Consider the following 144,179-nt stretch of genomic DNA (forward strand, 5'->3'; position numbering starts at 1 on the left):
CTGGAAAAATCTGCCGAGAAGCCATCCCACTCCGTAGGTCTGCTCACCAGTGTTGGGGGCCGACTTTTAGCAGAAAGCGGCTATCAGCTTTGCAGCCATCTTGAGCCATATACCCTGACATGAGATTTAAATTACAATAGCCTACAACAGCTGAGCACACTCCGATAATCTTGGTTTAGATACCTGGGGTGTGTGAGATTAAAGGTGTGTGAGATTAAAGGTGTGTGACTTAAGAGTATGACTTAGAAGTGTAGAGATCAGAGTTAGAGACAAGACCTAAGGGCATGATTAAAGGTGTAACTTAGAGGCGTGGCTTAGAAGTCAGACTATAAAAGACAGAACCAGAGATCAGAGAATATAGACTGAGATCAGAGACTATAGAGGGATCATCAGAGACGAATCTCAGACATTAGGTAGAATCTGCCGTCACCCTCGCTCTTGCTGAAACCCGACCTGCAGACCGGAGCAGCAGCTTGGGCCGGGATACAGTGGCCGCCCAAACGTGGGTCGGCCTGGGCCTCAACATTTTGCCTGGGCTGCGACGTTTTTTGGCCGCCCCAACTTGGGGCTAGTGCGGTCCCCAACAACCAGAAGGCAGCATGCAGGAGAGTCCTGGTCTTTCAGTTAAAGGTTGCTAGGAGTGAGGAGTTCACAAGACTCTACTCTCCCCAAGGACATTTTTTTCTTCTCTGTCATAGCCACTGGTAAGTTTCTTCTGTGCCTGTAAATAGCCCCTTTCCCCCCTCTCCACCCTCCACACTCCTGTGAAAAACCCTAATTAAACTCACTGGGTCATGAAATAATAAATGCATAAAAGAGAAAAGAGGTTAGTTGGGACATGGAAGGGGATCAACAGGAGAGCCAGGGGACAAAAGAGTAAATGGGGGAGTAAATGAGATCAAAATATAAACATGGATGGAGGAATCTTACCCATTAAGTGTAATTAATTTGTATTGAAACTGTAAAATCTCACATTTATTTGAAGTCTTGAGGCAAGATAGCTGATTATGATGGAGAGGGGACATTAGTACAGGTGTAAAGGCCTTTGGAGCTGGAGTTCAAGGAGGTTGTGAGTGTCACATGGTTGTCTGGATTCAAATCCAGGTCCTTTGGAAGAGTAGCCAGTGCTCTTAACCACTGAGCTGTCTGTCCAGCCTGTACAAAATTGTTGAAATGGCTAATGGATGATGACTTCAATCCAATGTCCTCGGGACCTAGACGTAAGTACCTTTTTGGTCAGTATTGTTTGCGAACGTGTGCATGTGTTTGAATCCATTGGTGTGCATATTCAAGTCTGTGCACGTGCGTATGGGGGCCACAGAACAGCCTCAAGTGTTATTTCCCAGGCCCCTCTCGTTTTTCAGATCCTGTCTCTCACTGGCCAGCAAATGAGACTTGCCTCAGGATTCCACCGGTTTATGTTTTCCCACTGTTGAGATTACAAACCAACCCACCTTTCCTGGCTTTTAATACACCCCCCCCCCCGTCCTGCCCCCCAACTTGAGTTGTACGGGTTGGCCTCCGGTGAACGAGGTTTTGCCACTGAGAACCTCCCCAGCCCTTGTCAATCAATGTATTTATCTCCACTAGAGTCTCTTCTCCACCTCCAAGCCCATGCAATGTACCTTAAAAGGTTCTTCTCCAAGAGCAAAATCTTTGGAATTTCCCTCATACCTAAGCTTAGTTAGAGATTCTGTAGCTTTAACATCTCAAATAACAAATATAGCTGCTGAGCCACTTGGGTGCTCAAACCTGGGGACAAATGGCTGAGGTGCCTATTTAACATATCAAAGAGGACCTGGCTGCTCCGTTATCCTTGTAACCCTCAACCTCTACCCGTTACCATAGCCTGAACCCCCGCCCCCCACCCCCTACCCCCCACCCCCCAACTCTACAGCTCAGGGAGTGGGCTGCTCCTCCCTACATAATCCAGACATTTTAGATTCTAGCTCTTTGTACCTTTGGGTCTCCTGGCTGCTGCCCCTGGTTTCTCTCTCTCTCTCCTCTCTCCCTCTCTCTCTCTCTCTCTCTCTCTCTCTCTCTCTCTCTCTCTCTCTCTCTCTCTCTCTCTCTCTCTCTCTCTCTCTCTCTCTCTCTCTCTCTCTCTCTCTCTCTCTCTCTCTCTCGTTTCCCTTCGCCCCGTCCCCCCTCCCATGTCACGTGGCTCAGAGTCATGTCCACTCTGGACTCACCCAGATGTCCCTGTTCTTTCTTTTATCTATAATAAACTTTAGCTGATGGCTAATATAATTTTTAAGTTATTCTTGAAAACACATTCATGATTATTTGTTTGGTTGAGGGTTTGGGTTTTTTTTAATTTTGTTTTTGTTAGTGAGGTCAATTCTGAACCAAAGATAGCATTGACATAGACGTCTCACTTGAGGAATCCTCTCTGTTGGATTGGCCTGTGGGTCTTGCCTAGGCAGGTGGGCAGCGATAGATAGTTTTAAAAACAGGAGAGGGCTCGTTCTTTCGCCCTTAAATGAAACACAGCTCGGTTTTTTGCTTTCTTCTTCCATGACTTTTGGTCCCACTGAGATCCCGGTCGAGACTACATTTCCCAGAAGGCCATACTCAGACCTACGGGTGCCCGCATGGGACTGAGGAGCTTTGGGGGCGGCACAGTAGCAGTACGGGCTGCTGACGGGCCGGCACTTCGCGGTTTGAATGGCTGCGGGCCCGGGCCCTGAGCGCATCTGAAGATCCGCGGCCTCGGGGTGTGACATGGCATCTGGAGACAAACAGTCTCCACCGCCTCCTCCTGCTGCTGCAGCCAGCTCAGAGGAAGAGGAGGAGGATGGCGACGCCGCGGACGGCGGGCAGCCCGCGGGGTCCCCGAGCCATCAGATCCAGCAGCGGTTCGAGGAGTTGTGCAGCCGCCTCAACATGGACGAGACGGCGCGCGCCGAGGCCTGGAGCAGCTACCGCAGCATGAGCGAGAGCTACACGCTGGAGGTGCGTGCTCAGACCCTCCACGGAAGTCGGGGACTCGGGGTGGCCCTGGAGTCACTCGGTCCTTTGCACCGCACCATTGCCTCTGCCCTGGCTTTGCACCCGTCAGAGTTAACGCATTAAGTTTCGGGCTTGCTTACGTGTGAGAACGGCTTAAAATTTGTTGCCCCCCACCCCCTGGCAGATATAAAGCGAGTGTAGACACACAACATTTGTTGTTGAGCTTGGGCACTCTTTTTGGCTGTCATCCAGGTGTAGGCTTGTTATGTTCCGTTCTTGGGACGGGGCTCGAAGTTGACGAAAATGGCTATTCGGGCCAGTGCCTGTCAACTCTGCAGGCACCTCCCCTGTATGGGCCAATGGGAAGTGACACGGAAGTCCGGATTGTTTTTCAGCTGCCTGTGCGTATGGCCCTTCGATTTTATATATAGCTTATGGAAAGATAAGGGCAAAGAGACCCTCGATCCGAAGGCTAAGCAAGGTGTTATTTAACTATAATATGGCTGTACTTGTGTCATTCTTCTGAGTCTATTTATTTCCATTTAAAAAAAAAAATCGTCACACACTGAGTTCCCCTCTCTCCATTTGTTACACCCACAAAAAGAGAAAGAAAGAAAGAAAGGTAGATAGAAAGAAAGAAAGAAAGAAAGAAAGAAAGAAAGAAAGAAAGAAAGAAAGAAAGAAAGATAGATAGCAGCTTTAGACCTAGATCTGAGTGACTCTGGACAAGTTTTTAACCACAGTGAAACTCCATTTTGTTGTGTAAGCAGTTTTGTTATGTGTGCCCATTTCAAAGTGCTTACCTAAACCTTAACTAAAGCAATGGTTGTGTATGTGTGCAGAAAATTTCATATACTGAAGCAGTCTGGCTGAAGAGGCCGTAGCCTTCTTCCTGACTCAGTGCTTCCTGTAGCCAGACAAAGAAGAGGACTTCTGGTTTGAAGGGCATTAAATACCCCCGAATGAACTCTGACTTAACCTTAGAGATAGCATTATGAAGAACAAGCATTATAGCAGAAGCTTCCATTCACAGAGTCAAATGAAGCCTGGTGTCAGATATGCAAGTGGCATTTAACAGATGTTTAGTAAATTAGTGTGTGTGTTATGTGTGTTGTGTGTGTAGGTGTGTGTAGGTGTGTAGGTCAGAGGACGACTTTGGAGAATTTATCTTTTCACCAGTGGATCACTGCGGGTCCGTTAGATCTGTTTGTCAGCTAGCGCCTTTACCTACCCAACCTTGCCAGCTGGATTAGTAAATTATTTTTGAAAACATATTCACTATTTCTTGTTTGGCCGAGGCTTTCTATTTATTTGTTTGTTTATTATCTATTTTTTAAATTTGGATTGGTTAGTGAGGTTTTAATCTTGATTCTTAGCCCAGCTTACCCTTGTCAACGTGACACACCTGGGAAGGGGGAGACCTCATTTGAGGAGTCACCTGCATCAGATGGACAGTGGGCATGCCTATGGGGCATGTCCTTCATTGCTACGTGATGTTGCCTGCTGTGGCTTATGCTGCCCTGCTGGTCCTGAGCTGCTGGTCCTAAGGAAGCATTACCTGTTTCAGCTCTTGCCCCCAGGTTCCTGCCTGGAGTTCCTGGCTGTAACCTGTCACTCAAATAAACCCTTTCCTCTCCAAGTTGCTTTTAGTCATGGTGTTTATCATAGCACATCTAGGACAACCTTAGAATATTTATTTATTTTGGAATATTTCCTGAGCCTCTGTATCTTGCCATAGTTTTCTAGGTGCTGGGAATAAAGCAGTAGGCGAAACCTAAAACTCCCTGATGCACCAGTTTCCAGTCAGGAAGGAATACTGTAATGTGGGCGAGCAGGTGTCTGAAAGCATACAGAGAAAATAAAGGTCACTTGATAGTTAATACTTACCATCTGCTTTAGAATGGTCTCAACTGTTTTCCTGAGATTTTTTAAAACAATTTTATTTTATGCAAATGTTTCATCCACATGTATGACTGTGTACCAAATGCAGGCTTGGAACCTAAACAGGCCAGAAGAAGGTGTTGGAGCCCCTGGATCTGACATTATACAGTTATGTGCCACCACATGGGCACTGGGAATAAAACCAGAGACCTCTGGGAGAGCTCTTAATCACTGAGCCATCTCTCCAGCCCCATTTTCTGAATTCTTGTAGTTTATTTAATTCTCACTGTTGTCAGCCAAGAAAATGAAACCTCTGGGCTTAAGTAGTTTGCCCATGGTGAGATCTCTAATATGGAGCCTCTAATATGCAGCCGAGGCTGATCTACTTGAGTTATACGGCCATGGACTGTAAATTTGAAATGACTTCTCCCCACAGCTGCCATTTTTTGTTTGTTTGTTTGTTTTTGAGACAGGGTCTCATATAGTGCATCCTGGCCTTGAACTTGCTGAGGGTATAGTTGAGGATGACCTTGAACTTCTGATCCTCAAGCCGATTGAGGTTGTAAGAATGGGCCATTCTATTCAGTTAATGCCCAAGACCTCAAGCATGCCAGGGAAGCATGACCCACCAAGCTGTCTCCTCAGCCCGACAGTGACTGTTAAGGAATTCTCAACAGACACTTGTTAGAGCTAATGATGAACCAGGTCAGAGGATTCTTCTCGTCTATTGTTGGTCCCTGGGCCTGTATTACTTTACAAAGTCCTTCTTCGTTTCCTTTATCCTTCAAGTGTTGTAACATTCTCACTGGTAACACTGTTTTTTCTTTCCTTTTCTGGGAATGATGTAGTTGTTGCCGGATAATTTCCTGCTACATTGTATTTGCAGTAAAGTTCGGTGATTGGGTGGTAGAAGACATGGGTGGAGCTAAGAGTGGGAAGGAGGAAAGGAAGAGGAGAAAGGAGAGCTAGCACTAACACCTCCTGTTACATGTAGTTATAAATTCTCTCATCTCCCTTAAACCCTTTTTTAGAACGAAGATGACATCATAACTGCTTACCTGTATTCTTCCTAATAGATCTTGATGGCAGGAAAATTCAGTAGTTGAAAAGCTCAGTTTCCCTTGAGGTCATACAGTTGGGGAAACTGTGACACCATGGGGTTGAGGATGTGCCGCAGTGGAGTGTGGATGGCAGTGAGGCCTTGAGTTCTAATACCAGCAGTGCCCCAAATCAAAGCCAAAACCATCCTCCAAACCAAACACTATATGAAACCATTGCTCAGAGCTGTGTTTAAGGAGAGGAGAGAGGACTTGATGGGCAATGTACTGTGCAAGCATGTAGACCTGAGTCTGGATCCTAACATCCTTGCTGGGATACCATGCTGTGGTGTGGGAATTCATACAGTACAAAGGAGATGCCACATTTCTCCATCAGAACTACTGTTGTCTCACCCGGAAGCATTGAGTACTGACAAGGGTAGGTACAGCTCAGCATGGCAGGGCTCCTTGGGCATCTCTCTGTGTATAACTGGCCACTACCATATTCTCTCTCTCAGCCTGACAGTTGAAGGGAGTCACACTTTTTCTATGCTGGTTATGACATCCTCAGAGATGGAAGCAGGTGGTATTAGCATTCTCTTCTGTGACCTTTGAAATGGTATAGCATCACTTTTACCTGTGATATCAGTAGAGACAATCAGGTAACGGTGCATAAGACCTGCTTCAAGGTAAAGGAACAGAGACACAGTGCCATGCATGGACGAATGTCAATGTCACATACTGGAAGAGGCCATGGGCCAGGGCCATCATAGAAATATCACTTTCAATATGAGTGCGCAAAGTTTTACACTGAAACACAGAGAAGTCATTAGCTAAAACTCTTGTTTTCTTTTTCAGGGAAATGATCTTCATTGGTTAGCATGTGCCTTATATGTAGCTTGCAGAAAATCTGTTCCAACTGTGAGCAAAGGGACTGTTGAAGGAAACTATGTATCTTTAACTAGAATCCTTCGATGCTCAGAGCAGAGGTAAGAGCTTAAATGTAGAATGTAGCTAAATTTAAAAGAAGCTTAGAAATCACACTGATAATGAAAATTCTCTTTGTTTACTATTTTCTGAGCATCTAACATGTACACAACTGAATCTAGAATCTGAGTCGTGGTTTTCCTTTACCATTTCAGAGTCAGGGTCATATTGTACGAACTTGAGTATGTTTGCATTGTAATGCATTAAAGGTTATAACTTATTATATAATGATGCTATAAGTTTAAATAAAGGTATTGAGAAGCTTTTGAAGATAGCACGGATTGAAAAGGTAAATAAATATGAATTATGAGGCAATATGCTTAGATACGTGTGCATAGAACTTGTGTTTTAATGTACGTGGGATTATGTAGTAAAACTGAAGCCACATGCTCTCTGATCCTAAAGAAACTCCTACACACATCTGAAGATGTTTACTGCAACATTCAAAAAGTCATGGTTTTTATATGTGTATGAGTGTTTGCATGTATGTATGTGTACCACGTGTGTTCCTGGTGTCTGTGGAGGCCAGAAGAAGGCACTGGATTTCCTGGCACTGGAGTTACAGTTAGTTGTGAGCTGCTGGAACAGAACCTGGGTCCTCTACCAAGAGCAACAAATGCTCTTAGCCTCTGAGCCACCTCTCCAGTCCTACACCATTTTATTAAAGGGAAATCAGAAGTTCCTTGAGTGAGTGCAGAGAGTTATTGTATGTTCACAGGAAGGAATGGTTTTAGTAATTAACTAAATAAGTTAGATATTTCCAGGTATTGACATTAATGAATCTCAGAAACATTAAATGAAGATTAGGTTGTAGAATGCTACTTATAGCATGATACATTTTACATAAAATGTAAAAGCAAACAAAAGATATTACTTATTTTTTTATGAATATATGTATGGAAAAATAACCAGACTAGCTTCAGAATTGGAGTAACATTTGGGAGGTGTGGAGACATCGATTAGGAAGATGTATAAATTGAATTTTTGGCTATTTCTATCCTAACTTTAGTATTTTTCTAAAATTTTTTAGGTTCATTTTATTTATGTGTACAGCATTTTTGCCTGCATGCATGTATGTAGTACCATGTGCATGTTTGGTGTCTAAGGAGGTCAGAAGAGGACATCAGATCCCCTGGGACTGTAGAAAAGATGGTCGTGTGTGGCCTGTGGTTGCTAGGCATTGAACCCAGGTCCTCTGCAAGAACAGCAAATATTCTTAAGTATGATGAGCCATCTCTCCAGCCTGGTAGTTCTAGTATTTAAAAGCTCTGAGCTGGAGCCAATGAGAAGACTCCATGGGTAAAAGCTCCTGCCACACCCAGCAGAAAAATCCGAGTGATAAAGTCATTGAGGAAGGCACAGAGCATCAATTTCTGTCTTCCATGTGCATTCCCACACGTCAGCTACATGCACTTACACACACATATACACAAAGAAACCGAACCTGAGCAGAGTAGGTCAGGAGGGCTGGAGAAAGAAGGCAGAGGGTAGGAGTTTAAGCTCCTCAAAGGCGTCCATTGGATTTTATGTCCTTGTCCAAATATAACTCAACGAAATGACTTGGTTTACTGTACTGGCATTTGCTTGTATTGGCACAACATCACCTTTACGTTACTAAAGTACCTTATTCTTATTTTTTAATATCAGCCTAATTGAATTTTTTAACAAGATGAAGAAGTGGGAGGACATGGCAAATCTACCCCCACATTTTCGAGAACGTACTGAAAGATTAGAAAGGAACTTCACTGTTTCCGCCGTGATTTTTAAGAAATATGAACCCATTTTCCAAGACATTTTTAAATATCCCCAAGAAGAACAACCTCGCCAGCAAAGAGGAAGAAAGCAGAGGTATGTGTCTGTGCATCTCTGGGAAAATGCTTTCATAAGTAACTCCTTCTGAGAAGCTGGGACTTTTTTTTTTTTTTTTTTTTTTTTGCTTGTTTGTTTTGAGACAGGATCTTGCTATGTAGCCTTGGAGGCATGGAATTCACTATGTAGACCAGGTTGGCCTCCAGCTCAAAAGATCTGCCTACCTCTGTCTCTGAGTCCTGGGATTAAAGACACGTACTACCACAACTGGCTTAAAAAGTATTTCTGTGACTAATAATTTGTTGCTGCTCTCTGCCGTGTGTTAGAAGTTGCCTGGTTTCTTTCACAATTCAAAATGTTTGGATTTTACATTGATATAATTTTTCCCTTTTTATTTAAACAACCAAAAGTGAAGGCTGCACAAGTCAGACCCCAAGAACCTTTTCCAGTTGACTTTCTTGGTATTGATCAGATACAGATATTTTCTATTATTTGACCTTTATGTCAAACTGAATAGTAGTCCCTGAAATGAGTTTGACGTTCACAACCAGTCAACACCAAAGAAACTTCAACTACTGTGAACTTGTTTTCTGGTCAGGTCTACAAAACCAGCTTACTCTAGCTAGTTTTCTGGCCTTACAATTACAATTACAAATACAAACTTAATAGCCAAGGTTATTTAAAACAGAAAGGGAAACTTTGCTTTTAAAGTATGTGAGGAAATTTCCTCTTCAATAGAGCTACAACAGTATTCATAAGAAATGTACAAGAGGCAGGGCATAGTTACACAGAACTGTAATCCCAGCATTAAGGAGGCTGAGGCAGGAGGATCAGCTGGACTCTATAAAAGAGACTCTGTTTCAGCCGAAAGGAGAGAAATAAAGCAAAATCAAAACCCCCTAAAATGGGGGCAGGAATATCATTGTGTAGCCCAGGTTGGCCTCAAACTTGCTATCCTTCTGTATCGATCTTGTAGGTGCTGGGATTGAAGGAATGTTCTACCACCTCGTTTACTCTATAGGTCTTGGCACTTTCTAGCACTTTCTGCTAAAAGTCATACTACGATGTATGGCACGTAACTGTGTGTGGTGAGGCAAGCACTCTTCTCAGGTGTGAGCATGTAATATGACAACCTTAAGAGTCTGAGCCTTGTTACATGGGGAATCTCCTAGAGAGCAGACGGTCCATGCACCTGACAGTGGGTAGAACTGCAGTGGATGGGCATTCAAACAGAACCATGGTCTCTCTTCTGAGAGCTGACAGTAAAACAAGAGACAAGAAGTAACATACAGGCCATGGGAGTGCAGCAGACACAGAAAAGTGAGGTTTCTGAGGCCAAGATAAACCTAGATGACCCCGTTTGATACCATTGCATAGAGGAAGCAGAACTGGGTAGGCTTTGGCAGATGACTAGAGATAGCGATGGGGCCTTTGGTACAGAGGAAACAGAGGTTTTGTATGTGCAGAGGCAGCAAGAGGGACTTGAGGAACAGATCGATTAGGTACTTCCAGGGCCCTAATGTTAAGAGCTAAAATTTAGATAGCTTATATATTACAAGCAAAAAGGCCTAAATTTTATATTTGAGGCTGATCAAAATCATAAATAGGTTATCATATACTGTGGCAGAAAGGCCCTAACTTTTTTTCATTTTGAGACTGGCTCTCATGTATCCCAGGTATCCTTGAACATGTTAAATAATCAAGCATGACCTTGAGCTACAGATTCTACTACCTCCTGAGTGCTGCAATAAGCTGCTACATTAGATCCAGTACCACTCCTACCTATAGTAACTTGGACAGATGAAGGAGAAAGAGCCAGGAAAACAAGTGCCTGCTCGTGCTAGGACCAGAACTAAACCTCTCCTTGCTCTTCTTCATCCTGCTGTAAAGCTGGGCATGATGACGTACACCTGTAATCCTAGCATTTTCCAGATGCAGGTGTTCAAGGTCAGCCTCTGCTAAATAGCAAGTTCAAGGCCAGCCTGGGTGACATGAGATCCTGTCTCAGAAAACAAAAATAAAGCAAAAGATGAGGCTCTTGTGATTTGGGCCCAATAGAAATCTGGTTTAAGCACTGGCAAGAGATTTTGGCAGAAAAGCCAAGCTACAGCAGATCTGAGCCCCCCCCCCCCCACCCAGACCAGAGTTTACTGCAGAATGACATTTCATGATTTTATAGTGTGGATTATTTTAGGGAGAGGGTTGCAGTCCATGTGCATGAGGAGAAGCAATAACCCCAGACTGCCCGCAGCCTGGAAGCTGTGTTAGCAGCTGTACTGATGTCATCGCAAGAGCTGTAGTTTTTCCTCTTTGTGCCTTATGTATCTTGACCCCAGAAACTTAGAAAGAATTTTATTTGTTTGTTTTTGTTTGTTTTGCATCTGAGCTGCTTTTCCTGCCTCCCGGCTGTTTGCTTTCAGTATTTGGTTGGGGCAGAGCGTCTTGTACATTTCTATGAAAAGCTACATCTGTTATCCCTGGGGCTTGTTTCATATCTGATTTGAGTCCTTTGTGTGGTCTTTTTGTGATTCTTATTTGTCTCCTAACTTTGTTTTTCTCCCTCTCCAGGCGACAGCCCTGTACCACATCTGAAATTTTCCATTTTTGTTGGGTGCTTTTTATATATGCAAAAGGTAAGAGTACTGTGTATTCGAACAGGAATTAGCTAACAGGCTTTAGGTGCTGATTTTGTCTGTTGTATTATGAATCAGTAGGAACGCCTCACTTCTCGTCCTAGGCTCTTCGGTACTGTCTTCACAGTATCCACGTCTCCTCATACTACATGGCACACCCCTCACTTTAGTCTTGTCCACACCGCTTTGACATGAAGCTGTTCTTTCGAGTTGCGAACAGAACCACGGCACACTGCATTAGCCTGTATTTGGGGCTCTGCTCTTCATAAACTGTGTCTGATTCACTGAGTGGGACTGAAGTCCTCAGAATGGGTCTGATGACTGCATGTCTACAGGTGACAAGTGTGACTAAACTTAATCAGATACTTAGAATCTCTTTCTCTCTTCTTTTCATTCCATTACTCTATACAAGGTATACATGCACTAAGTACACCTCTGTGACTTCGGTATATTCTGTATAGATAATGCTTAACGGTCTAAAGGAGAAGGTACAATTACATACGTTAGGTTTTTCTCTCTGGATTGTGCAGACTGCTGCCACTAAGATAGTTCAATGGGATACAAAGTGTTAGAGTTGGATGGAGTTGCATGCATACTAGAGGCCCCCCTTTATGTTTGCAGGATACCTCCTAAGATCTGAAACCAAAGATAGTTCCACCCCTTGAATGCTATGATTCTTGCTATACATACCTACATAAAGTTTACTTTATACATCAAACACAGTAAGAGATAAGACCAGAGCAGTTATGGTAGTATAGTAGATGCTATCTAAATTCTGTCTCTATAAATTACCTGTCTTTCTCTAAGTCTTAGCAGCATCAGCATATGACTCTTTTAAGGATTCTGTTTTCTATGCATGGGCGTTTACCTGCATGTCTGTCACTATGTGCATGCATACCAGAGGAGGTCAGAAGGGGGCATCGGATATTCAGATGCTTGTGATTCTCCAAGAGGTTGCTGGCAACTCAACCCTGGGCTCTCTGGAAGAGCAGCCAGTGTTCTTAATCACTGAGCCATGTATCCAGCCCTTTTAAAAAACCTTTTTAAAAATTTAAATTAAGGACACTCATTTCACTTAATGGAAACACTTCCACCTTCTGGCTTTTCTTTGGCAAGTTGCTGAACTACCTTAGGAACATTGCTAAGTGAAATACAGGTTGCTTGAATAAAATCTCTGCTGTATGGAGACAGTAGATCAAATAACCACAAAAAGAGCTAATTGGCTTATGGACACATAGCATATTCAGCCTGAACATGCACGACACAGGGAGGACAGAGCTGTCCACAGAGCTGGGCAGAATAGTGAAACATGCAATTTTAAAAGTAGTTTTTATTTGTTTGGGACTGAGTCTTTAGGCCAGTCTGACCTGGAATTTGTGGCCCTCCTGCCTCAGTCTCCCTAGTACTTTCATTATTGGCATCCCTGCCTATCTGAGAATTATTTCTTAAATTTTCAATTTGATGTTTTTTTTTCTGTTGATCAAAGGTAACTATAAAAATAAAGCCATGGATAAGGGGAAATTATTGTGTAAGAGATTCCCTCTATCAGATCAACTGACTCACTTCAAGATCAGGCAACAAAAGCCAGAAACTGATAAGGCTATGCTTGCAGATACTAACCTAGCATAACTGTCCTCTGAGAGCCTCTACCTTGCAGTTGACCAAAGCACATACAGAGACCCACAGCCTAACGTTAGACGGAGCTCAGGGAGTCTTGTGGAAGAGTCGGGGGAAGGATTGAGGAGCCATTAGGGGATAGAAACTCCACAGGAAGGCCAACAGAATCAACTACTCTGGACCTTTCGAACTCCCAGAGACTGAACCACCAACCAAAGAGCATATATGGGCTGCCCACCCCCCATATATGTAGCAGATATACAGCTTGGTCTTGTGGGTCCCCCAACAACTGGAAATGGGGCTGTGTCTAACTCTATTGCCTGTGGATCCTGTTCCCTTCACTGGGCTGCCTTGCCTGACCTGAGCGGGAGAGGATGTACCTAGTCCTGCAGTTACTTGATGTGAGTTGGTACTCCTTTTCTCAGAGGAGAAAGGGAGGGACTGTTTAAGGGGGCCTGGAAGGAAACGGGGGGGGGGGGGGATGAGCGTGATCAGGATCTAAAGTGAATAAATAAATTAATTAATGGAAAAAAAAGAATAATGTAAGGATTTGAACCCAGCTCTCCTGTCTTCCTGTTTGAGGGTGAACATGAAGGTGTGGTCTCCGGGAGTGTTGTAGTTGCAGCTGGTCCTCTCTAAGGCAACAGAGGAGTCTTCCATCATTCCTGAGCTGTGTGCCCAGTGGAAGGAAGAGTCTTTGTATATGTACTGGCAGCCTTGAGTGCAGTCAGAAGTGACAGACATAGCCCAGTGGTGGAGTGCTTGTCCAACATGCACAAGACCCTGTATTCAATCCTGAGCACCACACATGTAAAATAAAATAAAATAAAATAAAATAAATGTGATATCAATCAATGACAAAACAAAAGCAAGGGCTTTTCTGTGAAGGCTGCCATATTAGCTTATGTGACTGGCATTACGTATGATAGCAATCTTACGATCGCATTGGATAACTGTGGCTACTAGGATTTTAATCTAGTTTGTGTGTGCTTAGGGGTGAATGTATTTGCTAGTGCATAAACTATTAGAATAATGGCAGAGTCTCAGCCAGAATCATTTGCACTTAGCTTTGGTTTGGGGGTTTTGTTGTTGATTTTTGTTTTTTGTTGTTTTGAGCTGGGAGTCTCTGTTCCCTGGGCTGGATTGAAGTTTCTAGTATTGAGTTCAGAGGCGCAGCACAGCTCAGTGTGGCCTATGTGGTGTGCTTGGGTTGGTCACTTAGCTGCTTTAGTTCAGTTCTTGCTTTCTTTCGGGGGCAGATGTGTTTTGTCTGTAGCCTATGGTTGTTTTAGATAATCTCACTCCCAATAATAAGCTCCTTCTCTATATTCGTTGATTTGGCATGGCAAGTGACAAGTTTGAGCTGTCACATGAATGGCTTTTTGAGCAGAAGACCATTTTCTGTTTTCATAAAAACAGAAGACGTTTTTCTGGACAAGTAAGCCAAACCTAGAGGTTAAGTCTTGCCCTTATCTCTTGATTAAATGGTAAAGTGGCTTGTAAATTATGGTCCATTTATAAGGTCAAGGTTTGAGATGGCTAATATGTCCTGTTTGGACTGTCCTGAAATTTCATTTAGAACTCGACCTCTAGGGACATTTCCTCCTGTGGTTAGGAGTTACGGTGCTGCTGTACCTGCTCTGCAGCGAGCACACACAAGAACAAGTCCAGGCTTGCTAGTGATGGCTCAAAACCAGGAAGTGTTGCTTCCTGTTTTATGTATAATAGGGGTAGACTTTTAAGATTTGACCTTTTATAGTAGAGGCAAGCAAGTTAGCTTGGTTATACCAATGCAGAATTTAATCTCCTAATAACTATTTGCCTTTCTGGCAGCAGCAGGATCTATCTATCTATCTATCTATCTATCTATCTATCTATCTATCTATCTATCTATCTATCTATCTGGTTCAACCTATTCCCCCAAAGAAAAAACTAAGGTAGGTGGTTACTTTCTTTGGAAGGAAGCTAATGAGGAACAGACTTTCCCAACTGAGATGAAGGAAAGCATGTATGCTGGATGGATTCTGGTAGGACTGTGTGTGAAAGTGTGATGCATGCTTTGTGTCTGCAGTGTGACAATGTTGAGGTGTGACAGTGGCTCTTCAGACAGATGCTCGCTAGAGTTAAACAGAGCAGTTCAGCATCCTTCATAAACAGCACTGTAGGAAGGGCAGGTCTGCAGGCGTGAGCTCGATTCATTTTCCTTCCTTCCTTCCTTCCTTCCTTCCTTCCTTCCTTCCTTCCTTCTTTCTTTCTTTCTTTCTTTCTTTCTTTCTTGCTACAAGCATGACAGTTATCCTTGGGACAGTAGTAGCGTTTGAAGTCAAATGTCTGTATGTGCGTTCCGTTGGATTAATGTGAATGACCTTTATTGCTATATAGGAAAGGATTTTAAAACCTTACTGTTCGTATTCTGTCTAAACTCCACCTCCACAGTTACCTGGCAACAGCCAGGTAGGCCTGGCTCACTATAAAAGGGGCTGCTTGCCCCCTCCTCTCTCTCTTAATCTCTTAATCTCTTACTCTCTTGCCTCTAGCTTCTCTCTGTCCCCTCTCCCCCTTCTCTTCCCCCTCTCTCCACGTGGTCATGGCTGGCCTCTACTTCTCTTCTTCCATCTTCCCCCCCCCCCCACCTTTGCCCTATCTCCTGAATAACCTCCCCCCCCACCCTTGGAACCATTTGGTCTGGAGTGATCTGTTCTAAGCTGCGCACGGACTTCTAACACCATCTAACACTTACCATTACTGCTCTAATAAAGGCTCTCTTCTCTTTAGATTACGGATATGAGAAAAATCATAGCTCATTTACTAGTGGTTTACTTCTAAATATTTCTAGTTATTTTCACTGCAGAAAAACTTTTTTATGTAAAATAATTTGTTACAGAATTCCAAAGACTAGACCAATAATAATTAAAGTTTTAGTTCCATACTAGCTACTTAATAGATGCCTACTGAATGTATATTGAATTTAAGTAAGTTTTAGTTTTCACTAAATTCTTAGACATACATTAAAATATCAGTGTCCTAAAATGTAAATTTGCCAAAACACAGTATCACTCTTGAGCCAGCCTGGTCTAATGGTGTATGGTGTCATTATAACTAAAGGAAGCAATTGTTTTTACAATACTGTGCAGTGGATGCTGATTTAACTGTGACTTTTACAACCCTGTAGGAAACTTCCCCATGATTAGCGATGATCTGGTCAATTCCTACCATCTTCTGCTGTGTGCATTAGATTTAGTGTATGGAAATGCCCTACAATGTTCCAACCGTAAAGAACTTGTGAACCCTAACTTTAAAGGTAAGTTTATCGACAGCCCACGTTTCTGCATGATTTTTACTCGTGGGAGCTGTATCCCCAGATGCAGGTTTGTTAGCCTCAGAGAACATGAGTATTGCAGAGCTTCTGCCACCTGAGTCATACAATATGTTGCTGAGTGCTGGGATTAAAGGTTATAATATTATATATTATAATATATAATATATAATATATAATATATAATATATAATATATATTAATATATATATTTCCGCCACCTCACCTGGCAGAAATATATATATTAATATATATTATATATTATGTTATATATTATATTTATAATTTATATATACATATATATGTATATATACACACATATATATATATATGTATATATGTATAAATTCGAATGTAAGGCTCATTTGCAGAACACAATTGCTGATGTTTTTTTAGATATTCCCCCAACTTTTTATTTTTCTGACAGCCTTTAGTCACATACTAATCTTTTGAGTGGTGATGTCCTTTATCTCCGCCACCATTTTAAAAGGTATTTAATTTATAATTTATGTAGTCCTTCCCCTATGTGAGACAGGATCTTACAGCTCAGGTAATTCATGACAGTCCTCCTGAGCACTGGGTGTAGGTTGACGAAGCATGTCCCTCGTTGTCTGTTTGTCCTGGGGATGCTGCATATCTATCCAGCTCTGTCTCCATCTCTCGGCATCTTCTGAGGTATATGTAAATTAGTTTTTACTAAATGTAAAACTGAGGTATATGTAAATTATACATGCCAATCATATTCTGACCAGACTAACATTTCCATTTCAGAGTATTGTATGTTAGCTAGTTGATGCTGACCAGTGTCTCCGTCTTGTGATTTTACACATCATAGGCCTGTTAGAGGACAGCCACCCCAAGGACTCTAAACCTTCCTCTGATCCCCCGTGTGTCATTGAGAAGCTCTGCTCCTTACATGACGGTCTGGTGCTGGAGGCAAAGGGGATCAAGGAGCATTTCTGGAAACCCTATATTAGGAAACTTTTTGAAAAAAAGGTTTGTAAATAACAACATACAGATGTTTTCTGGATAAAGACTTGGTTGCACATAACCCAAGGACCTTTCTTTTCATCGTAGCTCCTCAAGGGGAAGGAAGAAAATCTTACTGGCTTCCTGGAACCAGGAAACTTTGGAGAGAGTTTGTGAGTACTTAATGCTGTAGACCTGCTGGGTTAGCTTTGTTCAGCTGCTTGGGTTTTGTTTTTGTTTTTTGAGACAGGGTTTTTATTACTAGTCCTGCTGTCCTGGAATTTGTTCTGTAGACCAGGTTGGCCTCCCATTCAAGCTAACCTCCACCTGCCTCTGCCTCTCCATGCCTGGGTTGCTCTGATATTTTAGTTTACTTGTGCAGAGCCCTTGTGCTCAGTGTTTGTACTGTTTGGCCATTTTTAATGCTTTATGGCAGAACTCATAGAAGCCATAACAGTTCTGGAAACTTCTACTTATTATAAGCACTTGTCTTTAAGCTCAGTGAAACTTGTTTTTGTTCTGTTCAAAGTTTTATTACTCAAGATTATGGATTATAAATTTTGAAATTAAGAAATGCTTTTGTAGGCTAGAGAGATGGCTCACCAGTTAAGAGTTTTGACCGCTTTTCCAGGGGTTCTGAGTTTAATTCCCAGCAACTACATGGTGACTTACAACCATCTGTAATGGCATCCGATGCCCTCTTCTGGTGTGTCTGAAGACAGCGACAGTGTATTCTTATACATTAAATAAATAAATACATACATACATACATACATACATACATACATATTTAAAAAAAAAAAAAAGACGAAAGAAATGCTTTTGTACCTAGCCATCAGGGCACATGGCTGACATCTCAGCACTTGGGACCTGAGGCAAGGTGATTGTGAGTTTGAGGCTACTTAGTCTCTAAAAAAAAAAAAAGTTAAGCAAAGGAAAAGAAGACACATATTTGGATCTTTAGAGGTAACAAATGTGGCAATACCATGTCCTTAGAGGTGCTAAGAACAGTTGAGGTAGTGTTCCTGCATGGTCATATGCCAGTTCATTGTTTATACTTCAGGTTAGTATAATTTAGAATATTGAGTGATTATTATTATCTTATTGGAGGCATGTTTGTTCAGGGCTCCTACCTTGACACACTATTGAAAAAATATATTCAGTGTGTGCTGGACACACAGATTAAAGCAAGCTACATCTTCTCTTCAGTTTTTGTAATGAGGAGTTACTCTACAGAGATAAATGGCTTTAGGAAATTTACCAGATCTTGTAGTAAAACACTGAGTGGCGTGGAACGCAAGCTGAAATGGTGTTCCTTTTTCCCCATAGTAAGGCTGTTAATAAGGCGTATGAAGAATACGTGTTAGCCGCTGGGAATTTGGATGAACGGATATTTCTTGGCGAGGATGCTGAGGAGGAAGTTGGGACTCTCTCACGGTGTCTAAGTGCTGCCTCGGGTACGGAGAGTGCTGAGCGAGCACAGATGAGAGACATCTTGCAGCAGCGTCTTGACAAGGTGAGTCAAGTCAAGTAGAAAACAGGTGAGCTCCATGTGATGACCACGTTTCAAAGTCCTGGGAGAGATGGGGCTGAGGCAAGAGGGAACCAGTTTCTGTTGTCTTTTCTTAATCCTGCTTGTATGTATGTTTTAGATGTTTAAAAGAAAATTCAAGTTATCTTACTGATTTATTTTTTTATTTAGTAAAAGTTGTTTCAAAGGTTTTAGTTAGGTCTGAGAAGAAAATTGACTGTTAGTCTAAACAGATGCATCCTGCTGGCAGTCTTTGCTTTTGAAAAAATGGGCAGTAGTGCATACCCTGCACAGTGGTCACAGAGACATTTAGAAAACATTAATTAACCCTAATTGGAGCCTGTGGATCTACAGTCATTCTCTGAGAAAATTCTGTTGCACCCAAAACAGGTTTTAGACTGATGGAGACCAGTGACTCTGATTTTCATCTCCTGTAACTGAGAAGCTTTAGGCTTGATACTGGCCTGTTCTCTGCCTCTCCCCCTCTCTCCTCCCCTCTCTTCTCCTCTCCCCTCTCCCTCCTCCCCCCCTTATCCCTCTCTTCTCCCCCCTCACCCCTCTCCCCTCACCCCTCTCCCCCCTCCCTCCTCCCCCTCTCTTCTCCCCCCTCACCCCTCTCCCCTCACCCCTCTCCCCCTCCCTCCTCCCCCCTCTCCCCTCTCCCCTCACCCCTCTCCCCCCTCTCCCCTCCTCCCTCCCCTCCCCTCTCTCCCCTCACCCCTCTCCTCTCTTTCCTCCTCCCTCCCTTCCTTTTTCTTTTCTTTTCTAACACAGGGGTCTCCTAATGCATCCCAGGTTAACCTCACATTTATAGCAATCCTGCCTCCTCAGCTGCATGAGTGCTGTGGTTAAAGGCATGATTCACTCCTCTTGCCACCAGATCAAAGCCTGTGCCCTTACTTACCCTTAAAGGAATAGCCCAGCATACCCCATCCTCAAGACCTTTTCCCTGACTCTGCTGTTCTTGCTCTTAGTATTATGCCTTGGGTAAAATTGAGCTGTTCTGTCTTTTTCCATTAGAGTACAAGCTTCAGGAGGGCTGAAGCTAGTGCTGTGGATAATGCATGCCACGTAGTAGTTATCCCTAAAATTTTACTGTTGATATTTATCAAGAGGGAAAAGCAAGTCTGGTGTATATTTAAACGTGAGGGTTATTAGCACATAGCATTTGAGACCTAGTTGCCTGGGTGAGCATTTTAGAAACGTATCAGTGAAGCTTCTTGGGGAGGTTGAAGTTTTGGTTGTATGTTCTGGAGTCACGTGGGTCTGGATGGTTAAAATCATAGTGAAGATTCTCAGCAGTGAGAATGAATATCTGAACCAGTGGTTCTTAGCCTGTGGGTCATGGCCCCCTTGACAAAGCTCTGTCTCCAAAAATATTTACATTATAATCATAACCGTAGCAAATTTAAGTTATGAAGTAGCAACGAAGTAATTTTATGATGGTGGTCAGGAACTGTATTAAAGGGAAGGTTGAGAACCAATCATCTGAAGGCAGAGTTCTGGAGCACCCCAAACCCTGTCTCTACTGGGAGAAGGTATATCCTGGGGTTTTGTTGCTGTTGCTGTTTGGATTTTTGAGACAGGATCTCTTTATGTACTCTAGTCTGTCCTGGAACTAAATCTCTAAATGGACCAGGCTGGCCTCGAACTCACAGAGATCCACCTGCCTCTTCCTCTGAGTGCTGAGTAGGATTAAAGGTGTGTGCCACCGCACCTGGCCTGGTATTTTATACCTGAGTTAAAAGACAGTACCCCCTGAGTGACAATAGCAGGGGACAGTGAAGCTCAGCCCCTTACCAACATGGGAAGCCCCATGCTGCCTTGAGGACTTTGAGCAGGAAGCTGTGATTGTCACACTTTGTTTCTACGAGACCAGTGCTGCTTGTGGTTGAGTGAGACTGTTTTCTGTTTCTGGCTGCTAGGAGCTCTTCGTATGCACCAGGACATTTTTGTCTCACAGTACAGGCAGGTGGTGCCTCACACACAGGGAAGTGGGTGCCACAGGAAGCCAAGATAGCAGCTCTGACCCGAGCCACCCCGGCCGTTTGTGGCCGATAAACAGCAGTATGATTTCCCTGAAACAAAGTGAAGGTCATGGCTCTGCTGTTGTTTAAGGCATATGGAACACATGTTTACTTCCCTTTAGTGAGCATCTTCTGTTTTTCTGTGTCCTGAGATTGAATAAGTTCTGTTACTGAGTAAAATCTTTGCTGGGCATTTTTAAAAGTTTAGGATGAGTACAGTCATCGCTCAGGGACGGTTGCTGGATTTTCACTATTAAAAATTCTCCAAGCTAGCTTCACCTTTTAGAGTTTCTTTGAACAGTTAGAGAAGCTGATTTGCCAGTTTATGTACTCATGCTTAAATTCTTTGACACAAGTTCACATATTTTTCATCTGTGTATTCAAGAATGTTGGCTAACTTGCTTCTCTGAAGGCCTTTCGACTTGAGAAAAACTGTCCTGGATTCTAGCAATGAAAGCCAGGGGATGGCTCAGCAGTTAAGAGCACTGACTGCTCTTCTAGGGGTCTGGAGTTCAATTCCCAGCAAGCACATGGTGGCTCACAACCATCTGTAACGGGATCAGATGCCCTCTTCTGGTGTGTCTGAAGGGAGCAACAGTTTCCTCACACACATAAAATAAATAAATCTTAAGAAAGAAAGAAAGAAAGAAAGAAAGAAAGAAAGAAAGAAAGAAAGAAAGAAAGAAAGAAAGAAAGAAAGAAAGAAAAGAAAGAAAGAAAAGAAAGAAAAGAAAGAAAAGAAAAGAAAAGAAAAGAAAAGAAAAGAAAAGAAAGCCAGCCAGGGGAGAGTGATGAGAACTTTCCCTGCATGAGATTGAAATAAATTGATCCATTGATTCTCATTTAGGCCATATCTAAGCCACTGCTTTCCTGTGCTCATCCTTGAGTGTCAGACTTCAGCAGTGGACTGAAGCTGTGGAGTGTGTCAGTGCAGGGAGTGATGCTCTTAATGTTTACAAGTGTGAGCTCCCAGAAGGAGAGCTAGTAGACAGAGCGAGCTTGTGTGAGTGAGTGTGTGAGTGTGGAGTGAGTGTGAGTGTGCAAGTGAGTGTGAGTGTGTGAGTGAGTGTGTGAGTGAGTGTGTGTGTGGGTGAGTGTGTGGGTGTGTGATTAAGTGAGTGTGTGTGAGTATGTGTGAGTTTGTGAGTGTGTCTGTGGGTGAATATGTGAGTGAGTGTGGGTGAGTGTGTGAGTGAGTGAGTGTGTGAGTGAGTGAGTGAGTGAGTGAGTACCTTGTGCCTCTGTGCTCTGCCCTGTCCTGGCACATACCTAATCTCTACAGTTAACACAATTTTAGTTGCCTAGAGTATGTATTGTTCTTTCCCACATCTTTGGAGAATGGAACCTTTGCATGGAATTATGTTTAAATTCCCGAATGGTGATGTTTGAGGCACTAACATATATGAATAGAAAGTCTCGTTGTCTTGAATTCCTATTTGTGGTGTAATTTAAAGACACTCCCTCCATTTTCCTCCTCCAGTCTAAAGCGCTTAGAGTCTGCACACCACTGACTGGCGTGAGGTATGTTCAGGAGAACAGCCCTTGTGTGACTCCCGTCTCCACATCTGCACACAGCCTGAGCCGTCTTCACACCATGCTGGCTGGCCTCAGGAATGCACCCAGTGAGAAGCTGGAGCAGTTACTCAGGTTGGTTTAGTTACATCTGTCTTCCAAGAGCTAGTTGTCGACCATTGTTCAATTTCCTACCGTAATTTTTCAGCATTAGTGCCTTACGCTACTCTTTTACAATTTCACAGTAAGTGTGCAGTTAGTCTTATTAGTCAGTAAATGACATGACAGTATAAAATGTGTACATGTGCATGGTGCTTGTGATCCTATGACTCCGGAGGCTGAGACAGGAAGATCACACATCTGAGGCTACTCTGGCCCACAGAGTGTGACCCTGCTTTAAAAATAAGCAAGTAAGCAAATTTTAAGAAGCTATGTAAGTAGAAGACAATCTTCTTTGCTCAGACATATTTAATGTGGTGTAGGAGACAGTAACTACAGTAGACCCTGTCTACCTGCCTTTGAAAGTAGTTATGTTTGTCCTCAGCAAATCGAAAGGAACAGGAAGTGAGGCAGGAATCCTGCTTGAGGCAGCCCCTTCCTGCCTCCTAGTGCTTGGGAAGTAGAAGCTGGAAGCTCTGCGGTTTAAGGTCATCCTCTACTACACGAGTCTGAGGCCAGCCTGGGCTAAATAAGATCTTTTCTTTACAACCCCTTGCCTGCACCCTCCCCTAAACCTGAAACCCAAACAACCAAACAAAAAAACATGTGCTTACATGTAAGATAATTTAAAATAAATACATACATACATACATACATACATACTATGTACATACATACTACATACATACATACATACATACATACATACATACAGTTAATGGATAGGATTTACCATATAACAAAAACACTGTGTAGTTCCTATCAGTAAGAAAATTTACATACTCAAAAAAATGAAATGCTGAAAAATTTCCAGAAAAAAATAATATCAATCATTGTAATTGTTATAAATCTGGTTTTTCTTGTTTGTTTGTTTTTGTTTTTCGAGACAGGGTTTCTCTGTGTAGCCCTGGCTGTCTTGGAACTCACTCTGTAGACCAGGCTGGCCTCGAACTCAGAAATCCGCCTGCCTCTGCCTCCCAAGTGCTGGGATTAAAGGCGTGCGCCACCACTGCCCGGCTATAAATCTGTTTTTTTAAATTTTGTTTTACAAGCTTTGGGGTGGGGGTTGTTTGTTTCTTTGTCTTGTTTGTTTGAGACAGGTCCTTGCTAGGCAACCCTGGCTAGTCTGGAATTCACTATGTAGACCAAACAGGCTTTGAACTTATGGTTTTCTTACCTCTGTCTCTTGAGAACTCTGATTATGAACATACATGACATCAAGCCAGGCTAATTATTTTTCCTAACAAGAAATGCTTTTTGTAATTGTTATGAGATTGAGCTCCTGAAACCTGATCACAATAACATTTGACTTGTATGAATATTTTACATCTCCACATTTGTATTAAAATCCACAAGCTGGGCAGTGGTGGTGTATGGCCTTAATCCCCACACATGGGAGGCAGAGGCAGGTGGATCTCTGTGGGGAGCGGGTACTGCGGCCTGCTAAAATGGCGCCTAAGCTTATGAATGGCCTAAGCTTATGAATGGCACCCGCCAAAGCTTATGAATGGCGCCTGCCTAATTTTATGAATGGCACCTGACTTCCTCACACTCTGCCACCGGCTTACACTGTGCAGACTCGATGCCACTAGTATCAGGCCATTTGACGTGTGCCAATGGTGTGTGCCCACGTGGCAGGCTCTGAGTGACCAGGCATGGTGGATAAAAGGGAAAGTGGAACTGGGATCAGGGGGCTTCCAGAGAGATTGTAAGAAAGGTTCCTGAGTAAAGCTGCGTTGGGAAGAATCTCGTGTTGTGTCGCTCCTTTCTGCGGGTTGGAATGGCACCATTCATAAAATTAGGCAGGTGCCATTCATAAACTTTGGCGGATGCCATTCATAAGCTTAGGCGCCATTTTAGCAGGCCGCTGCACCTGCTCCCCACAGATCCCCCTTTTTATATTGATTTGATGAGAAGTCTCACCGACCTCAGACAAAAAGAGGATAGGGTACTCATTACCATTTTCTAAGGGTAGAGGCCTGATCCCCATTAGGATGACAAATATGGGACATTGTAATGATTTTCGGACCTCTGTCGTTGTGCAGTAGGTCCACTAATCATACCCACCCGTCCCGACGCCTTTTCATGGGGGAAGGATTTTGGTGTCAACCTCCATGCAATCAGGCATATCCCTCAGGGAATCTACCTTGATATAATTCAAGGACATCCCTTGCAGTGCCACCTGACACCCTGTGAATCTAGGTACATAGAGCCCTCCTCAAACTGTTGGGTAGTGGTCCCTCTCATCAAACCATATCTCCATAACGATTTTCAATTTTTTCCCATCATAGTCAGCCATACTTGTGGCGACTGTCCCAGCTCCACTGCTGCAAATGTATCATCAGGGCTTGATCATGGGCATAGGCAACTGATGGGGACCAGGCACATAGCAACCTCCCCAATTCCCACCCACTCCCTGATGTAGGACATTGCTTGAAGTGATGTGAACGATAGACTGCCTCAGTTCAGTTCGTCAAATTCCCCAGACCAGTTTCCTGTGAGAAAGACTCCAGGAGACGTAAGCTGCATTATTCCGGCAATCAGAGCAAAAGGAAATAAAGAGGTCCAACACAAAGAATAAAAGCAACCACCATTGTAAAACTACCATTAAACACTAGCAGTAGCGTCAGCAGTCTCATTACGGTCTTCTGCCTGTGTCAAGATTCTCTTTCTCTCCTCCTCTCTCTCTCTCTCTCTCTCTCTCTCTCTCTCTCTCTCTCTCTCTCTCTCTTTCTCTCCCCCTTATACACACACACACACACATACACAGACACACATACACAGAGCTGCCAAACAGAAATATGCATACACCAAAGTTTCCATACTCGTCCCAAAACCGGGAACTTATACTTTCACTTTCACTTTCAACTCGTCCCAAAACCGGGAACTTTTCCTTTAACTCGTCCCAAAACCGGAAATATCGTCTCCTATTCGAGAACCTAATTGTCCCACTTGCTTGGGAACTTTATAGTCTCTAAACCGAGAGCTTTCTTTTGTCCCACTTACCTGGGAACCTTACCAGCTAGCTGCCCTGACTGCGTTGGGTTCTGAATTCATTCCCCCACGGGCCACCACTTGTCGCTACCCGTTCTGACCCACAGAAAGGAGTGACACAACACGAGATTCTTCCCAACGCAGCTTTACTCAGGAACCTTTCTTACAATCTCTCTGGAAGCCCCCTGATCCCAGTTCCACTTTCCCTTTTATCCACCATGCCTGGTCACTCAGAGCCTGCCACGTGGGCACACACCATTGGCACACGTCAAATGGCCTGATACTAGTGGCATCGAGTCTGCACAGTGTAAGCCGGTGGCAGAGTGTGAGGAAGTCAGGTGCCATTCATAAAATTAGGCAGGCGCCATTCATAAGCTTTGGCGGGTGCCATTCATAAGCTTAGGCCATTCATAAGCTTAGGCGCCATTTTAGCAGGCCGCAGTACCCGTTCCCCACAGATCTCTGAATTCAAGGCCAGCCTGGTCTACAGAGTATTAGGACAGCCAGGGCTACACAGAGAAAAACAAAACAAACAAAAAATTTCACACATACATGAAAGTGAAAACCAGTCAGTACTTTGTTTCTGTACCTCTTCTTCACTCCTGACCATAGACATACATACTTTTGACTCCATGCAAAACTACTGGTAAAAGTAAGACTAGGAAAAACTGTATATCAGGGTCTCATGTAGCCCAAACCAACCTCAACCTTCTAAGTAGCCACACATGACACTGAACTCCTGATGTATGGACTCCTATGTCTGTCTCATGGTGGAGTCCAAAGCACATGGCCCACATATGTGCTGTGTTGGCCAGGTATTTGGGGGCATCATTGTACGTTCAACATGGATAGCACACACAAGGTTGTTACCTTCAAATAGACCAGCCAGAGAAGTTCACTTGCCTCCTGCAAAACACTAATAGCTCTGCTCTGAAGTCTTGAGCAATTTCTCAGACTTGGGAAGAGGAGAGTCAGAGGTTCAGTGATCTATTGACAGCTCACCAGTAGAGGCCACACGTTGTGAGTGGTTTTTATAGCCAGTTCTGCCTATGGTTACCCACCGGTGGATCCGTGGACTGACTGCTACATGTGAATTGTGATCTAGAGACTTCTTATTTACTCTTGCTGGAACTCGGCAAGCTAGAGGTGGCATTGCTGTAGTGCAGGGGCTAGAGATAACTAATTAATTTAACTGTCTAATTTCTAACTGTTTTAAAATTTTAAGGAAGCAGAGTGTCCATGGTGATGGGCAGATTGGTCTGGAACACGACTCTGAAGGATGGCTCAGTTTGAAAAGACTTAGGGTGTTCAGTGGGTTCATCACCTAATTTCTGTGAGCTCTGAAAAGGCTCCTAACTTGGAAAGGACTTGAGTTAGTTCCTTTGTTCTCCCAAGTCTGACAGGAATATCAATGACTTTTCGAGAATGTGTTTTTTATTTGTTTTGAGACAAGGGCTTCTGTAGTCAGGTTAGCCTCCCACTACAGATACAGTGGAGGACGACCTTGACACCTCTGAGTCTCCTGCTTTCACCTCCCATGTGCTGGGGTTTCCTGCCTGTACCAGCAGTCTTATGCCATGTTGGTGGGACTCACGGCTTTATGCTGTCCACAGCTGAGCGACATCCCAGCTCAGGGTGTACTTCTGTGTGTAACTTTGGCAGGTTTATTTGGAAAAGCTGATTCCAAAATTTGTAGAATTTATGGTTTGATGGTATAAATCCCCTCCACCACCAGCTTCTTCTGGTGGTACATATATAACAAAGAAGACATCATCTATTATAAACCTCCATACTTTCTACCCACAGCTCACGAGGCTCACGGAGTCCAAGGATGGTCACCTTTCCTCTAGATTTTCAGTCTTCTTTATCCTTAAACTTGATTGTGATCAACACTGAGCAGTCCGTGCCTCGGTGACTTCTTCCTAAGTCATAATCGTTTCCGATGGCCTTTATTTGCCTTGAATTTAGAAGCATTTTATTTTTGTTTTTCCAGTTAACTTGGTATTGAGCCATTGACAAGATGTTCTAGGAGCGTGGGTGTACGCATAGTCCTGAGAACCCGTGCACAATCTGCGGGTGATCACTTTTTCATCTGCTTCCTCATAGGGGGAAAAAAATAAGAAAATTGGTCTCTGGAATCTAATACTTAGATATGACTCTGAATTATATATTATATGGTAGTTAATTTCTCGCATCAGTTTGGTTAGGTTAAAGCACCTAGTTTTGTTAAACACCAATCTGGATGTTGGTTTGAAGGAGTAATCATTTATTTACTTCTTTGAAACGAGGTTTTGGCCAGGCAAATGCTCTAAGAGCCGGGGCAGGAGGATCATAGTTCAAGACTAGCCTGAGTTAAGGAGTGAGGCCATGTTATAAAGCATATAAAAACAGAAATGGAGTCTGTGTTGCTGAGGCTGGACTTGAACTCACCATGTAGCCCGGGATAGCCTTAAACTCAATATTCTCCTGCCTCAGCCTCCTCAGTAGCTGAGAGAAGCATTTTCTGTACGTGCTATAAAAGCCTATGTTGTAGCTATATCTTTCAGATCTTTTTATAATCTCTAGTCATGACAACTTTAGCTATAGATATTATTAGTGTAATTGCATATTACCAGTAGATGCTAACCTAACCAAACTAATGCAAGAAATTAAACCAACCTTTTTTATTTGGTAAACTTTAAGGTATATGTGTATGCTCATAAATAAAACTCTGGTACTATATTACATAGTTATCTCTGGTTATGTCTCACAAGTAGGAAACTTATTTTCTTTATAATTTTATGAGCTGGCTAAAGTTTTGCAATGCATATATATTTGATCATATATACTTAATTATATATGTGTATATGATCAAGTTAGCCAAACTAGCTTAAATATATAGTTGTTATAATTTGGTCATATATATGTATTGACTTTTTAGCCTACCTGTGCAGATCTTGTCAGCTGACCTGGAATCTAAGGACCTGAAAGAATAGGGTGGACTACAGTCAGATGCTGTAGACAATCCTATTTCTGTTTCAATGTACATTTATACATGAAGGTAACAAAGAAAGCAATAATCCAAGGAAGGTTGTTTGAGTTCAGAAAATCATGTAAATAAATGCCAGTAAACACATACTAAATATTAACAGAGCAGTCCTTTCCCAGAACTTTCTCAGGACAGAGCGATTCAAACACAGTTGCCTGGCATGTATTATAAATTATATGTGGGAAAGCATGAAAACAAGGCAGGACATATCCAGATGCAGCACACACTGACCAGATGTGTGACTAGGAGCTGACATTCAACAAGAATAAGCATGTCATAGCTTAATGTAAATGTTTGTCACAGGAGGCATGAAATTGCATCCAAGAACAGTGCAGGGAACAAGGTGTGAGGTAAAAGGCTCTCTTTCCCCTGGTGCCTCTCTCACAGTTCCCCAAGGCACTGCTCACCATGGGTCATTCTTTTGACCAAGTTCTGATATATATGTGTGTGATCAAATTAAAACAGTTGTTATAAAAGCCTCATTTATTGCTAATAAAAAAAATCAGTGAGAAAGAAGGCGAGGGAGCTGGTTCAGCTGGTAAAGTGCTTTCTCTCTATGAGAACCTGATTTTCCCCCTAGCTCTCAGGTAAGAAGCAGTGTGCTAGAATAGGCTTGTTCCCTCAGTGCTAGGGCCGTGGCGGTGGGTCCTGTGGCCTGCTGGCTGGCCATCCTGCCTTAATCAGCGATCACCGGGTTCCCATGGGAAACTCCATTTTAGCAACATGTACATCTGCTGAGGAATAACCTCTGGTTGATCACACACACATACACACACACACACACACACACACACACACACACCAGCACACATTTACACAGGACCTCTCACATGTGTACCATAAATATTTGAACACATACAGATACTCCAGACACAAAAGATTTAAAAGCCAATAAAATAAACCTCACGTGGAAGAATTAAAAAAAGCCAGCACTGGCTTGTATGTGTAGGTTCTATACCCCTTCATTCTATTTTTTACAGGAGTTCTTCCTGGAGGCTTTGCTGCCCATTAGACAGTCACCTGAGGGCAGTTTGGTTGGTGTTTAATGACAGGATATAGAAGGTTGTGGGGTCAGCCACAGCATCAGATGAGCCCCAGGGCAAGACAGCTAAGCACAGTGTAGTAAAGTGTACAGCTCCATACAGGAAATACCTCTGCCACTCCAAATAGTAGTACTGCCACCTTTGAAAAGGAAGTATGGGATTTCCTTTATTTGTAAAGTATATAGTATCTGTTCAAAGCATTTTATGTCGATGAAATTTATAGTTTTAGACATTGTGTCTCTGAGACCAGCTGAAACACTTATGTTGGATAATTTCATATTACTTTTTAGGTCATGTTCCCGAGACCCAACTCAGGCTATCGCTAACAGATTGAAAGAAATGTATGAAATATATTCTCAGCATTTCCAGCCAGACGAGAATTTTAGTAATTGTGCTAAAGGTGAGGCCGGCGATTGTCCAGACTGCTCCTGACTTCCACACCTGACTAATGGCGTCAGGAAGACAAGGGAAGATGTAGAACTGTAAGCTGAAGGCCGCAGCCGAACTGTCCTTTGTTCATTTAGTTTTTCCTGTCAGTGATTTCTGGGCCCTTTGCAGAAATAGAAAGTTTAGTCTAACAACTTTATTATGTTGGACTTTTAGCACTTTTGGGGGGGTTTTCTGAGACAGTTTCTCTGTGTATCCCTGGCTGTCCTAGAACTCATTCTGTAGACACACAGAGAGAAAGAGAGAGACACAGAGAGACACAGAGAGACACACACAGAGAGAGAACATGAACAAAAAGAAGTATTTTTTCTTGAGGTGACCAGGGCCACTATTAAACACATAGGTCCTTGAAGAACTTCCAACACCAAGCCATAGCAGCATAGAACTGTAGTATTCAAAATGATAAAGTGTGCATTTAATGTGATACTGAGTTCTTCATATGCTGCTTTCACGTCAGTTTTAGGAAGTATGAAGGATGTTAACATGAAAGACATTAGAGCCGTGGAGCTCACATTTAAAATCCCAGTGCCTGGGACGCTGTGCCAGGACTAGTGATGAGTGTTCAAGACCAGCCTGGGCCAGAGTGAGCCTCTGGCTCAAGGAAAAGGGGCAAAAAGGAGTATTGAGAAATTTTAGGGATAATTGAAACATCAACTGTAGAAAGTATGAGTTTGGGCTGGAGAGATGGCTCAGTAGTTCAGAGAAACGGGTTTTCTTCCAGAAGACCCAGGGTCAATCCCTGGCACCCACAGATGCTCACAGCCATCTGTAAGTCCAGTCCCAGGGATTCTGATGTCCTTTTCTGGTCTCTTGGGCACCCATATACACATAGTACCTGGATATACATGCAAGCAAAACACCATATACATTTTTTATTGTTTTGTTTTTTGTTTTGTTTTTTCGAGACAGGGTTTCTCTGTGTAGCCCTGGCTGTCCTGGAACTCACTCTGTAGACCAGGCTGGCCTCGAACTCAGAAATCCGCCTGCCTCTGCCTCCCAAGTGCTGGGATTAAAGGCATGCGCCACCACTGCCCAGCTACCATATACATTTTTAAAAACAAAATTAATTTAAAAAAGAAACTATAGATTTGGTTTTTAGGCTTTATTTTGTAGATAGAGAAGTGAGGGATGAGACTATTCCATGATGCTTACTTAATTTGTATTAAATTTTGTGCCTTTGTTTTCATTCCAACAGAAATTGCCAACAAACATTTTCGTTTTGCAGAAATGCTTTACTATAAAGTATTAGAATCTGTTATTGAGCAAGAACAAAAAAGACTGGGAGACATGGATTTGTCTGTGAGTACAATAACTACTCATTAGTCAACACAGTAAGACACAGCTTCATTCCTCCCCACCCACCAACAAACAAAGCAAAGCTGTGTGCCTTTTGGAATTAGATTAGCACTCCAGGAAATGTGTGGAACCCTCTGCTTTACCCTAACAACATAAGATGGGATGAAGGAGTGGTTCTCAGAATAGGAGGTCTCTGAGATGTGCTAATTACTTCTTTATTGTTGTGATAAAATACAATGACAACTTACAGCAGAAAGAGTTCATTTGAGCCTAAAGTTGCAGAGGACTAGAGTCCATGTTGGCTGCATGAAGGCACAGTGACAGGAGCAGGAAGCTGAGACTCACATCCTCAACAGCAAAGAGCACACTGGGAACACTGGGAGCTGGGAACACTGGGAGCTGGGAACACTGGGAGCTGGGAACACTGGGAGCTGGGAACACTGGGAGCTGGGAACACTGGGAGCTGGGAACACTGGGAGCTGGGAACACTGGGAGCTGGGAACACTGGGAGCTGGGAACACTGGGAGCTGGGAACACTGGGAGGCTTTGGAACTGTAAGGCCTGCAGGGTGGTGGTGGCGCACGCCTTTGATCCCAGCACTTAGGAGGCAGAGGCAGGAGGATTTCTGAGTTTGAGGCCAGCGTGGTCTACAGAGTGAGTTCTAGGACAGCCCGGGCTACACAGAGAAACAAGAAACTGTAAGGCCCACCCCTAGTGACATAGGTGGTTCAACAAAGCTATATTTCCTAAATCTTCCCCACGCAGCACCTAAAACAGTACTACAAGTAGGGGCCACATGTTCAAACACCAGGTCTTACTCATACATTCTCGTTCAAACCACCCCAGGAGTCAAGCATTAAAATCCTCAGGTTTAACTTGGCTGAGCTGTTTAAGGGCATGAAGAGTTTATACAAACTTAGTGGAAGGAAACACTTGAGAGTTGACTTGATAGGGCTTCAACAGACGTACTCAGTCGTCCTTCAGCCAAGATGGTGATTTTTTTTAATTTTCTAAGCAAGAAATATAAACAGCTAGGCATCTTGGCCTACCCTTTAATCCTGCCTGCTTTGGAGCTGAAGAAGGAGAGTCACAATTTCAGGACCTGCCTGGGCTTTGTAACGAGTTTGAGGCCATCTTGTGAAATGTTTCCAACTCAAATAAATGTTTAAAACTAAAAGAAGACAACAAAATACCTAAGAAGGGCTGGGGATGAATTTCATTCCATTTGACAGCTTAGCAACTCAAGGTCTTGGGAAGTATCATTAAAAACATTATTTTTCCAAAGGATGTTTAATAAACCAATAAAATGTCTTGTAAATGCTAATGTCCTACAATTGTACATAATTTTATGTGGCAATTAAAATAGTCTCTTACAAAGATGAAGCTAGAGAAAACTGGGAATGTTCTATTTGAGAAATTAGGCTAAGGACATGAGACTCAGTCACTCGGTCGTGTATGAAAGTGCCAGATATCTGACGCCCTCTTTTGACTCATCCGGCACCATGGTACCAGAGAGTATTGCACAGAAAACATATAGGTGAAACATTCATACATGCAAAATAAATAAATAATTTTTTTAAAACAGTACTAATTTTCAAAATGACATTTTAAAAGTTATACAATTGGCCAGTAATTAACTTGAATTTCTTATAACTGTTTATATTCAACTCTTTTTTTTTTTAATTAAAATTAGAGACAAGATCTTACAATGTAGTAGACATACGCCTTATACTTATTATAACCCACACTGGCCTTGAATGTCTAATCTTCCTGCCTCAGTCTTCCGAAGGCTGTGGTTACAAGGACAGACTACTGTGCCTGACTTATGTTTCCACTTTGGTTTTGTTTTGCTTTTTTTAGGTTTTATTTTATCTGTGTGTTTTGCCTATATGTTCATATATATACCATGAACGTGCCTTTCTGCATGTGCACCATGAGTGTGCCTGGACCTTCAGAGGTCAAAAGGGGGGTTAGATCTTCTGAGAGCAGAGTTATAGATGGCTGTGAACCACCCTGGGGGTGATGGGAACTTAACCCAGGTCCTCTGCAGCAGTAACAAGTGCTCTTAACCACTGAGCCATCTCTACGCCCACATACATATGTACATGTCACAAACACATATGTACATATACACATATACACATATGGTGGCATTTGACTGTATGCACTAATGGGCTGCTTTATGACTTGACTTTGTGTGCGTGAAAACACATAACGAATAGCATATAAACCATACCTACCATTTAGGGACTAATAGTAAGTAGGTACTTGTCTGTTTATTTAAATAATTTATTTTAAATTTTTCCTTATGGTAAAATGTACCTAAGACATTTTAATCGTCTTGAAAGTTACATTTCCAGTACATTAGTGTGGTTGTAGCCATGACCCCCCACCTTACACCACTGAAGACTGATTTCCCACTAGCCTTCTCTCCATCCCTCTGTACTGTCTTCCAGCCTGTTGAGTTTACCCACTCTCCGTTTCTTAGGTAGATAGAACCGGATTATATTTGTCCTTTTATGTTTGAGTTGGTTTTCTTTTCACTGTTTATCCATATTCTAGAAAGTTTTACAACTTCTTTCCTTGTGTTTAAACCTTTTATTTGTGACTTGTTTGTCGATAGCAGACTAATCTGGATCGTTCTGCCTTGGGCTGTTGTGAACAGTGCTACTGCAGACACTGGTGTGCCGGGCATGTGTTTCTCCCTAGAATTAGCATTGGTGTTGGAGCGAGTGTTCCTCACACAGCTTCGTCCCAGCTCCGTACAGTCAGCCTGTGTTTACGTTCCTGAGCTGCCATCATGTTCCCCACAGCAGCCTTTATCATCCACATTCCCAGCAGAAACAGTTCTCTCATGTCCTCAAAACACTTGTTGTTTGTCATTTTAAAATACCTTTAAAAAAGTAGTTCAGAGCATAAGTTTTTAAAAGGTATACTCCTTTAGTCTTTAATAAAAAGATGAGTGCAATTAAACTGACTGGATATAAAATGTGTTTTCAAAGTAGGCTTCAGTTTCTAAACGTGACTTTGTTTTCTAGGGTGTTCTGGAACAAGATGCATTCCACAGGTCACTCTTGGCCTGCTGCCTTGAGGTCGTGGCTTTTTCCTATAAGCCTCCTGGGAATTTTCCATTTATTGCTGAAATATTTGATGTACCACATTATCATTTTTATAAGGTATTTAAAAATTATACTGGTGATTATGAGACCAACCTCTTGTTATCTACCTTGTTCACAGTAAACATATAAATCTATTAAAAATTTAATAATCTCTACATAGAGAACAAAGGAGAGTCTTTGACCTGTGTAAATTCTTGTAATATATAGTAGTATGGCAGACTTCTTTTGCCTGAAACATTCATCTGATTTTTTCCATCATCTGCCAAAGGACTCCAGAATACTATGATTGAAACCTAAGTTAGGGATGGGGGGCAGATGTGCTGGATTAACCTGTAACTCAGCACTTGGGAAGCTTAGGCAGGAGGACTGAAGATTTGAAACGAGCTAGAGATTAGCAAGGGCTCTCAGAAAGGAAAGAAAGAAGAGAAACAGGTACAGGGGTAAGAAGAGGGGATGCTGGGACTGGAGGGATGGCTTAGCAATTAAGAGTCCTTCCTGCTCTTGCAAAGGACCTCAGTTCCCAGCCATATCAACTCCTGGTCCAGAAGACCTGAAACCCATTTCTGACGTCCTTCCCATCCATACACAGGGTACACACACACACACACACACACACACACACACACACACACACACACACACGGATAAAAATAAATCTTCATTAAAAAGCAGCATTCATGTCACTAATGTTGTATAGCTTGTCTATGGCTTTCTCATTTGTGAAAGCTTAACATTGGAGATATGTTTCAGGAAAAGATCCTACTTATTCATTTTTGAGACAGGGCATCACCTAGACCGGGCTGGCATCAAACTCAAGGATAACTTGAAACTCTTGATTCTCTTGCCTCTACCTCCTGAGAGCTAGGATTGCAGGCATGAGGCCCCACACTCTGCTTATGGTCAGAGACTTTTAATACTATTTCTGTGTTATTGATACTTGAAAGTGAGTCCATAGCCTTAAGTATTCAAGCACATACGCTATTTCTGAACTATACATCCACTTCTTATATAAAAACTTAAAAGTTCTGTTTTCAGGTTCAATGTATAAGGTATATTTTGTACAAAATATTTTATATTATTCATATGTGTAGATTATTTACAAAAACTATAAAAGGATGAGGAGCTTGTTACACATGGCTTTATTAAACTTGTAAGTTCTGATAAATTATGTGAATATTTAAAAATACTTAGATATTTCATTTTACTTTTATACTTTTGCATACATAGTCATAATAATTGCTACTCAATAAACTGGGCATTTTCCTTATTGCAGGTAATAGAAGTATTTATTAGAGCAGAAGATGGTCTTTGCAGAGAAGTGGTCAAACACCTCAATCAGATTGAAGAACAAATTTTGGATCATTTGGCATGGAAAACCAAGTCCCCACTGTGGGACAGAATTAGAGATAATGAAAACAGAGTCCCTACATGTGAAGAGGTTTGTGACAAATCTTAGCATCTCTCTGTAAGGGAAGCACATCAGCACTGTTTACAGCCCCATGCTAGTGTTTGGAGCTAGGGCCTACCCTTTGGAATGTGGGGCTTTGCAGTGTGGTTAATGGTTTATTCCTGTATCAAAGAGGAACCTGTAACTACCTCAAGGTTTCCATGACAGTAAAGATTGAGGCTGCTATTCTGACCCTCAAATCCTAAGGTACACTGGCTCAGACAGAGTCTCCATATTGGTTTTGAATCTTTTAAGACTGAGAATTTTAGTGTTAGTGATTTTATTAAGAAATAACTAATTGGACAAAAATTGTTTCCTTTTGCTTTAGATTGTTACTGTCTGTCTCTGTCTTTTTCTTCCTTTCCCTTTCCCTCCATTCCTTTTTCCTTTCTTTTTTTCCCTTTCCCTTTCCCGAGACAGAGTTTCTCTGGGTAGCCCTGGCTATCCTAAAACTTGCTCTGTAGACCAGGCTTGCCTCTGAACTCATAGAGGTCTACTTGTCTCTGCCTTCCGAGTGCTGGGATTAAAGGTGTGCACTGCCACCACCACCCAGCTATTGCTGTCTTTCTAGTGAAATGTTTTTTGACTGTTAAGATTTTGTGCAAACGATTCTTTATAGGTCATGCCACCTCAAAACCTAGAGAGAACAGATGAGATTTATATTGCTGGCTCTCCCCTGACCCCGAGAAGGGCGGGTGACGTTCGCGCTGATGCTGGAGGACTTGGAAGAAGTAAGTTTAAAATACAAAGAGGAATATTTTGGAATTTTGAATCTAGATAACTTAAATTCCACCTAAACCTGTAAGTAAAATTAATAGGCTCTGCAGAGTAAAGACTATTCTGTGTTCTTTAGTGACACAGTGATCACTTAAAAAATGCTTTTTTCTGTGCAGGAGGGTTGGGACAGGGTCTTGTGTAGCCCAGGCTGGCCTTGAACTTGCTATGTTACCAGTGATAATCCTGGACTTCTGATCGTCCATTTTGCAAATACTGGATTCCAGGTGTATACCACCACACCTGGCTTAAAAATGCGTTTAAGGAATATTAAAAACATTGAAAAATTATTTTGAGAGGTTTGGCTATATAACCCAGGCTGCCCTTGAATTCTACATTGTCTTGGTCCCCTCAACCCATCCCTAACAAGGATGACAGGAGTGCCATACTTATCTCTTTAGAACACTTTACATTTGACTTGATCTTTATTTATAAGTGAATATCCGCCTAGAAATGTACAAAAGGGCGGACATTGGAAAGGCAGTCTGCTAACAATACTTATACTGCTGTCAGTGAATTCTCATTCTTTCTCAAGTGTCTTCTTTTTTATGGTTTTATTTTGTTATGTTTATTAGAGATAGAAGTCTCACTAGGTTGCTCAGGCTAATCTTCATCCTTGGTCCTCCTGCCTAGTCCTCTCGCATAGCTGGGAATCGGACATGGAGCAACACAGCTGGCGGCTGTTAAGGACGGAGCTGTGAGGCCCAGGCAGATACAGACAAGCCAGTGAGACAGGATGGCTCCATGAGTGGAGCATCTTCAGACTCATCACTAGGCTGGGCTACGCTACTTAGGGTGACGTCATATGGATGCTGGCCCAAGAAACACAGAAAGTCGGCTTAGGTTGTAGCCAGCTCTTTAGATGACTGCCTAGGTACAAGGTTCAGATTCATGTGTGGGCTCTGTCTTCCTCGAGTTTTTGTTCATTTTCCCCGTTGTTGGAGATTGAAGCCAGGGCCTCCAGACGTAAAGTGCACACCCTGCTCCTGAGTACACACCAGCTCTACAACTGTTTTCAAAGAACAGATAGATATATATTTCTAAAGAGCTCTGAATTCATTAGGACATTGCTAACACTAGGTCTGTTTCATAATGTACTTGAAAGGCTAGCTATAAATGGATCAGTTTTAAAATCAAGTTTATTCTAAGTCCGTGCCTACTCAGTAAATACGGATGATACAGGCTGCGGTGGCAGACTGCTGTAGCTGAAGGCTGACACTTCACGGCTAAGGTAGGAGGAGCTTAACTTTAAGGCCAGTCTGATTTAGCTACATGAGACCCTGTCTCAAAACAATGACAAACAACAGAAAACCAAACTAACTCACCAATTAAATGCTTTCTGAAATCTTTCTCATTTAAAAAATTGTTTTTAGATTTATGTGTATGAATGTTTCACCTGTGTGTATGTCTGTGTACCATGTATGTGCCTGGTGCCTGCAGAGGACCCTCTGTACGTGGAGTTATGGAGAGTTGTGAGCCAGCATGTGGGTGAGGAGACCCAAACCTGAGTCTTCTGCAAGAGCAGTGCTCTTACCTGCTCAGCCATCTCCAGCCTTTCCTCAGTTTTGAGAGAACAACAGTAATGGTTTAACTACTTTTCAGTCCCAGAGCTGCCTCAGCTCTGATAAACTGGCCTTTTTCAGTCCGGTTTAGTCAGTGAATTTAAGTTTGATATTCAACTCCCTTCTCTTTGTCTTTGCTACGTCTCCCGTTAGGAAAATCTACATGACGCTGGTTCCACAACGCTATCCCAGGACTTCTGTCTTCTTGTAACTCAGGGGATGCTAAGCCACAGCTTTCAAGATTCACTCTTGTTGAAGTCTTGCTGATCTCACTACTTTTATTTTTAAATTTGAAGTAGCTACTGTTACAACAGTCTTACAAGTGGATGGGAAAAGGACTAGTTACGATTCAAACATGCACACATTAGAAAGAATACTTAAATTAAGACATAACACTTAGTTTTTGTTTAGAGTGACTAAGAAAAAAGAATTGTTCTGGGCATGGTGGTGCATGCTCTTAATCCTAGCACTTGGGAGGCCGGGCAAGTGTATCTTTGTGAGTCTGAGGCCAGCTTTTGTGAGTTCTGGGATACCCAGAACTACATAGAACTTGTCTCAAGAAACAAATATTTAACAAAGAATGTTATTAGTTACACAATGCTGTATATATGTATCTAAAAATGGCTAATGCTGATAATGTTATTTTTATATTTTGCAACAATTTAAAAATTATTTTATATAAGCCATTAAATTATATAACTTAAGTGAATGAAATGTATGGCACATAAGTCATATCTCAATAAAGCTATTTAAAATTAAGTTTATTAAATCTAAGCCATACATGTCTACCTTACTGTGGAAAAAGGCTGATGAATATTCATAGAAAGCTGAAGGAGAAAACCGCAGGATGGCAGGTACATCATCCTGTCTTCTGCCCAGGTAATGTCTTTGTTAAGATTTGAATCTGGGGAAGAGTAAAAGATTCCTTAAATGGCCTCTTCATCAAAGTCGTAACAGAAGACAGAGTGGCCGAGGGCAAAGCTTCACTTCATTTACAGGAAGGAAAACCAGAAAGAGAGCACTGTGAGACACAGTATTTCCTTTGTGAAATGCTTTCAGTTGAATTTCCGATAGAATAAATATGGGTGTACCATGACTTCTGTACATTTTATTTGCTTTTAAAATTACAAAGTGTTTGAAACACACTGACTTTCCTTTTGAACAAGAGTTTAGCTAGAAGTCAGAACTGTCTCTTTGTTAAACAGTCTGGTTTCTTTTGGTCGTAGGTATAACATCTCCAACCACATTGTATGACAGGTACAGTTCCCCAACAGTCAGTAGTACTAGAAGGCGGCTATTTGAGAATGATAGTCCCTCTGAAGGAAGCACATCTGGGCGCATCCCCCCACAACCCCTAGTCAACGCTGTCCCCGTGCAGAATGTATCTGGGGAGGCTGTTTCTGTCACACCAGTTCCTGGACAGACCTTGGTCACCATGGCAACAGCCACTGTCACAGCCAACAATGGACAAACAGTGACCATTCCAGTACAAGGTAAGGAAGGCAGAGTTTAGGGATTGAATTCTCTGGCATTTGTCAGAAAGTCACATAAGATTTGGAAGGTGTCGATCTGAGATAATCATGGAAGATGGGGAGGAAAGAAACAAAGACTTCATGTCAACATTCTTCTTTGTAACAAACTGCAGGTATTGCCAACGAGAATGGAGGGATAACGTTCTTCCCGGTCCAAGTCAATGTTGGGGGCCAGGCACAGGCTGTGACTGGCTCTATCCAGCCTCTCAGTGCTCAAGCGCTGGCTGGAAGTCTGAGTTCTCAACAGGTGACAGGAACAACTTTGCAAGTCCCTGGTCCAGTGGCCATTCAACAGATTTCCCCAGGTGGCCAACAGCAGAACCAAGGCCAGCCATTAACCAGCAACAGCATCAGGCCACGGAAGTCCAGCTCCTTATCACTTTTCTTTAGAAAGGTAACTTTTCATGTATCCTGACCAGAGCACAGGCTTGGGAAGTGTAAGCATTAAACAAGGTTCGAAATATTCTTCTCTGTCAGGTTTACTACTTAGCCGGTGTCCGCCTTCGAGATCTTTGTACAAAACTAGATATTTCAGATGAACTGAGGAAAAAAATTTGGACCTGCTTTGAATTCTCTATAACCCAGTGTACCGAACTTATGATGGACAGACATCTGGACCAGTTGTTAATGTGTGCCATTTATGTGATGGCAAAGGTAAGTACTGTTTTCAGTACTGGGAAGGCAATGATGCTCCTTCATTACCTAACATTTTTAAACAGCTAATCACTGAGTCTTACATCCCAAATATGTGCTGTCAGCAGAGATCTAGAATATTCCATTTTATAGACATTGGGCAGTATTTTTTATCCATCTGTTAATTGATAGACATGTGGATTGTTTCTGGCAATTATGAACAACACTGTTGTGTGCATTGTACGTGACACTTTGTGTAGACACAGGCTTCCATTTCTCTCAGAGTAAATGCCTAGAAATGGATCTGTGGATCATATGGGAACTGTATGTTTAAACACTAAGGAACCGCCAGGCTACTTTTCAAAGTGTGATTCCATACTTTTATATGCCTATATGTAATATTTAAAGTTCTTAATTCCTCTAGTTTCTCATCAGTACTTAAAAAAGATTTATTATGTGTTTGGAGGGGGAGGGAGTTTTTGCCCTAAGAAGTCATTGCCAAATTTGAGATCCACTATCATGAAGCTTTACCATGTCTTCTGCATTTCATAGTTTCTGACTTACCATGAGTCCTCTTTCCATGTGGTATGAGATTCAAGTCCAGCTTCACACTCTGTGTTGCTTTCTGGCTGCCACACCACTATCTAAGCCATGTCTCCCCGCTGAGTAAACAGTTTTGACCTGTCTGTGGAATCAGTTCTTTGTGGACACATGGGTTATGTCAAGACTATCTATTTGATTACGTTGATCTATGTCCGTCATATGCAGTACTTTATATTCTCAATGACTCATGTTTTTTTGTAAATTTTGAAATTGGGAAATATGAGTCCTAATTTTATTTTTATTTTATTTTAGATTATTTTAGCTATTCTGAGTCCCTTGGAATTCCACAAAAATTTTAGAATCAAGTTGTCACTGTCAAAAGTGTCACATGAAAATTTGTAGATCAATTTGGGGAATTCAGTCACCTTAAGTCAGTCTTCATTCAACATGGCGTGTTTTCACGTTTGTTTAGGTCTTCAGTTTTTTTTTTTTTTTTTTTTTTTTTTTTTTTTTTTTTTTTTTTTTTTTTTTTTTTTGGTTTTTTTCGAGACAGGGTTTCTCTGTGTAGCCCTGGCTGTCCTGGAACTCACTCTGTAGACCAGGCTGGCCTCGAACTCAGAAATCCGCCTGCCTCTGCCTCCCAAGTGCTGGGATTAAAGGCATGCGCCACCACCGCCCGGCAGGTCTTCAGTTTTTAACAGTGACTCGAGTGCAGCTCTTGCCCTTGTCGTCTCTCCTGTAGGCTTTGATGGTATTGTGAATGTAGCTGTTTTGTTTTTAATGTACTCAGTCCAAGAGTACAGAAAACAGTTGGGTTCTGTGCCTTGACTTAGTATCCAGCAATCTTGCTAAGTTGGTTGTTTTTTTGTGGTGCAGGGATTGAACCTAGGGCCTTTAAAATGCTAGACAAGCACTCTACTCTCAGCTCAGTCTCCAGTCCTGAACCTCTTACTGAGTTTTAAGCATATTTTGTGTCAACTATTTGTATGTGCAGATTATGCAGTCTTGATAATTGTACTATTACTTGTCCAAATTCCATTTCTTTCTTAATTACCATGGTTAGAACATCCAGTGCAATGTTAAAAGCAGAAATCCTTGTATACTTCCTGGTCTTACAGAGAAAATAATTAATCTTGTGCTATTGGAATGCGGCATTAAATCTCTCCCTACCTCACCTGTAACCTTAGGTAGACTGCTTTCACCCAATGAAGGGTTTTAGCTTATTGAGTGTTGTTTCATAAAAAGGTGTTGGATGTTATTAAAGGCCTTTTTCCATATTCACTGTAGTTTTAATATGATGTAGTATACTACGGTAGTTGGATTTCATGTTAGATCATCTGTCTTCCCTCTGCAAATCTCTCTTACTTATGGTGACAATTTTTGATTTCATGTTTGCTTTACTAGTTTGTTGAGGAATTTTGTGCTTATTTACACTGTTGACTGGAATTTTATTGCATGGCTTTGTCTGATTTTGTTCCTGGAGTAAACATGGCTTTTTAGAAAGATATATGTTTCCTCTTATTCTCTGTGAAGTTTAGTATTAGCTTAAAAGTCCCTGGAGCCTGGTGTTTCCTTTATGGGTAATGTATTGATGAGCTTCACTGTTCTTATGGGTCTGTTCGGTTCACCTGTCACTTCTAGAGTAGATTTTGGCAATATGTATCATTTAAGACACTGTTTCCCCTGAGTAAAGGACATGTAGTTCCTTTTTTTTTTTTTTTTTTTCCCTTTAAGGTCTATAGGAAAGTCCCCTTTCATTTCTGATTGTAGTAATTTGAGTTATTTTTCTTGGTCAATCTAAATAAAGGTTGGTAATTTTGATAATTTTTAAGACTGCATGATTTCATTTTTTATCTCTATTAAGATAATACCCTATTATTATTTTCTTCTTTCAGCTTACTTTGCCCTTTTAAATTTTTTCGTTTATTTGGTGTGTGTGTGTGTGTGTGTGTGTGTGTGTGTGTGTGTGTGTGTTTCTAGGAGTTGGTTCTGTTTTCCTTTAGGTCATTAGCCTTGCATCTAACATTTTTACCCACTTAATGTTACAGGATCTTAGAACTTTTTTTCCTAGTGCATTGGACAATTAGGTATATAATATATATATTTAGTATTATAGTACATTTTCTCAGTGTCTTTAAAAATAGTATCTCAGTATCCTTTGTAAATATGGCACTAACACTACATCTCACAACTTAGCATCATGTATGTTTATCTCAAACTACACTTGAGTTTTGCATGACTTCTATTTAACATACATGTTCTGCAGAATCATGACTTCCAGTTTTGTGAGTTTCCCAAACTTCTCTGTGTTCCTGATCTCTAGTTTCCGCTCACCGTGTGAATAACACTTTTATGTATTCCAGGCCTTTTAAATGTAAGCAGGGTTTTTGTGTGCTTGATGACAGGGTCTCATATAACCCAAAGCAGCCTTGGGCTTCCTCCATTCCTAAGTGCTAGAGTTACAGGTCTATACCGCCATGCCAGTTTTACCCAGTGCTGGTGACTGAACCCAAGGCTTTGGGCATGACAGTCAAGCACCATACCAACTGAAAAATGTCTCTAGCCTTCTGACAGTTGTCTAGGTAAATACTCTGTTGCCATTAGGAGAATAGCATGCTTTCTAGATGTTTGTTAGGTCAAGTTGTTTAATGGGTTTTCTGTTTTCTCTTTGATCCTCTGCCTAGAACTGCTATTGTTGAAAATTCTGTATTGAAATCTCTAAATATTTTTAGGTTGTCTATTTTACCCTTTTCTGCAATGGGGTTCATATTTTGGTACCCTATTAATAGGTACACTTATGTTTATTACCTATAGCTTTTTGATGGGCTGGTCCTTTAATTGTATAGTGAACTAATTCTTCAGTAATATTTGTGTTGGTTTCTAAAACCTACTTTACAGCTTTCTTTTGATTACTGTTTAAGTGAACATATCTATACATTCCGCTGGAAGTACTGCAAGTCCACCATTACCTCGACTCAATGGTATGACTTTTAAAGGAGCCAGTAAAAAGCATGTGCATATTTATAGCTGCTGTTAGGTTAACCTTACTTACCTTTCTGCTTCTTATTGGTTCCTGTGGGTTTAAGTGGCATCTGCAGTCACTTGTCTAATACCCTACCCACCTCCTTTGTATGTACTTGGTAAATGTATATTTCTGTTGCAGCTGTAACAATACATCATACACAGTTTTATACAGTCGCTCTTTTTAATTAAGAAGAATATGCATTTACCATTCTTGCAGTATGTCAGTTAATACTTTACAAGTATGCTTGCCCTTTCTCATGTGTACTTGTGTTATCTGTTTTCAGCACTTTCTATTGCCTTTATTCACTTCTGAAGAGTGTTTTGCAGTGCACAGGATGTTTTTCTTTCTGCCCACTCTGAATCTGTTGTTACCCGTTTGGTTTCTGATGAGAAGTTCTTACCTTTGGATACATCTTTACTATAATAAACCTGATATGGATATCTTAATCAGTCCCATTTACTGTTTCTTGCTCTTTCCGACGATGCATACACTAAGGTTTGAAAGTAAACTTGGGTGTTATCACCCCCTTTTTTTACCTCAGCATCCTGCTATGTAGCCCACCTGGCCTAAAACTCTTAATCCTCCTGTTCCTGCCTCCCAAGCTGCTCAGCTTGGTCTTTATTTCTTTGAACATCTTTTCTTGCTTCTCTGCCTCTATCCTCTTCTGACACTCTGGTTCCATGTAGGCTGATGTGCTAACTGCTGTCCAACACTTTTCTGAGGCTGTTTCTCTTTCTTATTTTTCTGTTCTTCAGACAATACACTTCCTCCTTAGATAGGTGTTTTTGTTCTCTCCTTTGCCGGTTCAGATCTAACAACTTCCACTTGTAGTCAGGTTTCAGTTTAGTCATTGAGCTTTTCTACTCCAGGCTGTGGCTCACAGGCTGGCCTCCTTACTGCACCTCAGGTTCCCATGAATGGAAGGTTGTTCATTTACTATAGTCTTTGAATACAGTGGCAGCGGGTTCACTGAGCTGCTCGCTGCCACGCCTGACGAGGATCTCTCTAAGTATTCTTACTGTTTGTAGGTCACAAAAGAAGACAAGTCCTTCCAGAATATCATGCGTTGTTACAGGACTCAGCCACAGGCCCGGAGCCAGGTAACCATGTTTTTTCTCAGGGCTGAAAGTAAAGCTTAAGTCTGTGATGAATTAAACAAACAAACAAACAAAAATTAGCTATAGTTAGTTCTATCCCCTTTCCCCTGCAGGAGTCACAAGTAAGAATCTAAGAGGATTGGCTATTTTCATTTTTTTCATTGCTGGCATACAATTTCATGCAAGTTATTTAAAGTCCTCTTCCTTCAAAGGCAATGATGTGAAACATTTATTTTTATGGATATGGTGTATTACCTGCATGTGTATCCATACCACATGGTTGCCTGGTGCCCTCAGAGGCTAGAAGAGATCATTGGAGCCTAATGTTAGACTGTTTGGGAGTCATCATGTGGATGCTGGGAATCAAACTGGGGTCCTCTGGAAGAGCAGCCAGTGCTCTTAACCACTGAGCCATATCTCCATCTCATGACATATTAATTCAGAGAATCGTGAACTCAATACAAATTTAGAAGTTAACTGATTTTTATGTCACCTTTTAGTCTGGTTTAATAAAGCACAGTAATAAACTAAGACAAGGAATGATAAAGAAGGTTTATAATTTTCATTCAATGTTGTCTTAGGTTATTTCTGTGCTTTATCAAAGCAAACTAAAGGTGACATAAAGATCAGTCACTGAAAACCAAGAATGCTGTCAAACCTTTGTTTTAGGCAGTACTTGGAATCTGAAGTGAGCTAGGCTCTAAGCCCCAGTTGTTAGTGAATACTTTATGACCTACATCACAAGGCTATTGCTATGTTGACACAGCGTATGTAGTTCTGGTTGGCCTACGAGTCACTGTGTAGATAGGCTGGCCTTGAACTCACAGATGTCTGCCTCAGCCCCCCAAGCATTGGTTAAAGAATGTACACACACACTAAATCCTAGAGACTCAGATGTTTATTACTATTAACAAGTAGTGCAAGCAGACATATAAAAGGTTTTGTTGTTTTTCTTTCTTTTTTGAGATAGCAGCCCAAACTGACCTTGAACTAGCAACACTCCTCCCTTAGCCTTCTGAGTCCTGGGATCACGGACCTGCCCGATGCCTAACTTGGCTGCAGCTCCTAACATTCCCTGAAGACAACTATCACTGTGTGGAGTGTTTTGAGAACCAAATACTATATGTTAAAGTCCTACCACCTAGTCTATAGTCAGTAACTGCTAGTTAGCATCCCCCTCTCACTGTCTCTTTAAAGGTATACAGAAGTGTCTTGATAAAAGGGAAAAGAAGAAATTCTGTCAGCAGTGAGAGCAGAAGCCATCAGAATTCTCCAACAGAACTAAACACAGACAGAGGTAAAGGAGGTGGATCTTTATGAACATCTAGTTTTGGGCCAAGAAGACTAAGAACTATGAAATATAGTAGTGTATTCTCAAACAATTTGCTGGAATAAATTTAGAGGCCAGTTCTTTAGTCCAGTGCTTTGAAATACAGATAGGAATGTTTCAGATAGGAATCTCCAGCCTGTATTCCAGAAAAAGCTTGCCTGTCAGACCTGTGCTATATAAATGTTGTTCCTAGTTGTTGACCTAAAGCTGTTAGTACAGGGTTCAGGTTTAAGAAACCTCTATGGTGCTTACTAATATAAAGTACTCAGTTAACCTGGGTACGGTTATGATAGTGGAATAGAGTTATTAGTATTTTGAGTTTTGCTTCTTGGTATGAAGAACATAGCTCAAGATCCAGGAGCAGTGGTCCATGCCTGTAATCTCATTGCTACCATGTCTAAGGCAGGAGGATTATGAGCTCTAGTCCTGCCTGGGGCTATAATGTGAGACTGTCTCTCATTGGATAATAATCACCACCATCACCAAGGGCTGAGGAGACAGGCCAGTCAGTAAAGTATGTACTACACAGCATGTGGATGTTTGATCCCTAGCCTCTACATAAGAATAGAGGCAAGCACTTTCAATCCTAGGTCTGGGAGGCAGAGACGGGGGCATCACTGAGGTGTGCTAGCTGGCCACCTAGTGTAATTGGTGTGCCTCAGGTCTCATTGAGAGACCTTCTCTTAAAAGCAAGGTAGATAGCTCCCAAGGAATGGTACCCAAGGTTGGCCTGTGGCCTCCATACAGATGTGTATCTTCATACACACGACACACACCAAACCTTGATGAATCCAAGTGCCTGCTTATCGCCACTGATGACAAGTACATATATATAGCCGTTTCCCCCTTTTCCTAGTGAGGTCTTTTTTCAGACTGTCCAGACCAGCACCCTTTGTTCTCTTGGCTGCAGCCAGTAGAGATTCCAGTCCAGTTATGAGGTCAAACAGCACGTTACCAGTTCCACAGCCCAGCAGTGCCCCTCCTACACCAACTCGACTCACAGGTGCCAACAGTGACATTGAAGAAGAGGAAAGAGGAGACCTCATTCAGTTCTACAACAACATCTACAGGAAACAAATCCAAGCATTTGCCATGAAGTACTCACAGGCAAACTCGCAGGTGAGTAGGTCAGGGCCCACTGAGTGCTGCTTCTGCTCTTGAGCAGAAGGAGTCATCTGAGGTTCTCCATCAGAAACTAGACTTACAAGTAATTCTTGAAATAAAACTAAGAAAGTCTCCAACACAAGTACCAAGGCACTAACCAACTCAACTTTCTCTGTATATTTGTCACCTCATACATTAAATGAGAATAGTAGTAGTTAATAGTTTATCTGACTGTTGTGAGAATTAAATGATGTAATGTATAAAAATGCTTCACAGAGAGGATGGCAGAAACTAAACACCCACAGTGTTAGCTGTCAGTGTGTCTCTATAGTTTCTTTGGTTGTTGCTGATCCATCACTGTTCAGCTTTCAAAAAGCTTCCAGTTGATTCTTCACTCAGTTGATGGCTTTTAATACAACCTGGCTAGGACAGCTTATTCTCAGAATTACTTGTTTTGTTTTCAACAGACGGACACTCCTCCCCTCTCTCCCTATCCATTTGTAAGAACAGGCTCCCCTCGCCGAGTACAGTTATCTCAAAGTCATCCTATCTACATTTCCCCACATAAAAACGAAGCGGTGCTTTCTCCCCGGGAGAGGATTTTTTACTACTTCAGCAACAGCCCATCTAAGGTAAGAAATAGAGTTAACTAACTCTAAAGTGCTTAGAGGCCAGGACTAGTTCTTGTGAGTAAGAACGTCCTGGAGCAGTGCAACCGTCAGACATCAGAAGGCTTAGGCCACACTGGGCAGAGCCCAGGACCCGCTGGGTTCTGAGGATGTCAGGGTTGGAAATAAAGTAGAGGAACTGTTTTTCTTGCCTCCTTAACAATCTGCACATTTTGAATACTGAGTTTTCTTTCATTGGTAAAATTTTATTTTTTCTGCTTCTGTTCAGAATAGAAACTTTGGTTTCTTAAACTGGTTACCAGGTTCTGTTTCTGCAGCTGTCACTTTCTGTCTTTTGGAAAAGTGGAGAGCTGAGTGTTAGACATATGTGGTAGCATCTGTTTCAGTCTGAGAGCAGGGAAACTTGAAGCTTAATGGTGATGAGTTATACAGTTCCTGCGATGTGGAGGTACAGCCAAGGAGCAGAGAAGGTGGAGAAGTGATGTCCTTAAGGCAAAGGCTATCTCACTGGAAGTGATGTAGACTCAGATGGGGACCGAAGCAGCTGTGGCAAGCCAAATGCAGCATGTGTCCTTTTTAACTGGGTTGTGCTTGGGGAACCATGTGACACAGGGTACGGTTGCGACTTACTGTGGTGCCTACACTGCCGACACTGGAGGTTACTTGGCTTGCTGCTGCTCATTGCTGACTGAGCCATCTCCCCAACCCTCTTACCTCTTTTGATTCCTGTACCCCTTTACCACCACAATCCATTTTTGGAATGTATTTGGTTAAAATTGCAAGTTTTATAGGAAATACTGTCCCAATTTTAGGAAACATCATCCCTCTGCAATTGCTTTTGGGATCAAATACTGACAATCTGTTCATAGGTTTTACAAACAACCCCATTAAGATCATCTGAATTTAGATGTAGAAAACTTATGCATTGCTTCAAATGTGAAGATACACTTTAAAGGTGACAATCCTGCTGGATGGCGGGGGCACACACCTTTAATCCCAGCACTCGTGGAGCAGAAGCAGGCAAATCTCTGAGTTTAAGGCCATCCTGGTCTACAGAGTGAGTTCCAAAATGGCAATCCAAATATCTAGCAGTTGATGAATAAAATATGTATGTATGTGACCAAAAAGTGACGTACTAGCACACACTTCTGTGTGGGTAACCCCTGTAGACACAACAGTGAGTGGGGTTAGTTATAAAAGACTTCACGTGATCTACCCAGGTAAGATGCACACAATGAGCAGATATTCAGAGGCAGAGAACAGATCAGTGGTTGCCTGGGAGAAAAGGAAGCATTTCTGCTAGTAGAAAAGATTGCTTTGAGAGCAATAAGGTTGATTGTACCAAGCAGCTATCATTGGAGTCACACACTTCAAATGTGAGCTGTATGGATGTAAATTTTATCTCAATAAGGCTGTTGTAAAGAACATGTTCAAAACACCATGCTAGCACCAAGCACAAAGAGAAGTACAGTAGCTATGCAACAAGAGAACTGGACTTCAGAGCAATGAGACCCAGAGATTCATTTCCTGGCTGGGAACAGCTCAGCAGTGAAGCATTTGCCGAGCATGTATGGGCTCTCTGCTCAGTTATGAGAGATGTGAGCTGTAAGGAGAGAAAACGCATTCATGGTGGAGAAATCAACACAACTGCTAGAACGGAGAGAGAAAATGAATAAAAGACAAAAAAGACAGGACAACAACCCACAGCGCCACCTGCAAGTGGGACATTTTTACAAAGGTAGATGGTTCTCTGGACTACACAGACATATCCTGCTAGGCAGGTACTTGTCCACTGAATTGCACCCCCACATATGTAATAAACTAAAGGATTCAAATAATGCAATTCTTTTTCTGGCCATGAATGCTATCTGGAAACCTCTAAAGTTTTGGAAGCTTAGTATCAGATTTCGTTGGGTCAAAAAGAGATCACAAGAGAAAGTGAAAGCATTTTATATTACTACTCTACAATGTTTAAATTGTAGGTGTCTTAGTCACTGTTCTATTGCTGTGAAAAAACACCATGACCAGTCAAAACCCCAACAGAATTATTTGTATAAAATAGCCTATGATTCAAAACTTTGTATAAACAGACAAAGAAACCAAATAATACAACTTAGAAAGAGTTGGGGGTTCACACCATCTGATTCTCAGGCTTAAAGGAGTGTTGCTCAAGTGCAAATTCAGAGGTCAGTACCACACACTGAAGCACACTGTGTGCACGGTGAACTGATTCTCTCAGAGGTGCTGTAGCAGTTGTAAAGAGTCATGTCGACAGATGGTACTGAACTGAGCAGCACCCTACGTGCTGTAACAGTCATAAATCATAGGCATGTCTTATGCCACATGTAAGACTTAATGCCAACAAATCACAGATATAAAACCAACAACTAAAAGCTTATAGAAGAAAATGAAGCCTTGATGAGCATGTGTTGTGGACAGATTTCTCAGATATAACATAAAAATCACAATCCAGAAAATAAGCTGTATTTCATTACAATTAAGAATTTGTGTTCTTTAAAACAATGTTAGAGGGGCTGGAGAGATGGCTCAGGCACCAAGAGCACAGACTGCTCTTGCAGAGGACCTGGGTTCAATTCCCAGCACCCACATGGCAGCTCGCAACTGTAACTCCTAAGATCTGACACAGACATACATGCAGGCAAAACACTAATACACATAAAAATAAAAATATAACAAAAAACCCCCAGTATTAGAATGAACAAAGAAGGCATAGGCTTGGAAAAAACCCCAAGACATCCCATTTCTGATAAAGGACTTGCATGTGCACAATACCTGCAGGATCTCCAACTCAGGGGAACAAACACCAGGTATAAGTCCAGGCAATGCTGTAGAGCCGCCAGGACCCACACTGCTAGACGGAGTGCCCAATGCTCTAGCCGCGCTCAAACACACCTGGCCAGTTCTTCTAAAGTTGAACATATTTGCACTTATACCAATCATCTTAGTCTTACATATTTAGTGAAGTGGAAATTAATGTTCACTCGAAACCATGAATGTTTACAGTAACTTCATTCCAAGTTATTAAAAGGCTCAAAATATCCAAAATGTCCTCGATCTGATTAATGGATAAGCAAACTTGCATTTTAGTGAATTATTACTTTAATAAAACAAACAAAAATTAAAAAACACAGCACTCAGGAATTTGGGGTAGAATGTTAAGTTTGAGACCAGGCCAGCCTGGTCTTCGTGGCAATGCCCTGCATCAAATCCCACCAAACTTTAAACTCTAAGGCCCACCAATCACCAAATCAAGCCAGAAGTACTGATAAACTTACTAGCATCCCTGAAGTCAGTGCATTCATGCACATGTGAAATGCACTAGGGCTAGCTGTCTTCTTAACACAGCATTCCAGAGAAAACTAGGGACAGGAAACTCAGTGAGCACTTGGGCTTCACAGAAGAGGGAAATTTGGAAAAAAAGGAAATGCATTATATTTTTGTTAAGGTTACACAACACCTGAGATTGTCCTCTGTCCACATAGCACTTGCATGTAGAGACACACATTATTAAGATTTGATGGAAAAGGATTCTCAATAGATGACAACTGAAACCAAGGAAAACTCTCACAAAGTAAGCAGTATGGATCTATAGCCAGCCTAACAAATAGTCACAGCACAAGGAGAAAAGAAAACCATCAAGCGTCACGATCAGTTCTCAAGTGCTCCTGCAAGGGCATATTCAGTGGAGCCACCAACTGCTCAACAACTGGTTATAATATTAGGCGACTAGGAAGAAACAATAACCAGTGTGGGATTAGCCATGATAGATGTACTCTGAAATACCATATAGACGTTAAAAAGATGAGGCAGAGCCACATATGCTGATATAGCAAACTCAGCAACCCCTCAATTCATATACATAGTCCCATAATATACTATCTTTAAAAAAATACCTCACTAATGCATATTTCTAAGGATAAGAGAAGCCTTAGAAAAAAGGCAGAGGATATACACAAAGCAGCCAGATATTCAGAGTGGAGCAATAGCAGTAGGTATCCCTGGGGACTGGGTGAGAAGAAACAAGTGTGGGGTGGCTGGTGACATGGCTTAGGACAGCACGGTGGAAGGAGGAAACTGTAGTATCCATAAGACACAATAAATAATAAAGAGGCTAGGAATATCCTATTTCCTGAGGGAATTCTAGGCTGAGACCGTGAGGGTCAGAGGGTGAAGGTACTTGCCTCACATACTGGTGACCTCGGCTTAGCATCTGGAAGCCGTGTAGAGAGAGAACTCCATCTGCCCTCCACATGGACAACTTGGCAAACCCCACCCCACCACACAAAGTGAAGATCTGAACTGTGAAAACCTATCCAGATCATGTAAATGGATTGTGTAGAAAATATATGTGCCACATGTACATAATGGTTATCTACAAAATATACTTTATAAATGTGCTGTCTTTATAAATGATAGCTATATGTACACTGAAGAGAAACAATTTATAATTTATGTAGCATTTAATCAACTACTGTGGTCAGTGAGCCAGCTAAGGAAACCCAGATAACAATGTGGACTCGACTTTTAGGAAGGCAGCGCGAGAAGAGAAAGGATGAAGAAAGCCTCTTCTATGACAGTTAAATTTTTGAAAATACATATGCTGGCAAACCCACTGATGATTGAACTGAAAACTTCAGAAGTTTATTTATGTCGGAGTAAAGAACTGAACTGATGGGGTAGCGTGGAGTGGTCGTGTCTACCCAGCATGCTGCAGGCCTTGGCTTAATCCCCAGAACCACAAAAAGATAAAAATAAGAAATATGTCTAGAATATACTTATTCTTTTGACTCTAGGTTTCATGTAGCCCAGGCTAGCCCCAACTTTGTTTTGTGGTTGAGGATGGAGGAATATCTGATCCTTCTGCTTCCATCCCTGGAGTGCTGATATTCCAGGTGTATACCACTATGTGCACTGTGCAGTGCTGGGAATTGAATAGATGGCTTTTTGCATGCTACCAATTTACGGTCTTGGCCTTAGGATATGCATTTTAAAATCTGGGGGATGAGAAGTGAGCAGAATTGTAAAGTAGGGAACTGTGAGGGTTCACTATCCCTGTCTACTCACCACTCTGGAATTCCTTAAACCATGTGTATTTTAATATTTTCAATATCCTTTCTTTTTTCTTTTTTCTTTTTTTTTAAAGACAGGGTTTTTCTGTGTTGCTCTGAATGTCTTGGAACTCCTTCTGTAGACCAGGCTGGCCTCGAACTTACAGATCTGCCTCCTGAGTGCTGGGATTAAAGTTGTGCACCACCACTGCCCCCTCAGTATCCTTTAAGATAAGAAACATGAATGAAAACTCAGCCAGCAAGGTACCTGAGGAGTACAGTGTCTGGGCAGACTCGGGCTCTGGAAACAGTGCTGATGGCACAGTCTGCCAGTGCCTTTCTTCACGGGGCTCGTCACTGAAGCCACGGAACATGACAAATAATTTTACTAACTTCTCAGTTCTCCTAAGAACATGTAACCAGTGCCTGGAAGCTGCCAATGCAGTCCGGTGATGAATGCCCTGCGGACCTACAGCTTATTTCTCCAGTGGGATTGTGAGTGAGGACTGTTAGAAATCAAGGTGCTCAGGCTATCTCATGCTATCTCAGATGCTGGAGCCACAGCGGCAGGAACATCACAAGGTCAAGTCTCGCTCGGGCTGCAGAGTTAAAAGCTGGTCTGGCTAACAGCTACGACTATCTCAGAGAGAAACAGACACTTGACATAGTGGCTCACACTTTTAATCCCAACACGCACGAGGCTGATGTAAGTGATGCTGTGACTTTGAGGCCACCTAGGGCTACAAAGTGTGTTCCAGGCTGGCCTGGGCTACAGTGGAGGGACTACAGCTTAAGACAAGGTCTTGCAATAACTCCAGCTGAGCTGGGCCTCAATCTGTAGTGAGTTGACTTTGAACCTTCTGCGGTCCTCTTGCTTCTGCCTCCCAAGTAGTGTGCCCACAGGAGTGAGCCACCAAACTTCCAAGTCACGCTGGTTTTTAGCTTGTGTGTGGAACTGTGGAGATGGCTCAGTGGGTGAGGGCACTTGTCACAAAAACCCCATATAAAGGTAAAAACTGACTCCACAGAGTTGTCCTCTGATTTCTGCACGTGTGTGCACACATACACTGACCTGCATACACACACACACACACACACACACATGCATGCACACATGCACACTGACCCCCATTCTCGTGCACATCTCAAAGTGGATGTATGATTAAACATGCATACTTGTGATGCAATAAAACTATCCATCACAACATGTTGAACGTGTGTATTATAGATGTGTGGATCACAATCACCAAGAAAGTTTGTAAAACACGGAAATGCTTTGCCCAACCCAGAGTCTCCAGTGTCCTGTCAGAATCTGCTCAGGGGTTTCTTTCTATAAAGGTGTTCAAATGCTTACATTTTAAATTTGTGACTCTTTAACTTCCTACTGAGGACTTCAAGTCTTTCTAACTGTTTTTCTCACCATAGAGACTAAGAGAAATTAACAGTATGATACGGACAGGAGAGACTCCAACTAAAAAGAGAGGGATTCTCTTGGTCGATGGAAGTGAATCACCTGCAAAAAGAATCTGCCCAGAAAACCATTCTGCTCTGTTACGTCGTCTCCAAGATGTAGCTAACGACCGAGGTTCACACTGAGGTTGGTGTGCAGGAGGAAACTGTCTACACATGAAGTGTCTGGCAGGACTTAATGCAGGACTATGGAACCTTGCTCCTTAATCCAGTGGCTGATTAGTGGCAGGTATAAAAGGGAAGCGCCTCTGACTTGGTGTGGCAGCAAATGCCTGCCATCCCATTGCCCAAGGGGTAGAGGGTAAGAGGACCAGGAGTTTATGGCTAACCTGAGCTACAGCATGTCTGGGGCCAACTTGGACTACATGTAACCCTTACTCAAAAACAAAAAAAGGAAGGGACATTTTGTAAGAAATCAGACTTATTCCAGTATCCTCAGAGTATTTTATTCATCCCAGTTGATTCTTCCTCTACCTAGAGCTTACCGTCAACACTGCTCAGAATCCAAACCTGGATTTTTTAACTCTAGTAAACTTTTACAAACACTGCAGAAAGCAGATCTTTAGAGGCCTTTGTAGGTAGAGGAACTGTATTTCTGCTTGTATATGGTTAGGTCCAACCACGTGTTTTAGGATCAAAACACCTGAGACATTTACAAACAGAACAGAGGGGACGGCCCTGACGTGGAAGTGTCCAGGCACTGGCCTAAGGCTCCTGATCCCTTCCCCAGTAGGTACGGTACAGTGTGAAAGTCGTGCAATGTCTGAATGAACCTGTGTAATTGGTGGCACTTTAGGGCTGTAAGATGCATAGCATTGTGACCCAGATTTCGCTGTATATTTATGATGGCACTTTCTACAGTGTGAAGTTTAGTAGGCACAAACCTTCTAGGCTTAGGCTAACAGCTAATATTTTCTTTAATGCTTTTCTTGAAGGACTGCTGATGTAGCTACACGTTCTGGGCGCGTGTAAAACTCTCCCATTTGTGGTAGTGGCATTACATAGGGATCATTTAGCTAAATAAAGATTTTTAAATCAAGTTGAATTGAAGTATTTGAAAAATTATGACTCCTTCCTTTTGGAAGTAGTTATCCCAAAGAAACTATGTTTGAGGGTATTCCTGGAAGTTAAAAAAATAGGTTGGAGAATTTAGGTTTTTATTAGTACATAGTACCATTTATACAAATTAGAAAATTATTTAACAGCTATTATTATCTACACATCTTTATTAATCATTATTGTCAAGTCATTTTTAAAGTTGGATTAATAATCCTAAGGAGAAAATTCAATTGTAAATTGGATCATTCTAAACCAAGTTACTAGGTAACTTCATGCTGCTAAAGCACCCAGCTGAGAGTCTACAGCCTTGCACTGCCCCCAGAGGAGTGCTGTGCAGAGTACTTAGAAACCCTTAGTACTGCTGCTGTAATTTTATATGAAAATATGTGTATTTTTCAATAAAGCACTTATAAATTAGCCTCTGTTTAGTTATATTGAAAAGGAGCAATACTTTCCTGCATAAATGACAATCAATCATTTATTGGTTTATTTCATCTCCACTAACACATCGGTCATTCACCATTTAAATACCTAACTTCATCAGAAACCGTTTGAACACTTTTTTCTTCTTCCTGCCATAAAAATACAGTAATTTGCCTTTAAAAAAAAAAAAAAAAAACTATGAACAAGCATCCTGGTTCTGCCTACTTTCCTAATGCTTCTGAGATAGATGTTTACAGCAAGTCAGCAGGCTGAAGCCGGGAAGCCAGTCTTCTACTTGAAAGTGCTACACTCTGGAGTCTGTTCTCTACACCCTTCTTCATGGCCTAACATTTATGTACAGCTGAAACTACCAACTCCAAACTATTACACAGTACTCATTTCTCTCTGTTCTGTTAGTTTAAGTAAACACAACTTACCTCTAACATATCCAGAAAAATACTTAAGCCTCAAGGTCCCCAACAATTTGGAGTACTGAACTAGATCCACCCTGACACTTCCGACAGAAGTAATGCTTTACTTAATGAGAGGTCTCCATAACCTGCTGTTAGAACCTATGCATACACAACACTGATAGCCAGTCACGGTTCACGCGGTTTACTCTTCAGGCAGTCCTTTGCCATTAGTCAGCTTTAACTAGGCCAGAGTCCAGCAGGAAAGTGCATGGTGCACCAGATCCACCATTTCTTAGGTTGCTACTGTTTTCTCTTCTTTACTGAAAGGCTGTACTGAGCCAGGCTTTACCCATGACAGGCCAGCAACATGAACACTTTTATTGTGCTGTTCGTCAGGCTGCTTCTAGGCACAATCAAAAACAGACATATAAAAAAAAAAGGACTGATGAGCAAGCTCAGAACCATACTGCTAGTTTCCCCAAGCTCTATGGAACGGTGGCCTCCAATGCACAGTTAAACTAGGACAGCCATATCAAAAACGGTTATGTACTTACTTTCTGAGTCAGCATCTTTTCTCTGGCCTCATCATGTACAGAAGGGTTCCATGGAGAAAAGCTTGAAGGGCAAAAAAAATATTAAAAATAGTTTATAGTTTTCTAAACATGTACAGCATTTATTTCTCAATAATTAAGATAAGTCTAATAACATTTAAGAAGGAAAAATATTTTAGGGTTTCTCTGTATAGCCCGGGCTGTCCTGGACCTTGCTCTTAGTTAAGACCAGGCTTAGCCTTAACTCTGGCCTGCCTCTGCCTCTCAAATGCTGAGATTAGGTGTATGCCTCCACCCCAAAGCCCTGGCTAAAAAGCAGTCTTTAATCAGTTGCTAGCATGTATACTGATATTATCTGATAATTACCTCATATAAACAGATTCATTCCTATAAACCTCATACCACCCCTGAAATATTATTTAAAGATGAAGAAAACAAAGCAGAGTGAAACCAAGTAATAGCTTTGGATTACCAAAGCGTAAGTACAAATGCCAAGCGGAGCCTGTAAGCATCACACAGCATGCTTCCACCCATGTCCACAAAAGCTACAGGGGCCTCCATTCTTCTACCTGTTCTTCACCTCAGCTGTCCAGTGTCAGGGGAGAACTAGCTCAGTACAGGTCTCTTTCTGAACACGTTAGAGGTAAGTGCAGTTTACTTAGAGCAGAGCAGAGAGAAATGAGTCTGAAGTTGGTGGTCTGAGCTCTACTTAGATGGGCCATGAAGAAGTGTGTGGAAAGTAGCTACACTGCCTTCTGAAAACTCCTCACATGGAAAGATGAAAAGCACTTGACAGGTTCTCAGGAAACCAGAGTCACTAAATATATCATTACTGACGGTGTGTAAGCCATGCAAAGCGTTTGGTTTAAGGTCAAGAGCCCGAGTGGCATCAGGAGTTGAGCTGACACAAAGTGAAGAGCTCCGGGCTACCACATGTTCCTCTGCAGCCTTACTCTGAGCTCGTCTGGAAAATGGAGCTACAAAGGACATAAGCACTTACCTAATGGCATAGGGGTCTTCTATCTTCGGCTGGTCAAACAGACGAGCAGTACATACTTTAACACTGTCGACCACTTTACTTTTAAAAAGCTGAATGTCTTTCTCATACCTGTGTTAAAAGTTTTAAAAATTTACCAATTTATCTTAAATGTATTTGTTATTTAAATAGATTTGTTATCTTAAATACTAAGTTTAAGTTTATCCTAAGTATCAAAGGAAAGGTCACATACAGCACTGCGGCCTCTGGGTTTAGGGGGCTCGTCGTGTCGATCTTGTAGAAGACTCTCCTTGCATACATTAACACCTGCCATATATGATTATGGTTCCGCCTGCAGGGAGAGCAGCGTGATTACTGTGGCTTGTTCCCACGGCCATGCTGCTACAAGAAACACGATACACTAACCTCCACTTTGCGAATGCTCTTTTCACATCCAGCTCACCGGAGGTGGGATCAACTAGTGGGTGAAAGACGGGAATATCAAACAGCAAGCGCTGGAGGAAAAGGAGAGACTTCAGTGAGTGACATCATGCCGCTGGTCAGATCAGGCCCACGAGGGGCCATTAACTGTTACCATTTTCCTGCAGTGGGGGAGATACCACTCTCCTACTCGGCAGCATGGCCATTACCAGCTATACAGTGAATGGTGCAGCACGGCCCCCAACCTCACACACTCACCCTGAGCAGAGAGAAAGGGTGAAGCTGCAGGAGAGGTGGCATGACCAGAGGTAACAAAGCACCAACCCCACTGTTGGTTGTGGGAGACATACATTTGAGGAGACTGAGATCATTACAAGATTTACAGTCAGGAGAAGAATCAAGAAATCTGTAAGTCTTGCTTTCCCCTCAGTGAGTGAAGCTCTGCACAGGCTCAGGGGCAGTGCTACTTACTGGACAGTCGCCATCTGGATAGTTATCAGGAATATACACGGTAAACTTGAATACGCCGTCCTGATAGAGCCCGTGCCGTATAAATATTACTCCAAACCATACTGCAGGAGAACACAAACATGCTCAAGTCCATCTGGGTCAGAGGACCTCACACACTGTGAAAACCTCAAATCCACATCTTACCTAATGCAGAGCGATAAGATGGCTGTACGTAGACTCCTGGCAGCTTCTGCTTCACTACCAACGTACTAAAACAAGAGCAGTAGAATAATCAGCTTGTGTAGATGCCAGTGGCTCGTGTAAGTCAGGCCATCCCACATTTTCTGAGACAAGGCAGCATGCCTCATGTGGTGCCCAAACTATACAAACAGATTCATTCTAGTCTTGCACCTGAACATCTCCTAAACCATCACCCTCTTACTTTGAAAACAATCCACAGAGAAATTTAGGCCAATACAGGATTCTAGATTGAGAAAGGCAAATAGGGACAAAGAATCAAGTTTTACTCTCAGAAACAGATCCTTTTGGATACAAAGCTGAGGTAAACGAGCTGATATGGTAGCCCTCCACATTTAGTCCCAGCACTGTGGGGGCAGAATGGGTAGATCTCTGGAAGTCAAGTCTAGAGTCAAGTCTCTACACAGTGAGCCCCTGTCTCAAAAACAAACACACATACATACAACAACAAAAACAAAAAAACCCGCAATAAGATTGAAATAAATATATTTGTATAATTATTGCTTTTATCATAAACTAAGGAGTTCAAACATTCAAAAACTGAGTTTTTTACTATTAAAAATGTGGTATTTTCTTTTTGGGCTTTTTGGGCATACTCCCATTTGCACTACTAAATTCAAAGCGCCCTGTTTTCAACTGCAATCATAAGTACTAAGAGTCCAGAGTTACCATCACTTAGCTGTCTGTGAGTTGGCCTCTCTGGGTCACGTGGCAAGACAGGCTTTAGGTGTAGTGTTGCTTGTGGAGGTAAGTATCATTTTGAACTTCCAAACAATCCTGACCTCAGTCAGACTCTCTGGGCCTTGCTAGAGAAGGTGAATGCTGACACAAGGCAAGACCAAATGTCATGGCAAAAAGATGCTGCTGTTGTCTGGAACCCCGTTACACACTTGCCACCATTTTGGTTGGGCCCCAGTGATCTGACCCTGAAAAGGACAGTACTGACCAAGGTACATTTACATGCACATCCTGAAATGTATGAATAAACAGTTTATGGGGCTTTTTAAAAGATTTTATTTTTGTTTTTTGAGACAAGGTTTTTTTGTTAACCCTAGCTGTCCTGGAACTCACTTTTTAATCCAGGCTGGCCTCTGTCTCTACCTCCAAGTACTGGAACTACAGGTGTGTGCAGCCACACCTGGTATGATTTATTTTTATATGAGCATTTGCCTGCCATGTATGTAAAGGCACCATGTAAGTCCCTCATCCCCACAGAGACCAGAAGGGGACATCGGGTCCTCTGGGACTGTGGTAACGAATAGCTGTGAGCTACCTTGTGGGCACTGGAAACTGAACCACGGCTGTTTGCAGGTGTCCAGTGCTCCTGGCTGCTAAGCTATCTCTCCAGCCCAAGCCTGTTTATTACCTAAGTGCCTCACATTTATTTCTCAGCCCTTCCTAAGTTACTTGTGTGACCCAGGCTGATCCTACTGCAACTATGACAGGCAGATTGCCACCTTTAAGTCCCTGAGATTTGGAGTACAGAACCATGGCTAGCAGATAGAGCTACCCACAGAGACAATGCTTGTCGGAAAAGGCAGTTTGTATTTAATACAGCCAGCTTTCAGTCACCACAATAGGAGCCCGTCTACCTCACTCTCAGCCTCAAAACACAAGGCAGCCATTATAGAGTGAAGAGACCACTGCTACACTACACTGAGGCCTCATTCCCTCTGACCCTGGGAGGAACAACAGAGAAACTTAAAGATTATAGAAATTAAGAATTCCCCAATGTTCTGTCCCTTTAACGAATGATCAGAACGACATGGTACTTGAACCTTGCTCCGTGTCGAGCAGTGTCTCATCACTACTAACATAGTGTGCAGTCTCTGTCCTCTTAGCTTCACTGCAAGGGTGAGCTTGTGACAAGGGTGAGCTTGTGACAAGTCATGCAGGTCAACCTGCCATTCCTGAGAAGGGACCTTTGAGGGTTGTACCAAGTCTTCTAATTACAGACCTTCTGACATATAAAACAACAATACAAAATTATAAGTATTTTTCTGAGGACTGGCCAAGATAGCTCAAGGGGGTAAAGGTACCTGCCGCCAAACCACGATGACCTGAGTTTAATTCCTGGAACCCACATGGTAAAAGACAAAACTACAAGATGTCCTTTAACCAAACCCCACCTGTGCCATGGGCTCCCTCCTCCCACCAAATACACAAATTAGATAAAATGTAATTTAAAGGGAAAATGTTAAGCACTCTTAAATTTTCTCTTCCAAGTCAATGTTTCTAGTTCCGTCACCTGCTGATGGCCGCTCCCTGACCCTTCTCTAATGGAATCCTCCCATCGGTCAGGGTGTTTCCTAAAATGTGAGAGTCAACATGGAGCCCACATTCCCCAGTGGGTGTGACCCAAGAGGCTGCCACCCAGCCACTGCCCACTTACTATAGGAAGCTCTTTCAGTCGAACGCCTCACAGAAGGGAAGACTGAAATTAAGCTACCAGAGTCCTGATCAATTGTGTGTTCTCAAAAGTCCTGCCTTCCTTACTGTTCTCTAAAGCGGAGTAACCTGGGAACAAGTCTGAGCTGTAAGAGTAATTCACCAGTCAATCAGGAGACATGACTTCATTCTTAACTTTCGGGGATACCATTCATAACTGACCAGTCATCTGTGAAGGACTCACAATTCTGCAAGAAGCGAATATTCTAGGTAGAAGGGTCCGTAAGAGGCATGGGTGCCATTTGTTGACTGCGCTGCTGGGGCAGGAGATGTAGGCTTCGATATGGGGAGAGCATTTTTGGGAATAGAAGGTAGCTGTTTTTTGGGTGCACTTCGTGGAGGACTGGTTTTCACATCCCCTGCTAATGTCTTCTCTTCACCTTCAGCTCGCTGTTCAAGATGAAATTGTGAGAGCATTTATGGCAACTCTGAAAACAGAGCACAGTGTTAGCTCCGTCCTAGCTTCTAAGTTAGAGTTACTGTTTACACAGAAATTCTCATACCATGATTAAGATGCCTTCAAATCCCTTGAAAAGGCAAGTCAGAGAAGGAGCAAACAAGACTAAACAGGACTAAAGCAGTAAAAATCCCACTAGCTGCATCCCGTAAGAATAGTGCAGTCAAGCCTTTCACAAGCAACTGAAGCAGGAAAGCCATTAACTAGACCAGATACTATACTACATGCAGATACTATAGAAAGCTGGGCTGTGGAGGTCAAAGTAAGTAGGACAGATGACTGAAATTAGTGGCCCCGGTGTGAGCACCTGCTTAGGTCACATGTGATCCTACTGTTTGCACACCAGCGACTCTAGCATGCACTGCCATCCTTAGTCAGAGAGCTCAGAATGACCAGAGAACTAGCATCTCACTGGTGCTTCCCAACCCCGAGTACAACAAAGGCTATTTCATTTGTTATATAAAAACTCTATTATGTGCATAGGGAAAAGGTAATAATGTCATTGGCCTACAGGGGGAACTGAGCTTTTAAATTACTACTTGTATATTTTAAGCTTTCCTGAGAGAAAAATGTATTTTTTTTCTTTAAAGTTTTTTGTAATTATATTATTTCTTTGAGGCCATGGCACACATACAGAAGTCAGAGGACAAACTCAGACTTGGTAGCAAGTGCCTTTGGCCACTGAGCTGTTTTGCCAGCCCACATATCTGAGTGTGCGTGTGTGTGCGTGCATGTGTACGTGTGTGTGTACGTGTGTGTGTGCATGTGTGTGTGCGTGTGTGTACGTGTGTGTGCATGTGTGTGTGTGTGCGTATTTAAAACTGCATGATAGCTCACATTTATAATCCCAACACTCAGTAGGCTAAGGCAAGAAGATTGCTATTTGAGGCAACCTAGACAACAGAATACTAGGCTAGCCTGGGATATATAGCAAGACTTGATCTCTAAAAAGTAAAGAAAGACATTTAAATTTAATTCTACCAACTCTTAGTTGACTTGACAAGTTTCAGTAAAGGTTCAGAATGTGTCACAAATTTCATCATGCATAATACAATCTAAATGAAATGATCTTAGCATAACAGTGATCATCAGAACTTTTGATGTGAACTCTCAGCCTAAGAAACCAAATTTACTGAACAGAGTGATTTCTCAAAAATGAAGCCGGGTAACTTGTCTGCTAAAGCTCACAGATGTCTTTGGTATGGGTTGCTGGCCTCCTTGTCGATCAGAGCTGCTGGCTGGGGACTATACCTACTTTGCGCACAGAGCCTGCAGACATGCTCCACAAAGGGTTCATAACGTAGACTCCAAACAGAAAACTTCAGTGCTGTGTCATCAAACTCTTCTGTCCTCAGCATTCACGCTGCCTTGAAACAAATGGGAGAAATGATGCAAATATACCAACCAACAGTTAGGACAGAGCCGACAACCAGGGCACATCATGCCAAGCAGTCCTCAAGTTAAGAGGGCTAAGAATGTCATCAGAGAGCTCTGAGAATTGTCCCTTCTCCACACCCTTCCACTGCAGACCCTAAATGCTTCTCACAACAAAAGAGTGTACATACATAGCCAAGCAGGCTAAGCCCTGTACTTGAGAGGCTGAGGCAGGAGGATACAGAGTTTTAGGCCAGATTGGATTACATAGTGATAACCTACTGATACAAAAACAAACAAAATCATCGTCTGAGTACCAGGTTCCTGACCAGCACTTAGAATAGGAAGAAGGTCAAGCTTTGCTTTACAACGCAGCCATCGCTCCAATAGCACAACATGGCTCCTATAGGCACCTGACTAATGGGAAGTCAGCATGCACTCTGACACCTACTCAAGGTCTATCCCTGTTCCCACTGTCACCATGAGTGACTAGGAATGTCCTGAATGACTTGTCTCAAGCACAAGACTAATAGCCAATGAGGCAAGAAAAAACATGAGCCCAGTGATAGTGTCACACTCCTTTAATCCCAACAGATGGATCTCTCAGTTCAAGGCCAGCCTGGTCTACAGATTTGAGTTTCAGAACGGCCAAGGCTACACAGAGAAACCCTGTCTCTGGAACAAAGGATAAAAAAATGAGTTTACCTGTATCAGGAAAGGAGGGCCGAGTCCTGTCCCCACTACCCCAAGAATCTGCCCTTTAAAGAAAAGAAAAACAAACAAACAAACAAACAAACAACAAAAAAATCCCCAATATGTGGTCCAAGTTAGTCAGGAATTCAGGATACAACCCAGACTGGCCTCAAACTCCCAATCTTCCTTAAACTACCGGGAATACAGGTAACAGGCATTCCTAGCAAAAGGAGGTTTGTTTAAAGCACTAAAAATCCAGTATAAAATTCTGCAGTATTAGGCACCTCAGGAATTTCAAATGTGTACATTCATGGAGGGTTCAAAGGAGAGAAGTTTCAGGTAGTGGATAAGAAACCAGTTTTCAAAAATCACAAGGTCAGTGGGTGACTTAGTAAATATGCAAAGACAAAAAAGTAGCCAGCCCAGCTATATATATGACTGTCTCCCCAGTCTGCTGAGTTTAAAAGGATGGTGGTGTCTTATTTGTATCCCTGAAAAGCTGAAGGTGAAAAGGGCCAACACTCACATTTCTAAGAAGCAATGCTATACTAGTATCTCTAATCAGCAGTGACTTGTGCTCTCTGGTGTGCATACAGCATCCATGGGGGGGTACCAGCCAGTGCCTATAACTGCTGCTGTGCTTTCCAGGAGACGGTGTCACCCAGTAATTAAACCAGAGGACAGGGATCCCACTTTTCCCAATAACTTGCTGACTTGCAGCCAGGTAAGACTTTGCAAACCTGCTTTTAAAGGTGGCTGACACAGGGAGAGATATGTTCCTGTTTGGCTCAAATGAAAGCCATTTATTTTTCTTCAGGGCTAGTAACCCACTGCCGAGACACACATGTTTTATCCAGGTTGTTCTTCACCTTTTGAGAGGCGTGGCCGTTTCCTATTTGTAAATGTACTGGCACTGCATACTTTTCGTGTCTTTTGCCTTTAAAAATTCAGTCCATGACCCTCAGTTCCTCTAAAAGGTACCATGTGCCATCCTTCACAGCGGTATTTTTAACTAAATGGTTCCAATAGCAACATAAGCACAAGGAACTGTAGCCAACTTTTCAGAAACTATAGTTTGCTAGATGAGCAATCTACCATAGGTATAGCATGACATCTTCCAATAGTAATGACACATGTAAAAAAACAAAACAAACAAACAAACAAACAAAAAAAAACAGGCTCCATCCTTATTCGCAAAAAATACCACCAGACTTCCTGCTCCTCTGACTCTCAAGAATAAAAAATGATTGCATGCATTTACACTGCACAGCCGAGCGAAGTCTGCATCTTCACCTATGCGACGGTGAGTATACCGCAGAGGGCCAATGAGACCTCTGTGACACAGAGCTAACATAGGCACCAACTAATGTATCACCCCCAAAAGGGTTTACAAAATCCCACATTAGGAGGCCACCAGACAGGACCGAGGAAAAGTAAACAGCCCGGGCCTAGGGACAGCCCGGCTGGGCAGCTAGCTGGGCCGGGCACCCTCGCCCGGGGCACAATCCCGTCTCGGAGCATGTAGAGAATCTGGACAAACCTGTCCCGAGGTGATGCAAGGCTGGTGCCCGGCCCTAGCCTCGAAGCTAGTTGAGGGCCGGCTGGGCCCGCGAGTCTGCAGCCGAGGCCGAGAGCCTGGGGCTTCATGTCAGCCCCTCGCCAGACTGACGGGACCCAGCGCGGGAGGGGCGGCCGGACCTGAGCGCCACCGAACCTGCCTCCCTCTTCCTCCGAGGCGGAGCAGCAGGTGCCTGCAGCGCACAGGTGCGGCCCCGCCCCCGTGTCCCCGCGCGGCCGCCGTCGCCCCGGCCCTCTGCGCACCGCAGGGAACCGAATGCCGGGCCAGGGACACAAGCCCTCGGCCCTGACGACTCGGTAGTCACCAGCCCAGAGGTAGGACGCTTACCTGAACGCCCTCGGTGCGGAGCACTGGGGGCTGAGCGCCACCACCGGCCAACAGCATCTCCGGCTGTGGTGCAGCCCGGCCCCTGCCGCTCCTCTCCCGCAGAGCCCCGCCCCGCCCCGCCCTCGGCGAGACACGCCCTAGACACGCCCCAGTCTGGGCGCTTCCGCTCGGACACCCATGCCGAGTGGCTCTCTCGCCGTCCATCAAGGACGTACTTCCGGGAGGTGCTGGGGGTTGGCACTGGGTCCTGCCAATCAAGTTACCGCCGCTCGGGTGGGGCCGGGCTCGTCCCTCCCCTTACGTAATAGCGCCCAAGACGAGCTGTCAATCTAAGAAGCTTCAATCCCTGGGGAGGCTGGGACGGAAACAAACAGGCACCCGGCCGCCATTGGACACGGCGCGTGTCAGTCACCATGGATACCCGCCCAGAGGTTTATGCGGCAGCCACTGTAGCCAGTCTCTAACAGTGATTGCTGATTGCTGGTAGCTCTTGGCTCAGCAAATCGCCAACTGGTTGGTATCCAGGTCCGGACTCTGAGCCACTGGCTGGAGTGGGAAGACTGCAGCTTCCTGGTGGGAGAGATGGGACTTATTAATAAACTTGCTTAGGAGACAATAAGTGACACCGTAGAATTTAGCTAAGGAAGTGCTGCCTTTAAAATAAATCCAAGGTTATCAGTCTTTTTAGAAATAATTCTGTAAATGTTTGTTCCCGGGGATTGACCTGCGTTAGGTTTCATTCCCATAACCAAAAAAAAAAAAAAAAAAAAAGACAACTCCATTAAACCCAATGGCCGTATCAAAGAACGTGTCTCTAACAGGAAGACAAACATCCTTAAGTCCTGACCTGACATAAAGCCCCGTTTCTCCTCTGGAGAAAAGCATAATTCTGCCCGGTGGGTAAGATGACCCTCAGTAACAACTATTATTAAACAACACTGATGTACTTAAGAAACAATTCTGGCAATATTTTGCCGTGTAAATCATCTGTCCAAATGGCCAGACTTGCAGCCTACAGTCTCTGTTTATACTGGGGCCTGCATCCCTTAGCCCCTACTTGTTACAGGGTATGTCTGGCATACTCCATCCCCTACCCTACATTTTTCCAGCCGTGAGCTGTGCTGCCCTTCTCCCCAGATGGCCTTTCCTATGTAACTCATCCATTTTGGTTTCCTGACCTTTTCAGTTTGCCCCTTACTTTCTTGGTCAGTCTCTCAGCTCATACTGCCTCTCTTGGTTGCTGGGTCCCCTCTATCTCTCTGTTCCCATATTTTCTCAGATGGCCCAGCTCAGTAGTGCCATGTGTACTCTCCCAGATGTCTCTGCCTCTGACTATGCTCTCGCTTTTATCTACAATAAACTTTGTCCTTCACCATACCTAAGAGCAGCCGCTTCCATTTCTTTCTTTCTTTCTTTTTTAATTTATTTTTTTTTATACCTTCTTGTCATTCAGGAGGCAAGTTCTTTTTTGGCTATTAGCCAGAGCCAGAAACACACTATTATTAAATAGCTTTTCTGTGTTTTTCCAGAGTGTAGGGTGCAATCTCCAGGGAGGGCATACTTCTCTGCTTCAGGAGATACGAACCAGGGAACCACAGTGTCACAAAGGTCGCTAGCACAGAAGTTGGAGGCCCTCTCTCGTGGCACTGTGTAGCCCGCTTCCACATAGTTCTTGCATGTTGCTCTCACTTTGACCTGAAACACTTGTGACCTTTTCTACTCAAATGCCTCCCACTGGGCACATTTCATGCTCCATAAAACCCAACAGTCCTTTCAAGATGGCCTTTTCTGGCCTCCTCCTTCCTGGTCTAGTTCAATTCTGTGAAGGCTGCCATTGGCCGTAATGCCTCCAAACTTGTAGTGGGACAGCCCTCTAATTCACCACACAGTACTGAACAATCCTAGCACCCTCCCTTTCACTCCCCTCCCCTTTTTCTAGACACAACATTTAGGTCTTCTATCACCTCATTCAGTGCCTTCCGCCCTGAGTTTACTTCTTCCATCTCGGTCTCCTCTAAGATGCTGGTAAATGACTTACTAAATGGCAGAGAGTCAAACTCCTGATGGCGATCTCAAAGACTGGTTCTAAACTCCAACTTCCTCCCCAAGCTGAAAACAGCCCCGAGCTGCCTCCTCTAAGTCAGTTTGGATACATTCAGGAATGTTCCAGTTCCGTTAGTACTAGTCTTAAAGTAAAAGGCAAGAGAGCTGGAAACCCCTTTCTCTGGCCCCAGAAAATCTCCTTTGGAATGTCTTTAGCCCAGTTTCTCCCTGGGTTGCCTTTCTCTGCTAAGAGTGCCTCTGATTTCTCTGGCTTCCCCAATTCAATGTTTGTTGAGAGTTGACTCATAAAGATTCCTCAGGGCAGATCTCTCCACTGAGTTTGTTTCATGCATGTACCCAATTACTTGTCTCACATTGGATATCCCAGATATACAGTTCCAACGCCAGGGTGCTTATTCCCTTATATGGCGAATAACCACTGACTCCAGCTACTTTACATAGAGAGGAGGGGTTCCCATATTCTGAGGTGGGCACTAAGGAGTAGTACGGCACATCCCATGGAGTGGCTGGTAAGGAAATGGTTGCAGCTGGGAGGGGCCCAAGGTCTAGCCAGAGTCAAGCTGCCACAATTATGGGCAAAGCCATTCATTTACCTTGTTCCCCTGGACTTTAGGGAGAGGATACACTATGCCACCGGGGTTCAGAACATATATTCTATGGTATGTTCTGGGTCCCTGCAGACCCAGGGGCACCAGAGGCCAGGAGGAGACAATTCTATGAGTTTAATGACAGAGATGGAGAACGGAATGCGTTCCGGAGTATTTAAGGGCTAAAGTGGAGACAAGTGAGTCGTGAATTAATATGGGGTAAGAGCTACAAAAAGGAATGATGATCTAGGTGTTTGGGTTGAGTTACTGGCTGGCTGGTCAGACTGTTGTGCCACAAAGCATTTGTCAACCCCAAAAGACCACTAAGGAGCCGTTTCTGATGCGAACACATTAGGGTCTCTGTTACAAACTGGAGTTTGGGCTTACTCACCTCAGGCCCACAGGACAGTTTGGTGAAGCAGCCCTGAACTCTCATTGGACAAGGTTTTATAGGAAATAAAAGTAAGTGAGAGGGGTCCAGCCTGGCAAGCATCTAACTGTCTATTGTAAGCCGACAGGTGGGTACAATCATGGACCATCTGAAAGCACTTCCGAAACAATCAAACTAATCTTTAATTAAGTAGCTAGGGAGCAGTGACTGGCCAAGGACAAGCTGTAGGATCCTTCCTGGCACTTGGATGCAGCTTGGGTTCAGCTCCTCCAAGTTCTCAGGCTCCTCCTCCTCCTCCTTCCTTTTTTCTTCAAAGATGGAGGCCGGTTCTAAGATGGAGTAGCTTTGGCCTTTCCCCCTCTTTTTCTGGTAACTAGAAGGCCCAACCATGGGACTTCCTGAAGCTCATAGGCTTCATTCTGGAGGGACTGGTAGTGACTTCTCATCACCAAGTCTTTCTTTCATGAACTGGACTGATTTGGTTAGAACACAGGGGCCAAAGGTGAGGAGCAGAAGTAAGATGAGCAGAGGGCCCAGCAGGGTAGACATCAGGGGTCAGCCATGGGGAGCTGTTGAACCATGATTCAAACCAACCTTGTGCCTGTTCTCTTTCTCTTTTCCTCTTGGCCAAGCCCTCTCTAACCTTGGCCATCGACTCTTTGACCACTCCAGGGTGGTCAGCATAGAAACAGCATTCTGTTTGAGGGCTGCACGTAGCCCTCCCTGTTTCATAAACAGGAGATCCAGCCCCCTCCTATTTTAGAGGCCTACCTCTGCCGGGGAGCCCAGGGAATCTTGGAGGTGAGTGATTCCTTTTTCTAATCTTTCTATATCAGTATCTATTGCCTCTCTTAAACCGTCACAATGTTTGTTTTGTAACATCAAATCAAGGAAGCTACCCCGATTCCTGTGCCAGCCGCTCCCAGTCCTATGAGAACTTCCAGAGTTATAACCGAAATTGGTTTTCGCTTAGCTCTTGTGGGGACTAAAGCTGAGGTTCTAGGATTGTTACTCAGAAATCTAGGACCTGTTTGTCTGTGTGATAGATGATCCTGGGTAACAACTGGACAAGTATACGGGATCCTTTGCCCTGATGGGGTAGGTAGGCCCTACAGTGCTTGTCCACCAGGCTTTGGTGAGTGGTAATAGTTATTGATCATTATCTGGATTTACCTTGTAGGTCTGGTTACAAAGGTGGCTATAGGCCCCAGGGACTGTTCCTATACATGTGCCCTGATCTTCTATAGACTGTGAGGTCAGCCTAGCCTTACCTGTTACGATCTGCACTCACTGAGGTTCTCAGTTTCAGTGAAGTTTCCAATCAGGGCTATGCCTTCAAAGTTAGGGTGGTCTTATCTGGTAGCATGGCCAGCATGACTCAGCTAACTCAGATCTGGAGGCATTGGCAACCTGAAAAGACTGGACCATCATATTCCAGAGCAGGTCAGGGCTATTATTGCTCAGTCTTTGCATTGTCCTGGTGGCTTGGGTTGGGGCCTTATTGGGGAAGATGGGCATGAGCCTTGGGGTTGGATTGGCATCCAAGCCCACAGAGGTGGGGGGGGGGTTAGTAGGACACTGGGGTAGAGAGCAATTGGGGGTGTCTGAACATAGAGTCAGATGGTGAACAGGACTCCAGGATCTTTACCAGTAACGAAGTCTCAGTCCCCAAGTCTTACTGGGAGTCCATTCAGCCTTGTGTCATCATCTGTGACTCTAATAATAAGAGAATTGCATTTCTCCCCACAGCCCTGGGTATTGAGCCTAGTCATGGTGATGAGGTCCTTGTTGGGGGAGGGGGGACTGTAGTGTATCCAGCCAGTGAGTCATGGATTCGATATGGGGTAAGAGCTACAAAAAGCAAGCATCATTGTGAGACGATGATGTAGATGTTTGGGTTGAGTTACTACTGGCTGGCTGGTCAGACCACTCAATGAAGGAAGAAATGGAGCAGGTTTGGTGGTGGGGGGGCGGGGTTGGAGGGTTTGCTGGTAGGGGTGGGGGTGGGAGTGGGAGGTGAGAAAACAATGAGTAGTTAATTTCTCTTCCTTTGTGGCTGATGCAACCTTGCTTTTGTTGAAGCATTGTAGCAGTTTTGAAATTTCCCATTGGTTTCCTAAGAGGAAAAGATCATACTTCTGATGATGGCTGTGTCTGGCCCAGCTGTCCCCAGGCCCCTTACAGCTCCTCACCTGAAGATGTGCTGCTCACCAAGGAAGGGCATGGGGCACTATATTTTCTTTCCCTCTCTGTACAAACCATTTGATGCAGGGCAATATGCTATTTCTTTGGTAGCTGCCATGACTGGTGTCCACATCTCACACCAGTCAGAAGGCTCCGTGAGGGAAGAACCGTGACTGTTGAGCTCTGCAGTGTTTTCCCCACATCCAGCCTCAAACTGGGATGAAAAAAAAAAAAAAACCCACAAAAAAGGAAAAAGCAACTCAAGTATGTTTGCATACTCCTTGATGTCCCTAAAGTGGCTTGAAATGGCTGTCCTTCTGAAATTCAGGATTGAATTGATTTCCAACAAGACTGAGTCCAGAGATGACAAGTCACTATTTAGAAAGGAGAGTGCAGTTCTTATGGGACTCCATCAGCATCTGTGATGGTGGGTGTTGGTGGTCTGCAACCACCTAAAACCACAGGCTGCATGGCGCTCCTTTCTCAGTCAGATTATCTGAAGCAGGATCACCTACCCTAAATCTAGGCCTCATTTTCTTGTAGCAGCTTCAATAAAAGGGCGTGAAAGAAGGAACTGCTTTTTGCCTGTACTCCCTCTGTCTCTCTCCCTCTCTGCTCCCTCCCCCCGCCCCTACTCTTGGTGGGCAGCCAAGTTTGCTTTCCTTCAGCACAACAGAGCCAGACTGTGTCTGCTGAGACACATAGACTAATGGACTGAACAACCCCTGGGTTCTCAGCCTCTCCAGTGTGGGGAGGAAGGGGGAGGGAGGAAGCGAAGGGGAGAGAGATCGATTGACAGAGAGAGATACACACACACACACACACACACACACACACACACACACACAGACAGAGACAGAGACAGAAAGACAGAGAGAGGGAGCTGGGAACATACATACACATACATACATACATACATACATACATACACACACATGCAGCCTATCAGTTCTGTTCCTTTAGAGTCACCACAGTGATGTATTATTTCAAAGTGTGGCCACCAATCATCTTTCTTCTACCCTTTCCTGATTGTCCCTCTGCTTTCTGCCACAAAATGAAGCAGGACCCACCCTCACCAGATGCCTGGACCACACTCTCAGATTTCAGCCTAAGGAATTGTGAGTGAAATAATCTTCTTTTCTTTATAAATTACCCAGTCTCAGGTACTGTATTATAGTAACAGGAAGCAAGCTAAGACGGAGGTCACTAAGAAAAAAACAGTGGGTATAAACCTGCATGGCTGTCATCTGAAAAGATGGACGAAGAGTTTGAGGTCAGCCCATGTCTCAGAAACAAACCAAAGCAAACCAAACAACAGGATAGCTCATTAAAAAAACAGGGAATAAGGATGCAGCCTCCGACAATGTTGTGTTGTTATAAAGCAGCAGTTCAGAACCTGTGGGTGGCAACCCCTTTGGGGGCTAAATGACCCTTTTACCGGGGCCATTTATCAGATATCAGATATTTATGTTACAATTCTTAACAGCAAAATTACAGTTATGAAGTAGTAACAAAAATAATTTTATGGTTGGGGGTCACCACCACGTGAGGAGCTGTATTAAAGGGTCACACACAGCATTAGGAAGTTTTAGAACCAGTTACGAAGCATTGGGCTAAGAAAACAGTCTGTCCTAGACTCTACCTGTTGTGCCATTTGAGCTAATCATGACCTTGGCCAGTCTAGAGTCACCTGGGTGACAGCCCTCTGGGTATGCCTGTCGGGGATTACTTTGATTAAGTTAAGTGAGGCAAGCTTGCCTGGCCAGTGTGGGTGGCAGCATTCCCTGACTAGAATCCTAGACTATAGAGGCTGAGCAGAAACAAGCATTCATTGCTCATAGGACAGGAACAGCTGCGTGAAGGCCCCGCTGCTGCCTTGTTTCCCCTGCCATAATGGATTGAGCCCAAACACGCCCCCTCTCCCTACATTTAGTTTCTATTGCTGGATATTTTATCACAGCAAAGGAAGGGTAGCTAAGACACCGGGTGAGTTAGTTCTCTCCTTCTAATTGGTCCAGGAGATGGGACTCGGGTCACCACGCTTGGTGGCAAACACATTCAATCTTTCAAATCATTCTTCTATTTTTGTGGTATTTGCCAGTCTGCAGTTCTGAAACGTGCGACATGAAAATCGCTTTAAAGGGTTTTGCTTTGGCCAGGGAACTTCACAGATTCCCGATCCCTGTAGAACTCTCAGCCATCAGATAAACGATCACTGAACTTCTTCCATTGGACCCTAGATAGTCATTGTACCAGTCAACTTTAATCTCTCATCTCCTAACAAAAATCTTAACGGAAAGGAGGAGGGAAGGATGAGCCTGTTCTCTCCACGGGGTCATTTGCCTCAAGTCCTTCCTGAAGGGAGGAGCCCTGTATCTGTATTGCTGGTTACACATACTGTTTAGTACACACCACACAGCTAGTTAACATCTTACAAAAATAGAATTAGCACATGAAAGACCTTACAGATAGTAAGATCAAAGTAGGCATTTAGTTGTGTTCTTTTCTTAACTGAATCAATTTAAGGGATGATATTAAACAAGCAACGAGTCTATTGTTGATCACTGCAATGATGAATTTTGACTGACAAGTTGGTTGGATTGAGAAATACTTAGAATATGGACTGGCGAGCTGGCTTGGTGACTGAGGGTGCTAGCTGGCAGGACTGATCGCTAGAATCCACATGGTAGAAGAAAGAGAGCTGGCTCTTGTGAGTTGTCTCCTGAACTTCATATGATGTGTTTCTGCATGAGTGCTTGGGCACACACACACACACACACACACATACACACACACACAAAATGAAAATGTAAGCATTTCAATACCAACTAGATTATAGGAGGTGTGGCCTGGCTAGAGGAAGTACCTTGCTAGAGATGTGTCTTGAGGTTTAGAGCTTGCTCTAACCCTTTCTGTCAGGACTCACCCCTGCTTTCTGGGTACCATGAGCTAAACAGCTCTGTTCCATTAGGCCCTCCTCATCGAGTGTCTTAGTTACTATTCTATTGCTCCGACAAAACACCACAACCAAGGTCACTCATACAACAAAGCACTTAGTTGCAGACTTGCTTACAATTTCAAAGGGTTAGTCCCTGACGTCATAGCAGGAAACACAGCGGCAGGCAGACAGCCATTGCACAGAAGCAGAAGCTGAGGGCTCGCATCTGATTCATTAGTTGCAGGCAGAGAGAGGGAAACTGGGCCTGGCACGGGTTTTTGAAGCTTTAAAGCCCTCCCCCCAGTGACACACCTCCTCCAAGGTCACACCTCCTGATCCTTCCCAAATAGTTCCACTAACTGGGGACCAAGTCCAAACAGTTCCACTAACAAGGGATGGAGCAGTCAAATGCATGAGCCTATGGGAGGGCATTCTCATTCAAACTACCATACCATGATAGACTGAAATCCATGAGCAAGATGAGTTCTTCCTCCCTTTATGTCAGGTATTTTTCTATAGCAATTCAGAAGCTGACAGCTATAATCCTCAGATATGTCAGAAACCACAGATGCCTGAGAAGCACTGCTATGGGAAGATAACACAATGACTGTCCTTTCTATGTCATTATGATCATTCCCCACTACCCCCATCTTTGAGTGAGTAGATGGGTTGCTGAATGGGTAATTTAAATTTTTAATTTTTTTTCAGACAACAGCATTTCAAAAACAAAAAGACTAGCTTATGGCCCATTGACTATTTGTGGTTTAAAGAAAAGCAACCCACATACAGTGAGGCCCATCCAGGCTGGAAAGGGCTCAATTTCCTTTTGCAATCAAACAGCATCTTGAAATGACATAATGCTTGCAAATAATGTCTCTCTCTCTTAAGGCTGAGCAATCTGCTGGTTGACTTTATTTTGTGGAAACCACCTCCCTCTGTGGTTTAGAGCTTTTAAAACATTAAAGTATAGTGTCCGTATAACTAGATCACCAGAGTAAGCAATACACTGGACCCGATGGCTCACTCTGCAATCTCTGCACTTGCAAGGCTGATGTAGGAGGGTCTTTGCTCTTCAAGGCCAGCCTGGGCCAGAGTAAGACCCTATCTCAAAACAAACAAACAAATGAATGGGGATACAAAATGAAAGATGAGAAGGAACATTCACTCATGGCCTATGTGGAAAGGTCTAGTCCCAGCATAGTCCAGACACTTCTATTTCTTACAATAGGGTCATCACCTTGATTTTGAAAGTCACCCACTAATGGGAGTGATGTCACCTTCTCTTATTCCAACATTTCAGTAGGGAGACTTTGAGTCCTACCAAATAAATACATACATACATACATACATACATACATACATACATACATAAATAAATAAATAGGACTACTCCATCATCTGATATTTTTTCCTCCCGGTTTGTTTTTTTAAAAGATAATACAACCTTCACAACCCTCTGCTCTAAACGCTCTTCCAGTGTGCGTCACAAGGGCATGCCCCTCAGGCACACTTGACAACATTTGGTCAAAACTCCTACACTGTTGAACAGCAGACGACTAAGGAATTAGTTCTTACAGTTATTGGTAATGGGTAAATATTTATTGTTTGGTTTTGGACCTTGAGACAAGGGACTGAGATGCATAGTTTATGTATCAAAGCAAACCTGGCCTCCAGGTTCTCCCAGCATCCCTCAGTCCCTACCTGGCATTCCCTGCCCCCAACCCTGAACTTTCCAGCCCAGGGCCTGGGCTGCCCTTTCCCCCAGGGCTCCTCCCTATGTAATCTAGACATGTTGGTCTCTCCCTCTCCTCTCTCTTCTCCTTCTCTTCTCTGTTAGTGCTCTTTCTAGTTTTTCTTCTTCATTCCCTCTCTCTCCCTTCCCATGGTGACTCCCCTGGCCTCAGTTCTTGGGACCAATAAGTTTAACCAAGAGCAGCTTCCCAATAAACATATAATAATAATAATAATAATAATAATAATAATAATAATAATAACAAACCAATAATATAATCTGGCCTGAATTGACTTATTTCACAAGCAGAGAAATAACTTATCATTTATATCTCCCATCAAAATTCATACATTAAATTTTGTTTGTTTGTTTGTTTTTCGAGACAGGGTTTCTCTGTGTAGCCCTGGCTGTCCTGGAACTCACTCTGTAGACCAGGCTGGCCTCGAACTCAGAAATCTGCCTGTCTCTGCCTCCCAAGTGCTGGGATTAAAGGTGTGCGCCACCACCGCTTGGTCATACATTAAATTTTAATCATGTGCCACTCAGCCTAGGAGGGGCACAAGTCTGAGACAGCCCCCAGCGTGGTGCCACATAGGCCTGGGTAGGTAGACCATGCCCAACTCAACCCCTATCCAGTGCCACATAGCACACAGGTAGGTTGTAACATTCCAGAGATGACCCCAGAAACTCAGAAGGCCCAGGTGCCACTAAGATAAGCAAATAAGTGGTGGAGAGATGGAAAGGAAAGAGAAACAGAAGGATGTGTGCACAATGAAGAGAGGCAGAGCCAGAGACTCAAGGGCAATGAGGAACAACCTGATGGGAATGGCTGGTAACTACCTAAGGCCATGTGGAGATCTTGGCCCATGCTGTTATTGAGGGCCGTGTCTGGGTCCATGATCCTGCAACAGTGGGAATCTGTTACCACCAAAGGCTAAGCAGACTTCTATGGTCTGGCTGCTGCCTGGGATCCTGCTGTTGTCTGAGGCTGTGCAGAGCTGGCCCCAGCCCTTGCCTTCTAGGCTAGTCTCAAAGGCACAAGAACGGGAGGGCTATTCCACAACTGTAGCAACTGGGAGAGCGGGTCCTGCATCTCACCCAGGAAGTACAGTAGAGCTGGCCCTGGTTTGAAGGTTATGGGAGAGCTTCCCCAAGGGTGTGGATGCAAGAGAGCTGGCTCTGACACTCATCTGCCATGTGACAGTACAAATGAGGGAGAGATGCCTTCCCCACATTGCTCCTCACCATCTGCATCAAGCAGGTGAGCTGGCCCCAGGGTCATGACAGCAAGAGAGCTGTCCCTGCAGCACTCTGGAGAGCAGGTCCTGCACCTCACCTAGTCAACACAGTAGATCTGACCCTGGTTGTAGAGCTTTGATGTGCCAGCTCCCGGGCGAATGAGAATGGGAGGGCTAGCCCCAAAACTTGTTTGCAGTGAGGTGGCGAGGACAAGGAAAAGATACCCCTCCCACCTCACCCCTTGCCACCTATAGCAGGTATGAAAACTGGCCCTGAGCTCATGAGAGTAGGAGACCTGTCCCTGACCCTCACAGGATGTAACACCCAGGGGAGCAGACCTTGTACCTCACCCGGGCAGCACAGTAGAGCTGTCCCTGGTTGCAAGTGATCCAGCCACAAGACCATGAGAGTGGGAGAAATACCCCTGTCCCTTGCTGCTTGTGGCATTGGGTGAGCTAGCTGCGGCAGTTCTGGAGAGCTCACCCTTGTAGTATAGGTATGAGGGAGCTGTCTACCACCCAGGCCCAGATCCAAGGTTTTGAGTTGGCTCACTCCAACATGTGCCCCATCAGTGAACTGCTAGGGTGTATGAAGGAAGGCGCTGGTTCTACAGATCCCACACTACAGGATCTTCATGACACAGGTCAACAACAGGATATCCTAGAGGAGTTCCAGTGATGATCCAGCATTGATGGTGTAGTTGAAACCAGAGGCCTCGAACCAGACCAATGAGTCACTGCAATAAACATTTGAAAGCAAAGAAGTGTGGATAAATAGTGTACCGTGGGACACACTGTGACACACTACAGCTTGCTCCATGAGATTCTTTTTTCTTTTGGTGAGAGATTGCAAGGACAGAGGGCAGGTACAAAAAGATGGGGAGATGAGCGAGATTGGGGTGCATGGTGTAAAGTCACAAAGAATCAATGAAAAGTTAAATAAAAAAATTTAATCACCAATATGATGGTATAGGGATGGTGACTTGGGGAGGCAAGTGGGTCGTGGGGGTGAAGCTGCTTTTTGTTGTTACCTGAGAGAAACCACTCAAGGGAAGAGGGCTTAACTTGGCTCACACTTTGAGGGGGACACAGTCCATCGTGGTACGGAAAGCATGGCAGCAGAGCCTCCCTTTGCCCACACAGAGGCAGAAGTGTGAGGTTGCGTGCTCACATCTTGGTGGGTGAGGAAGCAGCTTGGAGCAGAAGTAGAGTTTGGCCACAACCCTTATGCTGATCTCCCACTGGGCCGCTTCTAGTCGAGGACCCAATGTTCAAACACACAAGTACTCAGGGACATTCTGTATCCAAGAGTAACATTTCACCTCTGGTCTCTAAGATGGGCATTTCATAATGCAAAAATGCTTCCCAACCAACTTCAAATAGTGTCCAAAAGTCCAGTGTCTTCTGAGACTTTGGGCAACTTTATAGTTGTGAGCCCTATTAAATAAATAGATAGAAAGATAGAAAGATAGAAAGATAGATAGAAAGATAGATAGATAGATAGATAGATAGATAGATAGATAGATAGATACAAGTCACACACCCTTAATAGATAATAGCATAGGGTAACATTGCTGTTCCAAATAGGTGGTGTAGGAGAATAGCCGAACAAAGAACCGTCGAGCAAAACCAGAACAAAACAAAACCCAACACAGAGCAGGGCAGGCTTATACTCTACAAATCCCTGTCAAGAGTGTGGCATCTGAGCCTCATGGTGGGACTATTTGGGCTTGAATATCTTTGGTCCCTCCAACTCTGCCCCCTGCAGCACACGTTGCCTCTCTCTTGAGTTGTCCAGTCAATGTCTGAAATGTCCCTTGGCAGGACACCAGAGATGCCATGCCTGCATCTCTGGTGTCCCGGGGTCTCTATGGCAATCTAGAGGACTTCACAGTTTCAGGCATGGCCACTCAAGAGCTCCATTCATCCACACTGACCCTGATCTACATTATGTCACCTCAGCAGCTGTCTAGAACCTTGGGGCCAGCCTCTAGGTCCCCGTAATTCCTGCAAAGGAGCACCATACGCACCCAATCTGCTGCCGGCCCAAGGCATCACCTGGCTCACTTGGGCCTGGATTACAGTGGCCTGTGGCTGGACAGGACAAACATTTCTCTCGGCAGCCCAGTTGAAGCAGTAAGCCCTGTAGCCTGTCTTCTCCGGCACTCTGTGAGGGCAATCTCCTGTCAAACGAATTTGTGTGTTTTACCAGCTGGAGTCTTCAATGGATGGGCCATGCCCCAGGTAACTTTTCTATTCCAGTACCTGGTACTTGGTTTCTCTTTCATTGTACCAATCTTTTTAACAGTTATGTCGGCTTGTGCATGCTTGCCTTGTCTACACTGCTTTCCTGACCAAACTGTTTGCTTTCTACACACTGTACTTTCTGGATTTCTCCACCTCTCCTCTTCCCTCCCTGCTCCTTTTGCCCTCCCCCTCCCTCTCTCTTTCCCTTCCTTCCCATCTTCCTCGTCCTCTCTCTCATAAATTGAACTAGGAAGAGTGAGTAACAACTGTGCCTTGGCTTGAATGCTTTGCTGTCTTGGAATGTTCTCCACCAAATCAGTTAATTTCGCTCTGTGAAGATACAAAGAAAAGGCAGCTGGCTCTGAACAAACGAACAACCACAGCACAACCCAGGACCTTCACTGGCCTTTCTCATCATTCTTAGCCTCCAGCGGTGAGAGAGAAATTTCAATTCTTGAATATGCATGGGTACATGCATGTGCACACATGTGCATGGTAAATAGAGACCAGAGGTCAGCCTCTGGTATGATTCCTCAGGAGTTGTCCACTTTGTTTCTGAGATAAGGCCTTGCACTGGGACCTGGAGCTTGCAGATTAGGCTGGGGCTGGTCACCAGCCAGCCACAGGGGTCTCCTATTTCCACTTTTCCAGAGCTGGAACTGTAGGCATATGGCAGGGTACCCTGTACTCTTGTGGGTGCTGGGGATTGAACTCTGGTCCTCACGCTTCTACACCTGCACTTTACCCACTGACCTACTTCCCAGGCCAAATTCCCACTCTCAAGAGCTGACTTGCTGTGTGGTGTTCTGTTTTCCATCCTAAATAGGCTCGGAATATTCTGGTTTGCCAAATCAGGATCCAGCCATGATTCAATCATTACATTAACTGTTATATCTCTTCACTTTCTTTATTATAGAGCAACCCCCTACCTTTACCTGCCTCTAATACATTATGTGAACAGATCTGCCTCCTGGGCACACACAAGTCCCTTCACTACTCAGCACTGTGCGTGTTAGTACATTTAAAGCATCCCATTGCAAACGGCGGTCATTTCTACCGGACTGGAATGGCTGAAATGCTTCTAATAAGTGAGCCTAGACTGGTTTCTCACAGCAACTGGTGGGTACCTTATGCCAGTCAAGTGGCATCCAGGTGCACTGCTAATGTCTGTGAACAGGAAACAGCAGGACAGGAGGGGCAGAAGTCACTCATTCTGCTCTCAAACACTTGCTATGTACTCCAAAACTGAGCTGATCCCTCTGGTTCCTCATCATTGGCACACTGTGAACTTTTAAAAGAATGCTCAATGCTGTTTCTCTCTCTCTCTGATGAGACACTCATTAGTGTGGCCAGAGAAAGGAAATGGAGACTTGACATGCCCTTAACCCCAGACTCTGGATCTCTGCTCAACACGAAGGCTAGGTGTGGAGCCTGACGAGCTCATCAGAGGGTAATTGGTGTTTTCCCGTCGATAGCTGCAGCTGTTTACACAGCCCCTCCCCCTCTGGCTGATATGTAACAGGTAATGCTTCTCCTACCTGTCTTACTGGGTTCTGTGGAAAGCACTAGGTGAATTTCTACAGCCAGAGCAGTTGGCAGCCGCTCCTCCTGAATAGTCAGTCGAGTGCCCTCTGGTGGTCATCGTGAAGAATGCAAGCAGCAAAGCCAAAATTATCCTAAGCCGGCTCTCATAGAAAATCTTTAAGAGAAATTCCGTGTGCTGAGGATGGTGGCAGACGCCTGCAGCCTTAGCACTTGGGGAGGTGGAAGCAGAAAAGATGTGCTGAGAGGAAGCCTAAGCTATGGTCCGAGAGCCTGTCTCAAACAAATAAAACAAAACAAAAAATGCTTTAAAAAAATAACCTGGGGTCTACATTTGCGTTCCTGAAAATTCATGTATAGACGCTTTCAGTTTTCCTTAAGCAAGGTGTGTGAACGTTTTAAGCAGGGCAGCACCTCAATGAGGTGCTTGCTTAAGTAACAGAGGTGCAAAGTGGATTCAAGGGAAGTCCTTTACCAAGCCTGTCACCTATGCCATTCTAAACAGCCTGTCATTCCCACCTCAAAACTCACTCCCCACACCTGCCTCTGGAAGGTTTTGACTTTTAGCTCCCTCCAACACACCCTCCCGACTCCATGTTTTTCTTCTTTAATCACCCAAACAACCAGCAATTTTCGTTCCCTTAGATGCAAACGACAACAGAGTTCACTAGTCAGCACACACTGAGCCTCCAAGTCATAAATCAAAGGGATGGAGTAGCGCTAATGACGGATTCCAGAGTGCCCGCGGCAGAACAGGGATTTTGTCGAATGTGGGTAGGGAGAGCTGGATGGAGGGGCGTGGCTACCCACTTCTCTGGCTCCCACTGACGGTTGTGGGAGTGTATTAGTATCGCCTAGGGTGAGGCTGGCCTTGGACCAGCCTACCAAAGTGAGGAGGAGGCTGGGAAGCTGGCAAGGTGGCGCTGACTACCAAGTAATAGGGATATAGATGGGACACGTGACCCAATTTCTAGGACAAACCGTTGCTTTAATCACGGGCTAAATGAAGCTGATAAGCCCAGATAATGGACAGCTGGCACAGCTCAGCTCCCACAAGAGCCTGAGAAAAGTCCTCACCCCCAGACCCTCCTCCACGCTCAGCTTCAGGACCGGTGCCAGAGTTACCGAGGTTTTCTGGCATAAATCACAAGGCAGGGTGCGGCACAAGGCCCCAATTAGCTTCTGCAACCGTCCTTCTGGAAGGGTCATTGTCATCTGACCCTGAGCCAAGTGTGCCAGGCCTCGCCCTTCCGTAAATGTGGGCTGGTGAGATGGTATGTGGTTCTTGCTTCCTGACCAGGAATGCCAAAGTACAAGGCCAGACGGAAATGGATCCCGGGAAGAACAACTCAGGAAAAGTCCCGGATCTCTGACTTGTCACCAAGCCATCCGGGGGCTGTCTGCCTTCTCTCTGGGTTCCATCCAAACCCACCCAGCTCTTCTTGGTTCTCAGCGAGGCAGGCAGAATGATCTGTGCACCTCGGCTAGATTACCCACTCCCCGCTCAAACCCGCCAGTGGCTTCCTGTCACGAGCTGACCAAAGACCTACAAGGTCCAGGAAATCTGTCCCTCATATCACCTGCCTCCTGTGCCTCAGTCTCTCTCAGAACAGACTCTAGCGCGTCTTCCTCGCCCCCTCCAAGCCCTTTGTTCGTACTGTTGTGCGCCAGGGCCCGGGTAGGAGCTGTCCTCTCTGCCCTGGAGTGCACACAGTTCAGACTTCCTGACCCTTGGATTGAGAAGAGCTGCCCTGCCCCCACTCTCTAGTGCTGGCTTTATTTTGCTCTGCAGATGTCTATCACCCTGGAGCACACGGAAGGGTTTATGGTCTATCTTTCTTAACCACAAAACCATAAAATAAAACCAAAGAAGGCAGAGGTTTTAATGTTGGCCTTTCCCCTGTGTCAGACAATCTCCGCTGTTTGTTCCTTACTGCACGTCTGTCTGTCTGTCTGCCTGTCTGTCTGTCTGGAGCATTGGTCTTCGTTGTCACCTCACGGAAAAAAGCTGCTTCCGGAAGCAGCGATGGGGGCTCGTCTTTAGTCTCACTTTTGCTTATCAGTTTGTTTTTCTGAGACAGGGTCTCAGTTACTTCTCAGACTGGCCTGTAACTTGTAATCCTCCTGCCTCAGCCTCCTCAGGTTGGGCCTCCCCCGTTCTAAGACTCATTCAAGGACTAAATAATAATCATGAAGCAAGGCACACAGTTTTAGCTGAACTCTGACCCTGCCCTCAAAACTCATATGTGAGGCCTAGCCTCTGGTTTCTCAGATGAGACTATGTCTGGAGACAAGGTCTTTTTCATGGGCAGTTGAGGTTACATGGGGGTGGTGTCAAATAGGCGGGCCTAATCCATATTGACTGATGCCCTTGTCAGAAGAGAAGATCTGAGCACACGCGATGACAGGATTTTCTCACAGAAAAACACCCACGAGAGAGGAAGTCAGCAAAGTCATTGTGTGAGATAGTCTTGTGTCAACTTGACACAAACTAAAGCCACCTGAGGGGAGGGAATCTCAATTTAAAAAGGCTTCCATAAGATGAGGCTGTAGACAAGCCTGTAGGGCATTTTCTTTTCTTTTTCTTCTTCTTCTTTTTTTTTTTTTGGTTTTTCAAGACAGGGTTTCTCAGTATAGCCTTGGCTGTCTTGGAACTCACTCTGTAGACCAGGCTGGCCTCGAACTCAGAAATCTGCCTGCCTCTGCCTCCCAAGTGCTGGGATTAAAGGCGTGCGCCACCACTGCCCGGCACAGGGCATTTTCTTAATTAGTGATGGATGGGGGAGGTCCCAACCTATTGTGGGTGGTACCATCCTTGGGCTGGTGGTCCTGAGTTCTGTAACAAAGCAGGATGAGCAAGCTAGAGAGAGCAAGCAAGCAACATCCCTCCATGACTTCTGCTTCCACTCCTGCTTCCAGGTTCCTGCCCTGTTTGAGTTCCTGTCCTGACTTCCTTTAGTGATAAACAGTCATGTGGAAGTTAAGTCCTTTCATCTCCAAGTTACTTTGGCCATGGTGTTTCATCACAGCAACAGTAACCCTGACTAAGACAGCCACATACCCTCTAAATGCTTGGCAGCTAATGGCTGCCTTTGGAAGATCAGAAACATCGGTTTCCCTGGCAGCGGTGGACCACTGCATCCTTGTGTGGTTCCAGGGATATACCTAACTGGGGCAGTGAGAGAATGAAGGACAGACAGACATAGAGACAGAGACAAGCCAAGATGGGATGAACTGGGCTCTCTGATGGAGAGGCTGCAGCACCCTGGAAGCATGATTATTACATGATGATTATTACATGATTATTACAGCGCCACCTGCTGGGGGACAAGTGTTCAACACCAACTTATGAGGGACATTTCTTAAACTGCCAGGGGATCTATCTACCTCTGGTGCTAAAAGGACTGTTAAAAAACAGTTAAGATTCACTATTTCTGTTAATTATAAGTTCTTGTAAGATGCCTTCTGAGGTTTACTTTATTGCAAATGAACAGCTATGGTGGGGCATGGAAGTGATTTAATCCCCTAATTGACAGCTCTACAGACTGTATACTCGGTCCCTGGCTACCTTGAATAAAGAAAAGCCAGTCAAGCAGGCAGCCAGACATCTATTCCACAGATGTCTTGAGGAAGTAGTACGGCAATCCCAGCTACTTGCTGCTAACATGTGACCCCAGCTATGACAGGATCAGTGATATTTTGTTCTCACACCAGGCAAAGGGGAAAACAGTCTCTGGTGGCCTACCAGACAGATATGTGTGACTTTTGCCGTGACCAGTGTAAACACGATCCTTCATTTGCACAAAGGCATGTTAGTGATTGGTGCGAGTCTTCCTGGCAGCTCACTTCATGGTTCATCTGGGAGACACCCTCCTGTGCTGATGTTCCTGGTGTTGTGACATGAAACCCAATAAAACGATCCTCTCAGGTGGTCTTTTCTGGCCTCTTTTGAGAGCCATCAGTAGGCTGATCTGGTAGACAGAGGGAAGCAGAGGTGGTGCAGACACCCAAATATCAGCGAAGGCGAGGCCAGATCGTCTGGCTGGATGGCTGCAGAGGCAGCAGAGCTAGGGGGCTGACAGCTTTGACAGGCACAGGAGTACTGGAGCTACACTGGGGGCTGGCTAGCAGCCACAGGAGTAGTGAGCCAAGATGGTGGTAGTGGTAGACCCTACAGGAATTGCTGGTGGCCTTGAAAGGACATGGGGCTGGTAAGAGCAGCCATGGAGTGACAGTGGAGAGGGAATGACAACAGCAAGATCACAGCAGAGAGGTAGAGAGGACAGTAACAGCTACATCAGCAGTGGCAGTGGCAGTGGCAGAGGCAGACTCGGTGGCAGCACACCAGGAGCGGCAACACTAGTCTCTGTCTAGGGTTACACAGGAGCAGAAACACTCATTACTGTAGTGCTAATCATTACTGGGTCCCTGGGGATCCTAGAGGGCTCCACCCACCCCTGCCCTGCTCACCATGGCCCTGGCTCACTGCTATCCCCTGTCCACCACTGCCCCGCCCACAGCTGCCCCATCCCACTGCCCTTGCCCACCCACTGCCCTGCCCACCACTGCCCCACCCACTGCAGCCCCGCCTACTGCTGCCAAGAAGCCAAGGTTACAGAAACCTTAGAAGAACACAGTAGAAAAGTGTATCTTGACCTGCCACAATTTTTCCCCATGTAAGGCTCATATGTTTGAATTCTTGATCTCCAGCTGGTGGAACTGTTTGAGAAGGATTAAGGGGGTGTAGCCTTGTTGGAGGAAGTGTGTCACAGGGGGTGGGCTTTGAGGTTAGAATCAACCCCTGTTGATTCTGCACACGGTCGCTGCTGATATCTAAGTGGTAGGCAAAAGACACCTGTCTATAGGAGGCCCCACCAGTAATGTGAATGTGTGAACCCAGCCAAGCATGAGTCCAGAGATGGAAGAATCCCACCTCTTAACTAACACAGGTCAGCTGGGTATGTGAGTCTTTTCTTCTGGCCCTAATACTCAGAATGCTGAAGCAGGGGGATTTGAAGTTCAAGGCCACCTTGGGCTACCCAGTGAGACTTTGTCTCAACAAACTAAAAACAAACAGACAAGCTAAAAAGTAAACAACAAAACAAAACAAAGCAAAACCTATGGGGCTGCAGAGACACTCAGTGGTTAGGAGCCTTTGCTGCTGTTTCAGACCTGGGTTCAGTTCCTACCACCCACAAGGTGTTTCCAATGCTTTGTAACTCCAGTTCCAGGGGATCTGATGTCCTGGTCTAGATTCTGTGAGCATCGTGAATGACCATGGTGCACAGATATGCCTGCAGGTGACACACTCACACAAATAAAATATAAATTGACCAACCAACCAGCCAAGCAATCAGCTTATGAATCAATGAATCAATCTCTTAGCTCTGTATGAAGTAAAGAGACATTCAGTATAGTTTAAACATATATTCTGGGCTGCTATGCAGCTACAAAAATAAAAACAGTACCACTCATTCCTTTCCCAGTGAATCAGCCCTTTCAGTGTAAAGGAGAAATGTCCAAAGCATCTGCTTTCCTTAGAAGCTTGTGGTCTGAGTTGGGATTCAGCCATAAGAGCAAGAGCAGACAGAGCAGCTGGTCCTCCAGGGATGGGCCCAAGCCTGGCTCCCCTAATGCAGGGGAGGTAGCTACAGAGGCCACACTTTTAATTTGGTGCATTGATCTTGCCAAGGTGAGAAACACGTGTCAGGAAAGAGACATCTGCTAGTCCACAAAACTCTCTGCCCCATAATTCTCTTGGTTTGACTGTGTGGGCCTCCCCAAAGGAATCTGTGACCTCTCTCTGCCCTTCAAGAGCAGGACCAGATTTGACTGTTAATTTGCACTATGCAAACAAACCCACCGGCAAAGTGGCATTGTTGGTGTTTAAAACAAAACATACAAAAAAAAAAAAAAAAAAAAAAAAAAAAAAAACCACCGAGAGAACAGTGCACTGAAGAATAAAAGGGCCTGTCAATCAGCCGTGGCCTTCTGTGCATTCAGCCTGTTGGAGCTCTGCCTCGTAGACCTGATGCAGGAGAGCTTCTCAATTAACAGGGACTTAAGGGAAGGATGCGGTGGCTTGGTTAAAACTTTGTGGAGCCTCAGGGAGGCCCCAGACTGCAGGATGTTTCTCTGCTGGCATAGGTCACAGCTCTTCGCTCTGCTTCCCTGGGACACCTGCCTGCAAGCCGCTAAAGCAAGCTGGAGAGGAGGAAAGTCGACCCACAACAACCTGTGTAACAAACAAGAAGCCCCCTGTGACAGACAGTATAAAGTCTCCAGTGACACACATCCCTGTGCTAGTCCCTCCTCTTCTGCCAATCACTCACCCAGTAACCCACCCAATAGTGGAAGAGGCCACAGATACACATTCACAAGGGCAACCTGTCGGAAGTGAGATCAGAAGAGATGACACATTCTGGCTCCTAGCATGCCACATAACAGATGATCAGGAGTGGTTTCCAGCAGAAGCTGGGCTGCCACTTCCTTGATGGGCCAGGTCCATAGGTTACTAACTTGGCAGCTTGAACCCAGAGAAAGGTTGGGAAGCAGTCCATCACATACTCAGATAATCTCATGTGAACATTCTCCCCATTTTAACTGGTCAATAACTGTGATCGGGCAGTGAAAAGGAAAGGTGGGACTGGAGGTTGCAGAGTAGGGGCAGGTGGAGAGGAGAGGAGGAGAGGGGAAGGAGAGAGGACTGAAGAGGAGGAGGAGGCCATGATGGAGCAGAACCATGTGGTCAAGAGAAACCACAAATAGCAAGAGGTCTTATAGCTTCAGGAGAAGTTAGAATAGTGTTAGATCTGCCCAGTCTAGGTGTATAGCTTATGATTATAATAACTGGATTGTGTTTTCTTATATGGGCTTATTGGGGTTGGAAACGCCAGCAACAGGGAGTGAACACTGGTACAGTTTCCTTCATCTCTTACACTCTGCCATCTTTGGTTCTAGAGACATTGAATTAGAACCAGAAGTGGAGATATAGACCTATAATCTTAGCACTTGAGAGGCTGAGGCAGGAGGATTGCGAGCTGGAAGCCATTGTGGGCTACACTGTAGGTTCCTGTCATGAACTGATAAATAACACCTCAAGCTAGAAAGGACTTCAAAAACAAACTTCTCTCACTTTGTAGAAGGAGAAGGGAGGTTTAGACCACTTATTGGGAATTAGTTGTCCTTGTTTGGAGCTGTCTGCTGAGTAGGGGTTTGTGTGCATGGGTGTGTGTAAAGAAAGAGGAATCAAGGTAGTGGAGAGGTACCCTAAAAATAGCTCCAGGTATTTTCTTGACTTCACGGGCAGATAAATGGGTTAGCCAGGTAGACAAACCTGTATTTAAGACGTTCTGAAAAATCAATTTGAGTGAGAAGATTTGAGAAAATCAACTATGATCAGCTGTATCAGCATAAACCAAAGCTGGCTAGTTAACAAACAGAGCCTGCTCTACAGCTCCCCCATCTCCTCACTGGCGACAGCTACTTTAGTAACTCAGCCTGTGGAATGGGGCCAGGCCAGAAAGAAAAGCACAGAAACGATGCTTATCCAAATGAAAACTAATTTGTTTGTTGATCAACAAAGACCCAAATCACCTCAGCACTTTAAGGCTGGTGAGACATCAGAAAATGGTTTACGCTTCTCATTTCTTCCTTAGGATAGACATGGAAATGACAAAAAGCCAGGCACCTCCACTCCCACGGATGGTATTCCATGCACAGAGGCAATGAACAGGTCACTCAAGGAGCAAATCAGAGTGGGTGCGGGTACCCACATGGTGACAGAGTCCACACGCAGTAAGTGGGTGGGAAATGCCAGCCATGGAGAGAGACAGAGGGCTTTCTGTTGTGCTCTGGGTGTTCCCCACACAACAGAGCAAGAAGCTAAAGGGACTAAATTAACCTTAAAAAGCAGACCAAGTTCATTGTCATAAGAAAAATAAGACTATGTTATGCTCCTTAGCACAAAAGGCAGGCAGGCCGTAGGGAGGACATTGGAAGAAAGAACAGGATTGACCTTCTGGTAAAGGTGGTGCCTGCACCTTTGAGTTTCATGAATCAAGAAGGCCCATGTCAGGGTGGGACTATAGTTTAGAATGAATGAAGTCCTAAGTTTAGTACCTAGCCCTGTGTAACAGGCAGGGAGGGTAGGACCATAACATAAACAAGTCCACACACCCACCAGAATAATCTTTCCTAGAGTTGGAGTCTAACTGTGCTGCCCAGGCTGAATTCTAACTCTGCAGCTCAAGTGATCTCCCTGCCTCAGTTTCTAGAGTTGCTGAAACTCATGCAATACCACCATAACTGGTAAGTGTAGAGAGACTAACTTGGTCCTTTCCAACAAAGCCCACCAAGTTATGGGTACAAACCAGGCTCTGTTGACACAGCTGTGTCACTGCTGTGACAAAATGCCTGAAGTAAGCAGCTTTAAAAGAGGAAAGGTTTCTTTTGGTTCACATTTTCAGAGACTTCAATCATGGCCACTCAGCTCCATTGCTTGTGGGCTCATGTGGTGAGGCAGAGCATCATTGTCACGTGGGTGAAGGAGGAAAAACTATTCAACTGGTGGTCAGGAAGCAGAAAAAAAGGATCCGAAAATTGCTATATAGACAAGGCTTACTTTGAACACACAGAGATCTGCCTGCTTCTGTCTTCAAGTGCTGGGATTAAAGGCATGCACCATCATGCCCACTGTTGTTTCTATTTGCTTGCTTTTTTTTTTTTTTTTAAAAAAAAGAGAGGGACTCCCTATATAGACCAGGCTATTCTGGAACTTACTAAGTAGACTAAGCTAGCCTCGAACTCATGATCCTCTTGCTTCAGTCTTGAATGCTGGCATTACAGATGTATGCCAACATACTTGACTGTACATCTGTTTATACTGTTTCAAAAAAAAAAAAAGTCTCCTGTGAAACAACCAACATCACCATGCCAGGCCAGCAGCAGCCTCAGAGTTTAGTCACCACATCTCTTGATTGCATCAAGAAGCTACTTGAGTGACTATTCTCTGGGTGTGTCTCACCCGTGGCCTGCAGGCCACACTAGTATTGGGTTAGCTATAAACAAAGCCACTGAATTTGTAGATGATAATTTTATATTGCAGTGTCAAAAGGCGGCTAAGCATGTGTAAGAGCATGCCATTATTTTCACATAATGATTATGTTAATGTTTTGTAGCTGTGATCAAAATATCTGACCTAGCAACAAACAGGGAGGAATTATTCCTGTCATGGCATCCTTGTGGAATGAATGTCCATGGCAAAAAAGCATGAGGGAGAAACTGACCTCATGCTGGACAGAAAACAAGGAAAGGGAAAATGCCTGGCTCCTCCTTTTCTGTTTCATTGGGCCCCCAGCCTGGGGGATGATGCCTCTCACATTCAGGGTGGGTCTTTTCTCCTCAGTTAACCGTCTTTAGAAACACTCTCAGAGACACACTCCCTGCTCAGAAGGTAAGCCTGACAACCTGAGTTATAGAACCCTGGCAATCCTAAGTGAGGGCATAGTGAAACCACAAGACCTAGACGACTCCGTGGGTAGAAAGAAGGCTTATTGAGGATCAAACTCCAAGACTATCTTTTGGGAGAGGCAGAGAGAAGCAAAATGATGGAAAACCAAGCAGGCTTTATATTACAGTCAGCAGAGGGGGTCTTAGAACTGATAAAGGCTGTTCAGATTGATGGAGAACTAGATGCCAGAGATAGTTGAATCTTGGGATAGATTAAAGATGATTCCTGGTAAACAGAAATCCACCTTTAGGCTTGTTTACCCAGCCAGAGTTATTCTGTTTAGAATTCTGTCACTAGCACTGCCATTTTGGGGGATCACTTTGGACCTAACGGTGAGAATGAAAGAGAACTCCACAAAGTTGTCCTTTGACACCCACCCTTGACACAACAATGAAGAAAAAGTCCTTAAAAGACTAAGAATCACAATGGCAAAGTTGCCTGTTGAGTTTTTCAGAACATATTAAGCAACTTTTTTTTATATTCTAAGAATACAATATTAACATATACAAAAAATTGAGATGAGGCCTGGTTGACTCTTGGTAAGGAGTCATTGGCTAAGGGTCAAAGGCTTCAAAGAAAGAATGTTTACTGTGCCTTCTGAATTTGAACTATATGATGAATATATATTATATAAGATAACAAAATTAAATGTCTTATATACTTATTTTTGTCTGGTTTTGTGTGTGTGTATGTGTGTATACACATGTGTGGTATTGTGTACTCTTAAAGTATTTTTTAAATTGCTTTAAGTAATTGTCATCTCAGAGGCTTATTGCTGAATAAGCTCACCCTTTCTAGTTCTTTCTGAACTCTGGCTGGATGGTTCAACTCAATTGTACTGGCTCAAACTCCTCTTCAAGCTGACAGCTTCAATCTGGCTTCTCTCAGCTTTTCACTGAATTGTAGCTTGGCCTCAAACTAACTCTGGCAATGTGCTCTAATCTTCTGGCTCTTTCTTGTTCTCTGCTGTCAACAGCCTCTGCTGACCTGCACTGAACTGCATAAACTCAGGAATGAACCCCACTGCACTTCACTGTACTCACTGCACTGACTCAACTGAACTGACTGAACTGATACTCTTAAACTGCTGTGTTCCTGCCTCTGACTCATTCTGTCAAATCTCTGATTCATCACTCTGTCTGCCCCTCAATTAGATGTAATTGTTTAGGTTAAAGGTGTATACTAAGAGTGTATCTCCATTCCAGCCAGATCACCCAGACCTAGAAGGGCTCTAGTTGTAGTCAGAACAGCCATGGTGCTGGACTAATATTCCTCTCCCATGCACACATGTGCAGACAGGTGCAGGAGTTTTTCCACAAGCATGTGCCTGTGGAGGCCAGATGCTGATATCAGTGTCTCTCTTGAATACTCTACATTTTATTTTTTGAACCTTGAGCTCAGTGGTTGGTTGGGCTATCTGGTCAGTTACTTCTAGGGATCTGCCTGTGTCTGTTCTCACAGTTCTGGGGTAGTAGACATGAGCTGTCATGTACAAATTTTTTTTTTTTTTTAAATTTGGGGTCTGAGGATCCAAACTCAGTTTCAGTACTTAGCAAGCACTCTGCCTACTGAGCCATCTCCCTAACCCCACTTAAGCAATTTTAAGCCATTTAGATCTGGAATCAGGGCAATTAAGGGGCAGAAAATTCTGTGCTTTAGATGAGTCACATAATTAAACCAGCAAAACTTTTTTAAAATCCCTATCAGAAATCACCTTGATAGTGGCACTGTGCAACTCAACTGACCTCCTGACTTCTTACCTCTGGTATCTCCAGTATCTCCATGTCTGCAAAGGCCCTGTATTTGTTGGTGAGCAGAGGGCTCAGCCATTTTAGTCTATGTTAACACGCTTGGTGTCTTTGAGCAGGATGTCCACTGATGACTCCAGCTTGGGTGTCCAGTTGAAACCTCCCCCATAAACTTGGCTCTTAGAACCAAGTGCTCACTCAACATCTTCCATTGGATGTTGTCACATCAAAACAAGCAGATCCAGTCATCTCCATGTACTGGCTCCCTGACTGGTACACGGAGGTGCCACTCTACCAGATGGACGGGTATAACCTCAAAGCCATTTTCCCCTCACACCCCACATTTAATTGTCACCTTACCTAATTGTCAGCTCCAGAGTGCAGAGGTCACCTTCTCTTCTTGCTCACTTGGGTCATTGTGACAACCCTCTGGTAATCAGCTCTTTGTCACCATGATGAAAGGATTTCAGAAAGTCAACCTAAGGGAGGGAGAAGGGATTTGGCCTCATAGTTTCTTGTCCATGGTCACCTGGCTCCATTGTCCCTGGGCAGTGGTGAAGCACAGCACTGAGGAAGAAGGATGCAATGGAGCACAGACACTAGTCCCATGGCAGCGAGACACAGAAAGGGTCCAGGGACAAGACACACCTTCAATGTCACATCCCTAGTGACTTAGGCCCCACTTCTTTTTTTAAAAGAATTATTTATTTATTTTATGTATATGAGTACACTATAGCTGTCTTGAGACACACCAGAAGAGGGCACCAGATCCCATTACCGATGGTTGTGAGCCACCATATGGTTGCTAGGAGTTGAACTCAGGACATCTGGAAGAGCAGTCAGTGCTCTTAACTGCTGAGCCATCTCTCCAGCCTCCAGACCCCACTTCTTAAGATTCCAACCATCTCCCTGTAGCATCACCAGCAGGGGACCAAGTCTTCAACACATGGGCTTTGAAGGGCAGTCAAGAACTAACCCAAACTCCTAATTGGTGTCTCCCTGTTTGCTTTTTGAACACAGTCAACAGAATCAGGACTTGTTTGCTGTAACTCTCAGTGTTTCCTATATATGTCCCATAATACTATATTCCAGAGTGTGATGGTTTGCATATGCCTAGCCCAGGGAGTGGCACTATTTTTGTGGCCTGGGAATAGGTGTGTCACTGTGGGCATGGGCTCAGCCTAGCTGCCTGGAAACCAGTCTTCTCCTGCCTGCCTTCAGATGAAGGTGTAGAACTCTCAGCTCTTCCTGCACCATGCCCGCCTGCATGCTGCCATGCTCCCGCCTTGATGATAATGGACTGAACCTCAGAACCTGTAAGCCAGCCCCAGTTAAATGTGTGATTCTAAGAGTTGCCTTGGTCCTGGTGTCTGTTCACAGTAGTAAAACCCTAAGACATGGTGGTTCTCAACCTTCCTAATGCTGTCACTCTTTAATATAATTCCTTATGTTGTAGTGACCTCCCCAACCATAAAATTAATTTCATTGCTACTTGATAACTGTAATTGTGCTACTGTTACAAATTGTAATGTAAATAGCTGTGTTTCCTGATGGTCTTGGGTGACCTCTGTGAAAACTGTTGTTCCATCCCAGAAGGGGTTGAGATACACAGGTTGAGAGTCTCTGCTCCTTTGTGATTCCAGGCACAGAAGCGTCTGTACTCTTTTGGGTAGGGTCTTACTATACAGCCCTGGCTGGGCTGGAACTCACTATGTAGACCATACTGGTCTTAAATTTACAGAGTTCTGTGGTTCTCTACCTCCTGAGTGATGGAGTTAAAAGCAAGCACCACCATGCCTGGTTGGCATCACCATGCCTGACTGGCATCCTCACACTGGCTTGACTGCTCAAAGCACAGGACCTCTGTACTTGCTGTGCCCTTTGCCAGGAAACTCCCTTTTCCAAACAGCTGTGAGACTCACTCTCTTCAGATGGCACACACAGAGGTCTTGGGATGCTCTGTCTGTACCCCAGGCCTCCTTTTGCTCTGCCCACCTCCATTTCCAACCCCTGTTCCTTTTTGGCAGCTCCTCTCAACCATGGAACAAAACACATGTTCACCTTGTATGTTTTCTGCCTCCCAGACCTGAAACGCTCTCTATGAATGTAGGAAAACTTGTCTGTTGACCATAGCTGGTCCTTAAATCTGTAAGGACACACACTGGATATTCAAGAAGCACTTGATGAACAAGTCACTCTCTTGTGTCACTCTGGGGAGTGGAGGTGACTATCCCATGTGCTCTATTGTGGAAGGATTCCTTTGAGTGGCTTCCCTGCCAGCCTCTCCCTGTGGCTCTTTGCCTACTGTTCAGCACTTAGCACCACCCAAGTAGTCCCTGGCTGTGCCCACATCTGTATTCCAACATCTGCTCTGTCATCCGCATTGCGCTGAGGTGTCTCCTGAGCCAAGGGGCAGGGAGGTGTACAGGCCAGCCAGGGGTTGAGTGGTCATAGGCCCAGCCTGAGCGACAGCCACTGCAGTGCCAGGTCCAGGTGGGGATTTAGGTTTCTCAAGAGAAACTGGAAGTTTTGGTTGCTGTGTTTGAAACAGGATTTCATGTAGCCCAGGATGGCCTCAAATTCACTATGCAGCTGAGGATGGCCTCAAACTTTCAGGTGTCAAGATTACAGCCCAGTGCCACCATATCTGGCTTGGCTTTGTTGTTTTTGAAGAATAGGTTTCTTAGCTTTGAAAAAATAGAAAACTGTAATACTTCTCAGCAAATAGGGTGGGCTGTTTTGTTTTGTTTTATTTTGCTTTGTTTTCTGAGATTTTTCTCTGTGTAACTGCCCAGGCTGTCCTGGAAATTGTTTTGTAGACCAGGTTGGCCTCAAATTCAGAGATCTACCTGCCTATGTCCCCCCACATGCTGGGACTAAAGGAGTATGTTACCACTGCTTGGCTAGCAACTAAGGTTTTAATTAACAGCATCCTAAGAGACACTAGTTTGTGACCTCCCTGTACTCTGCTGACCCCGAAGAAAGCTCCTGCAGCCGCCTGGGTTGTCCCTTGGACGGAATTCATCAAGAGTTGCTATATTGCAGGAAAGCTCTTATCTTATGTCTCATGGTTTTATAGCAATCCTAGTAAGTGAAGACCCTTGTTTCCAGAGTTCAGGGTTGTCCTTTTTTTTAAGGAGTATGCCTCATAAATGGGCAGGCACACCTGTGGGAGGGAAGCCTTAGCCTGTTGCATTTCAGAGTCGCTAAACTAAGGGGGTGAAGACCAAAGGCTGAGCAGCAACATGGGCGTTGGGCAGAGGAGAGGAGAGAGGCTGAAGAGGATGCAGGTTCTGTGGAGGTTTTTATTTACCAGGAACTGTGGAGCACTCCATGTTGTCTCTCTCCTTGGTCTTCCTACAGCATCGTTAGTAAAAGTCCTCATCGTTGATAACTATTGTACCCGTGGAATTTGTTCGTGGGAGCTTGATGGGAAAGGTGCCATCTGACACGCGAGTCGCCGTGGTAGGAGATAGTCTTTTCCTGCCCTGGGGCCTGGGCCTCAGTTTCCCTCAGGTGCCTGTCTCATCACATGCTCCAGTTTCATAAACTCAAACTGGCACCAGGAAAGCATGTTAGCATTTAGAACTAAGGCCTTTTTAAATACTGGCAACTAGCTGGGACTCAGTCCAAAGCAGGAAGGAATGGGGGGCTTGGATAGTGTCTCTTCTCAGTGTGTGTGACTTGGAACCAGGGAGGACCTGTCTCAGGGCTGTGTGTCACTGAGGATTTTTCTGGATTGGTAGGGACAAATGGAGAAAGGATTGAGTCCTCCAGCTCTAGGGTGCTGAGCTTACAGCTGTGCCACTGTGCCTAGCAAAACAATGCTACTTGTTATCCAAAGGCCTCACTTTGGCTTCCAAAGGCTTGCCTGCAAATCTTAAAACTCACCACACGGTGGCTGATGGGAATTTTCCTTTAGGTTGGCCTGTCCCTGGCTCCCTTGAACTGAACCTTTCGGGAGAGCAAAGAAAGCCTAGATCTTTAGGGGTGACCTAGCGGGAAGAATGTAGCCACAAAGCTCCTTGTGGTGTCCATACAGCCTTGGCGTCGTCTCCTCTTGGTGACAAGCTTTCCCTTCGCTCCCCTTCGGGCGGAACCTTCGAGGCTGCTACGGACTGTAAAGTTTGTACCCACTTAGCTATTCTTGAGTGGAGTGGTTTCTGGGCTCCTTTTTGCTCACATACGTAGGCGCTCAGGAGGGAGGCTGGAAGCCGTCTCAGGGAACAAGCCCTGCTTTGCAGATACCTGTTTATGTTTCACGAAGAACATCTGCTCCTTTGTGAATACCAAAGATTCTGACCTCCACTGAGTCTTCTCCTTATACACTGCCAGGTTCCTGACTCCCAACAGGGGTTCTCAGCCACTCCCCCATCACCCCTCACCCCCTTCCAGGGCTTCCAGCTGTGGCATACCAAAATCCCTCTGCAAAGTTACCTACCTGGGAGCACAGGGTCCCCAACAGCCTCTGAGACTTTCAGCTCTTCCCAGGCATCAAGTGAACTCAACAAGCACGGGTGCCCAGTGGTCCCCGAGTGCAGCCCCAGGCTTCTCGGCCAGCCGCACGCTTCTCCCCTCCGAACACCCACTCGAGCGTCCAACCACAGTTAAGGTCGTGATAAAGAGCTAAAGCCCCATGCTTTTCTGAAAAAAATAATCACCAAGAGCCCCCTTTGATTTCTAGGGCCATCGAGACTCCTTGCTGCACTTCCTGTCAGGCCTGCCCTTTGAACAAGCTCACTCCATAATTTAGAGTTTGAATCTCGTTTTTAAATGGCAGTTAAAAATTGTGTGTGGCAGTTCACAATGAAATTTAGCTTGACAGCTTGGACATAAAACTAAAAATAAATGACTTCACATCCAAATAATAAGTAATAACAATGTTAGCCTGCATAAGAATAGCAGGGCTGGATTCAAATACAATATTAATTTTAGGGATATGAGTGACTGGGGAGAGTCAGAGGAAAGAAACAAATCCTTCACATAGCAACCGTCTCCTCTTATCCCCCAGGCAACCGGCTGCCTTTCACCTCCGCGGTTCGGCAATTACGTGGTGTAACGGAGGCAACGCAAATAAGCAGAAAGATTTTATTAAACCAAATGAGCAAATCATCTGCGTATTATTGCGATTTGATTGACACTGACAAGTGTCGAGCAGCCGCGGATGTGAATATGATAAAGAAGCCCGCAGAAAAGCTCTTGATAATGTTACTCTTGATAAAGTTGCCTGGCCACCCTCGCTCAGCAAATAAAGCTGAGAGGAGTAGAACGCATATTAATTCGCCCGGTTTGCAGCCCAGCGGAGGACGGGAGGGGAGAAAAGTTGCAATGGCTTCGGCGTGTGGCATTTTATATGAATACCAAAATTGCATTCATGATTCACACAGACTTTACGATAATATATTAATATTAAAACTAAAGGTCACCCCACATAACAGTTAAGCTGCCTGAGCTTCAACCTTTATACCAATAACAGACTCTGGGAAGTAAGGGAGAAATATTTGAATATCAAAAAAAATTTATTTTATTTTATTTTTATTTGGAAGGATTGCTGGCTAACACCAGCTGAGGTAGCCCTCACCCACCTGCCTTCTCCAGGGACAATTAAAGGGCTACCTCTAGGATGGCTGCAGTCAGACAGCTCAAGCTGCCTGGTAAGGAGAGATGATTAATTGCCACAGGCCTTCGGGCCCTCGCACGCCTGCGTTCCACTAATGATTCCCTTCTGAGCAGGTGGAGCATGCTTCCGCCATGCGAGCTTCCCAAACGGAGTCAGCACAAAACTTTCCCAGGCTACCAGGGCGCTCCAAGCAAATGGCCCAGCCCAGGCAAGGCTCTGTCTAGGACGATTTAGGGAGAGACCTGCCTGGAGGCAGGGGGCCAGCTAGGGTGACCTCTGGCACTTCCCCACTCCTCCCCAAGAGGTGGTTTGCTCTGATTCTGTCAGGCAGGATGGCTCAAACAAGAATATCTTGGGGAGGTGAGTGGAACTTGGAAATGGCCCTGGAAGAGCTGGGAGAAGAAAGGGGGACCTGAGGAGGATGGCTGGTCACCCCACTTGAGGGTTTCCTCCCACCCAGAGAGATGTTTTCATAGCAGTAACACTTGCTTCTGGAGAACAGGATTTTTAAGTGTTGGTCCTTGGCTGCTGCCCAAGGAAATGACAAGTCTGGGCTGCAGAGATAGGGTAGGCCAGCAGCCCAGTGAGCCCGTCACCTCATACCTGACAAAGCTCATGTGTGCTTCAGACTTGAGTCTTTCTACTTTTGGTGAAACCACTGGTAGTTTGTAGTTGACTATAGTGAGAGGTATTTACACCATTATAAAGCATCCCACTGGCATTTCACCAAATCTCTGGGTCCCTTCAGTCCTACCATCACCCTCACAAAGACACGGGAAGATGGCTTATTTTTGTCTGGAACCAACCATGTCTTCGTGGACATATGGCAGAAAACAAGGGGCAGGAGCAGGACTAGACAAAGCCCAGCTGACTGCTACTGTGAGACAACTCAGATATGATCTGCCCACTGGGAAAGAACCTGGGCTCTGCTTTCTGCCTTCTCTCTGGCCGGCAGCTCCTTTGCTCAGTCAGCACAGTGTCTCTGGTCTCTTATGGCATTCTGGTGACCTGCTATCTCTCTCTCTCTCTCTCTCTCTCTCTCTCTCTCTCTCTCTCTTCTGGTCACTGACCAACTGGCTCAGCCTTACCTTTGGTGAGTAGACAACTTCATGGCTTCCCAGGCAAGGCCTAATTCAGAAGGGACCAACTCAGGGACTTCTGTCTGGTGTCTGACAGAAATGTTGAGCAGAAATGCCTATTCTTCTGTGCTCCCCTGCTGCTTTCTGTCACAACTTTCTTTCTCCACACCACGCTAAGGGGCAAAGCCCAAGAGACACATCCAGCTGCCCCTCACCTGCCTCCACACTCTCAAGTGTTTTCCAAACTCTGAAGCATGGCCTGGCGGAGGCAAGAAAGTTGATGCATCAGTGAGAAATAAAACCGAGGGCCTGCAGAGGTGGTTTAGCAGCAGTGCTTGCCACGAATGTGCAAGGACCTGAGTTTGAGCTCAGCATTCAGGAAGAAAGTCAAGTGTGCCGCCATGTCTGTAATCCCAGCCACGGGGAGTAAAGATAGGTGCTGGCACCTAAGTCTAGCTAAATTGGTATTCTTCCGGTTCAGCGAGAGGCTCTGTCTCAAAAAGATGGAGAGGAAATAATAAAGTAATAGAAAAATAATAGGACGTAACAGAGAATACATTTGACTTATGACACAGTGATATGGCACACACACACGTTTGATGGTGTATCTACACATATATGTATAACCCCAGCCCCATACAATAGAACAGAATTTTTAAAATAACAAATAAAATTGTTTTCTAAATATTTTTGTTCCCCTCCTCCTACCAATGTACTATGGATTGAACTTTGAATATCCAAAACAAACACTCATCCCTCGAGCTGTAGCCCCAGCCTTTTTTTTTTTTTTTTTTTTTTTTTTTTTTACCTTTTTGAGAAAGCTTCTCATGAGATTACCCAGGCTGGCCTCAACCTCACATTGTATCCCTAGCAGGCTGGGACTTGATGTCCTTCTGCCCTAGCCTGGGGAGTAGCTAGGACTACAGGCTATTACAGAGTGACATTCTACATGTCCCAGGGGACACTGGGACATCTTCCTCACTCTGAGAGATGTCCAAGCACTGAGGCCTCTAGGCTTGGGGCTTGATCTGATGAAGTGGGGAGAAGAGAGAGGAGAGAGAGAGAGAGACAGAGACAGAGAGAGAGAGAGACAGAGAGAGAGACAGAGAGACAGTCAGAGAGAAAGGAGAGAGAATAGAAGAAAGAGGGAGATGAGAGAGACAGAAAGAGAGAGACACAGAAAGAGAGATAAGAGAGAATAGAGGGAAGAGGGAGGTGAGAGAGAGAGAGAGAGAGAGAGAGACAGACAGACAGACAGACAGATATACATATTGAGATCCTAATAGCCTGGCTTGCCTTGCAAAATCTAGTTCTGAATGTCACAAGTGAGCATAATTTCCTCTCTTGCATTTCTTCTGTAAGTGACTGTGACCCTGTCACACTCCCCAAGGAAGTCTAACACCTCCAGCTAATGAGGGAGAGATTATATCCTAAAAGGCAAAAAAAGGTTAATTCATGGTTTTTTCTAATGACTTCTACTGCAGGCTCTTGGGAGTGCTTTGTTGCATCCACACCCTCCTGATGGAGACTCTTTGCCCTCCCTGTAGTGTGTGTGACAGTCACTGGGAACCCTTCCTCCAGAGCAGCCACCGGAGGTAGGATCCCATCCCCGCCTCGAAGCCTACAAGCGCCACACGCATGCTCACCCACCCAAGGCTGTGAAGAAAGCTAAGCCACATGATGGCAGGTAGGTACCTGCTGTCAGGGCGAGGCTGGGGACATCCTTGGGATAGTCTCCGCCGACATCTTCCTCCTTTAGGCTAAGCTGTAGGAAGACTGAAAGTCTGTCTCCTTTTTCCCTTGCCACATCCCAAAGAGCCAAGAATACTTGGTAGGTACAGGATCAAAGTGCTGATTGTGAATGAGAGCTGGCCTTTCAATATCTCTGCGTGGTTCCAGGGGTTGGAGTTGGAGACTGCCTAGGATCTCAGCTTGTCACATCAGTGCAAATCTGAAGCACCACTTGGGCCTTCTTTGATGAGTTCTCCCACAGGCTGGAAACTGGGAGACAAACAAAGTGATGTCAAGCTTCTCTGTTAACCTTCTAGAACTTTCGCCACTTTTGTTATTGTTCTGGATGAGTGCTTTAGGTGCCAGTCAATTAATATGAGTGCACGAACTGAGCATCCATTAATGAGTAAGTCCAGTGCTCTAGAGGCATAGGAGGTGGGTAGGTAAGCTTGAGGCCAGCCTGGGCTACATAGCACACCCTGTCTTATCAAAACAAAACAGAACAAAATAAATCAGAATGAATGAATAGCTCATTCAATACATAGCATGTATTCTGTGTTATCACGTCTTTACATGTGTCCTGTTAGTATGACTAAAGTGAGATGCACATGTACCAATTTATCCATCAATTCATATATGCAATGTCATATATACAATGTCATATATACATTGTCATATATACAATGTGATAGACACAATGTCATATATACAATGCCATCATCATCCCTACTTAATTCTGCTTACTGCTCTGAAGGAAAAGTAAAGCTAGATATTTGGGGAGAGATAAAAGGCCTCTAAATTCTATAACACTGTAAGGATTAAAATTAGTCTAATTTATTTGAAATGCTAACAGCTGAGTCCCTGGTTCATATACGTTGAATATTCAATGTCTGTAAGACATGTGTACACTCATCCTTGCTTTTATGCTTGCAGAAACTGACACTTTATTTTGCATGAACAGACTACTTTCCCAAGGAATCTTTCTAAGCTGTTTTCCCATTGTTTATGAAATGCAAACTTCATAACGCAGCCCTGGAGACCAAGGAGATACCCAACCCTGAGCCCTTTCACAATCTTGTTCATACGTGTTCATTCTGTCAGAAAAATACCTGTGAAGTACCAGTGTCAACTGATAAGATTTTGACAAGGATTTTCATCCTGGAAAGATGATACAAAAAAAGTGAACAAGACATTGCAGATTGTGTTATAAGGAAAATATAGGGCAAAGACCCAACAGGGAGGAGCCCTGAGCAGAAATGTCAGGAGGTCACTGCAGCCCGTGCCCATGTTGGGCAGCAAAAGGGAGCACCCTGGGAAGAGGTGTGAGTGGAGCCAGTTCACACCAGGCCTCAAGGATCAGAAGGAAATATCAACATTACGTTAAATCTGAAGGTGATACAACTTTTAGAAAACAGTAAAAGCGGAAATGTTTTCAAGCTGGTGAACAGCTAACAACTGTGCTATCTGCAAAGGCACCCCAGCCAGGAGTAGAAAGAATTACTACTCTGCAGCCAGGTGAGTGACCTTCAAACACTTTACGCCAAGTGATAAAAAACAGATTTTGGAGGTAGGGTGTATCTCAGCAGAGAGCAGTTGCTTGGCATACACAAGGCCATGGGTTCAATGCCCAGTCCTAGAAGGAAAACAAGAAGGTGAAGTTTATATTAGTCACCCATTCTTGCAGAATAAAATGATCTCTAAAGCCAGCAGGAGCGGGGAAGCAAACTGCTACCAAGCATCCGGGAGGAGAGCAAGTGGAAGAAGCTGCAGGACGCTGTCTTACTCTCAGAGAAGAAAGTCCCAAAATTCCTCACAAATGAGACTTGTCCTTGGAGCTTTCTGAAGCAGCGGTGACAGAGCCAGGGGATTCACAGCACTCACATTACCGGAAGCTAAATGTGCTATCTTATTGAGTCAGCTGGGAAAAGAGGAACACCCTGTGACACACAGGCTACCTCTGGGACTAGGATGTCTGCACAGCAGAGTCCACAGTCACAGAGCCTGGGGCTGTTCCCTCAGGGACAAGGTGAGGACCCTCGTATTTCAGAATCTTAGTTCCCCCTACCTGTAAAGAGTATGTCTGGGACCCGATGCCTACAGTCCCTCCATTATAGGTGCTTAGCCATCAGTCTGTGGATTTACAGCATGCAGCTTCCTGTGCGATAAGCCGAGGCTTTCCTCGGGCCCCAGAAACCCACCATGTCACACCCTTGGGTCCTTAGGACAACACCTGCCACATCCTCTCTACTGTTGAAGTAATCGCTTTCTTCAAATAAACTAGGTTTTTAAAATGTGTATTTTTTAAAGTGAATTTTATATTACAGTAGTAATATAAATATATTCAGTCACACCAGCCAATTGCAAAGGAAGAATGACCAGGACAGGAGCACAGTAGTGGTTCAGGGTGGCCCGTGCAGACCTGGATTGATGTCTGTATTTCTTTAAGGAGATGCGGTGAAGAGAGGCATCAAAGACTTACTAGCACCAAACTGAGATGCTCTTTGCTTTGGTGCAATGCTGTGTCTGTGTGCCACCCAATAATACTTCCCACCAATCGCTGACAAACTTCCCACTCAGAGACACGTTTACTTTGTTTTGCATTTATCTATCCACGAACGCACTCTTGCTCCTATTCGCTGTGCTCCCCATGAGCAACCAGGTGGACCTTGGTTGATCAGTCTCTGCACCCCTCCCAGATGTCTCGTCTGACCTCCTGCCAGAGGGCTTAGCCAGGTCAAGCCTCAGGAAGGCCTGTCAAGAGCAAAGGTACAAGTGCCACTATTGCCAGCTGGCCTGCTGTGTTGGTCCAAGGTGCTGACTTCTGGGGAGGAAGGGACTACGGGTAGTGGCTAGAGGGTCTCCCTTGGAGATGATGTAATATACATACATACATACATACATACATACATACATACATACATAACAATTAAAGAATTAGAGGCCATGGATTTGAGAGAGCAAGGCGGTACATGGAAAGGGTTGGAGGGAGGAAAGAGAAAACGAAGCAACTATTTTCTAATTAAAAATGTAAAACTATTGAAAGGCGCGTTTATTTATTTTGTGCGTGTGTTGACGGGGTAGGTCATAGAGGAATGCATACTATGGTGCCTGATTGGAGGTCAGAGTACAACTTGTGGGGGTTGCTTCTCTTTTTCGAGGGAAATGTTTTAACATTGATTGTAATAATGGTTGGAAAACTCTGAATATATTTAAAGCATTGACATGTATATCGTGTGTGTGTGTGTGTGTGTGTGTGAGAGAGAGAGAGAGAGAGAGAGAGAGAGAGAGAGAGAGAGAGAGAGCACGGGTGCGGGTGTGTGCGTCAGTGTGTGCACATGAGTACAAATGACCACAGAGGCTAGAAGAGAATGTTACCCTTTAGGTGATGAGTGCGGGGAAATTGAACTGAGGTCTTCTGGAAGAGGAGTATACACTCTTACTAACTGAGCCATTGCTCCGGCTTTATTTCATTTGACACATGTATACAATGTATCTTGATCTTATCTAACCCTTATTATCCCCTTCCTAGATTCTCCTCTTTCTTTATTTTTAAGAACTCACTGAGTCCAGTCATCGTTGTCCACATGTGCCTGAGTGTGGAGCCATCTACAGGAGCAGGAGCAAGCTACAAGGGGCCACAACATTAAGGACAATGGACTCTGCCCTGCAGCCATCTACTGCCAATCGCTCCTGAGCTAGGGCTGGGACCTTGGGAGCTACCCCTCCCACCCCCACTGCCCACCCCCACTGCCCACCCCCACCCCCACCCGAGCCGGAATGTTCTCCTATAGATGACTCATGAGTGCAGCAGGTGCCACATGGGGAGATGACAGCAGTTCAGAGCACCTTTCCCATCCCCCAGCTCTCACATTCTTCCTGCCCCTTCTTCCACAACGTTCCCTGAGCCTTGGGATGGGAGGAGTTGCTCTAGAGAACCCATTTAGGGCCGAGCACTCAACAGTGATTTTCAGCTCTTTAGCAACTACGAGCCTCTGCACTGTAAGTAGCCCCTCTGACCAAGGCTGAAAAGATCACTAGTCTATGGGGATGTGCGTACGTATCTAGAATGCAGGTTGACAACATGAGGATTCAGCAAACCAACAATATTAGGTTCCTCCCTAGAGCCTGTGACTGCTCAGTTGATGTGTTTATAAAAAGAGAAAGAGTATGTTCTGTGGGTGTGTGCAGAGGTATGGGGGAAGGGGCTGTCTCAGCGGGCCCATGCAGAGGCATCTCTTCCCCCTGAAGGACCAGCCACAAAACTATAGTATAGAATAGAGTTTATTCAGGGCATGGGGAGAGGAGTTAAGAGGGTAGTAGAGGCAGAGAAAGGCTCAAAGAGAGAGAGAGTAGAGAAGTAGAGGCTGGTCATGAGCACATAAAGAGAGGGGGAAGGGAAGGGAGAAGGGGTGAGGGAACAGGGAGAAGCAAGAAGCAAGAGGCAAGAGAGGAGCAAGAGATCAAGAGAGAGAGAGGAGGGGGCAAGCAGTCTCTTTTATAGTGGGCCAGGCCTATTTGGCTGTTGCCAGGTAACTGTGGGGAGGAGCATACCTGGCTGTTGCCACGCAACTGCGGGGGTGGAGTTTAGACAGGATGTTAACATCAGTCATAGGCTTTTGCCTAGATTTAAAGTAGCAGGCATACTGTAAATGCCTGTGGAGCATGTCTCAAATCCAATCAGAAAGTGGTTGGCTACACTCTATAACAGTCAGGCCACTGTTTGGACCAGTGAGCACATCTTGCCTGGCAAATGGCTATTAGAGCATGCAGGGTCTAGGGGTAGGCAATACTGACCCAAATCCACAGAGATGGGGGTCTTGAATGGCAAGGAGGATTGGGAAATGAGGAACAAAAAAGACAGAAGTAGTAGCTGGAACCAGGAGGTCTTGTATAAGCTGATGGCCTATGCCAAACAAGTCTGTGAAGAAGTACAGCATCCTATGTACAATTTGCATGGGTTGAATGGCTACAGTCAACAGACAGCCAAGTCAGACAATATTGGCAAAGAGAACACAGGATACCTCAGACACAGCTGCCTTGGGACTGATGACCACAATCCAAGGGGAAAGAGTTGGGTCTTCAAAACCACAACCTTGACTTCTTTGAGACATTGGCTCCCACCCCAGACTGGCCTTACCAACGCCACTCCTGGACAGAGACACCAATCTGAACTTCCTTTTGCTCTTTCATCGGGGCCTCTGAGAAAGTCTTGGGACAGTCTGCCTCCCAAGAAAATCCTATTGGCTTTTCTATTCTAGAGGCCTGTGTAACACCTTCCACCAGCCCGCAAAGAGCAAGACTCACAGTTCCATATTGATTTCCATATGGCCTGCAACCCTAAAGTGTGTGGTGTCTTCAACAATAGGGTCTTACGTTGACTGGTATATGGGTAAATTGCATGGGATTTCAATGATCTCAGTGAAGCTGTTTCAACAACTAAACAGCTTTGTGCATCAGCTGTGTGTGAGCCTGGTGGTGGGTGGGAAACCCTGATGATGTTTGTATAGAACAATGCTTGTGGCCACGGCTGCACATAAGAACCATGGTGGGGCAGCTTCAGAGTCACCATCTCACTCACCTAGACCTTTCATAGCAGAACTTCTTGTGGCGCCAGCCTCCTGTTTTAACAGTTTGCCCTAGCAGGGACTAGAGAAATAACCCAGCAGTTAAGAGCACTGGCAGATTTTAAGAGAACTAGAGTTCAAGTCATGGTGGCTCAATCTGTAACTCCAGTCCCAGGCATCATATGTTCTCTTCTGGTCTCTTTGGGCGCTGTGTGTACATGGTGCACAGATACACACATAGGCATATGTGTATATCTTAACGAAAGCTTAATGGGTCACTGTATTAGGCCACTTTTAATCACTGAAATGAAATACCTTACAAGAAGGTTGGATGCTGAAAAGTGCCACTCAGCCCTAACTCTGATGAGGGCTTCCCTTGGCCAGCAGGAATGACGGGCCCTCTAACAGGCACAGGCAGAGGAGTGAGAAGCACGGTGAAACAGGAAGCCAGAGAATCTGGGGCTCTACCACCCTTTGAAGGGTGGTGCCTCTAGGAGTTTACACACTGTCTCTCAACATCTGTCACCACCTGGCCACCAAATTTCCATCACACAAATCTTTAGGGGAAAACGCAGATCTAAACCACTGTAGTTACTGCAGGCTGGAGAGGAGAAAGACTGGGACTTAGTGGCTGATGAGTACATAATTATTTCTTTAGTTTTAATTAAGTATATGTGTGTGTGAGTGTGAGTGAGTGTATGTATAAGTGTGTGTGTGTATGTGTGAGTGTGTTTGTGTGAGTGTGTGTGTGTGAGAGTATGTAAATGTGTGTGAGCATGTGAGTGTGTGTGAGTGTGTATGAGTGAGTGTGTAAGAGTGTGCATATGTGTAAGCATGTGAGTGTGTGAGTGTGGGTGCATGTGAATGTGTGCATGTGAGTGTGTGTGTGTGTGTGCGCGTGTCCGTAGGTGAGTATGTGCCAGTGAGGGCTGGAGACAGACTCCCCTAGAACCAGAGTTCCAGGCAGTTGTGAACCACCTAATGTTGAGTACCAGGACTCAAATTCTTCAGGCCTTTCACAAGAGCAGTGCAAATTCTAAATCACTGTGTCGCTTCTCTAGCTCCTAAATTTTCACTGAGGATGCTGAAATGGGTCATGATAGTGGTTATTGATAATGGTTGTATAATGTTGTGAAGGTACCCAATGCCAACAAAGTGCACACTTCAAACTACTGGAATGGCAAACATGGCAGTGCAAGTCTTGCCATAGTATAAATCTTAATATGGCCAGGCGTGGTCATACACACTTTTAATCCCAGCACTCAAGAGACAGAGGCAGATGGATCTATGTGAGTCTGAGGCCAGCCTGGCTACATAGTGTGTTCCAGGCCAGTTAAGGCCACATAGTGAGATTTTGTCTTACTTTTTTTTTTTTAACAAATTGTAAAAAAAGAAAGAAAGAAGGAAGGAAGGAAGGAAGGAAGGAAGGAAAGAAAGAAAGAAAGAAAGAAAGAAAGAAAGAAAGAAATGAATGAATTAGGTGCAATGGCTATCTCTACTTGTAGGGAGACTACTCATAAATTTGCAAGATCTAGACCCAATAGACAGTGGAGAAAAAAAAAAAAAACACTACCTGAGTCCTGATCCCAAGAATGTAATAGTATCATCCACCAAATAGTATCATTTTTTTAAACAAATTGTAAAAAAAGAAAGAAGGAAGGAAGGAAAGAAAGAAGGAAAGAAAGAAAGAAAGAAAGAAAGAAAGAAAGAAAGAAAGGAATGAATTAGGTGCAATGGCTATCTCTACTTGTAGGGAGACTACTCATAAATTTGCAAGATCTAGACCCAATAGACAGTGGAGAAAAAAAAAATACTACCTGAGTCCTGATCCCAAGAATGTAATAGTATCATCCACCAATTTGATTTATGGTGTTGGCTATACAGAACCGGTAATTTTCATAAACGTATGTATGCCCATGCACAGAAGCTGGGAGACGGTAAGTACACAGTAATCCCTATGGTACCCATTGTTCTCACCATCCAGACCCACAGACATGGTCCACCTTAACTCCAGTCATCACTCAGAAGGGAGCATGTATTTTTGGTAGTGATGAAATGTTCAGGATTTAGAGAGGATCACCACACTGCTTCCGTATGTACTAAAGGCTGGATGCTCTACATTAGACGGTGGACATCGTGGAACATGAATTACAGCATTACACAAAGACAGAGTCGCAGGCAGAGCTCATGGTGGATACACAGTCAAGTGCTGGGCTTGTGTATTTGGTAAGCAACAACGGCTTCCACACTTGGGCCTCTTTTTCATCACTTCTGGGGAAAAGAGTTTCCTGCTTGCCAACCTGAAATAGCCTTCACGTACAGTCTGTAAGAGCTGACAGTGCCAGCACTGAGAAACCAGGGCTGAGACCTCATGATCTGAGTGTTCTGGGTTGCTTTCTGTTGCAGCTATAAACACCAGGACCAAAGGTAACTTGGGGAGGAAAGGGTTCATTTCTTCTTACACCTTTCAGTAACCATTTGTCTGAGGGGAGTGAGGGCAAGAACCCTGGACAGAAGTTGATTATTGGCTTATGCTCTGCTTGCACTCAGTTAGCTTACTTATACAACCCAGGCTCATGTGTCCAGGAGTGGCACAACCCACAATGGGACAGACCCTCCTCCATCAATTAGGAATCAAGAAAAATGCAACCCCCCCCCTTCCATAGGCCAATCTGATGGAGAAAGTTCCTCAAATGAAATTCTTCCTAGGTGTGTCAAGTGGACAACCAAGGTTAGCTCTTATCTAGTCACCTCTGTTCAGTACAAGGAGGAGCTGTCACATTAGACCTGTCCTCTAGCAACACCCAAAATAACCTGCCCCAGATGCCATGTCCTGAACCATGTTCGCATGAGGCTGGTGTCTTTTTCTTATTGAACATCGATGAAGCCTAAGAGTTCACAGGGGTGTGAACGGTGTAGAGGAATTTTATTGTTGGGTTTTTTTTTGTTTGTTTTTGTTTTTTAAGACAGGGTTTCTCTGTGTAGACCTGGCTGTCCTGGAACTCAGTCTGTAGACCAGGCTGGCCTCGAACTCAGAAATCTGCTTGCCTCTGCCTCCCAAGTGCCGGGATCAAAGGTGTGCTCCACCACTGCATGGCTAGAGGAATTTTAATCCAGCAACAAGGTCGATTTGATCACATCCAAAGACCTGTGTGATCTGGCTGGAATTCAGACACCCTTAGTATACAATGAACGTAAAGTTAGTTGGTAGAAAGAAGCAGCCATGTTCGGAAGCGATGTCTAATTGAGAGGCAGACAAAGTGATGAATCAGAGAAAGATCTGGCAGAATAGGCTATTCCCCCCTCAGGAGAATAGAGAGGAGAGAGAGGCAACAGAAGGGGAAGCAGCACAGAAGGAGAGCGAGAGGAGGAAACAGTTTTACTAGGGCAGTTATAGACAGAGGAAAGAAAAGATGCTGGACACAGGTGGAGACAGAACAAGCCAGAGAATGAGAAGGAGCCAGAAGATTAGAACAGATTGTTAGAGTTAGTTTGAGGCCAAGCAGAACAATTCAGAGGCTAAGGGAGAAGCCAGATTGAATCAGTCAGCTTGGAGAGGAGTTTGAGCCAGAACAGCTGAGTTAAACCAGCCTACAGAATTCAGAAAAAAGGAGAGAGAGAGAGAGAGAGAGAGAGAGAGAGAGAGAGAGAGAGAGAAGAGAAAGGGTGAGCATAGTCAGTATTAAGTCTCAAAACATTCTGAATAGGCTGAAAACATTCTGAGCCTAGATTAGATTGTATAGAGACTAGAAGCTTCCAGAACTAGGCCTAGGTTAGCAGTAAGCCTCATAGACAACAGGACAATAAAGGTGACATTTACAGAACATTGCTTGTCAAAAGATCTGGTTCCAGACACCTCCTGCCTGAGCTTGTGCCCAGTAGTACAGTTGGAACTGGGCAACTCTGAGCGGGAAGAATGGAGTCGAGATCTTTCTGCTGGCCAGCCCTCTGAGGACATGGGCTCTCTAACAGACCGAGAGGTTCACACTTCCCCTAATCCCTGCACGCTTCACACATTCCATCTCCAGACTTGGCATCACCTCCTCCATAGGAACCATCTTTCTCTTGGGTCAGTCATCTGGGTAGAGCTGCCAGCAGGCCAAGGGGTTAGAGGAAGCCTGCTTCTGAGTAATCAGCTCCTCCCTTTAGTTTCTTTCCTGTTCCTTCTGTAAATTACTTGGTTGAGTGTTAGGCAATCAGGAGGAATGTTCCACCATGTGCTGGACTCGTGAGAACAGCCCTGGGATGAACGACCTCTCTTGTCATTCAAGCCAAGGATCCAAGCTGATGACAGGCCAGGTCCTTACTGTGTGCAGGCTGGTTGGGGGCCCTGGGACGTTAGTGGGTGGAGTGTTTAAGAAAAGAGTCATGAGCAAGACAGTGGATTCTAAGACTTCTGGCAATATGGAGACTTGTGAGATAAGGAGGAAGCTTGGAAGGATCCAGAACCACAGAGAGAGGAACTTGAACATCTCAGTAAAGGGACGGGCAGAGACAGCACCCTCATCTAGAGGATGGTTTTTTTTTTTTTTTTTTTTTTTTTTTTTTTTTTTTTGATGCAAAAGCAAGAGGTTTATTTTCCAGCACCCCGGAGGTCAACCCTCAATCAGTTGAAGTCGACCCTGAATGGCTATTACAAGCAGTTTTTAGACTTTTTAGGGGCACAGGTTACATCAGCAAGGTTACAGTTCAAACTTATTGGCTAAGCATATTGACCTTTAAATGTATAGGCTAGCGAGCACTACAGGCATTTGAACTCTACTTGGGACTCTCCAGAGGCTCAGGTGACTGTCAGTCAGAATAGAGGATCTTTTTTGAGAGACAAATATGGATGCTCAGGAAAAATGCCCAGAGCAGAAAAAAACAAAAAACAAAAAACCCCCAAAAAAACAAAAACAAAACAACAACAACAACAACAAAAAAACCAAGGTCATAAAGATTGGTGAGTCTACACTGCCTGCCTCTTGAACTGTATAGTTAGGTCTTAATAATGGGGAGAAAGGATAGGTGACCAGTAATAAGTGGTCACTGTTTCTGGGGACCAGGCTATCTATGGGTGGTTCAAACCAATAGATACCCTTGACCGAAGACCAATCCTTCTCTATTCTGGGAAGATGGTCCTCTTTGACTAAGCACACAGCTTCAGCTTTGGGAGACATACACATGGAGCAATGAGGGAAGAAGGGGTCACCCTGAAGCCAGCCAGATCAGCCAGATCAACCCTAGTGATCAATGACGTAGCAGATTTCACAACCAGATGGCCCTCACATCTTCGAAGAGTCTTTCTAGTGTCAAAGTGATGAGCCTCTTTTTTTTTTTTTTTTTTTTTTTTTTTTTTTTTTTTTTTTTTTTTGCTCCTGCATATTGGAAGAAAGACCCACCTCTTCCCCAGTTAGTTTCCTAAAGAAAAATGACCCTGATATCCACTTCCCATTTCTAAAGCCCAGGGACCTCAAGTCAGGACTTTCCTAAGCCAATGTTCTGGCCAAGAAAGTGCTGGCAATAGATGAACCAAGCCACGTCTTTTTACCTTAAGACAAAAGGTTGGCGTTTCTATGTGTATGTGAAGAAAAATGAGGAAAATCACTCTTCAGAAAAATCAGCTCACTTTGAGACCTCCTCCGCGTTATTGCCTCCTTTAATATCGCTGACAGCCTCTTGCAAATGTATCACAAGTTGGCATTTATTAGTGCGAGGCACAAGTAAGGGGCATGTTATTTGATTTGAATAACAGCTCGGAGCTACAGTTTGAGTCCAGAAATATATTAGTCAGAAACAATCTCATTTAATAACACAGAAACTAATAAAAGAAAAGTATTCCAACTGATTCAGAATTGAATTTATGAATATTGCTTTAGTAGGATTGATGATCAAAACCCCAACCTGTTTGTCACGTTACAGCTGACTTTTCCATTTAAATGCAGAAGCCGAGGCCAACGAGTCCAAAGGATTGTATATTGCTTTGAAGAAAACCAGTTCATTTTACATGTATGCCTCCAAATTGGCAATAAACTTTAATTACAGGGTCAGATAATCAAATTATAATCAAATGGGCTCACATAAAAATCTATGTTTGAAATTAATGAGACACCAGCCTGCCACACGGTATCACGGATCTCCTGTAACTTCCTAACCGACACTTCATTTTCATTTAAAAGTCACCTTAAGGACTCCCTCTCCTCAATTTCCACCATGTAGCTTAATTTAATTTAGAAAACATTTCATTCTGAAACCATACAGTGCTATGGATTTTCATATTCATCCCTGAATTCTTCTTCTCTCACCTCAAGGGAGGTCGGCTTTATAATTGACTATGAGATTTCCAAATCCTTGCTACTTCCAACCTCTTCAGCAGAGAGACTGAGCCATCCCCATCTGCCTTGGGAGGCCCCTTACCCTGGTGTCAGATGTCATCGCTCACAGCTGTACACACCGAAGGGCTGAGGAGCTCGGAGAACTTTGTCATGGAGAAACTGTATTCGGCTCAGTAAAATTATTTTGACATTACTAAACACACCGGGAAGTGAATGCCATCGATGCTCACATCCAATTCATGGTCTCACTGAAAAGCTGAATTCTGTTTTTAAACCTCTGTGTCTCAAGAAATAAAACCTCATTGTCTTTTTTTTGTTTTGTTTTGTTGTTGTTGTTTTGTTTTGTTTCCAGGAGAAGGAGGGAGAGTTGCAGGCTGGGGCTTGCTCTTGTGGGCACACACATGGGTGGTGACCCCCACCTGGTGAGTTTTGGTCATAGCAGCGCACAACTGTGATGTGCTCTTGGAAGGTGGAAGCAGGGGCTCATCCTTGGCCACACACTGAGTTGGAGACCACCAGCCTAAGCTTCATGAGACCCTGGAGAACCATAAGAACAAGAACTGCTTAGCCAAGACGTTGCCAGGGTGGGGTTCAGAACAATTGTTCTCCCTACAATGCTGTGTGCTCTCCTCTAAAGAGTAGACATTTTGCACCAGGTGTGGTCCTTGCCACCCAAGAGGCTTAGGACAGAGGATCCTATGAGCCCAGCATTTGAGGCCAGTCTAGATAACACAACGAGACTCTTTAGCTTGTCCATATATGGTGCTCAAGAACATTTGCCAGGCTGGCCAGGGAGAAGAAAATTTTTAGGATAAGTATGTCCTCCAATTCACACAGGATAGACCTAAATAATGCCTTGTTTGTCTGAAGTTCAAATTTCAATGAACATTCCATGCTTTTATTTGCCACGTGTAGAACTAGAGTGTGCAATCTGGTGTCATCTCCATGACTAACTCAACATCTTCCGAATCTGTCAGATCACTGGATCAATACGACCAGCTGGGAACCTTTACAGACGACAATCATGCGCTTCCACAGTGGTCGACTCAGGCAGCCCAGCATTTGCTTTATATTTGGGCATGTTTTTAGGTGATTCTTTGTTGAGGCCCACATTGCCCCTTGCTTGGGGGCCACTATGTTGTGGCCCGTTCATTGTTGTGGCCCGTTCGGGTCAGTGAACAGGGTCTAGCAAGAGAGAGAGTGGGGATGGAGGGGAAGAGACGTGAAGAATGGAGACAAGACAGGGCGTGTGATCAAGTCCCTAGTCTCGTTTATTGAAAGGAAATCCTGGGTATTTATAAGCACAAGCAGGGGAACACAGCTGAAGACACTTTACCACGTGCACCTTGCAGCTGGGGGCACTAAACAACAAAACAAGATATGTGGGAAAAACAAGATGTTTATCAGAGTGTGCTCAGCTGCTGTAGGCTGTTGAAAACAAGTCTCTTGTCAGGGTATATGGCTAGAGATGGCTGCAAAGATGATAGCCGCTTTCTGCTAGGAGTCGGCTCCCAACAATTCTTGGCCCTGAACAAACCTGGAAAACAGATATCTCTAGCCTTCCCACGTGGGAGAGACCAGTGATGCCTGTGGAGGTCGGGTGCCCAGGAACATGGTCAGTAATTAAATATGACCAGGATCTACTGAAATGCTAGTCTCAAATATTCTATTATGGGGTTGAGAGGTGGCTCAGTAGTTAAGAGCATTGACTGCCCTTTTCAGAGGATACAGGTTCAATTCCTAGCACCCACATGGCAGTTTGCAACCATTTGTGACTCCAGTTCCAGGGGATTTAATGTCCTTTTTTGGGGAAAAAAAACACTTATACACATAAAAAAAAAATAAAAACAAACTTTTTAAGAATGAAAAAGTATCTCCACATATAATAAACACATTTCTTCCAGTTCAGTAAATACATTTATTATAAAGTAAATGGTTAGAAGCTGGAGAGACGGCTCAGCAGTTAACTCTCCTGGCTGCTCTTCCAGAGGCTCAATGTTACTGCAATTCCAGGAGGCTCTGATGCTCTCTTCTGGCTTCAGTAGGCACAGACAATACATTCAGGCAAAATACCCACAGACATAAAAAAATGATAAGGTAATTTTAAAAAATTATACTGAAAAAAGTAAGTAGTCCGATGGTTTAGAGGGTACAGGCAGCAAGCAGTTAGCTCTGTCATCTTAACTGTGACCTTGCTTTTTCATCTGGGATGCTCAAGGCCCATGCCACGTGGATGCTGCTGGGCTCCACATCAGACTTCTCCTGTGCTGAGGAGAGCTGCCACGTCTTAAGACCCTTCGTGGTTTTCCCACTGGGTAGGAAGAATAAGAGTGATGGACTGAGGACCTGAGAGAACCTGATAGTGCCATCATCCAGGGACACAGAGGATAGAGGAAGGGTGTCCTGTAGGACAGCTCTCACTCTCTCAGCTTCTCTGTGTCCCTTCTCCACACCCCAGGCACCCAAGTAGCAAAGCTGAGTCCCCAACGTAGTAAAGCGTTGCTCACTCATGGCATTGTATATGACAGATGCAGGTTGTGGGGTGTGTGTGTGTGGGGGACACTAAGGATGTCAACATGACAGGCTTGGAACTGGGCCACTTCCCTGCATTCCAGGCAGGGCTGGGATGGTGTTTGAGGGCAAGCACTCCTCCTCCTCTTACATGGTGTTTACCAACAGCAGCATGAGACAGAGAGAAGACTAAGGTTGGGGCTCTCTCCACCTTTCAAGGTTTCCTAGCCCAGTGCGCAGGAGAAAACACAATGGCAGGTTGTTTCTTTGGAGAAGATTGCAGCCTCCTGGATAACTCTCCTGCTTGGTGCCCAGCCTGTCTAAGGCTGTGACAGTTGATTCGTGTGGGAAAATGACCCATGGAAGGAGCTCTGCACCAGCAATGGGAGAGCCATGTACTTTCTTACTCTAGCCTCAACCTGGGACAGCCCTGCCTCAGCTCCCACTTATGAAGGGTGTTTGATTCCAACTTTCCCCGAGTCTCTGCTGAGACCTTCCTGGTTTGTTGTTGTTTTGTTTTTGCTGTGGTTCCATCCTTGTAAGATCTGCCTTTCACAAGACTTTGAGAAATGTTTTCTCTAGAGAGAAAGTATGTCCTCTAAGTCACACAGGATAGACTTATAGAGTAGAGGAACCCAGGGACTGAAGGAGACAGCCCAGAAAAGGCTTCCATTTCCAAGAAAGATGCAAAGAAAGATTATCAGCCATCTCTAAGTGGTACACAGGTCCCTTAGGTCTCCTCCCATTGAGAGCAGCCTGGGTCCTGTCAAAGACCAGAGCAACATTGGTGCTCTGCATCCCAAGTTTCTGCACCTTTGAATTTCAACCAAGTGCAGATGTGAAACATTTGAAAGAAATTGTGCCTGAACTGAGTATTTACATTTTTTTCTTGTAAGAATCCCCTCAATATATAGCAAAACAAACCACTTCTCCAGCCAGGGATCTCAGTGGCCTATGAAATCCAGGGCTGGCTTGAAGTAGAAGGAGTGTGTGCAGAGGTTCTATGCAAACATCAGGCTTTATATGAGAGACTGGAGTGACCTTGGATTTAGGGTCTCGGACCCAGTTGCCATGGATACCGAGGAACAACCGCAGTTGCCCCCGGAGCCAAATGTGGGAAGAAGGACACAGGAGAAGGAAAAGCAAAATGGGAATGACATTAGTCATTACAAGGTTACGGGGCTGCTGAAGACAGGTAAAACAGTCCTGTCTTCCATAATCTTCTGAACTCCAGGTCAAAAGCATGCCACACTGCCTGTTTCTCTAGAGACATAATTATTATTTAAACCATCTGCAAGGTAGAGTTGTTCTCAAGAACCAGTCTGCACTGCTCCAATCAGCCTATACTGTGATGTTCCCAAATGCCCCTGCCCATTCCAAGGAATACCACTTAACACCCAGCCCAGTCTGTCTGGGACTGAGCACTCGGGGATCCTGAAGGTAGACTTTGGTCCAGATAGGATGCAGAAGTCCAGGAGGTTGAACCTCAACGGCAGATGGATGCATATCTCAGAGTGCTGTAGATAGATGTTTCTCTTTGGGGATGTTGGGAACACCTATACAAAGCCTGTAGCTGTGAACAACTCAGTGACCACGTACCACATAAGTGATATGTTCTCACATGTGTGTTCCATAGTAACTCAGTATCACATGGAACATGCAGACCAGGGATCACTTATCTCTCCCAGGCCAGTAAAAAGACCTCACCATATTAATAAAGGTACAATTTAGTTTTGCTTGGTAGGATTTTTTTTTGACAGGTTATTTTTTCACAAAACAGTTATTTATGAAATAACTAACTACATCTTTTTTCTTTTCTTTTTCCTTCTCTCTCTCTTTCTCTATTCTTTCTTTCTCTCTTTTTCTCTTTCTTTCTCCCTCCTTCTCTCATTCTCTCTTTCTCTCTCTCTTTCTTTCTTTCTTTCACACAGGCTGGCCTTAAACTTGCTACTAAGCCTAGGCTAGTTCTGAACTCATGGCTCTCCTGTTCCAGGTGTGTGACACCAAGGCCAGCCCACCTAGACTTCTGAGGGAAAGATAATTGCAGAAGATGGAAATGTTGCTGATGTATGAGGTTGGCTTCCTTCCGCCTCTGTCTGAATCAAAGGACCTTGTGTCTGCTGTTTCTACTCTGCCTCTACTTCTGATACACTCAGGGTTTTGGTCTTTTTTCCCTTCTTTCTCCACCCATATGGAAATGCTTCACCCAGTCAGAGCAGCCTTCTCTCTGATGATGATTGGGATGGAGTTAAACTCAACGCTATACCAGCTTCACAGTAGGTGCTAATTGAATGTTTGTTGAGAGAATGAGACGGAACATGGGATCTTGGCATTTTAAAGGCTTGTATGGGTTCCATTGCTACAATAGAGAAACACAGTGGTAAAAGGATATTTAACTCAATTCATAACAAACAGTGGTTTAAAATAGAGACTCCAAGCCAATTTTGGCTAAAGAGGTTCTAGTATATTCTGAACAGCTGTTATTGTAGACACAGTCTGAATAAATAACTTCCAGCACAGTCCACGTCTGCGTTGAATAAACAGTGCATCTAGAGGAAAACACTTTGTTAGTGCTAATTGCAGTGAGCCGGTGCTCCACCCCTCCGCTGCTCATAGAGACACCCAGTGCAGATGCTCCTTGCTCAGGCTGTAGATGGAGCCATAACATTACAAAAGGCCATGGCAGTGCGCGCACTGGGGGTGCTGGGCTGTAAAAGGCAGATGCTTGGCTGAGCTTTCGGAGTCTGAACAACCAGAGAACTCGGACTTTTCTGTGTAGCTTACAGGGCTGGAGGCTGCTGCCTCTGCTGCTTCTGGCTTCAGCCTTCATTTCCCCCTGATGTTAGTATTTATTTGACCTCAGCAGATTTCTGTAGGCATGGGGAGAAGAGTCTGGTCTGGCAGCAGAGATGTCTGGGCACCCAGCCTTGCTGTCCTGACTGTGCCTTCTCCTTGCCAACAGGTCTTATACCCAGGCTGCTAGCACCTGGGTATCTCTGGGTGCTGGGGGCTGCCATAGCAGGTATCTATGCTCTTCTAGGTATCTATGCTCCAGCAGTGTTGGTCTGTCCAGCAGGCACTAGAGAGAACGCACATCCCACTTTCTTGGAGGAAAAAAAAAGGTCCATAGGGAGAGAGGAAGAAGAGAAGGTAATGAAAGGGAAAGAGACAATTATCAAATATTTCTCTTCATGCTGAGCCTAGATGTAAACACACACACACACACACACACAGTATTATGATATGCATGTATGAAAATGTTATAATGAAACTCATTATTTTAAATGTAAAAGCAAAAAAAAAATACAAACATTTTTGGTTGGGGTGTAGCTTAATGTATGCTAAGCACATTCAGGGTCCTGAGTTCGACCCCCAACACACACACACACACACACACACACACACACACACACACACACACAGAGGGAGAGAGAAAGAGAGAGACAGAGAAGAGAGAGAAAAATAAAGAAAAAGAGAAAGATCTTCAAAGAATATTTGTGTATGTGCACACTAGAGATGTATTTCTGAGAATCCTTAAACTGCCACTCACAGACATTCTGGTCTCAGACCACCTTTATACTCTTCAAAAAATAAGTTATTGAGAAACATGTAACTCAAGCTTTGAGGAATTTGGAAGAAATATTTTTTAGTTACAAATGTTAGTAATGTAAAAGTGGCATTTATATATCTGGAGAGAGAGGCTGGGGCAAGGAAGAGGAATGTGTGGCCAGGTACTCCACTGCACAGTTCCAGCCCTGGTGGCAACTGCCTTTCATTTTCCCTGCAGCCTTTGTGTCCCATGCACCAAATCCCTTACTAAATACTGAGAAAATGATTTTGAACAGTCTCCCAGAACTTCACCAGTGTGGCACTCACATTAAACCACAGGAAGTTTTGGGGGTTCCTAGGATGTGCAGTGTCCCTCTCCTCAACCAGGTCTGCTTACAGTCTCTTGACCTTATACCTCTCCCTGCCTTCCCCATTGATAGTTCTGTCTTATCTACTATCAGGTGTGAACTTTTCTGTTGTAGGTTTAGTGTGATGTCCCAGGCTGGCTTACATTATCCCTGGCTTTTCTTTTTGAAAGAACAGATATGATTTGGGGGGGACTTGGGAGGGCATCAGCAGACACTGGGGAAAGCTCCCTCTACCCACATGGAAGAGCTGCCAGGGGATCACGTCAGACTGGGAAAGGCCTTCGGGCACTCACTGCATGGTTGAGCAGATTTAGTGCCTTGTACAGCACTGGCCTAGGCTTCCTGACCTTGACTGATGCAGGCCATGCATGCTTTAAGTTCTGGGCTTTGCCTTTCTATGGAGACCTGGGTCCCAAACCAGCAGTGGCAAGTTTGGAGTGTGAGGGGCAGGGTGAAGAGACCTAGTCCTTATTTTCTTTCCTTGATGGGGGGAGAAAGGCATCCAGTATGGGATTGCCCTTTCTGGGTTTCTATTCCTGTGAGAAAACACCATGACCAAAAGCAGCTTAGGGAGAAAAGAGTTTATTTCAGCTTACAGCTCCCATCTCAGTTATCACTGAGAGAAGTCAGGGTAGGAACTCAAACAGGGCAGGAACCTGGAGGCAGGAAGTGATGTAGAGGCCAGGAAAGAGTGTTGCAACATCTTGCTTGCTCAGCCTGCCCAGGGGCAGCACCATCCATGATGGGCTGGGCCCTCCCAGAACACTAATTAAGAAAACCGCACTACAGACTTGGCTATTGGCAAATCTTATGGAGGCGTTTTCTCTATCGAGAGTCCTTCTTCCCACATGACTCCGGGTTGTGTCAAGTTGTCCTTTCTTTTGCCTACTCAAGTTAGTGGAGAAAGGCATTCCAAGATGGAGCATAGTTTCCTCACAAAACACAAATGAAAGTTACTTAAGTGCAGTGTGTTAATGGCTTAAGAAGCGATTTGCCTCCAGGAAGGTTCCAGAAGGAAAGATTCCATCCACAGAACACATGCTTGATTCTGACTAAGGGACACAGAAGCAGAGCTGAGGCTGGAGAATGAAGTGACTGATTATCCTTAGCTGTGGGAGGGAAATTTCTAGGGCAAGATTCTTCCATGAAGGGAAAGAGCCAATCTGTTCCATGAAGTGCACACTTTTCTCAGGCCAAGCAGAGAAAGGGTTCTGAGCACCAGGGGAGCAAGGTTGGAGCCTGGGGACAGGGTAAAAGTGAGGGGGACAGGCCACAGGAAATGACCTGGCACACTGTGCTGTAGAGAGGCCAGGAGCTGCTTTGGCCTTGGGTGGGAAGAGAGGTCCTGCCTTCTGTTTGGTCAAGGGTCTCAGGATAGCTGTTTCTCATCTGACCTCCTCACACTTGAACCTAGGACTGACCCAGTGCATTCCTGGCACATGTGGAGAATATGGCTTCCACTGAAACCCATGGAATCTGGAGCAAGTTTTCCAGAATGAGGGATGTCTGCCTACATGGCTGCTGGGCTTGGAGAGAGATGGGGAAGAGTTGGGCCAGAGCAATGAGGGTTAAAAGCAACTGTCATCAAGTTCCCATCCTCAATAGGTCCTGTCCCCAACCCCTTCAGCCCCCCATCCCAGCCCCTCAGTCCCCAGGTTTGGCAGGCTAGCTAGAATTTTCTGGCATTGGGCTTTGAGATTGATGAAGTCAGTTGGCTTGTGAGCTTTGAGAAGCTCCGAGCAGCCTGCATCTCAAGAGTCTGGCTGCTGCCTGGGAGGTGACAGTGTTGCTGGAGGGGGCCCACCAGTTCTTCTGGGGGCAGATGTGTAGGCTCTGGCTCTCTCAAGTCAGTGATGACCCTGGGATAGGAAGGTAAGTGATGCAGGGCAGATCTCACAGCCAAAGCGGATCCCAAAGGGCTTCAGGGAATCATGGTTCCTGGTGGGAAAACATTTCTTGATGACCTGGAAGCAAACAGCAGTGTTCCTGCCCTCCTGCTGGGGAGTATTCTGTGAAACCCAAGGAGTGGGGTCCATCCGGGATGTTAAGACAGGCTTTGCAATTGCAAAGACTTCTGTGACCCAGTGCCCACAACGCTGGCTGGTTTCTCTGCTGGCAGAGAAGGCTCTCAAGTCCCAGTTTTATGCACACACTGAAGGAGGCAGCTTCCTTGTCTCGTTGAATTACTTTCACATCAGCATACCGGTTCCTGGCTAGCAGCGGAGAGCTTGGGTTTGTCTCCGAAGTGGGGATCCATTACAGGGAGGAGTCATTAGCATGCTTGATTCCCATTCATCCGGACTTGAAAGTCGTTTGCATTTGAGCTTTCTCCTTCCTAGGAGCAAAGAGATATTTTCCGAGGAACTCCATCTTCTAACGTTTAGTGACCAGGTGCTCTGCCTGCCTCCCATTCCCTAAAAGACAAAGTCCCAAGAGGCCACAAAGGAGGGAGAGTGGGTGGTGACTGTAGGGTTTACGCCACACCAGCTTCTCCCCACTCCTCTCTCGGTGCTTAGCACCCTGTCTCAAGTCACCCTCTTGGTGGTTACTGCTGATATACATGTGGGCTACAGAAGTGCAGAGGGAGGGGAGAGTTAAGCTCCATCCATCCCCATGGAACTAATGCACCAACAAAGGGACTTGTCATTGTAGTCTGCAGAGGGAAAGAGGCTGGGAGATAACGGGATGGAAACTCCACTGAGCTCCTAAGTGGGCAGACTCAGGGACGTGGCTTGTGCAGATGAACGGGAAGCTAAGCACCTTGGAGGGAGGAGTCTTAGTGCATGCATGAGGCAGAAGCACATTCTGGAAATAGTAGACTAGGTTCTTCCAGGACAGCTTTTACTGTTCTAGAAGCAAATTACTCAGGACGAGCTGCCTAACGGCCGTGTGTGTGTGTGTGTATGTGTGTGTGTGTCCACTCCATGAAACTCCAGTCCCTCTGCTGCATCTGGAACCAGCTCTTGGGGGCTGAGGACAGTCATGGAAGTAACGTTGGCTTTACACTGGTGACTCTAAGACCTGTGCACAGGTGGCTCAGTCACTGGAAAGTGCTGAGGTATAAATCACTGGCAGGGAGCACGGACTGCTGGCGCAGCTGGTTGGCTTCCTGACTGAATTCTTTCCATAGGTCTGCTAGCCTAACCAAAGTGCGGTTCAAAGGTCATGTCCTAGAGACACTGTCCCAGGGCCATGTCCTAGAGAAAAGGATGCTGAGGAGAGAACTTTTGGAGTTATCTGTGAGGCCTTGGGAAGAAGATCAAGGTCCTGGAAGAGAGATATGGATGAATAGCACGGTCTCCTCCCCAAGTTCTGTCTTACACTGGTTAGGTCTGACAAGGTGCAAGGAATATACCAGTTGGTGACTCAGGAAATGTGGACTAGAAGCTTCCAATTGACTCTAAACACCCTTGCACTGTGTGGAACCCTGAGGCAGGACAAGAAGACTGGCAAGGCCATGCATGGCACTCAGAGAAATGGCTGTAGTGCTTGTGGCCCAGCACAGACTGGAAACAACTCCTTCCCTCCACCATCCTGGAGAGCTTAGATCTGTGACCATGCTGGGTTGGGACAAGTGCCAGCCAGTAAGTCACTCCCTTGTGAGAACTGAGTCAGATCATATTCTAATGCAATATTTGAAAAAAAAAAAAAAACCTTAAACCTAATACAAAAATCCACAACGAATAAAACACCAAAAATTGAACTAAAGTCAGAATTAGCGTTACTGACTTTTGTCTTAGGTTCGAATATAGCTAAATAGTGCTGTGTCATAGAACCTGTTTTTATTAAATAAAACATTGATTGTGTGTGTGTGTGTGCGTGCACACACACACACACACACACACACACGTGCACATATTCTAAAGAAAGAAGTGAGAGAGACATCCTAGACTGGGTGCCTCTTGGCACATACCTGTAATCTCAGCAGTCAGGAGGCCGAAGCAGAAGGATAATGAGTTCCAGGTCGTCCTGGACCACATGACAAAGCCCAGCCTCAAAAAGAAAAAGGAAAGAAAAGGAGGGAAGGAAGGAAGGAAGGAAGTAAGGAAGGAAGGAAGGAAGGAGCGGGGAGGGAGAGAAGAAAAGAGGAAGAGAGGAAGAAGGGACGGGGGGGGGGTGCAGTAGGGAGGAACCCCATGAGTATGTGGGTTTGTCTGGGAGGGCAGACACCTGGGTGATATTCCTACAGCATACTGTTGTGCTCAGAAAACGTTGCCCCAAGTATGGCACTTTGGTTGAGGAGCACAGAGCTAAAGATGGTGCCGTCTTATATTAGTTTCTTCTTTCTTGCCACACCCACGCCCCAATGCAGTTTACAGGAAGAAGCATTTATTTGGGGCTTATGGGTCCAAAGGGAGTGTCCCTAATGGTGGAAGAGTCGTGGCAGTAGGTGGTCTGAGCAGGCAGCTGAGGGATCACATCTTCAGATGCAAACACAAAGCAGAGGATGAACTGCAAGTGGGGCAAGGCTCACAGGGCTCTAGATGCTCTTCCACTACGGCAACATGAACTCTGCAAACAGCGCCACCCACTGGGGACCAAAAGTTCTAGTACCTGAGGCAACTGGGAACATTTTCTCATTTGAGCCACCATAGCCATCCCCAGCCTTGCCTCTGGATATTCCCCTCTCTAGGAGCTAAAGGAGGGCTTTCTCTGAGGAGTTCCTTATCTGACTAGGGAAAGTTACCCCAGAACTATGGAACTACTGGTTGCGATGAAGCTCTTCCCTGGACTCTGCATTAACCAGAAGGTATCAGGTTGAAGAGACCGGAAGTTGAACTCTACACCCCGAGCCCAGGAGACATTTATCCTATGGGGCTGTCTGTTCTTTGGGCCCTATCTTCCTTAAGGATCATTTACTCCTCTACAATTACTTACGGCCCACATTTCCTGCTCTCCTAAGGGGGCATTTAAACTGCAGCCACCATGCCTTTTGTATGAGTCCATTATCTGTTATAATATACAATAAAACATGGGATTCTGAGTACTTGAGAAAGGAAAGAGACACACAGTCCGGAGGTCCTAGAGCATGGTGTCAATAGCAGCCCTGTTTTGGTGGGGACACCAGAGTGGATGACATCATGGCATGAACACAGACAAACAGGAGAAGTCACACAGGGACAGGAAACTGAGAGTGAGCAGGGAGGAGCCAGGCTTACTCTTTTATAACACCCCTCTCAGAACTGACCAGGGTCCGAAGAACAACTATATTATTTCCCTCCGAGGGCATGCTGATCATGACTTAACACTTCCTACGGAGCCACACCCCCTTAAGGATCCCATTAGCTCCCACATTGCCGCAGCAGGGACCAAGCTTTGGGGGACACACTCAAACAATCTCTAAAGCACAGCTCCTCTCTGTGAGTTTTGTACTTGGTGGTCTCCTGTGTGCTCAATAAGAATACATTTTTATGTTTTTTTCTGTTTGAGTGAATTCGCTTTAGGACACTTTAGAGCAATGGTTCTCAAACCTTCTGACACTGGGACCCTTTAATGCAGTTCCTCATATTGTGGTGACCCCAAACAATTAAATCATTTTATTGCTACTTCATAGCTGTAATTTTGCTACTGTTATAAACTGTAATGTAAATAGTTTTGGAGCTACAGGTTTGCAAGGGGGTCGTGACCCACAGGTTGAGAATTACCGCTTTAGAGGTTGGTGGAGAAGTTCTATGTGCCTCTGGGATAATTCCTGCCACCCCCGTGACCATCACAAGAAAAAAGGGTCCCCTTAGATGCTAAGACTTAGAGCCTCTACCCAGGGACAAGCCACATGTGTTCATACATCACTGTAGGCACTCAGGCTTCAAGGGACTCTGGATACAGATGCTGGGCGCAGAGCCAAGGGGGCCCACTGGTCCATGTGAGGTGGTGAGTTGATTTGATTTTGTCTCAATAGGAACTTTCTTTGGATCTCTTTCCCTGCCTTCACTGCGCATTTCAAAACAACATTCCTTTACGCACAAGCCTTAGGACATCAAATGCTTCCACGCCCTCTGCAAGGAGGGCTTCGGGCTGCATTGTTCTTTTTTTTTTCTCTTAAAGAGTTCCATGTAAAATCAGATGTTAACTCTCTCTGAGTAAACCCAAGTGGAAAGGTTTGCTTTCTTCTCATTTACTGACACCAACGACAATCAGAACAGGTGGAAAGAATATGTGTCCCTTGCCAAACAGTGGATAAAAGTTGAGAGGAAAAACACTAAGTTGTTACACATGTGACCAATGGTTCCTATTTACTGTTGGTGAGAAAAATGGAGAGCGAGGCTTCAAGGGAGGCCCAGCAGGAAGAACTGATTGCCTCTTTAACCAGGGCAGGCTTCTTCCGGAAATGAATTTCGTTTTGTATCCCAGTCAACACCAACTTTCGACTTAGGAAAGCTTGTACCAGGCCATCATTTTCTGAAGGCAACAAGCCCCTAACTAGAGCAGGATCTGAGGCTTCCACAACGGTTGTTGTCTTTCATCCTGAAAGGTATACAGATTCCTGGAGCCGGCTATGATCTAGAAGTTGATTGGTTCAAAGTAACAATTCTGACCTCGGAGCTGTCTACCCACTTGACCAAACCAGAGCCATGAAGGAAAAGGAATTTTATTTTATTTTATTTTTTTGTCTTAGACCAAATCCTTGGCTGCTGGTGGAAACAGATTATATCTTAAAGGGTGTTTTGTAGGGTGACTGTCTTAGTTTCTTTCCTGTTGCTGTGATAAGCATACCCTGACTGATAAACAATGTAAGGAAAAGGGGGTCTTGTACTGCACACACATAGTTTAGAAACCATCACAGCAGATAAACCGAGGCAGCAGTTCACAGTACATCCATGGTCAGGAGTGGCAAGCAATGGATTCCTTCATGGATGCATGCTGGTGCCCAGTTTGCCCTCTTCCGTTTTATCCAGCTCAGGATTTATCCATCTCAGGATCTCTGCCAGGGCTTGCGGATACGATATACACAACAACTGACTTAATCAAGGTAATCCCTCAAAGATATTCTCAGAGGCTTGCCTTCATCTAGACAATCCCTTCCAGGTGTGCCCAGGGGCCGCCTTCTAGGTGTCAAGTTGACAAACAGTACTGACCTTCACTCAAGACCTAGACACTTCTTTTTCTCTTAAGTGCTACGTGAAAGGACAATTTCCTTCACCGCCACTGCATACAGTACAGGGGGCGCCACAATCACACAGAATACTCAAGTCTACGCTAGGGGCTTGTTTCCCTCCAAGGCTGACTCTCTAACCGTCCTGCCGCATGGTTTCAAACACCCAGACTTCGTGCAAAGGGTTAGACGGCTTCTGCCTCATCACAGATAAAAAACAGCCTGTGGTTGGTTTCACGACAAAGGAAGGAGGCAGATGATCTTTTGGTCTTCAGTCACAACAGTTGCAAAGCATCCACAAGCATCACGAATATAGAAAAATGTATGCCTGGCGAGTGTCCCTTCTTGGTGTAACACACATGCTTCTCATGATAAAGCAGCCAATGGCTGCATTCTTACAGAATCTTCCCACCTCAGAGCAAGGCCACCCACGATGCAGCTCAGCCAAGCGGCTACTCTATTCACCTTTTCCTGTTGTCTGTAGGGCGCTGTCCTCAACACAAAACAAGCATCTTCATTGGATCAGCCTGCTTCCAAGACACCGCCATTCCAGGGGGCCTGTTGACCGCTGACATTCCCTCAGAAGGAGGGGTGGAGAGGAGCATCAGATCTTCACCTGAGATTTCAGCCACCATCTCCAGCCATCTGTGTGCAAGTCTGCCCATTAGGTTGAGAGGCTAACGTGTGGCAATGGCGAAGCTATTGTCTGTGTTGTGTGAGGCTTTCCAGCATGGCTGCTTCGGGGGTTTCCTCAAAATCCTGCCAGTAAACCCTTACCTATACTCACTAAGTAAGCCTTCCAAACTCATTGGTGTCTAGGTCCTGAGCGTACTGTGCAAGTGCTCACCACTGAGCAACACTATGGGCTCTCTTGTTTGTATGTCTTCCTTGGTAAATACTTGTTTAGGATTCTCTTTATTTACTGTATATGTGCACACACAGTGGTGTGTGTGTGTGTGTGTGTGTGTGTGTTGAGGTCTATAGCCAACATATCAGGAGCTGGCTCTCTCCTACTTTATTTTGAGGCAGGATATTTCTTATTGCTTCTGCTTCTAAGCAGTGTCCTGGCCTGTGAGCTTTCACCGAGCCTCCTGTCTGTCTCCTGCCTTGCTGTAGGATCACTGGAATTACAGCTGTGATCCTTCTGTGTCCAGCTTTTTGACATGGTTTCTGGGGATGGAACTCGGGTTGTTAGGTTTGAATGGCAAGTGCTTTTATTCTGAGTCTGATTCTATGAAAAATCAACGTCCTGGACTCTCAGAATGGATGAATCTTTCATGTGAGGCATGTCTTAACAAACTGTAAGATACAGCAGTATGGATAGTAAAGTTCCTCATGGACTTGTGTCATTAGCTGTCATATTCCTGCCACCAGAAGCCACCACCACTCTCCATTTTGGTGTTCCCAGAGGTGCTGTGTTTAAGTTGCAGGATACACACAACGCCTTCCTAAATACTTACTGCATATGTCGCACACTGTTCTTCCCCTTACTGTGTTTATTTCAAGATGTGTTTGGAAACACACACACACACACACACACACACACACACACACACACACAGATGGACAGAGAATGCCTGGTGAAGATGAAGGCAGACTGGGGTGATGGAGTAACAACACTGAAGAATACCAAGGATTGAAATTTCCAGGAGCCAACTTGAGGGTGAGGGGCAGCTCTTGCTTCAGTACCCTCAGGGGTGAGAGTCCTGCTGACACTGTTGGGACTTCTAGCTTTTAGAACCATGTAATAATACATTTCTGATTTAAGTACAAAGCTGACCTGAGTGGATCTCAGTGCATTTAAGGGACCACTTTGCTTTTACACAGCTGCATACTATTTCTTTCCCAACATGTGTTTTCTGTGAGTGAGAGCCCTGCAAGATAAGTAGTGTCTTCAATTTTGATTTTTCTCAAACATTGCTGTGACATCATTCTTGTGTGTTACCTTTGGGTTGATATCTTAGAAGTGAATTAAAAGATAAGCAGGGGCTCGGTGTGTCTCTGTGTGTCTTTCACATGTGTAAGGCCCCAACTCAACTCTTGGCACAAAAAAAGTGAACTTTTTCCAATTTCATCTGCACAGTGTCTATAGGGAGCTTTACTTCCAAAGAGGAATGTTCCATGAAACAAAACAAATTATTTCACATGAGTAGATATTTTGCTGGCATGTTTGTTGTGTACCATGTACATGCAGTACCTGTGAAAGCCAGAAGAGGGCTCTGGGTCTCCTGGAACTGGAGTTATAAATGGTTGTGAGCTGCCATGTGGTGCTGGGAATTGAACCCAGATCCTCAGGAAGAGTAACCAGAGCTCTTAACCACTGAGCCATCTTTCCAGCCCCTATACAAATTTTGACCTTGTCAATCATGTGACTGAAACTGTGTCCTTCTTGCTTCACTTGGCATTTTAATTCTTCCAAGCATTCTCTCCATTCCATCCTGCCCTAACATTAACAACACCCTGCTAGGTGCTTTTCTGTAAATGCTTTTCAATCTTTCATCCATTTTCTGTGGGCTGGTTTTTCTTTTCATTGCTTTCTCTAGGAGCACTTTGTACATTAGGAAAAAATAAGCTGTTTTCTTACTTTTAACAACTATTTTTTTTTTTGGAGTTTTTTCATTCTTATTTGTATCAAATTTGTCATAAAGTGACTTACATTTTCACGCAGTCAAATTTATACCACCTGCCTATGTGCCCTTCTCAGAGCACTCCTCCTGACACTGGCGGGAACTGCTGGCTTCTTCCAGAGTTTCTAGAGTTTATTTTCTTTGACATGTGAAGAATCCTATTAGTGTTTCTCTAGACACCTTTTCAGTATGGCTGTCCCGATTACTGAATAGTCTATATTTCTCTGAAAATTTGATATGACTCTTTTGGTGTGCCAGCTTTGGATATGCGTGAAGTCTCTAGACCTGAGCCATGCCATGTTTACACTCTTCAAACAGACACCATTTAGTAAAATGTTCTATTTTAAATGTGATATTCTTTTTATTCTATTTTTATAATTGTGTGTATGTATGTATGTATGTATGTATGTATGTATGTATGTATGTATATGGTTGCAAGTACCCAAAGAGGGCAGAGATATCAGATCCTCTGGAGCTGGAGTTACAAGTGATTGTGAACCACTTAACATGGTTGCTGGGACTCGTACTTGGGTCCTATTAACTGCTGAGCCATCCTCCAGCCCCTGTGACACTTTTTACTTAGGACTTGTACTGCAGTTTTCATCCATGAGATTATATCGCAGATCTTTTATGTTCATTGTGACCTTATTGTGCCTGTTTGGTACTCTCCTTGTGAGAAGGTCCCTGCAGAAGTGGCTTTGGCTCAATTTGAGGCTTTACTCTGCCATGTCAGAGAGTCACAGGGGCAGGAGCTTGTCCCACACATTGCATGTGTAGCAGGAAGCTGGGTGGTGAGTACTTGTGTCCATTGTGTCCAGCTCACTCCTGTTTTTTAATTTCAGCCTGAGCCCCCATCTGTGGAGTGGTTGACCTACACCAGGTCGGTCTTCTCCATCAAAGCAATCCCTCACAGGCATGGATGGCCAGAAGCTAACCTAACCCAGTCCTTAGCAGACGTCCTAGGGGCTCATCTACTTGGTGGTCCCAACAAGACAGCTATCACTATTAACTATCTCCTTTACAATTCTAAAATGTATTTGCACCACTCAGTGGTTATTGAAGTACGTTTTCCTCCCCTTTCTGCCACACTTTGAAGCACACTGAAATTATCTAGATTTTGAAGGGCTCTTTAGAATACCCAGTAAAACAAAGTTGCTTCCTTTATAAAAAAAAAAAAAAAAAGGTTGATAGTAAGTTTTGTCTTGTATGAAAATTGATCTTTTAAACTTTTCATCGCTACTAGGATGATTTTGATAAGGGGATTTTCTAGAAAATTAAGCATTTGCACCGACACCTGCTAGCTCAGGATGCCTCTGTCACTGGTTAATCTCTGACTGACATGCTTAATTTGTACCCACGTCGTCTTCTTGTAATGATTAGATCTGTCTAGAGAACTGTTTCAAAGAATTACCTTCTTAGTTATCAGTAAACTTTGAGTTTTAATCCAATTAATTTCTGTTTTTATTCTCCTCCCACTTACTATATTTACGTTTTCTTCACTTACTGGCGTTTGAAATTAGAGTCAGGCTTGATTCATGCTGCACATTCAGTCTGGTGCTTATGAATATGTGACACGGCCTTTCCTTCAGGCCTTTGCTTTACTTGTACCTTTAAGATTCTGATACGTAGCACTTGCAAAACCGTTCCTTAAAAAATGGTGAAATTTTCATTTATGTGTCCACTTAGAAGAGATGGTTGATAATTAAAAAAAAAATATTGTTGACTGATTTGAAAATAAACTGCAAGCAAAATTCCTGCTCACATTAGTAACAGGTACAGAAAAGGCCCAGGGAGAAAATGAGAAGAACCTGGCAGAGTGTGAGCACCAACAACACGTCTGAAGGACAGATCACACGTGCATACACACACACACACACACACACACACAGACACACACATATACACACATACACACACAAATACACATACACACACATACACACACATACACACACATACACACACATACACACACAAATACACACATACACACACACACACACCAACCACTGGATTTTACTCTGAGAGAGGAAACACACAGTATTTGTCTTTCTGAGTCTGGCTTACTTTGTTTACATGATGGTTTCCAACAATTCTACTTACTGTCCTGCAAATGACATGATTTCATTTTTCTTTATGGCTGAATAAAATTTCATCGTGTGGAAATATACTATATTGTCTAAAACAAAGATTAATTTTATGTCTTTAGGAATTTCACCTGTGTGCTGCTGGCTAGTTGTATATGAACACAAGCCAGAGTCTTCTGCAAGGAAGGGACCTCAGCGGAGGCTCTAACTGGGCCGTAGGCAGCCTGTATGGAGGGCAGTTTCTAAATTAGTGATTGTGCACCAGCTCCTGCCTGCAGGTTTCTGCTCTCTTAGAATTCCTGCTGTGACTTCTCTCAGTGGACTGTGATTCAAGATATATAAGCCAAATAAACCCCCTCCTCCTCACGTTGCTTTTAGTTATGGGGTTTGATTACAGCAAGAGTAAGCTTCAGAGAGCCTGCATGCTTTCTGTATACCATGTACTTGCCTGGTGACTCTCAGATCCTTGGATCTGGAATTACAGTTGTAAGCCACCGTGTGGGTGCTGTGAATCAAACCTCAGTTGATTCCCTGGAAGAGCAGTTAGTGCTCTTAAACAATAAGGTTCTCTCAAGCCCCACCGTATTTTCTTTATCCAGTCATCTGTGCATAGCTATTGAAGCTGGTTCCTTCTTGGTTGTATTGAGTATTGCATCAGTAAACCTGAACATGCAACTGTGTCTGCAGTGTGCTGTCTTAGAGTATTCTAAGTCTATGCAGTGATATATATATATATATATATATATATATATATATATAAAATTTTATAATATATTATACATTTTATTATGTTATAAATATTTAAATAAAATATATTTATAACTATGCACACACACATATATACATATACATATATATATATATATATATATATATATATATATATATATATATATATATAGTATTTTCAGAATGGCTCAACCAGTTTACATTCCCTGACTGTTGTAGAGGGTTCCTTTTCTCCACATTTTTGCAGATTTGTTCTTTCTTTCTTTCTTTCTTTCTTTCTTTCTTTCTTTCTTTCTTTCTTTCTTTCTTTTTCTTTTCGAGACAGGATTTCTCTGTATAGCCCTGGCTGTCCTGGAACTCACTCTGTAGACCAGGCTGGCCTCGAACTGAGAAATCTGCCTGCCTCTGTCTCCCAAGTGCTGGGATTAAAGGCGTGCGCCACCACTGCCCGGCCATTTGTTCTTTTCTTGATGATGGCCATTTTGACTTGGGTGTGTGAAATCTCAACCAAGCTTTATTTTGCATTTCCTCGATGACTAAGAATTTTGAGAATTTCCAAATAGTTACTGCCTTTTGTATTTTTCCTTTTTTTTTTTTTTTTTTAGAACTATGTGCTCAATTCATTTGCCTATTTATTGAGGAGATGACGTCTTCTTTGGGGATTTAACTGTTGGCACCCCTTACACTTTCTAGACAGTAATCCCTGTCAGATGTATGGTCAACAAACCTGTTTCTATCTGTAGGCTGCTGTTTCCTCTCCTGACTGCCTCCTGTGCTACAGAGGAGCCTTTTTTTTTTTTTTTTTTTTTTTTTTTTTTGACGGAAGCTCCTTGCCTACATCTTTAAGAGTTTTGTCTGGTTTTCTCTTGCAGTCTTCCAGTTCCAGGTCTTACACTTCCACGTTTGCTCTGGTGAGAGAAAGAGATCCGTCTATCCTCTTAATGTGGAAATCCAATTTCCCGGCATCATTTGCTGAAGAGATCTTTTTCTAATGTTTGTCATTTTAAAAAGTTGTCATAATTATGTGGCAATAGCTGCGTGGATTTATTTCTCTCTCAGTTTTATTCTGCTGGTTCACTTGTCTTTTTTGTGTGAGGACCGTGCTGATACGCCCTTACAGCTCTGTAGTATGACACGATCAGGCATTACGGGATCAGCTAGGTCTTGCTGCGTAGGCCTGCTTTGGTTATTTAGGGTCACTTTTGTCTCCGTGAGCTGTTCAATAATTTTAAAATGTTCACGTGGAAAAACATTCTCGCCTCAAAAAAGTATTTCCAGTTTTATTGAATCGTGATAAGACAGTATTGTTGAATTTTTTCTTCTTCTTGGTAGAACGTATTCAACTTTTCCTGGACCTCATATAGGACCAATTTCCATAAATGTTCCCAAGCACTTAGAAAAAAGGACACTTTCTGTTTTATAAGGCTGAAAAGTTCAATATGTATTTATAAGATCTGCTTTAGGATTATAATGTTTATGATGCTGTTGTCCTTTCTGTGTCTTCTTCCTTCTTCTCCTCCTCCCTGTTTGCCTTGTCTTGAGCAGAGAGGACCTGGCCACCTCTCTAATGAATGTATGTTCCTGTGCTTCTCTCCTCTCTGCCCTGTGTTTATGCTTCATGGAGTCTGTTGCTGTGACCTTCGCTGTGAATTACGGCCCTTAGCCTCAGAGAGCATTTGTTAGGCACCCTTCTTATCGGTGGTGTCTGTCTTGTGGTCACCTCTTCCGTCACGTGCGTCTGCCCACGTGCGTATGCCCAGTGCTTTGCTGGCCTTTTGATTGGTTGTCTTTTAGAGGTGCCGCTTCTCAGCCAAGGGCTCAGTTCTGCAAAGTGAGTTCTGAAAGTTTGTTTCTTAAGTGTGCTAAGATGATTTAAATTTATTACTCTGAATGAAAGCTTGTTCTCGGTCTGGTTGTTTGCGTATGTTTACTGCGGATGTTCTGTTTGTCACCTTTGCATTCTCTGGTGTCTGCTTCCGTAGCTGTTAAAGCAAACTTTTGGTGATCAGAAAACCTTCCTGGTTTGTTTTGGTGGTTGTTTTCTTCTGACTTAAATTGTTTACATGGGTTTCCTTTCTTCCCTTTCCCACCTGTGTGTTTTACCTACTTTGAATGACATCACCGACTCACTCATTATCTATGGTAAAATGAATATATTCTACTTTTGTATTGTTCTTCTTCCTGTAACCAAAAAAAAAAAAAAAAAAAAGTGCTATTTCTACTTCCTCGGAGCACAGAAATTAACATTTCCTCTTGTTCTTATGGCCAGCTATGGTTTGCTTAACGTCTTTGGTTGTATAGTCAATGTTCCTGACGTCTCCTTTAAGGTTCTTCACTTGCATATTATTTAGCCAAAGACTGTCCTCTAGTAAATTCTCAGAGAGGGTGTCATTATTATAATATTCCCACATTTTTAATGTTTAAGTTGTTTTATAAACAAGCACATGACAAGATGCTTAGCACCATTTGTTACCAGAGACACGCACATAACACCACAGCAGACACTGCTTTACACTCGACGCTAGGACTCTTACACTCTGCTGGCAGTGTGCTACGAAACGGCTCCAAGGCTGTGGAAAATAGACTGAGGTAGGCATAAAATCATCACATCGCTGAGCAACTCCATTTCTAGATATATACCCCGAAGAGTTGAAACCAAAAAAATGACAGTTCCACCTAGACGTTCATAGCAGTACTATTCACAGTATCCAAAAGGCAGAGTCACCCAGATGTTTCCGATGCCCATCCACTGACGGATGAAAACATCAGTATCTTCATGCAATGGCATATTACTAAGCCATAACAATAATACAGTACTGATACATGCTACCACATGGATGGACCCTGAAGACATGTAAGAAGTCGGATATATAAGATTCATTTGTACAAAATACCCAGAATAGGGAAACTCATAGAAACAAAGGAAGAAAGAAAGAAAGAAAGAAAGAAAGAAAGAAAGAAAGAAAAGAAGAAAAGAAAAAAAAAGACAGGTCAGCCTGAAACTGGCAGTAGGCATGAGGGAGTAAATGAATATTTTCTTGTGGTGTGATGGAAATGTTTGCAAAGTAGAAAGAGGTGGTTGTATGACACTGCAAATGAACTAATGCCACCATGTTCACTTTCACATAGCCGATTTTGTGTCATGTTAATGTCACTGCAATGAAAGCCACCTCCCTAGACCCTCAATATTTGGCGGCTGGTGGAGTTGGAGCTCTTGGCGTGTACTCAGCTTCGTGACAGGGTTCTTCACTACTGGCTGCTTTGCATCTTTGCTCCGGAGAGCTCTCATGTTTGTCTGATTTCTTTTCTTCCTGTAAGCTTCCCCTCCTGTCTAGAACACTAGAGGATTGTTTTCTTTTGCTGTAATTTTGAGTGGTTTTACTTGGATAACTGCTCAGGTTTTCAAAGCTGAACATTTGGAAGCAATTTTCCTACCTGCTGGGCAGCTCTTTCTTGCAGGGGCACTGTCTTATTAGTGTGTTCATGTTAGCTCGGAATCACTGTTTTTTGTTATCCTTTTCCCTACCGTCCATCTGCCTGTTTTTTCACTGATCACTACTTTATTTCCCATCAGTCTCTTGTCTCTTTCCTTCTACCAATTACCTTTTCAGTTTACATGCAGTTGTATTTTCCCCCCTTAGGTATCTTGTAACTTTACTTCGAGTTAATTTTTTCTTCAAAATCTTTCCTAAAACCAATTCCCCACCTTAGAAATCCAAGGTTTTCAACTTCCACTTGAGTTTTAAGATTCCTGGTCTGTGATTTCATGCCCTGTGCATTTGTTTACTCTTAACTTGATTCAGGAGGAATGTTGTAATGCATGTTCCATTGGAGTCAAGCTGCTGTCTGCTTTTGCAATTTTCCATCCTTGGAAAAGCTTTTCTTTTTCTTTCTTTCATTTTGTTTTTTTTTTTTTTTTGAGACAGGGTTTCTCTGTGTAGCCAGGCTGCCCTCAAACTCAGAGATCTGCCTGCTTCTGCATCCCAAGTGCTGGGGATTAAAGGCGTGCACCACCACCAGCTGAAAACCCAAGAGGAATAGCATAAACCCAAAGTGTAGCTGATAAGTGATGCTTCATTTCCTCACATATTTATTTCAGTTAATCACTGTTAGGAATTTACCAAATGAGTTTATTTCATTATCAATTATCATTAATAATGTAATTTTCTTTCCCCATCAGGTTGGTGAGTGACCAAATCTCACTTGTGACACAAGTCCTACTCCTGTGTTCTACTTCCTAGGGCCACTTCTGATGGTCTTTCCTCTTAGCCTGGCTTTCCTGAAATTAGGCAGATCTTCAACAAGGCTTACCTGCACACACAGTCTCAGAGTCAGGAGGGAGGGACTGGGAGGATAAAGAGGATTGGATGGAGAAGCCAATGTACAGCTGTGTTTCTAAATTGATTATCTCTATGAGTGCTGTGGCTTGATACTGCTAGACCCTTTGAGGACCTACAAAGAATACATCTCTGTTGTCCATCAGAACAACAGAGAAAGGAATAAGTACTCTTCCAAGGCATCTTGATCCCAGTGGCCATGAGTTTGCTTGGAATGTTAATGCTCATGAATAGTTTAAGGTAAAGATTGAGAGGCAGATCTAAAAGATGTAGCATACTACTCTTTATACTGAGACTCCTCAGCTAGGGGCTTAGCACTGTCAAACACTGTTGAGCATGTGAACGACAGTAACTTTAGTGTTTATAGTTTTTTCTTCAAATAAGCTAAATTGTTGTTGGTGGTATCGGGGAGGTGTTCCACACACGGCCCTTTCAATGACAGTCACCAGACCCTCCCTACTGCTGGATGCCTTGAGTGGGAACCTGTTAACTGGACCATCTTCATCTCTCTCTTTGCAACTGGTTTGCCTGTGATTATGACAACCTAGGTGTTCTAAATACTTTCTAGAGAGTATTCATGCTCCAGCTGTAAAAGACATGCAGCCATTGCTGCTGAGGTCAACATGTAGTCCTTGGTGTTGCTGAGGGTGTACACTTTGCTTCAAGAGCCTTCCTCCCCCAGTCACAATGGTTCCAGCCTATATTAGACCTGGAAAGCTTCACTCTGGTGGTCTCCAGATGACTCTGTCTTCACAGCTCCAGATGCCTGTATCCCCAGACCTGGTAGCAGTCAACTTCATAAAATGGACAAGAAGAGGAACATTTCTTTAGTAAACTTAACAAAAAGCTTGTGATTGATGGGAAAGAGGCCATAATTATGTGAGCCTCATGATTTCAGAGTCTGGACTCAAATTGTGGAAGACTTACTTGGATCTCTAATATCAACTTCCTCCCTTCAAGACTCAAATGGATGTTTAAGATCTAATTCAGGTCATCAGGCCTGGGATGAGTGCCTTTATACACTGAATATCTTGCTGGTCCTACAATGAGTCATTTCTAAATCTATCCTCTTTCATTATGGGAAATTCTTGACCATAATTTTTGGTAGCTGGTTTTGTGTTTCCTTTTCTCTCCCATCTCTTCAGACTTATAAATTCCTGTATGACCTGATGTCCTTTCTCTTCCCTTCTCTATTTTTCTTTCCATGTATCAAAAAGGTATTATTCTTTTGTTTTTCAGTTCACCAAATCTCTTTAAATGGTATCTGATTAGACTATCCAATCGAGTCTTAATTTCAGGTGCAATTTTCACTTACAGAATTTACACTTGGATCTTAAAATAATGTCCAATACTCCTCAAAACATCTCAGGTTGTCTCTTAGTATGACATCATATTGGATACTATTTGGAAGTTCCTAGATGACTGCTGTTTGAAGTGACTGTGACAACTTCACCTGATATTGCCTTGTTGCGTGGTTTTGTCTTCTTGAATTGTTGCTTTAAATGTGTGCTTTGCAAACACTGGCTTTAAGCTGAAGTAGTAATTTGAGGATGTAGAAGGTAGCTTCCAGAGTTATGCTTCTGACAGTGATGGGCTGTGGTCCCAGCAACCTGAGACTATCTTAATCCATTAAGTGACAGGAAGAATGAAAACAGAGCTCCAGACTGGACAGTCTGTTTTCCATCACTATTGTCTTGATGTCTTAGGTTTTTTAGTCCCAACTCAAATGTGGAGGGCTTGGGTCTATAGTCCAATACCAACTTCTTCTCTTCAAGACCCAGAGACCTACGAAGGTACTGTGTAACCTTTCATGCTCCTGTTCAACCTGGCAGGTGCCTCTGAGGGAAGACTAGCCCCAGTGCTAGACTTGTCCTCCAGGCTGCCATTAGGCTGGAACCTGTAGTTTGACAGCCCAGGTAGCCAGATGACATTTTGACATCTTTAAATTATGTCTAGATGGTCTCAACAGCAGAGAGGTTCAGACCGTCACATTCACTAACACTGGGTAGAACACTGTCCTGGTGCGGAGGGTTCATTCTAAAACCACAGACTCCTCTATTTTGGCACTGAAATGCCGGAAACAAGGGTGGACTTCAAAAACATGGTTTACAAAATTATGTGGAAAAAAAAAAGCAAACTGTATAAACAATGTCTGCAGTCTGACACTTATGTAAATAAAAAGCAAAACAATTCTATACATATCTTGTGGGCATGTGTATGTGTTTACATACAAATGGTGAACTGGCGGGGGGGTGGGGTGGGGTGGGAAGCAGGTCTGGTTAGGGGTGGTATGCAGCAGGAGACTTTAACCATCTGTATTTTGATGTATAATGAGCATAAAGGCATTTAGTATTTGTGTTCTTTCAAACTTTTTACTCATTAAAAAAACATAGCAAACAAATATGCCCAGATGTGGATGACTACTGGTTGGTGGGGTAACAGTCGCTCTGTCTTGTCTTCAGCTTATTGATGTCCAACTGACAGCTGCTGAGAAGGTTTGGTCCTCATCTTGTGTTTTTGTGGAAGATGAGTGTAGAATTCCCTTTCTGTTAGAACCTTTATTTTGAATGTTCTTGGGCAAACTAAGGCAATTCCCGATAGAGAAGGGTTTGGGAGAACTCAAGTTTCTTAGCTCAACAATGCCCTCTTCTGTTGTCACAGCCTGTTTAGTTCCTGCAATAAATGTCCACCTTTTATTGACAATGTAATTTTATTGATTGTGTTTCCTGGGGAGCCATGGTTCTACTGTTCCCTCCTTTATTTCAGTACGTATCTCCAAGGAATTTCTCCCCTTTCCAAAATGGCCTCCTTTGTGCTGCATCTGTTCCTGCAACGCTCCATGGTGTTTTCTCTTGTCCAAGGTCTAATGATCTGACTCTGCCAAATGGGTTAGCTTACTGCTGCTGTGAAAAAAAAAAAATCTGAGGTAAAATTAATTCTGATTCATAGCTTCAGGTTTTTAGCCTGAGATCACTTGGCTGTGTCATTTCCAGCCTGTGATGAGGCAGATCAGAGCAATGTGCATGTGGCAGACAGAGTGGGCATCTAGGGCAAATAGAAAGGAGGGGCTAGAGCTCAATACCTCCTTAAGAGCACACCCCCAGTAACTTAACCTCTTCTTACTAGGCTCCACTACCTTCCAGTAGCAACCCAGGTGATGACGACACTTTTAAGACATGAGCATCTGGGGACATTCTAGACTCAAACCACAGCAGCAGGCCTCACGCCTGCTCTCAATAGTCTGCCTCTCAGGTTGGCTGGTCCCCCTCCTTTGCTGGCATCATTTGTGTTCTTCTAGCATTTGAATTCCATCAGACCTCCTGGTATGTGCAACCCAGGTCTTGCTGGCGGTGGGGTTTGAGCTGACATTTTCTTATTTCCCTCATTCAAGCACAAAGTCATATTTGTAGGCTCCGCTTCTCCTCCCTCTGCTATAGGAGTAGGCTATTTCTTGTCCCATTAAAATCCCAAACAATAACATGCTAAGGTTTTTTTTTTTTTTTGACTGAAAATGAATACATGCATTTTAGAGTTTAGAAAGGATTGCCTCTTAGCTATCTTTTTTTGCTGTCTGCTTCTAATTTCATTGCCTTTTGCTTAGAGTACTGTAGGCTACAAGATCTGAGGCCTTTGGAAACTGAGATTTCCTTTATGGAAATAGGCTGTTGATCTTCCTTTGAATGTTCCATGTGTGTTCTATCTCTGTCTAAGCTTTATGATCATGCTAAACACGCCTTTTCAACATCTCTGATCCGCCATCTCTGGGGGTTAAAGCTTATGACTAAAATTAATGCAGCTGTAACATTTTCCCACCTGTTGCTTGCTATATTTTTGAGGCTAAGTTTCTTGGTACACACATACTGGAGTGCACACGTCCATGGCCCACTGTTCCCTCAAACAGTACAATGCCTTTGTCTTTTGTTTTCTACTGTCAACTCTCATTGTCTTATAGGAAAATAGTTAAGCTGCCCTAATGTGTACAGACTCAGTGTGTCTGTCTGGGGTTTGTTACCTTCTTTCTTCTTTGTCTGGGTTTGAGAGAAGTCAATCTTGGATGTGAGAATAGCTATCTCAAGCATTCTTCCAAAAAATTCTCTTGCTATAACATGTGAACCTACACCAAAGTAGATCTGTACCAAAAATCTTGATTTTGGAAAAATGCCTTCTTAGACATTTATAAAACATCCCCTTTGCTTCTTGACCAGGGCTGCCAAAGAACTGCTTGAGTCTGCCCCTGTGACCTGAAGCTCAAGTACAAAAATCAGCTCCAGAAAGGATGCGGTGCCCTGTGATGTGAATGAAGACAGGTCTTTGCCAAATATGTTGGCATGCACTGCCATCCAGTTACTTGGGAGATTGAGGTAGGAAGGCCTTGAGTTCAAGCCAGAAATGGCAGATCCATCTGTACAGCAACCCCCTCCTATTGCCATCTTAAAAAAAAAAATAAATGGAGACAAATCTTTGCACAGTGGAGCATTTGGAGAAGCCCCAGGAATTGCCACAGATGCTGGTACCCAAAGAATGGGGATACCAAGCAAAGAAAGAGAGGAAGGAGTGAAAAAGGTACATTCGCTTTCAAGAGAGGTGCACTGGGCAGGCGGCTCACAGGTTCAAGGAAGCTGGGGCTAAGTAACTGAGCTCTTGGCCAGTACGAGCTGTCTATTGAGGTGGTCTAGAAAGCCACGGAAGCAGCTGGGCAAGCAATCAGTAGGCAGGCAGGCAGATGGGAGTGTTTGACTGAACAGAGCATGAATAGAATGGGTGACAGAAAGATAAGGTATTAATTTAAAAAAGAAAGAAAATAGGGGCCAGAAAGATGGCTCAGTGGTTAGCAACACTTGCTGCTCTTACGAGGTCTCAGTTTGGTTCCCAGAACCCACATATCAGCTCACAACGTCCCGTAACTCCAGCTCCAGTGTATCTCACAACCTTTTCTGACCTCTGCAGACACCCATGCTCACATACACACACCCACACAACAACAAACATATATACAGGATTGAAAATAGATACTTAAAATCCAACAAAAACAAATGGGTTAGTGAACAGAGAAATGAGGCTGTTATAGTAATGAGAATGTGCTTGTCTGGAGAGTGTGAAGGGACAAAAAGAGGGGAAGCCACATTCTGTCTGACAGTGCCCGACTTCACCCTAGAGCACAGAGCATTTGGAATGTCATTAGTCTTTCCTTTAATCCTGCCTTTGTCTTTAATCCCAGTGCACAGGTGGCAGAGACAGGCAGAGTTCAGTGAGTTTGAGGACAGCCTGGTCTATGGACCAGTGAGTCCCAGGCCAACGGGGGCTGCTAGTGAAATCCTGTAAAAAAATAAAAATAAAAATAAAAAAATAAATTGAAAAGAAAAAAAAGGAATGGGAAGAAAAATAAACAAAAACTGGTTAGGACAAAAGGAACCATACCTGCAGTGTGGTCTTCCAGAAGTGGGACTGCGAGGTGCCATCCTCTGGTAACATTTTGGGACAGAAGTGAAAAATTCTCCCTTATAGGATGAAAGAGGATATTTTCTAATTCTGTATGCTTAGCTTTAAAATGTTTGTTTTTATTACTCTGATATTTTCTGGTTGACCTAGAGGCGGTTTTGTTTTGGAACAAAAAGGATATAATGCTGCTTGCTCCTACTCATGGATTTAATTAGGTGTGGTGCCCAATCTATAATAAATCATGGCTTTAGCTTCTCTTTGTTAAGGCAGTTGGAGGCCTTTGGGCATGGGTGACTTACTAAAGTACACTTTTACTGCTGGGGTCATCCCTCCACTGTCAATCACTGGATCATGTCACAACCCAAAGCCTCTTCCTTGGTGTTTTGTGTCACACAAAGATCACATTTTATTCTCATATTTGTTCACAGACATGATTCACATTTTGCAATTCTGTACATAAGGAAATCATTCTAAATTCAGCAACAGTGCCAGTTTGACTAAAAAAAGTTATTTTCCATATCCACAAAAATGTTAATCAGATTCTTGTTAGAACATGTGTAAGAGCTGGTTTTCATTGTCACAGCTCTTGATGGCAGATTACTAAAATAATTTATGTTTTGTTGTGGGTACATTGGTGCACGCAGAGCCTCCCAAGTCACATGACCATGTCTCAGCCCACACTTCTTCATGACACATAGAAATTATTTGTGTTTTGTGGTAACAAATGAATGGCAGGAACAGCAGAATTTCAATGTGGCCTTTCTTTATTTGATTAAACATAGTCTCTATTTATTCTTAAAAAAAAAACTAATTTAAGTTAAATGGCAACAAACCATGATAATTCAGAAAACATGTTGAAACCGAGAGTGAAGAGAAATGTTCTGTACGTAAACCACATTGTAAACCATAAAACTTATTTTTGTCAACTGCTTCTCATGACAGTGGCTAGGAATTTGACATTTCTACTACAGTAGGCAAAAAAAACCATGTATAATGCACTCTCCCACACGCCACATCACATCTCTATTTATATTTCCAAACTAAAAGCACAGCTCCCAGAGTGCTGAGTGTACTGTGCAGTTATTGAGAGCTGCATGTTTTTCCCCAGGGCTGTGTCTGTGCGTGGTAGCCCCCAACCACCCTCAACAGAGCAGGCCTGGTTCACAGAGGACAGCACAACACTTTAAACCAATGGAAATGAACTTTTCAATGAACTCTGGCTAACACACGTCTAGACAGAGATGCCAGTGGACTTCATGTGAGGATACTCACATGATCTCTCTCTTTAGAACCTGTTAGTCACCATTACATGTGAAGTCAGTACTGGGAACATCTGCAGGAGCCTGAGGCTGAGAAATTCAAAGCTAGTAAATACACAGGTAAGAGAAGCTTAGATAGCCCAGGATCTTACTGAGGTATAAACACTACACAGCTGACTCACTTGTACATAACTTCCCTGTCTTCACTTAAGATGCTAAGAAGTCAGCACCACCCCGTTTTCATCCCTGCAGAAAGCATTATTTAGTTTTGGATATAACATTTTAAAACAATAATGCATGCCTCCTAGGAGCATACCACAATAAATGTCTCAGAAACCACTCAGCTAATCCCAGGGTATAATCTGGCTGTTTTAAATTACTACAAGGAATATTATAGGCCTTAATGACACTGTAGCTGCACAAAGCCAAAGAAAGCTAGAAAGAGAGGCCAAGAAGATGAGCTCAGAGCCAGCTAAAGTGACAACAAACATGTGGTTGTTTACTAGAACTGGAGAGGCTTTGTCTGCAGATGTTTGTGGTCACTAGAAGGTTCCAGAGGAATGAGCTTCTATGAAGATTTTCAGAGTCTGATGAGAGCAAGATTCTTCTTAGAGATGGCAGGCCTGAGGACGGGGTGCCCAATGGTACAGACAGAATTTATAGAGTTCTGTGGTCAGACCATATTCTACTGGTCCCACAAAGTGCGCCAACAAATTAATATCGTAGGGATGTCATTTCAAAGCCTCCCAAGGAGGAGTCATCACTGAAGCTGTTGGAGCACAGATGGTTCAGCTATACACTGATATTCATACTTGCATTTTTGCATTATAGCTGCTTTTTCCCCTGTTGAACTGTAATGAATTGTCTCATAATCTGTTCCATCTTCCTGCCATTAGCAGGCTTTGAATGTTCACAAATAGGAGCAAAGAACTCATTTTCCAGGACTTTAATCACACAAAGAGGGAATGCCTAATTCTCTAAATGAAATGGTCTGTGATCACTGAAGCAGAGATTTAATATAGCACGGCAAATTAGGTAGATTTTAATAAATTACTTATCTCCCTGAATACTTTACATATGCTTAAAAAGGAATAGCCTGTTTGCAAACAGTGAAAACCCACAGCCTATAAAAATCCTTTGAAGAAAATGACAAATAAAAAAGTAAATTAAAAAATGAAATGCATTATATCTCAGACCCCCAGAGACAATTCCTTTGCAGCACTGATTCACAGCTCCATTAAAAATATCAATTAAACCCTTCAGCAAGACTGTGTAAAAGCTAGAAATTAACTTTTGGAGCTGCTTTTTGAGGGTCTGGATATCCAGATACATCCCAGCATTGTATAAGCTTGATGTAAGTTTAAAAAAATGATGAAAGGGTCTCTTTTTACATCTAAGCATTTTAGAATTTGAGCCATAGTTTTTTTTCTATGTAATAACTTTAATTTGTAAAGTATAAATTTCCTGTGTCTGTCTGTCTGTCTGTCTGTCTGTCTATCTATCTATCCACCCATCCATCTATCTACCTATCTTTATATGAATACAATTCTGGATCTGGCATCAGCATCAAAAACACACTGATACCACATAACCTGGAACAACTATAGTGTTTATGAAAAAAACAAAACAGAACTGGGAGTAATTTATTAAGTTGGTGCCAAGTCTCCTT

At 44.0% G+C, this 144,179-nt stretch overlaps 3 protein-coding genes and 1 long non-coding RNA gene across 16 annotated transcripts in view; 2 read left to right on the plus strand and 2 right to left on the minus strand.

Annotated features, from left to right (window-relative positions):
• The first annotated feature begins 2,601 nt into the window (after nucleotides 1-2,601).
• On the plus strand, nucleotides 2,602-56,048 carry Rbl2 (RB transcriptional corepressor like 2). Of its 3 annotated transcripts, none has more exons than XM_076915607.1 (22): nucleotides 2,602-2,955; nucleotides 6,729-6,859; nucleotides 8,505-8,705; nucleotides 11,235-11,299; nucleotides 16,089-16,217; nucleotides 17,068-17,228; nucleotides 17,310-17,374; nucleotides 18,531-18,717; nucleotides 22,240-22,406; nucleotides 29,786-29,895; nucleotides 31,138-31,241; nucleotides 34,277-34,414; nucleotides 35,631-35,795; nucleotides 36,424-36,535; nucleotides 39,367-39,633; nucleotides 39,786-40,066; nucleotides 40,150-40,326; nucleotides 44,902-44,973; nucleotides 46,168-46,267; nucleotides 47,211-47,419; nucleotides 47,872-48,036; nucleotides 53,198-53,382. In XM_076915607.1, exons 1-22 carry the CDS (start codon nucleotides 2,725-2,727, stop codon nucleotides 53,243-53,245), a joined length of 3,285 nt encoding a protein of 1,094 aa, XP_076771722.1. In that variant the 5' UTR covers nucleotides 2,602-2,724; the 3' UTR covers nucleotides 53,246-53,382. The 3 variants fall into 3 exon arrangements, with proteins under 3 accessions (XP_076771722.1, XP_076771721.1, XP_034378786.1); XM_076915606.1 differs by lacking the exon at nucleotides 53,198-53,382 and adding an exon at nucleotides 52,583-52,856; XM_034522895.2 differs by lacking the exon at nucleotides 53,198-53,382 and adding an exon at nucleotides 54,528-56,048 and having other exon boundaries at nucleotides 2,603-2,955.
• A 43-nt stretch (nucleotides 56,049-56,091) lies between these two features.
• Aktip (AKT interacting protein) lies at nucleotides 56,092-66,166 on the minus strand. Of its 11 annotated transcripts, none has more exons than XM_076915610.1 (11): nucleotides 66,022-66,134; nucleotides 64,128-64,180; nucleotides 63,304-63,411; nucleotides 61,776-61,981; nucleotides 59,090-59,154; nucleotides 58,907-59,007; nucleotides 58,421-58,509; nucleotides 58,248-58,346; nucleotides 58,019-58,126; nucleotides 57,022-57,082; nucleotides 56,092-56,870 (listed from the first exon to the last, which is right to left on the minus strand). In XM_076915610.1, the coding sequence occupies exons 3-11, from the start codon at nucleotides 63,343-63,345 to the stop codon at nucleotides 56,760-56,762; spliced, it is 882 nt and encodes a 293-aa protein (XP_076771725.1). In that variant the 5' UTR covers nucleotides 63,346-63,411; nucleotides 64,128-64,180; nucleotides 66,022-66,134; the 3' UTR covers nucleotides 56,092-56,759. The 11 variants fall into 11 exon arrangements, with proteins under 11 accessions (XP_076771725.1, XP_076771728.1, XP_076771724.1 ...); XM_076915613.1 differs by having other exon boundaries at nucleotides 56,092-56,867; nucleotides 63,304-63,415; XM_076915609.1 differs by having other exon boundaries at nucleotides 63,304-63,415.
• Nucleotides 66,167-93,415: 27,249 nt separating this feature from the next.
• LOC143434947 (uncharacterized) lies at nucleotides 93,416-103,603 on the plus strand. The gene is made up of 3 exons (XR_013104830.1): nucleotides 93,416-93,519; nucleotides 100,387-100,589; nucleotides 101,567-103,603. It is a non-coding gene; the product is annotated as an uncharacterized LOC143434947 (long non-coding RNA).
• Nucleotides 103,604-141,997: 38,394 nt separating this feature from the next.
• Nucleotides 141,998-144,179, minus strand: part of Rpgrip1l (RPGRIP1 like) — a 96,864-nt gene continuing 94,682 nt past the window's right edge. The window contains exon 26 of the mRNA XM_034523082.2: nucleotides 141,998-144,179. This exon is cut by the window's right edge and continues 718 nt beyond it. The gene's annotated coding sequence lies outside the window, so the exon portion shown is untranslated.

The sequence above is a fragment of the Arvicanthis niloticus genome, chromosome 18, assembly GCF_011762505.2.
Source record: "Arvicanthis niloticus isolate mArvNil1 chromosome 18, mArvNil1.pat.X, whole genome shotgun sequence".
Taxonomy (NCBI): domain Eukaryota; kingdom Metazoa; phylum Chordata; class Mammalia; order Rodentia; family Muridae; genus Arvicanthis; species Arvicanthis niloticus.

Coding starts and splice junctions, on each gene's coding strand:
- Rbl2 (XM_034522895.2), top strand. CDS start 2,725: ATGGCATCTGGAGACAAACAGTCTCCACCGCCTCCTCCTGCTGCTGCA. Junction 17,229..17,309: donor GGAAACTTTTTGAAAAAAAG/GTTTGTAAATAA, acceptor TTTTCATCGTAG/CTCCTCAAGGGGAAGGAAGA. Junction 39,634..39,785: donor AGTGACCATTCCAGTACAAG/GTAAGGAAGGCA, acceptor AACAAACTGCAG/GTATTGCCAACGAGAATGGA.
- Aktip (XM_034522897.2), bottom strand. CDS start 63,345: ATGAACCCTTTGTGGAGCATGTCTGCAGGCTCTGTGCGCAAA. Junction 61,982..63,303: donor CTGCAGGCTCTGTGCGCAAA/GTAGGTATAGTC, acceptor CATCTTGAACAG/CGAGCTGAAGGTGAAGAGAA. Junction 59,155..61,775: donor TATTCGCTTCTTGCAGAATT/GTGAGTCCTTCA, acceptor CTCTTGTTTTAG/TACGTTGGTAGTGAAGCAGA.